Here is a 121,896-nt window from a genome sequence, read left to right as displayed (position 1 = left end):
TAACCAGGATTAGATTTTAGGCCCAATCACTGTCTAGGGTCAAACTCTAGGCCCAGTCTCTGGCCTGAGTCGAACAGAAATGTGAGGACAGTGCAGTGCGCAAAAGCACTATCATAACCAGGAGGGGATGAATGTACACCAAACAGACAGTGCTAAGGAAAATACCAAGTATCAAGGTACACTCACCACTGATAATACCTATATACAGATACAGCAAGACTACACCAATATTAATGTAAGTGAAATATACTGGTTATCCACGGTCATTATGGTAAATCAGACGAATTCTAGACAATTGGATTCGTGTGGAGAACTGCTACACTAGAAACGAGGCCACAACACTTACGCCCTGGAGGAAGGCCGATGAAGCTTTCTCATTTTGGAGGAATACTTCTCTCTTCCACTCCCACTCACATCCTCCCTGCCCTCCCTATTCATAATAGATGGAAGGGAGCCAACGAGCAGGGAGGTGTATCACCGGCACTACCCGCCCGAGTAATGGGAGGGTTAGTAACGGCAAAGTAGTTAGCCAGCACTTCAGCACCAATCATGTTTCACTCATTTGACCAAAGTTGCGTTCTTTCCTGTCTGCCGCACTAGCATATCTGCTGGCATCCAGACCAAAAAAGATTCAAATTATCCCTTTCTCACATAACACTTGACATCACGTAAATCACAAGTCTCGATTTCCTAACCATAGATTGTCCTGAGGTGAGCGTTACGTACTAGCCCTTCCTCCTTCATGAACATCCTCCTCCTACCTTCCTCCACCCCTATCATCATTTCATCCATGAAACAAAAATAGGAGGTTGTGTTAGTTTGGTGATAAGTTAGAAGATTTAACACTGAAGGTACAAGACAGCTGGAGACACTGCAAAAGAGGATGTTGCTGTTGTTGAGGATAGAACAAATAACGTGGCTCATAGTAGATCAGAGGAGATCCTTGGGAAGTGTAGGAAGTTTGAAGAAAATCGCACGAAGGTTGTGGCGGTGGGACTATTTCCTAGGTATGACGTAATCTTAAGTAGAATGCTACGTATTTGTGAAAGAGGAGAAACCATGTGTAGATCCAAAGAAGATGACTGTGTACATTTGCAGGATAGTTTCAGTGGAATTAGGAGTTTGCTTATGGCCTGCAATTGAATGAATTTAGTAATACACAAGTACGTAGGAATTTAGATAAGATGATTAAGCAGGTGATTGCCAGGTGCAAGGAGAAAACCAGTCGTATTAACTCAGGAAGTCAGGTATGTCAAGTGTGACCTCACCTATTATATCAGACAGTGTCCCAAGGGATCTGAGTAGAGAGGTCTGACCTCAGAGATCTGAGATAGGTTTATGCTGCCCATTCAAATGCACGTTGAAGTTATTTTTTTGCACCAGCGTTAGACGCATCAAAAAAAAAAAAAAAAAAACGCGATGAGATATCATTATAAAGGACTAGAAGTGGATTCAAATAGCAACAAAGGACCATTGAGTACTTTTGAATTGTTTGTGACAGTAGAAGACATCAGAAACACAGATTATTGTAGGATAAATTAGAAGGTATACAAATAATGAAAGTGAATAACCTGCAAACCGTCAGTGTCACTAAGGAGGAGCACATGACATATGTCGTGGACTCATCAAGTAGGATCTTAGAAAACGTATCTATAGCACTGCTTTCAACCACTCTAACGCTCTATCAGTAAAGCCTGTTATCACAGCAAAACAGAAATCTGAATAGATTCTATAGAATGACCTATGAGTAGAGTTAGCAGTTTCATGATAGAGAGTTTTCATTAAAATTCATCTACACAGCGCATGTGCAGGTGTCATTCAGTGTGTATCAGAGAAAGTAGACATCACTAGAGTTAGAAACTGATGTCATTTTATACGATTCACAGTATACTAGATTAATGAATGAGGCATCCAGAATCATTTCTAGTCCAGGGTGTAGTCATAGAAGAAAAATGTGTGAAAAAGAATAATGACTTTTAGGAAGAAATTAAATCTTTTATCATAAAATGAAAGTAGTGATTGTATGATTTTTTAACATCCCAACATATGTATCTTCTGACAGGTGACTCTTGGGGTAACAGAAGAATTGATGCACCTGAAACTTGCTTTTTGAATCAAATGATTCGAGACCTAGCGAGAGGTTGTAGCATTTTAGATTTAGTAATATGAAAAAATTATGATACCAAATTTTTGAAAAGTAGACTGATAAAATGCACCAGGACACAAGCTCAAACTGCATATGGCTCTTAATCGAGATGTGAGGAAAATCAAGAGTATAATACTTGAGCGGGTTGCAGTCGCCAGAAAGGTGAAACGGAATATCATAAGGAATGAACCAGGCTAAACTAATTATTACACCAAAACTAAACTAAACTGTTTATTGAGATTATTGTGACTGAACGAAGTAGAATTCGAAAGTCCAGGTCATTACCGAAACAGCTTTTTAACTAATTTATCAATTCCAGTACATCTGTATCCCTGATAAGCAGATAGCTCATTGAGCAAACATCCGAAGGAAGATTGCATAACTCCTCGTGTTTTATCCTGCCACTTACACTAACACATGTAAAAGAAATGAAATTGTAAATCATAACTGAGGATATGAGCTTACTTTGAGGCTGTTATCAGCAAAGATATTCACATAAAAGTGTGTAAATCTATTCCTTAGAAACGGGTTTATGGGTTAGCAGGACGGGATGGCTGGGTACGTGGGTCCCAACGTGAAGAAGGCCATTTGCTTGACCGTAAAGTTTGTCTTTGCTAAATACAACTCATAAGTCCAGGCAAGAAGCTCGTTCAGTAAATCATTAGAAGAGGTGTACCCTAAGTGCAGCCAGCCGTAAGAACGATGCTCTTCTGTTTGGAGGTCGACTAGAAAGGACTGGTCTGCAATGGGGCACTTGGGGATTATGATTCTGTCAAGTGCACTACTTTAGGGGTTCGCCTTCATGTGGGGCAATGATCGATATAAGTCTACTCAAACTAATTAGCTGAAGAGCTGGGCCTCTTTGTCGAGTCGTGGGTGGCATGACTGTAAAGTAACTATTTAATGAGTGAGCCATCCGTACGGCTGGAAAAGACCTGTTTCTTTATGAAATGAACAACCCAAGAGAGTGAGCCTTGCTCTTAGCTCGAGAAAAGCAAATACCGCTGTAAAAGAAATACAATCATTTATGGATTAGTTGCTTATTTGAAGATGTTGATATGAATGTTAGGAGGTTAGAGTAATCCATTAACACGTGAGTAAGCGCGTAGCTACGTAACATTTGTAGTTGGAGCTCAGATTGGTGTTACCGGTCCTACAATTCTCATTCTAATTTCAGTATATTTTCATAAGTTGTACTGATGATGCAGATTCTTACTATACGCAAATTAGCATGGAAAATTAGTTTGTGTTACCAGTAATGCGTAGTGTTCCCTTCTCCTATATTGAAGGAAAAGACAAGGACGCCATAGCATCACTGGGACGCTGTGGCAACACAAGTATACTGTAGTAACAAAGGACCATTGCGGCGACACAGGTATACTGTGGTAACAAAGGACCATTGTGGCAACACAGGTATACCCTGGTAACAAAGGACCATTGTGGCAACACAGGTATACTGCGGTAACAAAGGACCATTGTGGCAACACAGGGATACTGCGGTAACAAAGGACCACTGTGGCAAACAGGAATACTGCTGTAAAAAAAAGGACCATTGTGGCAACACAGGTATACTGCGGTAACAAAGGACCACTTAGGCAACACAGGAATACTGCTGTAAAAAAAAGGACCATTGTGGCAACACAAGCACACTTGGGCAACAAGAGGACGCTCTGGCAAAAAAAGAAATGCAATAGTAACACAGGAACGATATGGGACACAGGGAAGCTGTGGCAACACAGGATGTACAGAGCAACCTTACATGAGAGTGTGGATAAACCAAACATTTGGATGACGTGTCTTCTGCTCTATTGCATCGTGATACGGAAAACTTTGTTGTGTGTCCGTACTTGTAACAGTTAATGGTGGTGAAGGAGGCGTCTTGACCCAAGTTGTTGCGCTGCTTTCGGAATATTGCACATTCTTCTTAGTAATGTGAACAATGTATTTCATCAACACCAGTACGACTGTTACTTTTAGAAGTATCTATACAGCTGATAAAGTAAACAAGATTTGATAATCTTTACTATTGTTGTTCTTGGAGGAAATGTAATGGCACAATGAAGTCCATTGGTTTCGCTCGAAAGATGTGTACCTTGTTCTGCGGAGAATCAGCTTCGCTGAGTCGTCTTTCAAATTGGCAACACACTCTGATCTTTTTCTATTAGAAGGTCATCCTGTCCTTGGGTGTGGTCAGAAAGAGGGGCCCACACGTAACATTCCACTGTAATGGAAGTTTACTAACAATATTTTTTCTTGAGGAAGTTTCAGAAAATTTCCATAAAAAAAATTATTTGTTATATATTTTCTGTTCTGTTTATTTAGTATGTTAGATGACTCCTAATTGACTGCCTACTCACAAGTGAAATGCATATCATGAAAAACAACACATAAATCGAATTCAACTAACAATGAGAACCACGTGGTTCGAGGCCAGACAAACGGTATAAAGGTGCAAGAAATGCCGGGATGCGTCAGTGCCTCCCTAGACACAGAGGAAGCAGCTCGAGTGCTCCTGCAGCCCCTGGCTTCCTCATCACACTAACCAGAACTTGAGCACAAGACATCAGCCAATAACTAGGGATAGAAGCAGCGGTCTAAACTTTATGTCCCTGGTTCATTTGAGTGGCTAATCTTCACGTAAGGTAATCTTTCGTATTATACCTTTTCCGTGATTCTTTTTTCGCATTTCAGCAATGTGTCCGCTAATTCTGATAGCATCGTTTATGTAGTAGTTGATATTCACTGGAAGTGTAGTGGAACGTAAGAGAAAAAGCTGGAGTTAAAGGAAAATAAAGTTTTTGTTAATGCCATGATGCCTGCACAAGCAGAGTCATTGTACAGTCATCCACACCGCAGTGGCCGGGGTAATCTGCACAAATCCAAACAATCCACACCAGACCTTCATTCAGCATTTGCTGATAGTAAATCATTAACGTAACGCTTGGCCGCCCTCACCATGTGATGCACAGACGTAGTAGCAACGTGTGAACACATGGCAAGTGGCTTCCCTCACCACGTGAAGGACGCACGTAGTGACGTGTGACAATGTGATGTGTGGCTGCCCTCAGGGCACGATGCATGCACGTAGTGACGTATGTCCTGCTGTGTTTGAAGATCATTGCGAGCATACTGGCTCATAATACCTTATAAGCACCCCACTAGAAGTAAGCACCAGCTCATAAAGCTCTAAAAGCACCCAAGCTCATATATATATATGTATATATATATATATATATATATATATATATATATATATATATATATATATATATATATATATATATATATATATAGATAGATAGATAGATAGATAGATAGATAGATAGATAGAGAGATAGAGAGATAGGGTTGTACAGAGGAGGGTGGATGTGTTGGAAATGAAATGTCTGAAGACAATAAGTGGTGTGAGGTGGTTTGATCGAGTAAGTGATGAAAGGGTAAGAGAGATGTGTGAAAATAAAAAAGATGTGGTTAAGAGAGCAGAAGAGGGTGTTGAAATGGTTTGGACATATGGAGAGAATGAGTGAGGAAACATTGACAAAGAGGTTATATGTGTCAGAGGTGGAACAAGGAGAAGCGGGAGAGCAAATTGGAGGTGGAAGGATGGAGTAAAAAAGATTTTGAGGGATCGGGTTCTGAAAATACAGAAGGGTGAGGGGCGTGCAAGGAATAGAGTGAATAGGAACGAGCATGTGAAATGTCTGGGGTAAACCAAGGAAAGGTCTGTGGGGCCTGGATGTGGATAGGGAGCTGTGGTTTTGGTACATTACACATGACAGCTAGAGACTGGGTGTGAATGAATGTGGAAATTCATTGTATGCTTCCTGGCGGGACCTCGCTGACGCAGGGGGGGGGGGGGGGGTGGCGATGCTGTGATGCTGTTTCCTGTGGAATGGGATGGCGCAGGGAATGGATAAAGGCGAGCAAGTATATATATATATATATATATATATATATATATATATATATATATATATATATATATATATATATATATATATATATATTGCAGTGGAATTTATTAAAAAAGGGGGTGACTGTATTGTTGACTGGTTGGTAAGGTTATTCAATGTATGTATGACTCATGGTGAGGTGCCTGAGGATTGGCGGAATGCGTGCATAGTGCCATTGTACAAAGGCAAAGGGGATAAGAGTGAGTGCTCAAATTACAGAGGTATAAGTTTGTTGAGTATTCCTGGTAAATTATATGGGAGGGTATTGATTGAGAGGGTGAAGGCATGTACAGAGCATCAGATTGGGGAAGAGCAGTGTGGTTTCAGAAGTGGTAGAGGATGTGTGGATCAGGTGTTTGCTTTGAAGAATGTATGTGAGAAATACTTAGAAAAGCAAATGGATTTGTATGTAGCATTTATGGATCTGGAGAAGGCATATGATAGAGTTGATAGAGATGCTCTGTGGAAGGTATTAAGAATATATGGTGTGGGAGGCAAGTTGTTAGAAGCAGTGAACAGTTTTTATCGAGGATGTAAGGCATGTGTACGTGTAGGAAGAGAGGAAAGTGATTGGTTCTCAGTGAATGTAGGTTTGCGGCAGGGGTGTGTGATGTCCCCATGGTTGTTTAATTTGTTTATGGATGGGGTTGTTAGGGAGGTGAATGCAAGAGTTTTGGAAAGAGGGGCGAGTATGAAGTCAGTTGTGGATGAGAGAGCTTGGGAAGTGAGTCAGTTGTTGTTCGCTGATGATACAGCGCTGGTGGCTGATTCATGTGAGAAACTGCAGAAGCTGGTGACTGAGTTTGGTAAAGTGTGTGAAAGAAGAAAGTTAAGAGTAAATGTGAATAAGAGCAAGGTTATTAGGTACAGTAGGGTTGAGGGTCAAGTCAATTGGGAGGTGAGTTTGAATGGAGAAAAACTGGAGGAAGTGAAGTGTTTTAGATATCTGGGAGTGGATCTGGCAGCGGATGGAACCATGGAAGCAGAAGTGGATCATAGGGTGGGGGAGGGGGCGAAAATTCTGGGAGCCTTGAAGAATGTGTGGAAGTCGAGAGCATTATCTCGGAAAGCAAAAATGGGTATGTTTGAAGGAATAGTGGTTCCAACAATGTTGTATGGTTGCGAGGCGTGGGCTATGGATAGAGTTGTGCGCAGGAGGATGGATGTGCTGGAAATGAGATGTTTGAGGACGATGTGTGGTGTGAGGTGGTTTGATCGAGTAAGTAACGTAAGGGTAAGAGAGATGTGTGGAAATAAAAAGAGCGTGGTTGAGAGAGCAGAAGAGGGTATTTTGAAATGGTTTGGGCACATGGAGAGAATGAGTGAGGAAACATTGACCAAGAGGATATATGTGTCGGAGGTGGAGGGAACGAGGAGAAGAGGGAGACCAAATTGGAGGTGGAAAGATGGAGTGAAAAAGATTTTGTGTGATCGGGGCCTGAACATGCAGGAGGGTGAAAGGAGGGCAAGGAATAGAGTGAATTGGAGCGATGTGGTATACCGGGGTTGACGTGCTGTCAGTGGATTGAATCAAGGCATGTGAAGCGTCTGGGGTAAACCATGGAAAGCTGTGTAGGTATGTATATTTGCGTGTGTGGACGTATGTATATGCCTGTGTATGGGGGTGGGTTGGGCCATTTCTTTCGTCTGTTTCCTTGCGCTACCTCGCAAACGCGGGAGACAGCGACAAAGCACAAAAAAAAAAAATAAATATATATATATATATATATATATATATATATATATATATATATATATATATATAAAATATATATATATATATATATATATATATATATATATATATATATATATATATATATATATATATATATATATATATATATATATATATATATATATATATATATATATATATATATATATATATATGTGTGTGTGTGTGTGTGTGTGTGTGTGTGTGTGTGTGTGAATTATTCCTTTATTCCTTATCATGATAATTATGTAGATTGGGGTTGTGAGTAGACACATGGGAAGAGCTTCTGAGTTTCATTCTTCTAACGTTCCGTCCTGCAGGGAAGCCTCCTTCAATGAAACTTGCGTAAGACACGAAACTATATATTCCTGCAAGAGAGTGCTACCTTGTTTCTTCCACAATGTTTATAAGCACCTGCTGCCATTACAAAACTACAGGCACCTCCTGCATCCACAATACTACATCATCGACTGCTTCCACAACACTACAAGCACCTCCTGGTTACACGACGCTAGAAACACCCGTTGCTCCAACAACTTCAAACACTGCTGATTCGACAACACTTAAGCACCTACTACGTCCATACTGCTACAAGCACCTATTGTTCCCAGAGCACTACAGGCACCTGCCTCTTCCACAACGATGCAAGCACCTGTCGGTTCCACAGCACCACAAACACCTCCTGCTTCAACAACACTAAAAGCGCCCTTCTCGTTAGTGCCAGAAGCAAGTTAGAACCCCTCTTGCCAGTGTCAGCAGCAAGTAAAAACCCACCTCACCAGCGCCAGCAGTAAGTTAACCCCCCCCACCCCCTCCTCCCGGCCAGCAGTACTAGCAGCAACTTAGACTCCCCCCTCCCACCCCACCACCACCACCAAGCACACACACACACACACACACACACACACACACACACCAACAGTGCTAGTAGCAAGTTAGAACCCCCTTATCAGTGCCAGCGTTAAGCTAGAGCCCCTCTCATCAGTGCCGGCAGTAAGTTAGGGCAAATCCTGCTGTAAGAGTGTCATATTATGGGAAGATGACAAATCCTGGTGTATGAATGTCATACATCACAAGTTACTTAGGAAGTTAGTTCACTGGCAAGTTAACAGAATGCTACACAACACGCTGGCCAAAACCGACAAAAACTAAAGCCCCTCACAGTTAGTTGTCCTCTAACTTGGCAGTTGTACGACTCCCGTGGCCTTAGCTATGTTATGTAAGAGTTGGGTGGGCGCTTTGAAGGGTTATGTGGATGACTGGGAGAGCAGTGTGGAATTTTCGGGGGAGGTGGGCAGTGTGGGTGTTGGTGATGGCAGTGTAGGTGTTACGGAGTACAGTTCGGGAGGGCAGCATGGATGATGAGAAGGTAGTGTAATTACCGGAGATGGAGTGCTTGTGCTCACGGTTGATTGAGTTATATTGATGTGGTGAAGGATGCAAAGGCAATTGTTGTCATAGGTACAGTAAGTTCTTGTCCAGGCAGGGGAAAGCTCTTCCATCCTACTGAGCTCCCTTAACGATGATCCTGGCAGCACCTCCCCTGCCCTCCTCACCTTCCCAACCCGAGCACCTCAGCATGGTGCCTCGTCTGTAAACCTCTTTCATGACAATGATTTCACCTCTCCACTTCCTTGATGTCATTATACTACTCATTCCTGTCGGTCCAGAAAAAATGAACAAGAAAATTACGGCATATACAGTGAGAGAAGGTCAGTGGATGTTTTCCTCGTGATGAGTGTGGCAGTGTCGAGGCCAAGTACTTCACGCGAACCACAGCATCCGAGCTACTCGACCTGTTCGACCAGTTTTTATGTGAGGTGAGCCACTCAACTCTCACCGGCCCTGCGGTTGCGTGATATTGCTGAACATTTGGATTGGACAGTCTGATTTTTTCTTCTATTCAATTAATTGTAAACAAAATGACGATTTGTAACGTTATGATTCTTCACTGTCCACCAGTAGTGGTAGGGTTGACACTCCTGAATATAGTACATGATGGAGAGCAAAAGGAACACTTAGGGGAGAGTAGTGACTCCAATACCGGGAGGACGATGATGAGGGACTGTAAGATTCTTGTCTACAGGAAGCACTTTGTGCCTGCCTACTTCCAAGTCCTTGTGACTTCCCGGGAGCTGATACTATTCCTTCTTGAGAACCTTGTAGTTTATGGGACGAGGCAAATAACGTAATTGTGGACCATGACTTTAGCGGAAGTTGCGTACTTCTGCGTTGCCCTCCGATTTCTTAGAAACAAACTTTGTAGAACACGCACTCTACCAGTGCAACGTAAAACGCACTCTACCAGTGCAGCGTATAACGCACTCTACCAGTGCAACGTAGAACGCACTCTTACCAGTGCAGCGTATAACGCACTCTACCAGGGCAATGTAGAACGCACTTTACCAGTGCAATGTGGAACGCACTCTGCCAGTGCAACGTAGAACGCACTCTGCCAGTGCTATGTAAAACGCACTCTACCATTGCAATGCTTTTCCTGCTGGCCATGTTTCTTTCCACTATCTTCACGTTTGTCAAACATGGAAGATATACAATTCTTAATGTACCATTGCAACTGGTTTTTTTTCCAAACGTGTGTAGGATGACTCAAAATGGCAAACAAGGATCATCCACCTGACAATGGATATGTTACACCGCATACTAGGTGCTGTGTGTGAAACTCATACAGCCGCCTTCAGTGCCGAGATGCGAAGAAAACGGAGCATTTGATGATCTTAACATGTACCTACGCTATTAAGTCAGCCCAACAACCACTGTGTCAACCTCGTAGCCACAATAATTTCCGGGACGATATTGAATTCCCTGTTAATGTTACCGAACCTTTCTTTTTTTTTATTTTATGAACACTTCGGTTTTCCGTTGAAGGTGAGATGTTGTATATAGAGTTTGATGAATCACTGAATATTTCACTAAAAGCAATCTCAGAATTTGAATACAGTGCCATATAAGAGAAACAAAATACAGCGAGCTTCGTACCTCACTTGTTCGGTATATGTGATATACAATGTGGTATGACTGTGGTATACAATGTGGTATAGCCGTGGTATACAGTGTGGTATAAGTGGTGTAATTGTGGTGTGCAGGATGGTATACAATGCAGTAAAAGTGTATCATACAGTGTGGAATATAATGCAGTATAAGTGTGGTATAATTGGTATACAGTGTGGTATAAAAGTGGTATACATTGTGATATAAGTGTGGAATGCAGTGTAGTATAACTGTGGTATATAGTGTAGTATATTTTGGTATAATTATGGTATACAGTGTGATATACGTTGTGATGTACAGTGTAGTGTGGTTGTGGTAAAAGTGTGGCATATAGTGTACCATAAATGTGGTACAAACATGGTATAAAGTGTTGTATTTGTATGGTATATAGTGTAGTACACAATGTGGTATAAGCGTGGTATATAGTGTAGTATAAGTGTGGTATACAGTGTGGTATAAATGTGGTATATGGTGTGGTATATATGTGGTATATACATTCATACAGACATGTAAAGTAGATATTCACACACACATTCGTACACAAACACTTATATATACACGTAAATGCACATATACATGCACATGCATATACAAATATCTATTCTCACACACATAAACATATTCATGCACACATAAGCAGACACATATATACATACACACGACACCACCACCTCACTATTTCCCTACTCAGTTCAGGGCCAAACTACACCACACAAGCAACTCACCCCAGTTTCCAGGTCGAAGTTGTGAGGTGAGAAGAAAGTTGTGACAGACAATTGCCAGACTCGCCTCTGGTGCTACTCAAGGTTGGTGCCTTCTTCTGATTGACCAAGGTCGAGCAAAGAAATGCCATCAACAAGAACTTAATAATGTTATGACTAGAAGATCACAACGCCAGGAAAAATCATGTCCTCCCATTTCACCGTGGCCCCAGCCTGCCTACTTCAATGTAGCTCATTATAATTATTGCTGAAGTAGGTCGAAATTACTAACACTGTAGTTTACTATAACCATCATTGTAGCTTATTATAATCATCATGTAGCCTGTAATAGTCAATACTGTCGCTTACTATAAACATCACTAAATTTAGCGTGTTATAATAATCACTATCCTGCTACAATGTCGCTGAAGCAAGTTATAAGCATTACTGTGGCTTGTTATAATTATCACTGCAATTTACCCTAATCGCCACTGTAGCCTGCTATAATCACTGGTCTGCTATGATTATCACTGAATTTTGATATGATCATAATTGCAGCCTGCTATAATTATCACTGCAGCTTGCTATAATTATCACTGTACCTTGTTATAATCATAACTGCGTCTTGCTGTAATCATCACTGTAGCCTGCTATTATCATCAGTGTAGCGTGTTAAGATTATCAACTTATCCCGTTGCATTTAACACTGTAGCTCGCTATAATTGTCACTGTAGCCTGCTACAATTGTCAGTGAAGCCTGCTATAATATAATTAGACTTGAAGACTGATTGAAGCGGGACAACAGCAATAGTGGCAAGAAAGTGTCCATGTGAAGAGGTGATTGTTATGATGAGGTGAGCAGAGAGGGAGTCCAGGCCCTCGCTCAAGAAAGGTTAGGAACGTCATCTTCCAAGGAGGGATAAGGAGGTCAACCTGTAGGGAAGGGTAAAGAGGTCACCTTGCAGGAAAGGGTAGTGAGGTCACCTTGTAGGGAAGGGTAGGAAAGTCTCGCTGCAGGGAAGGGTATATATGTAGGTCACCCTGCACGGAAGGGTTGAGAGGCTAACTCGCAGGGAAGGGTAAGGAGATCGCCTGCATGGATGGGTAAGGGTAGAAAGGTTAATGTTCAGGGAGATTACCCTTCAGGGAGGGACAAGATGGCTACCTTGTAGGAAAGGGTAGAGTGGTCACCCCACAAGGAAGGGTAGGAAGGTCACCCTACAAGGAAGGGTGGGAAAGTATCCCTGCAACGAAGGGTAGGAAGGTCACTCTGCAGGGAAGGTCCGGGAAGTCATCCCGCAGGGAGGGGAGGGAGGGCCTCCCTACAAGGAAAGGTAGGGAGTTCACCTTCCATGGAAGGGTAGGGTGGTCACTTTACGTGGAGTGTGTGTGTGTGTGTGTGTGTGTGTGTGTGTGTGTGTGTGTGTGTGTGTGTGTGTAACTACCTCTTTTGTACAGTAAGAGGAGAGAGAGATCTACATTCCTGGGGCCCTATCTCTTAATCTTTCACTATTATCATACATTTTTTTTAAACTTCCGTATGTTTTCAGTAACTACTTCATCGCTTACCATATTTCATGTTTCCACTATTCTGATGCCATGAAATTATGTTTTACTTATTTTCTAACATGTTCCTTGCTTACTTTCTTTGTTAAAGACAATTTTGTTTTTGTTTTGCACCTTTCGAAGAGCAACTCACTTTCGACATCATTAAATTTATCAAGAAAGGCTGCATAGTGGGCAAATCTATGGCATCTAAACTCTCACTGTAATTCACCTTTCTTAATTGGGGTACCATCTTTGTCATCTTTCTTTGGAACTTTTCTACTATTTCTTTATACGGTGACTATCTCGAGAATCATATTCCAGTTTTGGTCAAATATGCTCTATAAATAATATGCTGAAGATTTCGTCATCTGTGAATTTAATTGCAACCCTTGTATTTGCTACTCTGCCGATTAACTCCTTTAAAATCAGCAAATGAGATGGAGCTTTGGCGACAAATCCGGTACCGTGTCTACTACCAAGTTCCATTCACACGCAAATTCCTGTAGTGTATTTCCTACATCATGATGTTCGCAATTAGGCTTTCTTCACTCTGTCTCCTCATTACTTTGCATTTACTTGGGTTGAATTTCGTCAACTGTGTATCAGACAAACTTTGGAGTTGGTGTAGGTCCCCTTGTACATAAGTGGATGCAATCTTCATCATTCTTTATGACGGTAGCATCATTGGCAAACCTGTTTATGTATTCGTGCAGTCCTGTGGCATGTCATTCACATGGTTCCAGGAGCCAGACCTATGGCACGCTAGCCAGTGGTGACTCATACCCATTTTGAGAAGGTTCCTCTCGCACGTGCATTTTGTTCCCTTCCATTAAAGTTATATTCTTCACATCGAAGGAATCTTCCCTTATTCCAGCTTCCCCACTATCTTCTTATGTAATAAAGTGTCAAAAACTTTCTGGTAGTGTCGGAACAGTGCCCCCAATCTCCTCCTTTCTCTAAAAAAGAGCTCACTCTCTCACACATAACCTATCCCGAAATCCACGTTGTCTCTTACCTAGGTGCTTCCTCCTGTGCAACTAGTCTCGCATTTTCTCTCTTATCTTTTTCAGTGATTTATAGACCACTCTTGTCAGGGAGGTCCGGCTGTATTTCAGTACTATTTTCCGATCTCCTTTGCTACGATATATGCTATCTTCCACTTTCTTAGCACTATACTTGCCTCTTGCTATCTATTGAACAATACTTCAAGCGGTCTATCAAGTGTATATGCATCCTTTTTGAGTGTGTATGGAGAAACTTCAACAGGACCAGGAGCCTTACGCTGGTCTAGACAGTTTTTAGTAGTTATTCATTTCTTTAATTATTTCAGTACATTCTTAGACCTCCTTACCATCCCATCTCGCAGTTAATTGGACTAGTGTCATCATCTGTGGAAAAACATTTGCCCTTGTCATTTAGCTTGTTGTATATCTTCACGTCTTTCTATGCATCTCTTCCCTCTGAACGGTTTAGCCTGCTTAGCTGCTCTTTAACCAGCTCCTCACTCTAATGAATTACCGGAAAGGATTTCGATTGTTTCCTACTTTGTCCACAGCATTCTTTTCAAGGCTTTGTCACTCCTTTTTTACCTTGCTATACTTGTTCTTGGTTTTCTTGTAGTTATTAAGTGCTGTATTGTATTATATTGTGCCTGATGTGTTTATTAACTGCACAGATGCGGGTGTCGCTGCTGCTGCTGGCTGTGATGGTGTTGATGCTGATGGTTGTGGTGGGGACGGCGAACCCTCGCCGCCTCTATCCAAGATCGCGAAGGTTTTTCTCCAGGAGGCGGGTGAGTGGCCGCCGTTCATCTTGCCTCAGCACTGGGCTGGCTGTAGTGTGCTGAGGCGTCCGTATGGGTCTTTTCTGCATCTCGGTGAGTTTCCGTGTCATCAAGGCTCCAAAGTCCCCGATTATGACTTGATGACCACCCACAGGATGCACGAGGGCTGCTGCTGCTAAGTCGTCACTTTAGAGACCCATTTTTCTGAGTTAAGCCCTCTGCCCTCACCCGTCATGTTGCTTCCCCAGAGTGCGCATGTGACCCACAGACTCGGTCCAGTGGTACCAGATTGGCACAATGGTGCTAGGGACATAGAGTGACACTGGAGGAGGACAGCGTTGTACATGCATCTATCATCTCGAGCTCAACCCTGTGTCTACTGCCCTGCACATTACGCAAGCAACTTAATGTGTGGACTTAATTAGCATACTGTAACTCACTCTTGGCATACCAGGAGATGAATTATTGCTAATAAGGTGTTTTGGAGGCCAAGCCAGTGGATGGTGTTATGAGATATAGGCAACTTATGTCTTTGCTCTGACCCTAAAGCTGGTGTAGCCTTTTCACTGGGGATGTTTCTTACTCTTCACTGACGAATCTTTATTTACTGACTAAACGTACTACTGTATAACATTTATAGAATAAATATAATGAATGATTCCTTAAACTTGTTTGTTATCAATCTACACCAAGTACAAAAAGATATTGTTGTAACCTAAGATGTACCCTCAGGGTATAACATCAAGTACAAAAAGATATTGTTGTAACCTAAGATGTACCCTCAGAGTATAACACCAAGTACAAAAAGATATTGTTGTAACCTAAGATGTACCCTCAGAGTATAACACCAAGTACAAAAAGATATTGTTGTAACCTAAGATGTACCCTCAGAGTATAACACCAAGTACAAAAAGATATTGTTGTAACCTAAGGTATACCCGCAGGGTATAACACCGAGTACAAAAAGATATTGTAGTAACTTAAGGTATACATACAGGATTTAACACCTAACGATACACCTAACTCCTTTACTCACTGGAGTGATAAACAAATCTGCAAAGATCATGTTTCTTTTTCTGATAACGTATGCCTTGAAAGTTTATATTACTTCTTCAAACGCTTTTGATGATACAAATCTAGAGTCAGGATTTCTCTTGTTTTTTCTTTCCTTAATGATAGTAGTTAGAATAGATGCCTTATTGATAGCAATCAGAATATATGTCATATTTACCAATTGATATTAACGTTCACTTGAGAAGAATAACGTGACCATGCTTTAGTTAAACCTTTCCTGACAAGCTACATTTGTCAGTCATGTGAAAAGATCATCTATATGTATAGTTTTGGAATGTCAATATAGAACTGCTAAATACTTCGGCAAATATTGGAGTACAGATTCACTGAACTTGTACCGTTTACAAATATAGTTTTAAAAAGTCCTCTGTTCTTAACGCTACCTCGCTAATGAGGGAAATGGCGAATAGTATGAAAGAAAAGAAAGATATGTATATATATATATATATATATATATATATATATATATATATATATATATATATATATTTCTTTTCTTTCATACTATTCGCCATTTCCCGCATTAGCGAGGTAGCGTTAAGAACAGAGGACTGGGCCTTTGAGGGAATATCCTCACGTGGCCCCCTTCTCTGTTCCTTCTTTTGGAATAAAAAAAAAAGATGAGAGGGGAGGATTTCCAGCCCCTCGCTCCCTTCCCTTTTAGTCGCCTTCTACGACACGCAGGGAATACGTGGGAAGTATTCTTTCTCCCCTATCCCCAGAGATAATATATATATATATATATATATATATATATATATATATATATATATATATATATATATATATATATATATATATATATATATATATATATATATATATATATATATATATATATACCGACAGTAACAACAGTAAGTTTTTTTTCAGAATCCAATCACATATTATTATATACAACCCCTTCCACAGCAATATGTTCCTTGGTTTTATTACATTCCAGCCACTAACACATGATGGTGCCTGGTATGAAAGGACGGATTTGCCAGGCAATATTTCACTGCCTTAATAGTAAGTACATCTCGTAGAAAGGACCGTGAATCTGAAAAGAAGGAATATGTTCTCCTTAGGTTTGTCTTCCTTCACTTGATGTTCTGAACGATTTAGAAAATTCACTGTAGAGTTCGGCAAGCGCTAAGCATTAATGGGCTGGGTTTCTTCCGAGGGTGATTCTCGGGTGTGGTCTGACTTAGCCATGTAAACTATTAAGGTTCTCTAAAAATGTTTACACTGGGGAAATTTTTTTACGTGTCTTCGTCGACAATATCAGTTCAGCTTACACCATATGATGTTGGTTCTGTGAGGTAAACGGAGCTTAGCTGGAGGTGGATGAGGATGAAGGTGGAAAATGTGAAGATGTTTTTAAAAAGAGACGTATAGATGAGCTTAAGTGAATGAGGTGACAGGGATGCAGATTAGGTCCGTTAAAATTAGAGAGAATGGCAGAGTGGAGGTGGGAACCAATGAGCAGTCGTGAAGGTGTGTATCCCAGAAGAGAGAAAAAGATCATCTGAGAAAAAATTAGAATTGTGTTGAAAGTGGAAGTCGAAGGGTGGCTGAGGATGAAGGTAGGTAGTCATCAGGTAGCCGATGGTGGAGACAGGGCATTATGGTGTGGCTTATAGTGGAATTAGGGACTATGGGGCGGTTGAAGGTGGAGTTAGTTGTCGTGTGATGGCAGCCACCCACCCATGAAAGGGGTCATGGGTGGGTGGCTATGGGTAGAGACGGGTTTCTTGGGGTGGCTCAAGGCTAAAGAAAGGATCTTGGGGAGACTTAGGGGGTAGATAAGTGTCATGGAGTAGCTGAGGGTGAAGGCAGGTGTCGGGAGGTGGCTTAACGTTGAAGTGGGTGTCATGGGATAGATGAGGGTGAAGCTGTCATGAGAGAGCAGAGGGTGGAGACAGGTGTCGTGAAGTGGCTTATGGTTGAAGTAGGAGTCGTGGAATAGAAAAGGGTGGAGACCATTGTCGTGGGGTAGCTGATTGTGAAGGCAGGACATCGTGGATTGGCGGAGGACTGGGGAAGGTGTTGCGAGAGCGACCTGGTGTCAGAGCAGGATTGACGTAGTAGATGAGGTAGTAGAGGCAGTACATGGTGTGGGCGTCGATATAGTGGAAACTGATGACCTCGTCGCTCAGCTCTGAGTAGCCCTACAGAAAGATAAGAAAGGTTTAGTCCTCAAATTCATCGTAGGTCTTTAAGTTAGTCCTTACTCTGTTAGATTCGTAATCATCTTCCAGTTTTAGTCTTTAAAATTACTGCTCATTTTCTCTTCAATCCTCTAGGTGGTTGCTTAGTCCCATTATTTAATCTTCCTACAACTAAATGACAATAATTCGTATAATGATAATTCATATTTTCCCATCAAAGTATTTCTCAGCAAAGATGTTTTAAATAAAATTAGAATTACTGTTGAACTATGCATCATTTGACATGTCTATTTCACAGAGGAATTATGTTGTCCTATACAACCTAATAAAAGAAAGCTTGCCGGGAGACCATAACACAAAGTACTACGCTACAAGTAACTAGTAAAGTATATCTGGATTCTATCAGAACTATAAGATTTTCAGTTTGTTTTGTTGATTGCCCTACAAAATTCTAATATTTAGCATTGCTCCTCATATATGCACTGAACATATTCCTTTTCTTCTCTATTTCTCTCTTCTCTATTTCTCGTCGTAAGCATCCTCATTATTTCTTCACTCATTACCTGACCTGCTGAAAGATTCTTGTTCCTTCTACAGTGTGGTCTCCGAATTCCAGTCTTTTACTTGTGATTGATCTATGTATTTTTTACTTTCTCTTCGCTGCCAATTTCCTGTCCTCTTGGCCCCTTGTTAGCTTTATCTGTTGTCTTTTTAGCCCTCCCAACCCTCCCATATAACAGTTTCTCAAAATTTTCTTCGCTGATTTCCATGAAGTTCTTTATATGTTCTTCAGTATGAGTTATTCAAATCTTCTTGCATAAATTTTCTTTGTCGTTTCATCATCTTAACCCGTCTTGCATCAACTGTAAAAGTTCCTTATAGGCTTTCAATTTACTGTTGTTTATGTTAAAGAACATCATCATAATCAGTACTGATGCCAGCACATTTTCTTGTGACAAGTACCCATGATAGAACATTTTCTTCTTCAGAGACAGTTCAATTTGCTTCGACTTTGTAAATTCCTTCCTATAGAAACTCCTTGACACATTTTCTTTGCTCACATTTTCTCCTTTAGCTCACAGAAATGTATAATTTACCTTTCGTCAGATGTTTTTGCCGAGGATGCGGTACCCTTTGTCGCCCTTTGCATGTACTTGGTTTACGTATATTCCTCTGGTGCGGCAACAGCTGTGTTTGTATAGTCTTGCCAGCTACAAGTTCATGCTGGCCTTCGCTGATACAGTTATTTATGGTTAGGTTTCAGTATGTTTCTCGGTCATTCTCGGCCACTATTATCATGAGATGTCAGGTTTACAGGTCTGTATTGTTTTGCGAACTATTACAGGTTATTTAGGTTCTGAGGATATAAATGGAGTGGTGAGCGAGATGTTGAAGAGTAAAGGGAAAACTACTGTAGAGTGAAACTGGAAAGCGAGTATGGAAGTGGACGAAAGCATTAACTGTGTAACTATAAAGAAAAGGAGAGTAAAAGTGAGTGTAAGAATTACAATGAAAAATAGCCTCCTTAGCTTAGCTAGCAGAGTTTATGATGGGATGATCGTGTTAAAAGGAGTAGGTGTGGCACGTCTCTATAAGGGGCGCTTTTTACGCTGCTAAAGGAGGAGCGTCGATATTGGCAATTATATTTTCAAATGGCCCGCCTGCATACCTCACAATCGAAGGCAGGATTCTTTTACGTCATGGCCTCAACTAATCAATAAACAAGCACAGAAGACAAAATATGCGACATTTTGCCATAATATCTAGGCGTTTGATTTGAATCACACATGTATAAGTGGCAGTGTGCGTGTGTGTGTGTGTGTGTGTGTGTGTGTGTGTGTGTGGGTGTGGGAGTGTGTGTGTATATGTGTGTATGGTGGGGAGGAGGTATTGAAGTCTTACTTCTCGTGAATTATGAGCCAAGAATAACATTCTTTACTGCTGGGAATCATTGATACCCATAGAAATAAGGCTGATGATGTTAATGATTATGGTTCAAATGTAAGTGAAGATGACTTTGAAATAATGAGTGCTGGGATGAGCAAAAGTCAGTAAACTTCAGGGGGAATACGAAAATGTTTTGGAAGGAGGTTAATCGTATGTGTAAGAGAGAGAGAGAGAGAGAGAGAGAGAGAGAGAGAGAGAGAGAGAGAGAGAGAGAGAGAGAGAGAGAGAGAGAGAGAGAGAGAGAGAGAGAGAGAGAGAGATTTAAATGGGAGTAGATGGGATAGAGATACGAGAAGGCCTGACGATCCTTGAAAATGTTATCTGCAGGAAGACAGTGATAGTGACCTAAATTCCTAATCTATTGGTAAATAGGTGGAGACATGACAGAAAAACAGAGGGCTTAAGACAAGCATCGTATATAAGGACTCATGTGCTTATAGTGAAGGAGGTTATCGACTGGCATAAGGTCTCAGGCACTGACCAATTTACGAAGAAATAAAAGAAACTTCTATCAAGCGAGAGCAATACAAATGGCTACTCATAGTCTATGAGGTAATGGTGGACCTTATAAACCCACACACTATGACCTTTACAACCTCCACTCACAAACTTGTACGGAAAGACGGAGATTTGCTTGAGCCACAGGTGTCTAAGGTTGTCAGCTTGACGAGGGTCGATCAGCTCCATCGGAGGATACACGTGGAACCTCTGTCGACCTAAGGAATCACGAGAATCCAGTAGCACCACACCTGTGTGAACACTTGTTACTTCACACACTTTCCAGAGGAAGACATTACCCCACACATCAGTCACGGAATACTTTACAACACGACATATACCCGTCTGGGGATATTGATTATTACACTACGCACCTGTTACCATACTGGTTCTTATTCTTCAAATTTGTTAGGAGACTGATCATTACTTGGCTCACTGTCATGGGACACACGCCAGCTCAAACATCCGTCAAGGAAAGATTTATCACTTCACACACCTGTTATCACTGGAAGCATTCCTGCCTAACACACTTGCCATCAGTGAAACTATACCTCCCTCACATACCTGTCAAAAAATGAACCTTAGCTGGGGTATCCACACCACCAGACAAGTAAAACAGCTTGGTTAAACTCAGAATGATGCTAAGTTTTGATCATTACTTAGCTTTAGGGCCAGCATTCTTTAGATGATTTTGTCTCATCCCTACCTGCACTGACAGTGAACATCCCAGTCACCCAACTGCAGTGAAAGTAAACACCTTAGTCACCCTGGCGTTCAGCAGTATGCTTACTAGACATACAGAAAAATGGTATTGTGTGCGTGATTAGAAACATTCGTAGACGACACAGAACCATCTAGACTCTCATACACCTAGATATTTAAGGTCTCATCCACAGAAACCGTGGTTACGATAAATACAGTCTTGATATTCTTTCCCATCTACATAATTTAAGCAGGAACATGCTTACATCCATATTCCCCTAAACAGTTTCAGAAGTACCGCGGACACATTCTCTCGCGCCTACACAATTCATTCAGTACCACGTTCACATCTTAGCCCGCCCACACAGTTTAGGAAAGAACATGTGCACTCCGTGACCCACTTACATAGTTACGCACCACTTCAGTCACACTCTTTACTATCTAGATAATTTAGGCTGAAACACAATGACTTCTTGAACCTACGCAGTTTGAGATGGGCCAGTTTTCTACTTAGATCCATTTACGTAGTTTCAGTAGTACCATGTTAACACTATGACCTACTTTGACAGTATAAGAATAAACTCTGACCTAACTCAACACTATAAGAATAACCCCTGACCCATAGTGACCATGTAAGAGTGACCCATAGTAGCCATGTAAGAGTGACCTCTGACCGATCATCATACCAGTATAAGAATAATCTCCGACCCAAACTGATAGTATAAGAATGTCCCCTAGCCCACCTTGACAGCATAAGAATAACCCCTGACCCACTGTGATAGCATAAGAATAACCCCTGACCCACTGTGATAGCATAAGAATAACCCCTGGCCCACCTAGACAGCATAAGAATAACCCCTGGCCCACCTTAACAGTATAAGAATTTCCTTTGACCCACTTGACAGTATAAGGATAACCCTTGACCCACTTTGACTGCATGAGGTCAACCCATGACTCAGCTTGACTGTATAAAGATAACTAATCCATACTGACTTTATAAGCATAACCCCTGACAGCCTGACAGCAAAAGAATAATCCTTGACCCATTTTGACAGCATAAGAGTAACTCTTGACCCACCTTGGCAGCATAAGAATGAATTCTGTCCCACCTTGAAAGTATTTGAAAAACCCTAACCAGTAACCCACCTTGACTGTAGAGGAATAACTTCTGGCCCATCTTGACAGTTTGAGAATGAACCTTGACCCACTTTGACTGTATAAGAAAATTCTCTGATCTACCTTGACAGTATAAGCGATCCTTGACCCACCTCTACAGTATAAGAATAAGCCCTAACCCACATTGATAGTTTAAAAATGACCCCTGGCCCACCGTGACAGTATAAGAATGACCTCTGGCCCAGCCTGAACGTATATGAATAACCCAGTTCCACCTTGACAGTTTCAGAGTGACCCCTTACCCACTTTGACTATGTATGAATAATCCTGGCCCACATTGACAGTTTAGGAGTGAACTCACCCCTCACAGTATAAAAATATATCATGACCCACCCTCACAGTATAAGAATATATCATGACCCACCCTCACAGTATAAAAATATATCATGACCCACCCTCACAGTATAAAAATATATCATGACCCACCCTCACAGTATAAGAATATATCATGACCCACCCTCACAGTATAAAAATATATCATGACCCACCCTCACAGTATAAGAATATATCATGACCCACCCTCACAGTATAAAAATATATCATGACCCACCCTCACAGTATAAGAATATATCATGACCCACCCTCACAGTATAAAAATATATCATGACCCACCCTCACAGTATAAAAATATATCATGACCCACCCTCACAGTATAAAAATATATCATGACCCACCCTCACAGTATAAAAATATATCATGACCCACCCTCACAGTATAAGAATATATCATGACCCACCCTCACAGTATAAAAATATATCATGACCCACCCTCACAGTATAAGAATATATCATGACCCACCCTCACAGTATAAGAATATATCATGACCCACCCTCACAGTATAAGAATATATCATGACCCACCCTCACAGTATAAGAATATATCATGACCCACCCTCACAGTATAAGAATATTTCATGACTTGATAGTATTAGAGTGATCATTGTCGACCACAAGTGACCTCGAATCCCCCGAGAGATAAAAAGAGACCCTTCACACACACAGTTACCATGTTCATAACTTGACTCATAGGATGCTGGTCATGTGACATACCTAAATAGGATAAGCAGAGTGCCATATTGACGTCTTCTTTGGTGCCGAGCTGAAGATGGCCATGGCACTGATTGGCCTTAAGTCCGTCCTCCACTAATTTGGTCACGGCACCTCGACTTAACACGTACCCAGCGCCGCCGTTCAGGTAGGTGCTGCCCTGTATAATGACGAGAAGTAAACATCTCAAGGGATGACAAATATAAAGACATTATTCTACAGTCTTCAAAAGCACCAAGATTTTCACCAATAGGCTAGCAGGCGGTCACGAAGCCATTTGATGGCGGTCACGAAGACATTTGATAGAGATATTTTCTTCAGCCTCCAACACTGTATTTACCATACTTTTGATAACTACAGCTCTGCATGGAAGTTTTTCATGGCCCTTCTCTCATGTATCATATTTTCCAAGATCCCATCGATGGTTGGAAGGCTTCCATGTAATAGAATACTTTAGGTGTAACATTTCGCAGATCTAAATCGTCCATGGTTTAAGTTGTGACTGGTGAAACATTGAATCCTCATGTGTTCAATGATCTTTCATGCCTAAATCTTTCTCACCTTTTACAGCCCCATCTGCATCTAATAAACCTTCCATAAACCCACCTCTGTTCATCTGCATCTTCCATAGCTTCTTTGTTCATCAAATCTTGATGAGTCCCTCCTATATATTCTAAATGTCCCATAGTCCTTCCTTTAATTATTAAACCTTTCACTGTTTTGGAAGATCCTAAGCCTCAATCCTGTCGGGGATTCTTTACTTAGACAATAAGATAAGGAATTTTATGATACGAACAAAAATAAAGAAGCTTAATACATGGGGTACAAGACACAGAGACACTGAAGAAGACAGTGTAGTTGTTGTCAAGCTAAAACAAACATATATGTATATATATATATATATATATATATATATATATATATATATATATATATATATATATATATATATATATATATATATATATATATATATATATATATATGTATATATATATATATATATATATATATATATATATATATATATATATATATATATATATATATATATATATATATATATATATATATATATATATATATATTCTTTCTTTCTTTTAAACTATTTGCCATTTCCCGCGTTAGCGAGGTAGCGTTAAGAACAGAGGACTGTGCCTTTTTTGGAATATCCTCACCTGGCCCCCTCTGTTCCTTCTTTTGGAAAATTAAAAAAAAAAAAAAACGAGAGGGGAGGATTTCCAGCCCCCCGCTCCCTCCCCTTTTAGTCGCCTTCTACGACACGCAGGGAATACGTGGGAAGTATTCTTAATCCCCTGTCCCCAGGGATAATATATATATATATATATATATATATATATATATATATATATATATATATATATATATATATATATATATATATATATATATATATATTCAACGTCGAAAGCCTCTTTACCAACGTTCCTGTAGACAAGACGATTGACTTCATTCTCGATCGTGTATACCGCTGCGAAGACACGAAGTCACTCGATATCCTAGAGAAGGCTCTGAAGACGTTGCTGGAGCTCTGCATGAAAGAAGCCCCTTTCACTTGTCTGAAAGGTCTGTTGGATGTATCAGCAGATCGACTTTGTAGCGATGGGTAGCCCCCTCGGAGTCCTGTTCGCTAATTTCTGCGTGGGGACCATAGAATCAGAACTCCTAGCTACTAGCCGCCCCTCTCAAAACTGCCGCTACGTCAACGACATCTTCGTTCGTATCAAGGACCTTCCGGAACTGCAGGACCCCAAACAGTGCTTCATCGCTGCCCCTAGACTTAACTTCACCTATGAAAAAGCTAGCGACGGACGTCTCCCCTTCTTGGACATACTCGTCACCGCACACAGTGTAGGATTCAAGACCACAGTATTCATCAAGTCCACGAACAAAGTGAGCGCCCCAAACGGTACCTGCGCTCCGCTATCAGCGCCTACGTCAGGAGAGCCCTCTCCCACTGCTCTACTTGGAAAGACGCCCAACAGGAGCTTGAACGCGTAACTCTAGTTCTCGTTAACAACGGCTACACTAACACCGATGTATCTGCAGCAATTAAGTGACACATGGACACATGGTATGCCCATCACCACACCTACAACCGGCGAACACATCAAGATATACTACAGAAACCATGTGTCTACAGTAGAGTCGTCTACAAAGAGTACTGAATCTAAGAGCTCCGAGTAATATTCTAGATGTCAAAAATGCGAAAGTGGACACCTGTGCCTCGGATCTTAGGGAAACTTAGAGAGAAAGCAGGTAAGTGCTCACCGTTTCCCAAGTATGGAGGTGGACTCCAGTTGCTTGCGGCTGGTTTGGGTCGAGGGTGCGGACGGCCGCTTGTAGGTTCTCAACCACCAGGAAGGTGTCATCGTCAGCCTTCACCACCCAATCGAACTCGCTCTGATGCTCGTAAGCCCATTCGAATCCTTCAAACAGAATAAAGATTCGAAAGAGTCTCGTTGTGCTTTAGGGTTTAGCAATATGTTTAGTTTACTGATGTGAGAAGTAGAATATACCTTTCAAATCCTGAATGATCATTATGCAAGAGATAATCTTCAAATATGGTGTGATTGCATTTCTGTGGAAAGACATGGGCTAGGAATAGTCAGTGGTCTTGGAAGAGAAATTACTTATTAAACCGACACACGTCCTAGAAGGACGTAATGACAACAATGAGATATCTGCCAATCCTCTCTAAGTCCAGGGTATCTAAGATGAAAACAGCAATACGTACATTTTAGACCCTTGACGATATGATGTGGCTTCCCTCATACCTGGTCCTACCTGACAACATGATGTAGCCTCCCGGTTACCTTCACGATATGACAGTTGTGGCCTACCTCCAGCCTGACCCTACCTTGACAACATGATGTGGCCTCCCGCTTACCTTGAAGATATGAGGGTTATGGCCTTTCGTCAACCTAGCCTTACCTTGCCAACGTAATGAGGCCTCCCGCCTACCTGGGTTTACCTTGACAAGATGATGTGACTCTCCCCTACTTTCCCCTTCCTTAATGATATATTTTTGTCGCCTCCAGCCTTCCTGACCTTACCTGCCGTCTTTCTGGTTGGAGGCTACCATGGAATGGCTATGGAAGGTTGTTTAGAACACTGGCTTACCCTGGAGAGGTTATGGAAGATCGACTATGACTATGTACTTGACTAATTACGAAGGGCTATAGGAGCTCGTCTATGTAGTTGACTTACCACGAAGAGCTATAGAAGATCGTCTAGCACGCTAGCTTACCCTGGAGAAGCTATAGTTGATCGTCAAGCAGGTTAGCTTATCCTGAAGAGGTTATAGAAGACCGTATATCTAGTTGACTTACTACACAATTGAATAATGATGCTGCCGTCATGAGATATCCTTACCACTGCTGAGTTGATGTTTATGAAGACAGATAAACAGACATTACAGGACGTTGACTGTACTGTTGGGGAAGTGAACTTGCATGACTTTCCCTGGACCTCGGGAATGCTAGCTATCTTGCCTTAAATGGCCTTTATCAATGTGTTGCAGGAACCATCTTGTATAACACTGCCGTTACGTTGTTTGTGTTCTGACTCTCTCACTTTGATACCAACCCGACCGAAACAACCTACATCTGCCACTCTATGATCATACACATTCAATTCCTTCAAAATAATTACTCCATCTCCTCCGCATTTCTTTACTACCTATTACACTTTCCCCTTTGCCCCTTTCACTGATGTTCCTATTTGTTCTCTTGTTTTTCACACAGTATATATCTCCTTCCAAAACATCTTATCCTCCCTAAAGTTTATTGATACTCGCTAACCAAAACTTGCATTTGCCCTCTTTTTAACTCCTCTTTCTCTTGTATATCTCCTAATCATTTGCACTTCTTCCTTATTAGTACTTACCAAAAGCCTCTCTTTTCTCTTTCACTAACAACTTTACTTCTTCATCCCACTACTCACTACTCTTTCTAATCCGCCCTCCTCATATCTTCTGCATGCCACATGCATCTCTTGCATATACCATCACTGCTTCCCTAAATACCTCCCATTCCTCACCCACGCCCCTAGCTTCATTTACTGTCACTCTCACCTTTTACCTTGGCATTTCTTCACACAAGTCTCCTCCAAGCTCACTCACGCTCGCCACTTTCTTCTTTCCGACATTGTTTCCTCTTTTTCGAAAACCTTTACAAATCTTCATTCTCGTATTCCCAAGATAGTGATCAGACATCCCTCCAGCTGCCTTCTCAGCGTATTTACATCCAAAAGTCTCTTATATGCCTATCAATTAACATGTAATCCAATAATGCCAGTTGCCCATCTCTCTTACTTACATACCTATACTTATGTATATCCCTCTTTTTTAAGCATAGTATTCCTAATCACCATTCTTTTTCGGCACAACTCCACAAGCTCTTCACCATTTCCAATCATATCAGTGAATACCCCATGTGCTTCAATCACACCCTCAACTGCCACATTACTTACCTTCGAATTTAATACAACCATCACTAATACCCGGTCTTGTTCACCAAACTGCAGACATACTAAACTGTCCCAAAACAATTGCCTACTATGAAATTCCTTGTCATGGCCAGGTGCACCAGCGCTAATAATCACCCATCTCTCGCCATTCACCTTCGTTTTTACCTACATCAATCTAGAATTTACTTCATTACACTCCATCACAAACTCCCACAACTCCTGCTTAAGTAGTAGTGCTACTCCTTTAGTTCTAGTCTTGTCACCAACCCCTGACTTTACTCCTAAGACATTCACAAACCATTCTACTCCTTTACCCATGAGCTTTATATCACTCGGAGCCAGAACACCAAGTATCTTCCCTGAAACATACTACATATCTCTTCTCTCTTGTCACTTTTGTAACATCCACACAATTAGAGTCAGCCAACTGAAGTGACCCTGCCTATGTGGTGCAACTGACCTCACCTAAGTTGTAAAATCAACTGCATCTGTGGTCGGACTTTGCCTCTGATGTAGTTGGACTGGACTTACAAAACCTGGTTATGCTGCAGGAGGAATGATCGTACCTCTATCGGAATGAACTGGCCTGAATAGCTCTGTCATTGGTGCGGCTACCCTCATAATTGCTAGTGACCTGAATTATAGTGGAAGTAACCTTACAGCCCTCCTGTTGTTACAGGACTGGCATTCTTCTGAAGTGACTTGGCGTATCCTTTTTGGAATGTAAGTGAACTGACCTTGTGTGACCTTCCTTGATGGGTCTTACTTTGTGTTACCTTCCTTGATGAGTCTAACTTTACGAGATTTCCTTTTACATGACCTGTGCTGTGATGGAACTTAAAATTGGTGATTTTCTTGTGTTGGAATGCGACTGACGCATGACTTTGGCGTTTTGCATGACCTACCGTGTTGTAGTGGGATTCACCTTGCATGACCTACAGAGATGTGGTGAGAATGGCTTTCCATGACTTCTATTGATGTGGTTGAACTGCCCTCGCATGACCTCTCAGCACTGTGGTGGGACTGACCTTGAACAACCTTACTCCAAAGTTGATCATAGGTAACGGCACCAGGTGTAAGGAGGACGTGTGGGAGGCGGTGGTCTGGGCTGGTGGTAAGGAAGATGGCTTGCGTGCAGTGCGTTGCCCAAGTGACAGCCACATGTTTAGCCCGCCCCTCGTGGTACTTGGGTGAAGTGACGATGAGACAAAGGACCCTGGGATGATCCTGACTATCCACCCTCAGGTCGGTCTCCGTGGGACGTCTCTGTACCGGCAGAGGTGGCTCCGGCACCAACACCGCTAGTATGTATTGGCTGAGGGGTAAGGAACCTGCTTGGTGACGGGAGTAGGTAGCCATGTCATTTGAATGATCTATGGCAAACGTAAATACAATAACAAACCCAGTATCGTCAAACTCCCATATTACCATACGGTGTTAGATTATGCTAGACTCTAGTAAACAATGTTAGATTATTCTCTAGAATCTCGTAAACGGTGTTAGATCATACTTCAGGCAGTAATAGACGGTGCTGAATTATGACATAGATTCTCGAAGATGGTTTTAGAATATGCTTTAGAGTCTCGTAAACGGTGTTAAATTGTGCTTGAGATTTTCGTAAATGGTGTTAGTACTATATTTTAGATTCTCGTAGACGGTGCTAGATTATACTTTAGACTCTCATGGGCGATGTTAGATTGCAATTTAGACTCTTGTTATACAAACTTGACCAAAGACCCTACGACATTAAACAACTGGACGACGCTTCAATGTTCGTGTGTTTGTACATGGATCAGCTGGCAGCATGAAGTAACCCCATCTTTAATGCTCCAAAAGTATATATATATATATATATATATATATATATATATATATATATATATATATATATATATATATATATATATATATATATATATACACACTTATCATTATTATTAATCATTTTTTATTTCTATTTCATTTTACTTTGTCGCTGTCTCCCGCATTAGCATGGTAGCGCCAGGAAATAGACGAAAGAATGGCCCAACCCACCCACATACACATGTATATACATACACGTCCACACACGCAAATATACATACCTATACATCTCAACGTATATATAAATATATATATATATATATATATATATATATATATATATATATATATTTATATATATTGTGTAAATAAATTATACATTTCCTTTTTCCATAGCCAGAGGTTGAACCATTATGTGACATTCATTTTTTCATTCATTTCAAGCTAGAAGTTTCAGTTTTCTAAATTGTTTCTTACATTTTTCATATGTATATATATGTATGTGTGTGTGTGTGTGTGTGTGTGTGTGTGTGTGTATATGTGCGTATGTATGTGTGTGTGTGTGTGTGTGTGTATATGTGCGTATGTATGTGTATGTGTGTGTATGTGTATATGTATATATATATGTATATTATCCCTGGGGATAGGGGTGAAAGAATACTTCCCACGTATTCCTCGCGTGTCGTAGAAAGCGACTAGAGGGGACGGGAACGGGGGGCCAGAAATCCTCCCCTCCTTGTATTAACTTTCTAAAATGGGAAACAGAAGAAGGAGTCACGCGGGGAGTGCTCATCCTCCTCGAAGGCTCAGAGTGGGGTGCCTAAATGTGTGTGGATGTAACCAAGATGTGAAAAAAGGAGAGATAGGTAGTATGTTTGAGGAAAGGAACCTGGATGTTTTGGCTCTGAGTGAAACGAAGCTCAAGGGTAAAGGGGAAGAGTGGTTTGGGAATGTCTGGGGAGTAAAGTCAGGGGTTAGTGAGAGGACAAGAGCAAGGGAAGGAGTAGCAATACTCCTGAAACAGGAGTTGTGGGAGTATGTGATAGAATGTAAGAAAGTAAATTCTCGATTAATATGGGTAAAACTGAAAGTTGATGGAGAGAGGTGGGTGATTATTGGTGCATATGCACCCGGGCATGAGAAGAAAGATCATGAGAGGCAAGTGTTTTGGGAGCAGCTGAATGAGTGTGTTAGTGGTTTTGATGCACGAGACCGGGTTATAGTGATGGGTGATTTGAATGCAAAGGTGAGTAATGTGGCAGTTGAGGGAATAATTGGTATACATGGGGTGTTCAGTGTTGTAAATGGAAATGGTGAAGAGCTTGTAGATTTATGTGCTGAAAAAGGACTGATGATTGGGAATACCTGGTTTAAAAAGCGAGATATACATAAGTATACTTATGTAAGTAGGAGAGATGGCCAGAGAGCGTTATTGGATTACGTGTTAATTGACAGGCGTGCGAAAGAGAGACTTTTGGATGTTAATGTGCTGAGAGGTGCAACTGGAGGGATGTCTGATCATTATCTTGTGGAGGCTAAGGTGAAGATTTGTATGGGTTTTCAGAAAAGAAGAGTGAATGTTGGGGTGAAGAGGGTGGTGAGAGTAAGTGAGCTTGGGAAGGAGACCTGTGTGAGGAAGTACCAGGAGAGACTGAGTACAGAATGGAAAAAGGTGAGAACAATGGAAGTAAGGGGAGTGGGGGAGGAATGGGATGTATTTAGGGAATCAGTGATGGATTGCGCAAAAGATGCTTGTGGCATGAGAAGAGTGGGAGGTGGGTTGATTAGAAAGGGTAGTGAGTGGTGGGATGAAGAAGTAAGAGTATTAGTGAAAGAGAAGAGAGAGGCATTTGGACGATTTTTGCAGGGAAAAAATGAAATTGAGTGGGAGATGTATAAAAGAAAGAGACAGGAGGTCAAGAGAAAGGTGCAAGAGGTGAAAAAAAGGGCAAATGAGAGTTGGGGTGAGAGAGTATCATTAAATTTTAGGGAGAATAAAAAGATGTTCTGGAAGGAGGTAAATAAAGTGCGTAAAACAAGAGAGCAAATGGGAACTTCAGTGAAGGGCGCTAATGGGGAGGTGATAACAAGTAGTGGTGATGTGAGAAGGAGATAGAGTGAGTATTTTGAAGGTTTGTTGAATGTGTTTGATGGTAGAGTGGCAGATATAAGGTGTTTTGGTCGAGGTGGTGTGCAAAGTGAGAGGGTTAGGGAAAATGATTTGGTAAACAGAGAAGAGGTAGTGAAAGCTTTGCGGAAGATGAAAGCCGGCAAGGCAGCAGGTTTGGATGGTATTGCAGTGGAATTTATTAAAAAAGGGGGTGACTGTATTATTGACTGGTTGGTAAGGTTATTTAATGTATGTATGACTCATGGTGAGGTGCCTGAGGATTGGCGGAATGCGTGCATAGTGCCATTGTACAAAGGCAAAGGGGATAAGAGTGAGTGCTCAAATTACAGAGGTATAAGTTTGTTGAGTATTCCTGGTAAATTATATGGGAGGGTATTGATTGAGAGGGTGAAGGCATGTACAGAGCATCAGACTGGGGAAGAGCAGTGTGGTTTCAGAAGTGGTAGAGGATGTGTGGATCAGGTGTTTGCTTTGAAGAATGTATGTGAGAAATACTTAGAAAAGCAAATGGATTTGTATGTAGCATTTATGGATCTGGAAAAGGCATATGATAGAGTTGATAGAGATGCTCTGTGGAAGGTATTAAGAATATATGGTGTGGGAGGAAAGTTGTTAGAAGCAGTGAAAAGTTTTTATCGAGGATGTAAGGCATGTGTACGTGTAGGAAGAGAGGAAAGTGATTGGTTCTCAGTGAATGTAGGTTTGCGGTAGGGGTGTGTGATGTCTCCATGGTTGTTTAATTTGTTTATGGATGGGGTTGTTAGGGAGGTAAATGCAAGAGTTTTGGAAAGAGGGGCAAGTATGAAGTCTGTTGGGGATGAGAGAGCTTGGGAAGTGAGTCAGTTGTTGTTCGCTGATGATACAGCGCTGGTGGCTGATTCATGTGAGAAACTGCAGAAGCTGGTGACTGAGTTTGGTAAAGTGTGTGGAAGAAGAAAGTTAAGAGTAAATGTGAATAAGAGCAAGGTTATTAGGTACAGTAGGGTTGAGGGTCAAGTCAATTGGGAGGTGAGTTTGAATGGAGAAAAACTGAAGGAAGTGAAGTGTTTTAGATATCTGGGAGTGGATCTGGCAGCGGATGGAACCATGGAAGCAGAAGTGGATCATAGGGTGGGGGAGGGGGCGAAAATTCTGGGAGCCTTGAAGAATGTGTGGAAGTCGAGAACATTATCTCGGAAAGCAAAAATGGGTATGTTTGAAGGAATAGTGGTTCCAACAACGTTGTATGGTTGCGAGGCGTGGGCTATGGATAGAGTTGTGCGCAGGAGGATGGATGTGCTGGAAATGAGATGTTTGAGGACAATGTGTGGTGTGAGGTGGTTTGATCGAGTGAGTAACGTAAGGGTAAGAGAGATGTGCGGAAATAAAAAGAGCGTGGTTGAGAGAGCAGAAGAGGGTGTTTTGAAGTGGTTTGGGCACATGGAGAGAATGAGTGAGGAAAGATTGACCAAGAGGATATATGTGTCGGAGGTGGAGGGAACGAGGAGAAGAGGAAGACCAAATTGGAGGTGGAAAGATGGAGTGAAAAAGATTTTGTGTGATCGGGGCCTGAACATGCAGGAGGGTGAAAGGAGGGCAAGGAATAGAGTGGATTGGAGCGATGTGGTATACCGGGGTTGACGTGCTGTCAGTGGATTGAATCAAGGCATGTGAAGCGTCTGGGGTAAACCATGGAAAGCTGTGTAGGTATGTATATTTGCGTGTGTGGACGTATGTATATACATGTGTATGGGGGGGGGGCCATTTCTTTCGTCTGTTTCCTTGCGCTACCTCGCAAACGCGGGAGACAGCGACAAAGTATAATAATAATAAAAATGATATATATATATATATATATATATATATATATATATACATATATATATATATATATATATATATATATATATATATATATATATATATATATATATATATATATATATATATATATATATATATCTTTTTCTTTTCTTTCTTTCAAACTATTCGCCATTTCCCACGTTAGCGAGGTAGCGTTAAGAACAGAGGACTGGGCCTTTGAGGGAATATCCTCACCTGGCTCCCTTCTTTGTTCCTTCTTTTGGAAAATTAAAAAAAAAAGAGAGAGAGAGAGGGGAGGATTTCCAGCCCCCCGCTCTCACCCCTTTAAGTCGCCTTCTACGACACGCAGGGAATACGTGGGAAGTATTCTTTCTCCACTATCCCCAGGGATTATATATATTTCTTTCTTTCTTTCCTTCATACTATTCCCTCAAAGGCCCAGTCCTCTGTTCTTAACGCTACCTCGATTATATATATATATATATATATATATATATATATATATATATATATATATATATATATATATATAATATATATATATATATATATATATATATATATATATATATATATATATATATTTTTTTTTTTTTTTTTTTGCTTTGTCGCTGTCTCCCGCGTTTGCGAGGTAGCGCAAGGAAACAGACGAAAGAAATGGCCCAACCCACCCCCATACACATGTATATACATACACGTCCACACACGCGAATATACATACCTACACAGCTTTCCATGGTTCACCCCAGACGCTTTACATGCCCTGATTCAATCCACTGACAGCACGTCAACCCCGGTATACCACATCGATCCAGTTCACTCTATTCCTTGCCCTCCTTTCACCCTCCTGCATGTTCAGGTCCCGATCACACAAAATCTTTTTCACTCCATCTTTCCACCTCCAATTTGGTCTCCCACTTCTCCTAGTTCCCTCCACCTCCGACACATATATCCTCTTGGTCAATCTTTCCGCACTCATTCTCTCCATGTGCCCAAACCATTTCAAAACACCCTCTTCTGCTCTCTCAACCACGCTCTTTTTATTTCCACACATCTCTCTTAACCTTACGTTACTTACTCGATCAAACCACCTCACACCACACATTGTCCTCAAACATCTCATTTCCAGCACATCCACCCTCCTGCGCACAACTCTATCCATAGCCCACGCTTCGCAACCATACAACATTGTTGGAACCACTATTCCTTCAAACATACCCATTTTTGCTTTCCGAGATAATGTTCTCGACTTCCACACATTCTTCAAGGCTCCCAGGATTTTCGCCCCCTCCCCCACCCTATGATCCATATTTTTTTTTTTTTTTTTTTGCTTTGTCGCTGTCTCCCGCGATTTGCGAGGTAGCGCAAGGAAACAGACGAAAGAAATGGCCCAACCCACCCCCATACACATGTATATACATACACGTCCACACACGCAAATATACATACCTACACAGCTTTCCATGGTTTACCCCAGACGCCTCACACGCCCCGATCCAATCCACCGACAGCACGCCAACCCCGGTACACCACATCGCTCCAATTCACTCTATTCCCTGCCCTCCTCTCACCCTCCTGCATGTTCAGGCCCCGATCACACAAAATCTTTTTCACTCCATCTTTCCACCTCCAATTTGGTCTCCCTCTTCTCCTCGTTCCCTCCACCTCCGACACATATATCCTCTTGGTCAATCTTTCCTCACTCATTCTCTCCATGTGCCCAAACCATTTCAAAACACCCTCTTCTGCTCTGTCAACCACGCTCTTTTTATTTCCACACATCTCTCTTACCCTTACGTTACTTACTCGATCAAACCACCTCACACCACACATTGTCCTCAAACATCTCATTTCCAGCACATCCACCCTGTATATATATACACACAGATACATATATACACATGTACATAATTCATACTGTCTGCCTTTATTCATTCCCATCGCCACCCCGCCACACATGAAATAACAACTCCCTCCCCCCGCATGTGCGCGACGTAGCGCTAGGAAAAGACAACAAAGGCCACATAAGTTCACGCTCAGTCTCTAGCTATCATGTATAATGGACCGAAATCACAGTTCCCTTTCCACATCCAGGCCCTATAAAACTTTCCATGGTTCACATGCCCCGGTTCAATCCATCGACACCACGTCGACCCCGGTATACCACATCGTTCCAATTCACTCAATTCCTTGCACTCCTTTCACCCTCCTGCATGTTCAGGCCCCGATCACTCAAAATCTTTTTCACTGGTTGGTGGTGTAAGTCATTCTCTAGTGAGCAAAGAGTGTCATTCACTGGTTGGTGGAGATCAAGGCATTGGTTGGTGTCGAGTTAGAGTTTGGTTGGCTGGTGAAGAAGACACTGGTTTGGTTTAGAGGAAATCCGTGACTGGTTGATGTAAGGTAAAATCGATTGGCACTTTTAGGTCATGAGGGTGGTGGTTGTGATACATTGATTACTGCATGTGGGATGAGTTGTAAACACACTAACTGGCTGGTGTGCAGTTAAATCACTGAGAAGAAGGTTTAGAGTAACACAGTGGTAGGTGTGGAATAAAACTTGATTAGTGGTTGTACAACGAAACCGTTCTTGGTAAATGTTGAGTATAACACTAGGAGCTGCAGAGAAAGAACAGCCAGTAGGTGCAGAGTAAGAATAATAGATGGAAAGGAAGTACTGGTTGGGGTAGTATAAGACTAGTGGAAATGGAGGAAGATTACGTTGTAGGCTTCAAGAAAGCCATTGGCTGAAAAGATAAAAACTAGACAATATTTCATAGGCCCAGAAAGAAACTGGAATAACTGTCAGCAGGAAAATGACAAGAACAACAAAAATATTAAGACAAAACGGTATAAAACATGAGAATGACTGGTTGATAAAGTGAGACTAGAAAATGACTGCTGGTTAGGGAAAGACTGGTAAAGACAATCAGGAGGAGTGAGACTCACCGGTAGACTTGGGCGAGGAGTATGAATTGGTGGAGGAGGAAGGTGACGATGAGAACAGCTACTAGGAGGAGTTGGACGAAGCGTGGGCGCCTCTTCAGCTCTCGACCTAACTTCACTATCATCCCACAACACCACCGCATCGCCTTGCCGCCTCCCCTTACTCCCATTTTGGTTTGTCGATCTTTTCCCAAGCCGGTTTCTTGCCAGGGCTGATCCCGTACTCTTAGGAGTTCCCTAATCCTGTGAGAGTTGGGAGAATCCGATGTAGTTGCACTTGATATCTCAAAAGATTTTGACAGGGTGTGACACTGGATCTTGTCTCCAAGTCCCCCTCTTTTGGCTGCACCTCACCATTTTGTTTCCTCGTATCCAGTTAACTTCATATCTGGCCGATTTGTCTCAGTAGTTACTGGTGGATTACCTTTTCCCCCTTTTCCTAGTTCTGTTCCATCTCCTACGTTTTTCTCCTCTTTAGCAGCGATTTCCTTTCTTCAACAGATAACAAAATGCATTCATATGCTGATGACTCAACACTACATTCTTCTACCTCCTTAGAATGCACTCCATCCTCTCTCGCTCGACTTGCATCTCGTCTCAAAGCAATTATCTCTATTAACTACGATTTGATAGGACATCTTAGTAAGGAAAATGGAACCTGGTTAATACCTCCAGCCACCCCCACCCTCTCTCTCTCTCTCTCTCTCTCTCTCTCTCTCTCTCTCTCTCTCTCTCTCTCTCTCTCTCTCTCTCTCTCTCTCTCTCTCTCTCTCAAAACCCAAACTGTCCTATCTCTTTTGATGACTCTGTAATTCCACCGCTTAACACAAAGAGCATCCTTTGTGTCGTTGTAACATCTAAGCTGCATCGGGAACCACACATTACGCAGATAGCTAAGTCTGCCTTAAAGACTTATATATAATTATCATACATGATTACTATCCACACTGAGGGAATAGGGCGTTCCCCTTCTCTTCCCTCTACACAGTCTCCATAGTGGAAGGTGTGAACTAGTATCCTAGACCACGGGGATACGTGCTATGTGATGCGTGACTCCATCGTTGCTAGGTCAGTACAACACAAGTGAGAGGATCAGCACAACACCACTGGCTCAGATGACAGGGTCAGTACAACGCAAGTGAGAGGATCAGAACAACACCAGTGGCTCAGATGACAGGGTCAGTACACCACAAGTAAAGGGATCAGCACAACTCCAGTGGCTTAGATGAGGGTCAGTACACCACGAGTGAAGGGATCAGCACAACCCCAGTGGCTCAGATGAGGGTCAGTACACCACGAGTGAGAGGGGCAGCAAACAACAGTGGCTTAGATGAGAGGATCAGTACACCACGAGTGAAGGGATCAGCACAACACCAGTGGCTTGGATGAGAGGGTCGGTACAGCACGAGTGAGAGGGTCAGCAAACAACAGTGGCTCGGATGAGAGGGTCAGTACACCATGAGTGAGAGGGGGCAGTACAACAGTGACTCGGATGAGAGGGTCAGTACACCACGAATTAGAGGGGCAGCAAACAACAGTGGCTCGAATGAGAGGGTCAGTATACCACAAGTGAGAGGGGCAGCACAAAATACACTACGAGTAAGAGAGGTAGTACATTACCAGTGGATTTGTTGAAAGGTTTGGCAAAACACCAGTGGCACGAATGACAAGATCTGTACGCCACAAGTAGCACCAGTGAGATGTTCAGCATAATACCGTTGGTACATGTGAGAGGGTCATCACAACATTAGTGGTACCAGAGAGATCAGCACACAACTAGCACTAGTAGATTCAGTTCATTACCAATGACACGCGTGAGAGGGTCAGTACACGACGAGTGGCACTAGTGAAATGGTTCGCACAACACTAGTGGCATGAGTGAGAGTATCAGTACACCACGAATGAGAACAACACTAACCTATATCTGGGGTCGATAAACATCACCTTTTTCAACACGACAGACTTCACTGACGTTCAATGATTCATGCAACTGCCTTACAGAATAACACGTTTATTGTCACTATCTTTTTGACTTACAACAGCTCATCAACACACACGTGCACCACGCTAGCAAAACGAACTTCTTCCTGAAAAGGGAAATTCACAGGGGTTACAAAAGAGATTTACACCAGTGGTATGTAGGAAGAGGCTGGAGACGGTCATCCACCTCTCACGCACACTGAGTGGTGACTGAACGTCACCAGCTAGTCTGTAGATCGAACGATTCCAAGTTCTATAAATGTCAGAATTAGTTTCTTTATGTTTTCGTACATTTTTCCTTGGCTGTACTTTCATATTCGCAACAACGTGTCATATCGTTGTTCACATTGATATTTTTCTAATCATGCTTCGATCACGTTGTAATTTGAATGACTTGTGCAATTACCATTCATGGGAAAACGTCATTTTCTAGTGAGGAGTAGGGGCAGTACGGCCTTATCTCGCTTATCTCATCACTACAAACATCGCTCAGCCAGATAATCCTTATCTCTGTGTCCCCCTGTACACGACAGACCATCCCTCACTGGCTCCACAGAACTCTCTCTACACTGGTGTTCAAGATAGCTCTCCACACTGGTGTTCAACAGGGTACAGGAACCAACGTCATACCTTGGCAGCAATCCCGATATCAAAAGCTTCCTACGACTTTTTGTAAACTTGCTAATAAGTTCCCTATATTTCGCTAATATTTCTTCCGATCTCCCGTTGACTAAATTGTTCGTCCTCACCTGAACGAAAAAAAAAATCACATCCTTGCGATTGTTTGAGACTATGGCGCCCAGTTTCCCTAAGACGTGTTCTATCCCAGACCTGGTTTGATCGAATAAGAAATAAAAGAATGAGATAAAGATGTAATATAGTGTGGTTGAGACAGGCTGCGTTGAAATAGTTTGGACGTATGGAATGAATGAGTGAGGAGAGATTAACAAAAATTATATGTGTCTAAAGTGTAGGGAACAAGAAGAACGGGGAGACCAAATTGGAGATGGACGGATGGAGTGAAAAAGATTCTTAGTAATCGTGGCCTGAACATACAAGATGATGAAAGGCATGTACGGGATAGAGCGAGTTAAAACGATTTAATAGACAGGGATCGACGTGCTGTCAATGGAATGACCCAGGGCATGCGAAGAGGCTAAGGTCAACCGTGGAAAGTTCTGTGGGGCTTGTTTTTAGATAGGTAATTGTGGTTAAGTGCATTACATAGGACAACTAGAAAATTTATGTGAGCGAGAGGTCATTGCTCCGTCTGATCCTGGCGCTACCTTGATAAGGCGGGAAACGGATATACATGTGTATGTGGGTGGGTTGGGCCATTCTTGCGTCTGTTTCCTTGCGCTACCTCGCTAACGCGGGAGACGGCGATTAAATATAATACATGAAATAAATAGATAAATAAATGAATATATATATATATATATATATATATATATATATATATATATATATATATATATATATATATATATATATATATATTTCATTGAAGGGAAGGTTCATATTGAAGGGAAGGTGCACTACAGCAAGCAAATACTTCACCATGGCGCACGCGCAGCACCGCCCATATTTGACATCTTACGGGTTAGCCACCATTCCGACACAGGAATACATCATTACAATGAATTTCATAATAATTCATAATCTTTCATTCTCATTATGCAGTATGCTTCTTGAGGTACATATATTTACACTTTCATATGTGATCTCGAAAAGAAATATAGAAATCAAAGGAACCTATATAAAACAAAATCATGGTCGGTGCTTCAGTTATAAGGTTGGCAGACGTGTTACCCAGAGTTCACAGCGACTTTGCGTGGCCTTGAACACCGCCAAGCTAGATTGCCGACATCAGTGAGTGATCATTCGCGATTGATTAATACAAAAGTAGGTGTCAATATTCATTCCCTTTAGTCTCGATAAATTGATATGCCACTGATAAATTATATCTTTTATCATATTTTTACCTATTTTGTTAAATATTTGAAGCATAGTTTTTCATGGGTAATGTTATATTCATATTCTGTCGTTTTCAAACGCATCACATGTTGCTTCAAAACGTAAACAAAAGTTGAGGCGTTGGGAAACGTAAGTTCACAAAGTTAGTTTTCGTTAATTATCTGTGTATATTAATGAATGGTTAGAGATTGTTGAGCTAATTCTTAGTGGTTAGACTTAAAGTTTGAAAGAAGACTGTTTTGGGAGACCTCTTGTCCAAACTGATATAGTCTTGGAGTAACCGTAAGTCTTTAGTTCATGAAATCATGTAAGTACAAATGACGTATTCTATTGTATTCGGAAGGATGTAAATTTAGATTGGGTTTAAGTGGTTGAGATGATACTCTAGTTAATAAAACAAGTTTTATACAGCATCCGTTGCTTGGGTAAATAACATTTTTGAGTTTGTCGACATTAGTGACGACGCGGCGAATTTTTTGTATGGTAATTGATAAAACATACCAAGGAAATCGAAACAGTCGAGATATACTCCAGTGGACATTTTTAAGAATGGTAGGTTTCTTTGGTTGGTATTGTTTTCGTTTGGATTACTAATCTTTACATGAATTATATCAAAAGGACTACATTGGAAATATATGTATATATACTATAAACATTTGCTATCCTAGGTGAAATTAGAATTTCTGTTTTACCAAAGAAAAACTTAGTTCCATAGATTAAAATGAAAGAATGCCAGTCCATTAAAAAGCTAACCTAACATTCCTGAAAGTAATTCAAATATTAGCTTTGAATATTGGTTGATATTGTTAAGATTGTTTTACAATCTAGCATTTAAAGAAGTCGAGGATGATTTGAATGATTAGCTGAATGATATTATACAAGGTGAAACTAAAGTATAAGAATAAGTGGGGTTAACATTTTGGGGATAGCCATTAATTGGCAGGCATAATCTGGAAATCTTATCACCGAGATGTATAGTCTTTTGAGGAATAAATATTCAATGACTTAGGGTAAAAATGAGCCAGCTAGCTTGCACCCTAATATAGAAGTTAATTATTTAGAATTTTTTTAAAGACACAGGACTTCTTTTTCCTTCATCAGAAATTGTAGTTTATATTTGAGAAGTGATTAAAAGTATAAAACTTCTCAAAAATCCTGAAAAACTTGCCAGTTTTCCCCAGTTGCTTGGCATCAACTGACTTTTTTTATATTGATATTATGTATCTGATTTAAAGTGCACAGAGATGGTTTGTGTCAGTAAGAAAAATGTAACATACAGTGTCTTGGAGTCTGATGCTATTTACTTTTTTTTTTACCCCCATCCAGGTAACCCCTGTTTAGGGGTAAAAGACATTTCTTTTATTGTTCCTGTGACGTCTTTTTTATACTTTGTGAAATCATTTGTATAACTATATACATCACAAAATTAGATGTCTTAATGAGTGGTTCAGGAAATTCTTGCAACTGCATTGGCTTAACCTGAAAAGGGCTGCTCTTTTGCAAAAAGCAAGAAAGGATTTAACTTTTGACTTTTGTTTCATATGGCTTTTTTTTTTTAACTATTGGAAGCCTAAGTCATGAGATTAGGTATAGCTGAGGTGGTTTGATCGAGTAAGTAATGTAAGGGTAAGAGAGATGTGTGGAAATAAAAAGAGCGTGGCTGAGAGAGCAGAAAAGGGTGTTTTGAAATGGTTTGGGCACATGGAGAGAATGAGTGAGGAAAGATTGACAAAGAGGATATATGTGTCGGAGGTGGAGGGAATGAGAAGTGGGAGACCAAATTGGAGGTGGAAAGATGGAGTGAAAAAGATTTTGAGTGATCGGGGCCTGAACATGCAGGAGGGTGAAAGGCGGGCAAGGAATAGAGTGAATTGGATCAATGTGGTATACCGGGGTTGACGTGCTGTCAGTGGATTGAATCAGGGCATGTGAAGCGTCTGGGGTAAACCATGGAAAGTTGTGTGGGGCCTGGATGTGGAAAGGGAGCTGTGGTTTTGGGCATTATTGCATGACAGCTGGAGACTGAGTGTGAACGAATGGGGCCTTTGTTATCTTTTCCTAGCACTACCTCGCACACATGAGGGGGAGGGGGATGGTATTCCATGTGTGGCGAGGTGGCGATGGGAATGAATAAAGGCAGGCAGTGTGAATTGTGTGCATGGGTATATATGTATGTGTCTGTGTGTGTATATATATGTGTACATTGAGATGTATGGGTGTGTAGGTTTGCGTGTGTGGACGTGTGTGTATATACATGTGTATGGGGGTGGGTTGGGCCATTTCTTTCTTCTGTTTCCTTGCGCTACCTCTCAAATGTGGGAGACAGTGACAAAGCAAAATAATAATAATATATATATATATATATATATATATATATTTTTTTTTTTTTTTTTGCTTTGTCGCTGTCTCCCACGTTTGCGAGGTAGCGCAAGGAAACAGACGAAAGAAATGGCCCAACCCACCCCCATACACATGTATATACATACGTCCACACACGCAAATATACATACCTACACAGCTTTCCATGGTTTACCCCAGACGCTTCACATGCCCCGATTCAATCCACTGACAGCACGTCAACCCCGGTATACCACATCGCTCCAATTCACTCTATTCCTTGCCCTCCTTTCACCCTCCTGCATGTTCAGGCCCCGATCACACAAAATCTTTTTCACTCCATCTTTCCACCTCCAATTTGGTCTCCCTCTTCTCCTCGTTCCCTCCACCTCCGACACATATATCCTCTTGGTCAATCTTTCCTCACTCATTCTCTCCATGTGCCCAAACCATTTCAAAACACCCTCTTCTGCTCTCTCAACCACGCTCTTTTTATTTCCACACATCTCTCTTACCCTTACGTTACTTACTCGATCAAACCACCTCACACCACACATTGTCCTCAAACATCTCATTTCCAGCACATCTATCCTCCTGCGCACAACTCTATCCATAGCCCACGCCTCGCAACCATACAACATTGTTGGAACCACTATTCCTTCAAACATACCCATTTTTGCTTTCCGAGATAATGTTCTCGACTTCCACACATTCTTCAAGGCTCCCAGAATTTTCGCCCCCTCCCCCACCCTATGATCCACTTCCGCTTCCATGGTTCCATCCGCTGCCAGATCCACTCCCAGATATCTAAAACACTTCACTTCCTCCAGTTTTTCTCCATTCAAACTCACCTCCCAATTGACTTGACCCTCAACCCTACTGTACCTAATAACCTTGCTCTTATTTACATTTACTCTTAACTTTCTTCTTTCACACACTTTACCAAACTCAGTCACCAGCTTCTGCAGTTTCTCACATGAATCAGCCACCAGCGCTGTATCATCAGCGAACAACAACTGACTCACTTCCCAAGCTCTCTCATCCCCAACAGACTTCATACTTGCCCCTCTTTCCAAAACTCTTGCATTCACCTCCCTAACAACCCCATCCATAAACAAATTAAACAACCATGGAGACATCACACACCCCTGCCGCAAACCTACATTCGCTGAGAACCAATCACTTTTCTCTCTTCCTACACGTACACATGCCTTACATCCTCGATAAAAACTTTTCACTACTTCTAACAACTTGCCTCCCACACCATATATTCTTAATACCTTCCACAGAGCATCTCTATCAACTCTATCATATGCCTTCTCCAGATCCATAAATGCTACATACAAATCCATTTGCTTTTCTAAGTATTTCTCACATACATTCTTCAAAGCAAACACCTGATCCACACATCCTCTACCACTTCTGAAACCACACTGCTCTTCCCCAATCTGATGCTCTGTACATGCCTTCACCCTCTCAATCAATACCCTCCCATATAATTTACCAGGAATACTCAACAAACTTATACCTCTGTAATTTGAGCACTCACTCTTATCCCCTTTGCCTTTGTACAATGGCACTATGCACGCATTCCGCCAATCCTCAGGCACCTCACCATGAATCATACATACATTAAATAACCTTATCAACTAGTCAACAATACAGTCACCCCCTTTTGTAATAAATTCCACTGCAATACCATCCAGACCTGCTGCCTTGCCGGCTTTCATCTTCCGTAAAGCTTTTACTACCTCTTCTCTGTTTACCAAATCATTTTCCCTAACCCTCTCACTTTGCACACCACCTCGACCAAAACACCCTATATCTGCCACTCTATCATCAAACACATTCAACAAACCTTCAAAATACTCACTCCATCTCCTTCTCACATCACTACTACTTGTTATCACCTCCCCATTAGCCCCCTTCACTGAAGTTACCATTTGTATAAAAGAAAGAGACAGGAGGTCAAGAGAAAGGTGCAAGAGGTGAAAAAGAGGGCAAATGAGGGTTGGGGTGAGAGCGTATCATTAAATTTTAGAGAGAATAAAAAGATGTTCTGGAAGGAGGTAAATAAAGTGCGTAAGACATGGGAGCAAATGGGAACTTCAGTGAAGGGCGCTAATGGGGAGGTGATAACAAGTAGTGGTGATGTGAGAAGGAGATAGAGTGAGTATTTTGAAGGTTTGTTGAATGTGTTTGATGATAGAGTGGCAGATATAGGGTGTTTTGGTCGAGGTGGTGTGCAAAGTGAGAGGGTTAGGGAAAATGATTTGGTAAACAGAGAAGAGGTAGTAAAAGCTTTACGGAAGATGAAAGCCGGCAAGGCAGCAGGTCTGGATGGTATTGCAGTGGAATTTATTACAAAAGGGGGTGACTGTATTGTTGACTAGTTGATAAGGTTATTTAATGTATGTATGATTCATGGTGAGGTGCCTGAGGATTGGCGGAATGCGTGCATAGTGCCATTGTACAAAGGCAAAGGGGATAAGAGTGAGTGCTCAAATTACAGAGGTATAAGTTTGTTGAGTATTCCTGGTAAATTATATGGGAGGGTATTGATTGAGAAGGTGAAGGAATGTACAGAGCATCAGATTGGGGAAGAGCAGTGTGGTTTCAGAAGTGGTAGAGGATGTGTGGATCAGGTGTTTGCTTTGAAGAATGTATGTGAGAAATACTTAGAAAAGCAAATGGATTTATATGTACCATTTATGGATCTGGAGAAGGCATATGATAGAGTTGATAGAGATGCTCTGTGGAAGGTACTAAGAATATATTGTGTGGGAGGCAAGTTGTTAGAAGCAGTGAAAAGTTTTTATCGAGGATGTAAGGCATGTGCACGTGTAGGAAGAGAGGAAAGTGATTGGTTCTCAGTTAATGTAAGTTTGCGGCAGGGGTGTGTGATGTCTCCACGGTTGTTTAATTTGTTTATGGATGGGGTTGTTAGGGAGGTGAATGCAAGAGTTTTGGAAAGAGGGGCAAGTATGAAGTCTGTTGGGGATGAGAGAGCTTGGGAAGTGAGTCAGTTGTTGTTTGCTGATGATACAGCGCTGGTGGCTGATTCGTTTGAGAAACTGCAGAAGCTGGTGACTGAGTTTGGTAAAGTGTGTGAAAGAAGAAAGTTAAGAGTAAATGTGAATAAGAGCAAGGTAATTAGGTACAGTAGGGTTGAGGGTCAAGTCAACTGGGAGGTAAGTTTGAATGGAGAAAAACTGGAGGAAGTAAAGTGTTTTAGATATTTGGGAGTGGATCTGGCAGCGGATGGAACCATGGAAGCGGAAGTGGATCATAGGGTGGGGGAGGGGGCAAAAATCCTGGGAGCCTTGAAGAATGTGTGGAAGTCGAGAACATTATCTCGGAAAGCAAAAATGGGTATGTTTGAAGGAATAGTGGTTCCAACAATGTTGTATGGTTGCGAGGCGTGGGCTATGGATAGAGTTGTGCGCAGGAGGATGGATGTGCTGGAAATGAGATGTTTGAGGACAATGTGTGGTGTGAGGTGGTTTGATCGAGTAACTAACGTAAGGGTAAGAGAGATGTGTGGAAATAAAAAGAGCGTGGTTGAGAGAGCAGGAGAGGGTGTTTTGAAATGGTTTGGGCACATGGAGAGAATGAGTGAGGAAAGATTGGCCAAGAGGATATATGCGTCGGAGGTGAAGGGAACGAGGAGAAGTGGGAGACCAAATTGGAGGTGGAAAGATGGAGTGAAAAAGACTTTGTGTGATCAGGGCCTGAACATCCAGGAGGGTGAAAGGAGGGCAAGGAATAGAGTGAATTGGATCGATGTGGTATACCGGGGTTGACGTGCTGTCAGTGGATTGAATCAGGGCATGTGAAGCGTCTGGGGTAAACCATGGAAAGCTTTGTAGGTATGTATATTTGCGTGTGTGGACGTATGTATATACATGTGTATGGGGATGGGTTGGGCCATTTCTTTCGTCTGTTTCCTTGCGCTACCTCGCAAACGCGGGAGACAGCGACAAAGCAAAATATATATATATATATATATATATATATATATATATATATATATATATATATATATATATATATATATATATATGGATTACGTGTTAATTGACAGGCGCGCGAAAGAGAGACTTTTGGATGTTAATGTGCTGAGAGGTGCAACTGGAGGGATGTCTGATCATTATCTTGTGGAGGCTAAGGTGAAGATTTGTATGGGTTTTCAGAAAAAAAGAGTGAATGTTGGGGTGAAGAGGGTGGTGAGAGTAAGTGAGCTTGGGAAGGAGACTTGTGTGAGGAAGTACCAGGAGAGACTGAGTTCAGAATGGAAAAAGGTGAGAACAATGGAAGTAAGGGGAGTGGGGGAGGAATGGGATGTATTTAGGGAATCAGTGATGGATTGCGCAAAAGATGTTTGTGGCATGAGAAGAGTGGGAGGTGGGTTGATTAGAAAGGGTAGTGAGTGGTGGGATGAAGAAGTAAGAGTATTAGTGAAAGAGAAGAGAGAGGCATTAGGACGATTTTTGCAGGGAAAAAATGCAGTTGAGTGGGAGACGTATAAAAGAAAGAGACAGGAGGTCAAGAGAAAGGTGCAAGAGGTGAAAAAAAGGGCAAATGAGAGTTGGGGTGAGAGAGTATCATTAAATTTTAGGGAGAATAAAAAGATGTTCTGGAAGGAGGTAAATAAAGTGCGTAAGACAAGGGAGCAAATGGGAACTTCAGTGAAGGGTGCAAATGGGGAGGTGATAACAAGTAGTGGTGATGTGAAAAGGAGATGGAGTGAGTATTTTGAAGGTTTGTTGAATGTGTTTGATGATAGAGTGGCAGATATAGTGTGTTTTGGTCGAGGTGGTGTGCAAAGTGAGAGGGTTAGGGAAAATGATTTGGTAAACAGAGAAGAGGTAGTAAAAGCTTTGCGGAAGATGAAAGCTGGCAAGGCAGCAGGTTTGGATGGTATTGCAGTGGAATTTATTAAAAAAGGGGGTGACTGTATTGTTGACTGGTTGGTAAGGTTATTTAATGTATGTATGACTCACGGTGGGGTGCCTGAGGATTGGCAGAATGCGTGCATAGTGCCATTGTACAAAGGCAAAGGGGATAAGAGTGAGTGCTCAAATTACAGAGGTATAAGTTTGTTGAGTATTCCTGGTAAATTATATGGGAGGGTATTGATTGAGAGGGTGAAGGCATGTACAGAGCATCAGATTGGGGAAGAGCAGTGTGGTTTCAGAAGTGGTAGAGGATGTGTGGATCAGGTGTTTGCTTTGAAGAATGTATGTGAGAAATACTTAGAAAAGCAAATGGATTTATATGTACCATTTATGGATCTGGAGAAGGCATATGATAGAGTTGATAGAGATGCTCTGTGGAAGGTATTAAGAATATATGGTGTGGGAGGCAAGTTGTTAGAAGTAGTGAAAAGTTTTTATCGAGGATGTAAGGCATGTGTACGTGTAGGAAGAGAGGAAAGTGATTGGTTCTCAGTGAATGTAGGTTTGCGGCAGGGGTGTGTGATGTCTCCATGGTTGTTTAATTTGTTTATGGATGGGGTTGTTAGGGAGGTGAATGCAAGAGTTTTGGAAAGAGGGGCAAGTATGAAGTCTGTTGGGGATGAGAGAGCTTGGGAAGTGAGTCAGTTGTTGTTCGCTGATGATACAGCGCTGGTGGCTGATTCATGTGAGAAACTGCAGAAGCTGGTGACTGAGTTTGGTAAAGTGTGTGAAAGAAGAAAGTTAAGAGTAAATGTGAATAAGAGCAAGGTTATTAGGTACAGTAGGGTTGAGGGTCAAGTCAATTGGGAGGTGAGTTTGAATGGAGAAAAACTGGAGGAAGTGAAGTGTTTTAGATATCTGGGAGTGGATCTGGCAATGGATGGAACCATGGAAGCGGAAGTGGATCATAGGGTGGGGGAGGGGGCGAAAATTCTGGGAGCCTTGAAGAATGTGTGGAAGTCGAGAACATTATCTCGGAAAGCAAAAATGAGTATGTTTGAAGGAATAGTGGTTCCAATAATGTTGTATGGTTGCGAGGCGTGGGCTATGGATAGAGTTGTGCGCAGGAGGATGGATGTGCTGGAAATGAGATGTTTGAGGACAATGTGTGGTGTGAGGTGGTTTGATCGAGTAAGTAACGTAAGGGTAAGAGAGATGTGTGGAAATAAAAAGAGCGTGGTTGAGAGAGCAGAAGAGGGTGTTTTGAAGTGGTTTGGGCACATGGAGAGAATGAGTGAGGAAAGATTGACCACGAGGATATATGTGTCGGAGGTGGAGGGAACGAGGAGAAGTGGGAGACCAAATTGGAGGTGGAAAGATGGAGTGAAAAAGATTTTGTGTGATCGGGGCCTGAACATGCAGGAGGGTGAAAGGAGGGCAAAGAATAGAGTGAATTGGAGCGATGTGGTGTACCGGGGTTGACGTGCTGTCAGTGGATTGAATCAAGGCATGTGTATGGGGGTGGGTTGGGCCATTTCTTTCGTCTGTTTCCTTGCGCTACCTCGCAAACGCGGGAGACAGCGACAAAGCAAAAAAAAGAAATATATATATATATATATATATATATATATATATATATATATATGTTTTATTCTTTTTCATTATACTTAATCGCCATTTCCCGCGTCAGCAAGGCAGCGCAAGGAAACAGACAAAGAATGGTCCAACCACTCGTATACACATATATATACATAAATGCCCATAAAGCTATACATACATATACATACACAGACATGTATATATATACACATGTACATAATCATACTTGCTGTCTTCATCCATGCCTGTTGCCACCCTGCCACACAGGAAACAGCACCCCTTCTTCCTCCAGCAAGGTAGTGCCAGGAAAAGACAGAAAGGCCACATCTGTTTACACTCAGTCTCTTGCTGTCATGTGTAATGCACTGCCACAGCTCCCTTTCCACATCCAGGCCCCACCTGTTCAAACCATTGACAGCAAGTCGACCATGGTATACCACAGTGTTCCAGTTCACTCTATTCCTTGCATGCCTTTCACCTTCCTGTATGTTCAGGCCCGAATCGCTCAAAATCTTTTTCACTCCATCTTTCCACCTCCAATTTGGTCTCCCACTTCTCCTTATCCCTCCATCTCTGACACATACATCCTCTTTGTCAATCTTTCCTCACTCATTCTCTCCTTGTGTCCAAACCATTTCAACACACCCTCTTCTGCTCTCTCAACCACACTCTTTTTATTATCACACATCTCTCTCACACTTACATTACTTATTCGATCAAACCGTCTCACATCACATACTGTCCTTAAACATTTCGTTTCCAACACATCCACCCTCCTACACACAACCCTATCTATAACCCATGCCTCGCAACCAAATAACTTTGTTGGAACCACTATTCCTTCAAACATACCCATTTTTTGCTCTCTGAAGTAATGTTCTTGCCTTCCACACATTCTTCAACACTCTCAGAACCTTCACCCCTTCCCCCACCCTGTGACTCACTTCTGCTTCCGTGGTTCCATGTGCTGCAAAGTCCAATCCCAGATACATAAAACACTTCACTTCCTCCAGTCTTCCTCCATTCAAACTTACCTCCCAATTAACTGGTCCCTCAACCCTACTGAACCTAATAACCTTGTTCTTATTCACATTTACTCTCAACTTTCTCCTTTCACACACTTTACCAAACTCAGTCACCAACCTCTACAGTTTCTCTCCCGAATCAGCCACCAGCACTGTATCATCAGCAAACAATAACTGACTCACTTCCCAAGCCCTCTCATACACAACAGACTGCATACTTACCCCTCTCTCCAAAACTCTTGCATTCAACTTCCTAACAACCCCATCCATAAACAAATCAAACAGCCATGGAGACATCACGCACCCCTGCCGCAAACCAACATTCATTGAGAACCAACCACTTTCCTCTTTTCCTCTTTGTACACTTGCCTTACATCCTTGGTAAAAACTTTTCACTGCTTCTTGCCACTTACGTCCCACACCATATACCCTTAAATCTTTCCACAAAGCATCTCTATCAGCTGTATCATATGCCTTCTCCAGATCCATAAATGCTACATATAAATCTATTTGTTTTTCTAAATATTTCTTACATACATTCTTCAAAGCAAACACCTGATCCACACATCCTCTACCACTTCTGAAACCACATTTCTCTTCCCCAGTCTGATGTTCTGTACATGCCTTTACCCTTGCAATCAATACCCTCCCATATAATCTCCCAGGAATACTCAACAAACTTATGCCTCTGTAATTTGAACACTCACCTTTATCCCCTTTCCCTTTGTACATTGGCAGTATGCAAATATGCATGCATTCTGCCAATCCTCAGGCACTTCACCATGATCCGTACATACATTGAATATCCTTACCAACCAATCAATAACACAGTCACCCCCATTTTTAATAAATTCCGCTGCAATACCATCCAAACCCACTGCCTTGCCAGCATTCATCTTCTGCAATTCTTCACTACCTCTTCTCTGTTTACTAAACCATTCTTCCTCACCCTCTCACTTCGCACACCACCCCAACCAAAGCACCCTATATCTGCCAATCTATCATCAAACGCATTTAAGAAACCTTCAAAATACTCACTCCATCTCTTTCTCACTTCATCACTACTTGTTATTACCTCTGCATTTGCCCCCTTAACTAATGTTCCCATTTGTTCTTATGCACGTTTTTTACCTCCTTCCAAAATATCTTTTTATTCTCCCTAAAATCTAATGATACTCTGTCTCACCAACTCTAATTTGCCCTCTTTTTCAACTTTTGCACCTTTCTCTTGACCTCCTGCTACTTTCTTTTATACATCTCCTAGTCATTTGCAGTACTTCCCTGCAAAAGTCATCCAAACGCCTCTCTTCTCTTTCACTAACAACTTTACTTCCTCACCCCAACACTCACTACCCTTTCTAATCTGCCCACCTCTCACCTTTCTCATGCCACATTCATCTTTTTTGCAAGCCATCACTGCTTCCCTAAATACATCCCATTTCTCCCCCACTCCCCTCATGTCATTTGCTCTCACCTTTTGCCTTTCTGCAACCATATAACTTTGTTGGAACTACTATTCCTTCAAACATACCCATTTTTGCTCTCTGAGATAACATTCTCGCCTTCCATATATTCTTCAACACTCCTAGAACCTTCGCTCCCTACCCACCCTGTAACTCATTTCTGCTTGCATGGTTCCATCTGCTGTCAAGTCCACTCCCAGATATCTAAAACACTTCACTTCCTCCAGCTTTTCTCCATTAAAACTTACATCCCAATTAACTTGTCCCTTAACCCTACTGAACCTAATAACCTTGCTCTTATTCACATTTACTCTCAACTTTCTTCTTTCACACACTTTATCAAACTTAGCCACCAGCACTTTATCATCAGCAAACAATAACTGACTCACTTCCCAAGCCCTCTCATGCACAGCAGACAGCATACTTGCCCCTCTCTCCAAAGCTCTTGCATTCACCTCCCTAACAACCCTATCCATAAACAAATTAAACAACCATGGAGACAGCATGCTCCCCTGCCTCAAACAAACAGTCATCGGGAACCAATCACTCTCCTCTCTTCCTACTTATACACATGCCTTACATACTTGGTAAAAACTTTTCACTGTTTCTAGCAACTTACATCCCACACCATATACTCTTAAAACCTTTCACAAAGCATCTCTGTCCACCCAATAATATGCCTTTTCCAAATCCATAAATGCTACATACAAATACATCTGTTTTTCTATGTATTTCTCACAGAGAAAGTATGTAAAATCTCACATCTGATCCACACATCCTCTACCACTTCTGAAACCACACTGCTTTTCCCCTATCTGATACTTTTTACATGCCTTCACCCTCTCAATCAAAACCCTTCCATATAATTTCCCAGGAATACTCAACAAACTTTTACCTCTGTAACTTAAACACTCACCTTTATCCCCTGTGCCTTTGTACAATGGCACCATGCATGCATTCTGCCAATCCTCAGGCACTTCACCATGATCCATACATACATTGAATATCCATACCAACCAATCAACAACACAGTCACCCCCCTTTTTTTAAATTCCACTGCAGTACCATCCAAACATGCTGTCTTGCCAGCTTTCATCTTCTGCACATGTACATGTACATGTACATAATTTATAGTCTGCCCTCATTCATTCCCGTTGCCACCCCGCCACACATGAAATGACAACCCCCTCCCCCCACATGTGCGCGAGGTAGTGCTAGGAAAAGACAACAAAGGTGACATTCATTCACACTCAGTCTCTGGCTGTCATTTATAATGCACCGAAACCACAGCTTCCTTTCCACATCCAGGCCCCACAAAACTTTCCATTGTTTACCCCAGACGTTTCACATGCTCTGGTTCAATCCATTGACAGCACGTCTACCGCGGTAAACCTCATCGTTCCAGTTCACTCTATTCCTTGCACACCTTTCACCCTCCTGCATGTTCAGGCCCTGATCACTCAAAATCTTTTTTACTCCATCTTTCCTCCTCCAATTTGGTCTCCCACTTCTTGTTCCGTCCACCTCTGACACATATATCTTCTTTGTCAATCTATCCTCGCTCATTCTCTCCATGTGATAAAACCATTTCAAAACACCCTTTTCTGCTCTCTCAACCACACTCTTTTTATTACCACACATCTCTATTACCCTTTCATTACTTACTCGATCAAACCACCTCACACCACATATTGTCCTCAAACATCTCATTTCCAGCACATCCATCCTCCTTCGCACAACTCTTATCCATAGCCCACGCCGCACAACCATATAACATTGTTGGAACCACTATTCCTTCAAACATACCCATTTTTGCTTTCCGAGATAACATTTTTGCCTTCCACACATTTTTCAATGCTCCCAGAACTTTCGCCCCCTCCCCCACCCAATGACTCACTTCCGCTTCCATGGTTCCATCTGCTGCCAAATCCACTCCCAGATATCTAAAACACTTCACTTCCTCCAGTTTCTCCATTCAAACTTACCTCCCAATTGACTTGTCCCTCAACCATACTGTACCTAATAACTTTGCTCTTATTCACATTTACTCTCAGCTTTCTTCTTTCTCACACTTAACCAAACTCAGTCACCAGCTTCTGCGGTTTCTCACCCAAATCAGCCACCAGCGCTGTATCATCAGCGAACAACAAGTAACTCACTTCCCAAGTTCTCTCATCCATAACAGACTGCATACTTGCCCCTCTTTCCAAAACTCTTGCATTCACCTCCCTAATAACCCCATCCATAAACAAATTAAACAACCATGGAGACATCTTGCACCCTTACTGCAAACCGACATTCACTGAGAACCAATCATTTTCCTCTCTTCCTACTCGTACACATGCCTTGCATCCTCGATGAAAACTTTTCTCTGCTTCTAACAACTTGCCTCCCACACCATATATTCTTAATATCTTCCACAGAGCATCTCTATCAACTTTATCATATGCCTTCTCCAGATCCATAAATGCTACATACAAATCCATTTGCTTTTCTAAGTATTTCTCACATACATTCTATAAAGCAAACACCTGATCCACACAACCTGTACCACTTCTGAAACCACACTGCTCTTCCCCAATCTGATGCTCTGTACATGCCTTCACCCTCTCTCTCAGTACCCTCCCATATAATTTCCCAGAAATACTCAACAAACTTATACCTTTGTAATTTGAGCACTCACCTTTATCCCCTTTGCCTTTGTACAGTGGCACTATGCATGCATTCTGCCAATCCTCAGGCACCTCACCATGAGTCATACATACATTAAATAACCTTACCAACCAGTCAACAACACAGTCACCCTCTTTTTTTAATAAGTTCCACAGCAATACCATCCAAACCCGCTGCCTTGCCGGCTTTCATCTTCCGCAAAGCTTTAACTACCTCTTCTCTGTTTACCAAATCATTCTCCCTAGCTCTGTATCTGCCACTCTCTCATCAAACACATTCAACAAACCTTCAAAATTCTCACTCCGTCTCCTCACATCACCACTACTTGTTATCATCTCCCCATTAGCCCCCTTCACTGATGTTCCCATTTGTTCCCTTGTCTTATGCACTTTATTTACCTCCTTCCAAAACATCTTTTTATCCCTCCTAAAATTTATTGATACTCTCCCACCCCAACTCTTATTTGCCCTCTTTTTCACCTCTTGCACCTTTCCCTTGATCTCCTGCCTCTTCCTTTCATACATCTCCCAGTCATTTGCATTATTTCCCTGCAAAAATCATCCAAATGCCTCTCTCTTGTCTTTCACTAATAATCTTACTTCTTCATCCCACCACTCACTACTCTTTCTAATCTGCCCACCTCCCACGCTTCTCATGCCACAAGCATCTTTTGCACAAGCCATCACTGTTTCTCTAAATACATCCCATTTCTCCCCCACTCCCAGAACATTCTTTGTTCTCACCTTTTTCCATTCTGTACTCAGTCTCTCCTGGTACTTCTTCACACAAGTCTCCTTCCCAAGCTCACTTCAATATATATATATTGGAGAATGGTATAATTTCTAATGTATATTTATAATGTGTACAGATACATATTGAGCCAGTATCAAGAATTTTTTTTATATGTTGGGGGCTCCAATCATGGAGAAATGTCTACATTTAGGCTGGGCCTCAGTTGCAATATATATTGCAAAGAGGGTGTTTTGAAATGGTTTGGTCACATGGAGAGAAGGAGTGAGGAAAGATTGACAAAGAGGATATATGTGTCAGAGGTGGAGGGAACGAGGAGAGGTGGGAGACCAAATTGGAGGTGGAAAGATGGAGTGAAAAAGATTTTGAGTGATCGGGGCTTGAACATGGAGGAGGGTGAAAGGCGTGCAAGGAATAGAGTGAATTGGAACGATGTGGTATACCTGGGGTCGACGTGCTGTCAATTGATTGAACCAGGGCATGTGAAGTGTCTGGGGTAAACCATGGAAGGTTCTGTGGGGCCTGGATGTGGAAAGGGAGCTGTGGTTTTGGTGCATTATTACATGACAGCTAGAGACTGAGTGTGAACGAATGGGGCTTTTGTTGTCTTTTCCTAGCACTACCTCGCACACATGACCAGGGGAGGGGGTTGTTATTTCATGTGTGGCGAGGTGGCGATGGGAATGAATAAAGGCAGACAGTATGAATTATGTACATATGTATATATGTATATGTCTGTGTGTGTATGTATATATATGTATACATTGAGATGTATAGGTATGTATATTTGCATGTGTGGACATGTATGTATATACATGTGTATGTGGGTGGGTTGGGCCATTCTTTCGTCTGTTTCCTTGCGCTACCTCGCTAACACGGGAGACAGCGACAAAGCAAAATGAATAAATAAATAAATAAATAAATAAATATATACATACAGAGTATTATGAAAGGGAAAAAGAAGAAACAAAGAGTATTTATGAATTTTGGAGGAAGTGAAAAACCCTTTTTTTTCTTGCATATGTTGTAGTTGTTGGGAGAAGCATGAGAGGGTAGAGAGTTTCAGAGTTTCCAGGTGGAGGGAAAGCAACATATATCAAAATAACCCACCCTTGGGATGCCAATGGCCACACAGTGATCATTTGATGCCGCAGGCTGCTGAGTATTACATGTTCTAACAAGTGGTGAGTGCACACAGGCAGCTAGCTCTTGGGTGTAAAACTCAAAGTAATACCTATTGAAGAAGGAAAATGAATCAACATTGCAGCATAGGGCAGGCGGGTCAAGTTTTGACTTAACCTGGGAGAGTTTATAAGTCACACCACTTTCTACTCTCAAACTGCACAGCTAGAACCACCCCAGAGGTGAGAGCAGAAATCCATACAAGGACAGATCAGTCCTTTGTATAAACAAAGCAACTGTTCAGAGGTTAAAAGATTTTGACATATAATAGAACTCCCAGTTTCTTTAAGGCAGACTTAGCTATTTCCCTGATCCTGTCTAAGTTCATGTTTATTGAGGAAATTTTGTTGACTTGCGATGCAGATTGAGTGTGAGAACAAGGAGCAGCATTGGAGGATGTAGAGGAATCCAAGTTCAGTTGTCAGCATATGAATGCATCTGGTTATTTTTGGAAGAGAGGAAATTGTTGATAAAAGAAAAAGTGTAGGGGACAGGACAGGACCTGAGATATTGGTGATGGTGCAAAATGTATGGGAAGGAAGGAGGTGACGAAAAGGCAGAAGTTAGGTCAAGGAAGGCTTGGGAGCCAAGTGTATGTCAGGTACATGATAGTTATGTGTATTTATGGTGTTTGAGGCATATCTGGTGTACAAGTCCCTCATGGTGGTCAAGCATGGAGATAGATTGGCCAGAAAGGAAGCTAGATATGAGCAAGCAAAGTGAGCGAGGGGAGACAAAAGAGGAGAGCTTAGGATATGTAAAGGACAACCCCATAGGATTCCCCAAAATTTTTTAGGGCTAATATCACCAGTGGATCTAGCCTTACAAAAACCATACAGATGATCAAAGAGAAGACTGTGAGAGTCGAAGGTGTCTGAGGGTATGAGAATTTAGGAGGGATTCAAAGGCCTGAGAAATAGTAAATGTCAAACCAATAGGATGATAGTTTGAGGGGTTAGAATGGTCACCTTTCTTAGTGACAAGATGTACCAACACTTGCTTCCAAGGAGAAGGAGATTTCTGCTTTTTAAACTGAAACAGAACAGATGAGCTTGCATAGGGCCAGTTTCAGAGGCACACTCTTTCAGTACATGGTGATGGATGTCATCAGAACCATAAGCCTTGCTTTTGTCTAGAGAAAAAAGTTTTTTTCTGACAGTCTGAAAAGAGATTGTGGGGAGGGGCATAGGATTAGTAAGAGGAGCATCATGGGGTGAGAGAATGTTAGAATCTTCCAAGGTGGAGTTAGGGGAGAATCAGGAACCAAACAGAGTTGCTGTGTCTTTGGGAGAGATAGCTATAGTACTGTTGGAATGGAAAAGTGAAGGAAAGGAAGAGTGACAGAAGTTGTTAGCGATGCCCTTCACTAATGACCAGAATGACTTTTGATGACGAGGTTATCTCACTTCCTTTGAATAAAGAAATGCTTTGTCTCGCAGATAATATACTTGCAATGATTATGGAGCTATAAATGCCTAATGAAAGTTGGAGGAAGTAGAGTTTATCCAAGCCTTATATGCCTGAATGGCCTTAGAACAGGAAAGGTTGAACCAAGGATTGGAAGAATAGGTTGTCATGGAGGGAGAGGGGATAAAAGCTTCCATTCCCGAAATAATCTGTGCTATGCATTTGGCAGACAGAAGCATCACTATAAAAGAGACAGTAATTTTCTCAAGGAAAGTCAGAAAAGAATTTTTGTAAGTTATTCCAGTCAACTTTGTTGAGATGCCAGTAATTACATGTAGAAGGGGCTGCTGGATAGGGGAGGTGCTGTTCAAATAGATACATATATAAGAGTGTGATCAGATGAATCAGTTGGGGTAAGATTGTGTAGTTACAACGGGTGGATTAAAGGTGAAAACAGATCCAGAATATTAGGAAAGTGGTTGTAGTGGTCAGGAATATGGGGAGGGTGGGAGATAATTTGCTTAAGATCATTGAGAATGGAGAATGTAGGGGCTTCAATTTCCTTACCATCTGAATGGGAGGATTTCAACCATTCCTTATCATGAACATTAAGATCCCCAAAGTAATCAGTATCAATTGAATGCATTGACATTCAAGTAGTTTGATAAAATAAAGTGCAAATATTTGTAAAATTTAAGTGATTTGATTCCTAATGTTTGTCCTGTTTGATTTATCACACTCAATTTTTCTTTTCAGATTACAAGATGTGATTCTTGAACATATTTTTTATTTATTTTTCTTTAGTTCATTACACTTATTTGTTGATTTTCTTATGTACTATCATAGAAAAGAAAATATGGAAATATGAAGAAAGTTATTATCCCAGTCAGTGGAGGAAATATGCCTCCTCTAGTGATGATGGGGGCGCAGCCAACAAAACAGATGACTACAAATCCTGTGCAACCAATTCTTCTCAAAACCAGTAATCCTGTGACCAGTTCTTCAAAGGTGAATATCCAGCCTGCAACAACAGATCACATTAGCAGTCCTTCAAAAATCAGTGCCCAGCCTCTATTGCTGCAGATGAGTTCAAACTCCAACAATATGTCCAATATGCGCTTAGTGCAGACCTCAACTGGGAAGAAGCTGCTTCTGACCAATGTTGTAAATGCCTCGAAACCTTCAACAAGCAGGCAAGTTTTGTTAGTTCCCAGAAATTATAGTCAGCCTGCTTGCATATCCACTCAAGTAGCCTTGTTATCAACTGAATCACAACCAGAATTCAGTCCAGTGGTTCCTTCAAATGTTCCTCGCACAGTTATTCTTAAACCCACAGTAACCACAGAGAAATCTTCTCTCACGACTGGCCAACCCATAATGTTGCAAGTTCCTGGGATTAGTCAGCCTATTGTGGTTAGGCAAAGCTCCCAAGCTTCACCAGTGGACATAAAAAAGGAACTGCATACATCATTTCCTCAGATGATAACTGTCCTTAGCAATTCAACTGCCACACCCACTACCACTTCCACTGTAACTAAACCCATTACTTCCACTGCTGCCTCATCTAGCCCATTGATGATTTTGAATGGTGGGACAACAACTTTTAAGGTAGTTGGAAAGCCTGTTCCTGTGAAACTTAATCCCAAACTTCAGAAAATAGCACCAAAGGCTCAGTTTATTGCAGGTACATTTTCACCACAGATTCCCATTCCTCCCCTTAAGAGTGTTGAGGAGACACATAAAATGCTTTCTACCAGTCAGATCAAAAATGGAATCTCAGCTAAACCTCCTGCCTACTTAAACATTCAAATTAAGGAAGAGCCTAAAGAGGCACCAGCTGACGAGACAGTGATTGTTGATGGTGTGAGTGTTAAGGAAGAGCATGGAGACCCACAAAAGGAACTAGAGGAGACGTTTGAGGATGTTTCAAGACCAGATACCATATTTGATGTCCCAATCAAAGAAGAACCTAAGGATGAGCAGAGTAAGTAACTTGATTCTTCATTTTTTGTAGTAAAAATTATTTCGTGGATAGCAAATGTTTGAGTGTAAGAATTATGATGATATTAATTCACTGTAGTTGATGTTAAAGAGAGATTAGTAAATTAGGTCTACCTGTGCAAATATTTTCTTTTTACATTTTCTTTTCTATCTTTTCCTACCGCTACCTCGCGCACATGCGGGGGAAGGTTTTTTTTTTTCATGTGTGGCGGGGTGGCAATGGGAATGAATAAAGGCAGACAGTATGAATTATGTAGATGTGTATATATGTATATGTCTGTGTGTGTATATATGTATACGTTGAGATGTATAGGTATGTATATTTGTGTGTGCGGACGTGTATGTATATACATGTGTATGTGGGTGGGTTGGGCCATTCTTTCATCTGTTTCCTTGCGCTACCTCGCTAACGCAGGAGACAGCGACAAAGACAAATAAATAAATATAAATAAATACTTTCTTTTCAGGGCTTAGCCCTATTAGCAGTAGGGGGAGGAATACGTACTCACAGGGGGGGTTATAACACAGTTTTACTTACAAAATAGGTATATCTCCACTGACTTTCACCCACTTTTAACACCATAATACTTACGAGACTGGTTAATGCTTGTCAATAGAAATCCAATAGCTGTACATGATGCTCAGCAAGCCATTATGTCACATGATTACTTTGTGGCTGATAGCAAGTCAAGGGTAGGCTGTTGTGATGTCTGTGTCTTTCCCTACATTGCTAAGTTTTGAAACTCATATCTGTTCATATCTTGAATAACTGCTATGACTTGCTCCTCTCTACAAGGCCAGTTTTTCACACCTTGGATAAGGGGGGGTCTTGGATGTATGGCCCAAGGGTCCCTTCACAAAGAGGTCCTGGATTTGTATCAAAATGATATAATGTCTCACTGACATACTCCTCCACATTTTTAGCAATTCATATTATCCATTTCAGTATGAAGCTTGGTCTGTTTTTTTAGTGCTGCTGCCTAATGATTTTTAAAGAAATAGAAAATGAAAATGTTTGACCTTTTAACTTAATCAAGTATATTGTTAAAAGCATATGAGACCCTTAAACTTCCATAGCTGTGCAATAGTTTGAGCTGCTCAGTCTTCTCTGCATCCTTCTGTAATGACAGCTCATTTACTCTTAATCCCTTGATTACTCCACATCATTCCAATATTTGAGATATAAGGCATTTTGTTGTTTAATTTTGATGGAATAAAGTATGATTATCTACTGCACATAGGTTTTGTTTGTTCATATGTATTGATATATATTTTGTTTTAGTGTTTAGAAAAAAATGTTGAAATTGTATTGAAATATGCCTAGGTCACACAGAAACAACACATTAAACATTCTTTTACTTATTCTTTCTGCTCTTCTTTTTCATTTCTTATGTAAACCATACTAAACTATACAATATTTACAGAATATCCTTGATTATATATGTCAGTAGTTTCTCTTTGTGTGAAAGTCCTTGAAGCAATCTCAAAACACAAAGCTGTATCCTACTCTTTACCCTAATAATGACTGTTTGTGTTTGCCTGACAGACTTTGTATGAATTATACATTGGGCACAAAATTGTTTTTAGAGCCTTTTCTTTCTGTTGGTGGTAAAAGGTCACAGAATTGTCTGTCTGCGAGTCTCTTAGGAGTGTTTACAACCATTTTTTTTTTTTTCTTTCCCTCTCAGCACAAATATCCACAAGATAGCTTCCATGCTCTTATACTCCAGACACTTTGGTAAGCAGTTGTTGGCCAGTTACATCCAGGAATGTATCTCCAATGTAAAGCATTGATTAGGTGCAATGTTGATAGATGAACAGTAATATACTTGTTTTGCACCAAATCTCATTCATAGTGCCATTTATTTTAGTTTGTTATGGATTTTCCTGAAAAATGATAAGCCTTATTTTTTATTTTTTTTTTTTTTTATTCATCTCGCTTGCCAACACTTTTACATCTCCATTCTTTCTTATTCCATACCTCCACTTCTCTTTGATCCTCATCCCCCACAAGAACTGCAAAATGGTCAATCTCCAGAGAATCCTCTCACAACTCTAGCATTTAGCATGGCCTTTCTTAATATTTTATCCTCTGCCACATAGGCAGTCAAAGCCTTTTGCTCTTCTCTTTCATCATTCCTCATAACCATGTATATATGTGGATCATCTTGTGCTAAATAAGGATGTTTGCAAGGAATAAACCCTCTCAGCACAAATATCCACAAGATAGCTTCCATGCTCTTATACTCCAGACACTTTGGTAAGCAGTTGTTGGCCAGTTACATCCAGGAATGTATCTCCAATGTAAAGCATTGATTAGGTGCAATGTTGATAGATGAACAGTAATATACTTGTTTTGCACCAAATCTCATTCATAGTGCCATTTATTTTAGTTTGTTATGGATTTTCCTGAAAAATGATAAGCCTTATTTTTTATTTTTTTTTTTTTTATTCATCTCGCTTGCCAACACTTTTACATCTCCATTCTTTCTTATTCCATACCTCCACTTCTCTTTGATCCTCATCCCCCACAAGAACTGCAAAATGGTCAATCTCCAGAGAATCCTCTCACAACTCTAGCATTTAGCATGGCCTTTCTTAATATTTTATCCTCTGCCACATAGGCAGTCAAAGCCTTTTGCTCTTCTCTTTCATCATTCCTCATCCATGTATATATGTGGATCATCTTGTGCTAAATAAGGATGTTTGCAAGGAATAAACCCCTCTCAGCACAAATATCCACAAGATAGCTTCCATGCTCTTATACTCCAGACACTTTGGTAAGCAGTTGTTGGCCAGTTACATCCAGGAATGTATCTCCAATGTAAAGCATTGATTAGGTGCAATGTTGATAGATGAACAGTAATATACTTGTTTTGCACCAAATCTCATTCATAGTGCCATTTATTTTAGTTTGTTATGGATTTTCCTGAAAAATGATAAGCCTTATTTTTTATTTTTTTTTTTTTTTATTCATCTCGCTTGCCAACACTTTTACATCTCCATTCTTTCTTATTCCATACCTCCACTTCTCTTTGATCCTCATCCCCCACAAGAACTGCAAAATGGTCAATCTCCAGAGAATCCTCTCACAACTCTAGCATTTAGCATGGCCTTTCTTAATATTTTATCCTCTGCCACATAGGCAGTCAAAGCCTTTTGCTCTTCTCTTTCATCATTCCTCATCCATGTATATATGTGGATCATCTTGTGCTAAATAAGGATGTTTGCAAGGAATAAACCCCTCTCAGCACAAATATCCACAAGATAGCTTCCATGCTCTTATACTCCAGACACTTTGGTAAGCAGTTGTTGGCCAGTTACATCCAGGAATGTATCTCCAATGTAAAGCATTGATTAGGTGCAATGTTGATAGATGAACAGTAATATACTTGTTTTGCACCAAATCTCATTCATAGTGCCATTTATTTTAGTTTGTTATGGATTTTCCTGAAAAATGATAAGCCTTATTTTTTATTTTTTTAAACAGGTGAATTGTTGGCTAGGGATGAGCAGCTGCGACAGGTTCTTGGAGTGACAAACAAAATCAGACTGCCCATACAACCAAGGTTTTACATCCGGACATCAGAGGGTAAATTAGTGTCTATTTCACCTGAAGAAGCTGAAGCTCTGGACTAGATCATGAAGATAAAGTAGAAAATAACCAGAAAAAACTTTTGAAGGCTCTCACTGGTGTTAAGAGCACTACACTTCAGAAGGCTAATGGGCAAGAAGATTTGAATAGCAAAATGAAATCACGAGAGCGAGATGTTAATATCCTGATCCCAGACGATGTCAATGTTAAAGATTTTGTAAGCTGCCATGTTCCACCTGGTGCTGAAAAAACAGCTGCGTTAATGAGAAATCTTGGCAGCAAAAGAGTGTTGCAGAACCTCAAAGGCATACTTACTCCAAAAAGCAACACAACAATAATCGGAGAATTTACAGAGAATGAGCATTTCGATTTCTGAGGATTCGGATTGAAACAGAATCGCAGGAGCAAAATGTTTGAGTGTAAGAATATGATGATATTAATTCACTGTAGTTGATGTTAAAGAGAGATTAGTAAATTAGGTCTACCTGTGCAAATATTTTCTTTTTACATTTTCTTTTCTATCTTTTCCTACCGCTACCTCGCGCACATGCGGGAAGGTTTTTTTTTTTTTTTATTCATCTCGCTTGCCAACACTTTTACATCTCCATTCTTTCTTATTCCATACCTCCACTTCTCTTTGATCCTCATCCCCCACAAGAACTGCAAAATGGTCAATCTCCAGAGAATCCTCTCACAACTCTAGCATTTAGCATGGCCTTTCTTAATATTTTATCCTCTGCCACATAGGCAGTCAAAGCCTTTTGCTCTTCTCTTTCATCATTCCTCATCCATGTATATATGTGGATCATCTTGTGCTAAATAAGGATGTTTGCAAGGAATAAACCCCTCTCAGCACAAATATCCACAAGATAGCTTCCATGCTCTTATACTCCAGACACTTTGGTAAGCAGTTGTTGGCCAGTTACATCCAGGAATGTATCTCCAATGTAAAGCATTGATTAGGTGCAATGTTGATAGATGAACAGTAATATACTTGTTTTGCACCAAATCTCATTCATAGTGCCATTTATTTTAGTTTGTTATGGATTTTCCTGAAAAATGATAAGCCTTATTTTTTATTTTTTAAACAGGTGAATTGTTGGCTAGGGATGAGCAGCTGCGACAGGTTCTTGGAGTGACAAACAAAATCAGACTGCCCATACAACCAAGGTTTTACATCCGGACATCAGAGGGTAAATTAGTGTCTATTTCACCTGAAGAAGCTGAAGCTCTGGGACTAGATCATGAAGATAAAGTAGAAAATAACCAGAAAAAACTTTTGAAGGCTCTCACTGGTGTTAAGAGCACTACACTTCAGAAGGCTATTGGGCAAGAAGATTTGAATAGCAAAATGAAATCACGAGAGCGAGATGTTAATATCCTGATCCCAGACGATGTCAATGTTAAAGATTTTGTAAGCTGCCATGTTCCACCTGGTGCTGAAAAAACAGCTGCGTTAATGAGAAATCTTGGCAGCAAAAGAGTTGGCATGAACCTCAAAGGCATACTTACTCCAAAAAGCAACACAACAATAATCGGAGAATTTACAGAGAATGAGCATCGATTTCTGAGGATTCGGATTGAAACAGAATCGCAGGAGCAAAATGTTTGTGACATTGCCATAACACCTTTCAATTCCTTTCGGTGTCCTTTTTGCACTCGAGACTTTAAAACAAAGGATCATATTATATCTCATATAAGAATACACACAGGGGAAAGACCATATCCTTGTGATGTCTGTGGCAAAAGGTATCGTCAAAGGATTGATATCATTCGTCACATGCGTATTCATACTGGTGAAAAGCCATTTACTTGTGGATTTTGCAATGCCTCCTTTAATCAGAAGTCCAACTTGCGATCCCATATGAGAATTCATACAGGAGAACGTCCTGTTCAGTGTAGGGTATGTGGTAAAGGATTTTCTCGCAACACTCACTTGAAGCAACACATGAAGCTTCACACTGGGGAAAAACCATTCCAATGTAGTGTATGCTTCCGTCCATTTCGCTTCAAATCTGGTCTTCAAGCACATGAACGGATTCACTCTGGACTGAAGCCTTATGCATGTAGCCTTTGTGGTCGAACCTTCACACAGATAGTAGGATTGATACGTCATGAGCGTACTCATGTTGGTGAGAAACCCTTTCGTTGCCAGAGTTGTGGGAAGTCATTTGATAATCGTGAAAATCTTAAAACACATGTTATGAAACATACTAGTCAAAGGCCATTTTCTTGTGACTTATGTGACAAAACCTTTACTGACCAAGCAGCATTACGATGTCACCGCAAGAAGTATCATTCAAACATGCTGATATGTGTTATATGTCTTCGGGAAGATTTCAAGGATCGCATAGAGCTAAGAGAACATCTTCGTGCTCATGAAAGAGAAAACTGGCAAGAAACCCCAGAGGGAGACTTAGTGCCAGTCATACATAAGAGCAGTTCACAACATGTAATTAGCATAGATGACACAATGGAAAACTTAATTGACAATAGTGAGTTTGATGTAACAGAAGGAGCTTTGACTTTACAAAGTGAGGGTGCAGAAGAAATTCAGGTGGAGGTGGAGCTTGATCCAGATGACCCAATGGAAAATGAAGATAATACACTGGATGATGATGATGATGATAGTGAGTATGAAGAGCATGAATTGCAGATTGAAGAAGCAGATCCTCTAGCTTGACTTCTATGCACACTTCCAAAGAGAGTCCTTATTAAATCCATTGAAGTTTGGATATAATGCAAAGGAAACGAAATTAGCCACATAGATTAAAGTTACAGACTTTGCAAAGCATTCATAATTTGATCTTATTTAAGAATTCAAGATTTCATTTACATGGTATTTTTATTTTATTAGTACAACTGCTGTGTTCATAGTCTAGTGGCTACTTCCAACTGTCTCACTGTGTGTAAACTTGTTTTTTAGGACATATATATATATATAATTTTTTTTTATACCTTTTCTTCATTTCCTGATATTGATTGAATTTTAACCAGTTTTAAAGCTAAGTTGTTTCCTTGTAAATCCCATTTATACGTATTTTGTTACTAGGGGGATTTAAATCACATAGTGCCTTTTTTGTGCCTTCAGTGTTTTTGATCTAGCTCATTATTGTTTACCTTTTGTACATTGTTACAACAGAAATGTAGATTGTATAACTTTTCTTTGCAGATAACTGATTTATTGTACTGCAAATCTTGAGATCATGTACTAGATGTAGCTTTTTAACATGGGCAGAACAACATGAAAGAGAATATGCATGCTGGTGAACATTACTGGTTTGATTTCAATAATCAGAGGTCTCTTGATAGGGAATGTTGTTAGGAAAGTGAATTATTCTGGAAGACTTTAGAAATAGATCTTGTTATTGATGATCCTTCAATAGTATTTTCAAGTATTGCTTATGATAATTCTATTCAGCAGGTTATTGAGATGAATTTAAATATAGTGAAAGTTGAAACCAGTAAAATCTTTAGGCATATATATTTCACTGAAACTTAAGATTTGAAAGTAAGAAAAGTATAATTTTACACTTGTCTCTAATGAATCATAATAATCAAATGATAATTCATAGTTATCTCCTCATGTCAGAATCCACTTATAGTTGAATGCATTAATTATTGATACTGCAAGACACATTGCTGTCTGTTGACAATGAGTGTTTCCGTTGATATTTTGTTACTTTTTGGTAGTTCACCCAAGTGCCTTGAAATCAAATGTGTGGTGTAGAAAGGGATATAGAAATTTTAATGATAAGTCTAATAGATAATACTGATGGTAACAATTATTGTGTACAGCTGTTACATTGTTGACAATAAATTAACATGTCAGTGGAAAGGTAAAATTAGTGTACATGGATAACCTGCTTTAGAAGTATTATGCCTAAATGTAATGCTTGCAGGTTATTGTACAACTTTAGGAAAGTGTATGTGACATTTTAATAGTATAATTACTGTAGTTCACTGTCAGATGATATTTCTAGCTGATGCAAAGCTATTACTAATTAAGTATGACTTAGTTTTCAAACATTTATGGATTTGTTATTCTGCGGAAAAAATCTGATAATACATTTTGTAACATATAAATTGTTTTTTGCTCTTGGTTGAGTAACAGCATGGGATTTTTTGAAACATCATGAGACATATCTGATGATGTACCAGTCTGTCTCAAAGTATTGTCTTCCATACTTGCCAATATCTTCATAGCAACTAGCCCCTTTGATGTGTAGTGCTCAAGCAGTGAGCAAGTTGTTCAGATGGTTTTTGTAAGGAGTAGCTTTTTTTTTTTTTTTTTTTCCTTTTTCATGATACTTGATAACTTTTTTCTGTGTTAGCAGGTAGCGGGGTAATGCCAGGAACAGACGAAGAAAGGCTGCATCCACTCATCCATTCTTTAGCTGTCATGTTAAATCACTCAAATCATTGCTTCCTTCTACAACCAGGCCTCACAGACCTTTCCATGGCTTATCCTGGATGGCTCACATGTACACGTTCAGTCCATAGATAGCACCTTGACCCCTGTGTACCATATTGTTCCAATCCACTCTAACTTTGGCATACCTTTTACCATCCTGCATGTTCAGGCTCCTCAATTTCCAGTTTGGTCAGCCTGTTCTCCTTGTCCTTTCCATTTATGACATATATCCTCTTTTTCAACCTTTCCTCATGCATTCTCTCTATATGTGCAACCATTTCAACACACCCTCATCATCTCTCTGACCCACACTGTTATTACCACACCTCTCTTACCCTTTCATTACTTAATCAGACTGCCCTACACTACATATTTTTATCATTATTATTATAATTATTATTATTTTTTATATATATTATACTTAGTCCCTGTTTCCTGCATCAGCGAGGTAGCACAAGGAAACAGACGAAGAATGGCCCCACCACACATGAAATGGCACCCCCCATGTGTGTGTGAGGTAGTGCTAGGAAAAGACAACAAAGACCGCATTTGTTCACACTCATTCTCTAGCGGTCATGTGTAATGCACTGAAACCACAGCTCCCTTTCCACATCCAGGCCCCACAAAACTTTCCATGGTTTACCCCAGACGCTTCAAATGCCCTGGTTCAATCCATTGATAGCATGTCAACCCCAGTATACCACATCATTCCAATTCACTCTATTCCATGCACGCCTTTCACCCTCCTGTATGTTCAGGCCTCGATCACTCAAAATCTTTTTCACTCCATCGTTTCACCTCAGTTTGGTCTCCCACTTCTCGTTCCCTCCACCTCTGACACATATATCCTCTTTGTCGTCTTTCCTCACCAATTCTTTCCATGTGACCAAACCATTTGAATACACCCTCCTCTGCTCTCTCAACCACTCTCTTTTTATTACCACACATCTCACTTACCCATTCATTACTTAGTCAAACCACCTCACACCACATATTGTCCTCAAACATTTCATTTCCAACACATCCACCCTCTTCCGCACAACCCTGTCTATAGCCCATGTTTCGCAACCATATAACATTGTTGGAACCACTATTCCTTCAAATATACTCATTTTTGCTCGGTGCATTACACATAACAGCTAGAGACTGAGTGTGAATGAATGTGGCCTTTGTTGTCTTTTCCTGGCACTAACTCGCGGGGGGGGAAGGGGGTGCTGTTTCATGTGTGGCAGGGTGGCGATGGGAATGGATGAAGGCAGCAAGTATGAATATGTTCATGTGTGTATGTCTGTGTATGTATATGTATATGTGCGTGTATGGGCGTTTAAGTGTATGCACGTGTGTGTGGGTAAGTTAGGCCATTCTTTCGTCTGTTTCCTAGCACTACCTTGCTAACGCGGGAGACAGCAACTAAGTTTAATAAATGAAAATAATATATATATTATATAAGTTTGTTGAGTATTCCTGGTAAATTATATGGGAGGGTATTGATTGAGAGGGTGAAGGCATGTACAGAGCATCAGATTGGGGAAGAGCAGTGTGGTTTCAGAAGTGGTAGAGGATGTGTGGATCAGGTGTTTGCTTTGAAGAATGTATGTGAGAAATACTTAGAAAAGCAAATGGATTTGTATGTAGCATTTATGGATCTGGAGAAGGCATATGATAGAGTTGATAGAGATGCTCTGTGGAAGATATTAAGAATATATGGTGTGGGAGGCAAGTTGTTAGAAGCAGTGAAAAGTTTTTATCGAGGATGTAAGGCATGTGTACGTGTAGGAAGAGAGGAAAGTGATTGGTTCTCAGTGAATGTAGGTTTGCGGCAGGGGTGTGTGATGTCTCCATGGTTGTTTAATTTGTTTATGGATGGGGTTGTTAGGGAGGTAAATGCAAGAGTTTTGGAAAGAGGGGCAAGTATGAAGTCTGTTGGGGATGAGAGAGCTTGGGAAGTGAGTCATTTGTTGTTCACTGATGATACAGCGCTGGTGGCTGATTCATGTGAGAAACTGCAGAAGCTGGTGACTGAGTTTGGTAAAGTGTGTGAAAGAAGAAAGTTAAGAGTAAATGTGAATAAGAGCAAGGTTATTAGGTACAGTAGGGTTGAGGGTCAAGTCAATTGGGAGGTAAGTTTGAATGGAGAAAAACTGGAGGAAGTAAAGTGTTTTAGATATCTGGGAGTGGATCTGGCAGCGGATGGAACCATGGAAGCGGAAGTAGATCATAGGGTGGGGGAGGGGGCGAAAATCCTGGGAGCCTTGAAGAATGTGTGGAAGTCGAGAACATTATCTCGGAAAGCAAAAATGGGTATGTTTGAAGGAATAGTGGTTCCAACAATGTTGTATGGTTGCGAGGTGTGGGCTATGGATAGAGTTGTGCGCAGGAGGATGGATGTGCTGGAAATGAGATGTTTGAGGACAATGTGTGATGTGAGGTGGTTTGATCGAGTAAGTAACGTAAGGGTAAGAGAGATGTGTGGAAATAAAAAGAGCGTGGTTGAGAGAGCAGAAGAGGGTGTTTTGAAATGGTTTGGGCACATGGAGAGAATGAGTGAGGAAAGATTGACCAAGAGGATATATGTGTCGGAGGTGGAGGGGACAAGGAGAAGTAGGAGACCAAATTGGAGGTGGAAAGATGGAGTGAAAAAGATTTTGTGTGATCGGGGCCTGAACATGCAGGAGGGTGAAAGGAGGGCAAGGAATAGAGTGAATTGGATCGATGTGGTATACCGGGGTTGACGTGCTGTCAGTGGATTGAATCAGGGCATGTGAAGCGTCTGGGGTGAACCATGGAAAGCTGTGTAGGTATGTATATTTGCGTGTGTGGACGTATGTATATACATGTGTATGGGGGTGGGTTGGGCCATTTCTTTCGTCTGTTTCCTTGCGCTACCTCGCAAACGCGGGAGACAGTGACAAAGTATAATAAAAAGAAAATAAAAAATAATATATATATATATATATATATATATATATATATATATATATATATATATATATATCTTTTTTTCAAACTATTCACCATTTCCCGCATCAGCGAGGTAGCGCTAAGGACAGAGGAGTGGGCCTTTGAGGGAATATCCTCATCTGGCCCCCTTCTCTGTTCTTTCTTTTGGAAAATTAAAAAAAAAAAACGATAGAGAAGGATTTCCAGCCCCCCGCTCCCTCCCCTTTTAGTCGCCTTCTACGACACGCAGGGAATACGTGGGAAGGGTTCTTTCTCCCCTATCCCTAGGGAATATATATATATATATATATATATATATATATATATATATATATATATATATATATATTATTATTATTATTATTATTATACTTTGTCGCTGTCTCCCGCGTTTGCGAGGTAGCGCAAGGAAACAGACGAAAGAAATGGCCCAACCCCCCCCCCCCCCATACACATGTATATACATACGTCCACACACGCAAATATACATACCTACACAGCTTTCCATGGTTTACCCCAGACGCTTCACATGCCTTGATTCAATCCACTGACAGCACGTCAACCCTGGTATACCACATCGCTCCAATTCACTCTATTCCTTGCCCTCCTTTCACCCTCCTGCATGTTCAGGCCCCGATCACACAAAGTCCTTTTCACTCCATCTTTCCACCTCCAATTTGGTCTCCCTCTTCTCCTCGTTCCCTCCACCTCCGACACATATATCCTCTTGGTCAATCTTTCCTCAGTCATTCTCTCCATGTGCCCAAACCATTTCAAAACACCCTCTTCTGCTCTCTCAACCACGCTCTTTTTATTTCCACACATCTCTCTTACCCTTACGTTACTTACTCGATCAAACCACCTCACACCACACATTGTCCTCAAACATCTCATTTCCAGCACATCCATCCTCCTGCGCACAACTCTATCCATAGCCCACGCCTCGCAACCATACAACATTGTTGGAACCACTATTCCTTCAAACATACCCATTTTTGCTTTCCGGGATAATGTTCTCGACTTCCACACATTTTTCAAGGCTCCCAAAATTTTCGCCCACTCCCCCACCCTATGATCCACTTCCGCTTCCATGGTTCCATCCGCTGACAGATCCACTCCCAGATATCTAAAACACTTCACTTCCTCCAGTTTTTCTCCATTCAAACTCACCTCCCAATTGACATGACCCTCAACCCTACTGTACCTAATAACCTTGCTGTTATTCACATTTACTCTTAACTTTCTTCTTCCACACACTTTACCAAACTCCGTCACCAGCTTCTGCAGTTTCTCACATGAATCCGCCACCAGTGCTGTATCATCAGCGAACAACAACTGACTCACTTCCCAAGCTCTCTCATCCCCAACAGACTTCATACTTGCCCCTCTTTCCAAGACTCTTGCATTTACCTCCCTAACAACCCCATCCATAAACAAATTAAACAACCATGGAGACATCACACACCCCTGCCGCAAACCTACATTCACTGAGAACCAATCACTTTCCTCTCTTCCTATACGTACACATGCCTTACATCCTCGATAAAAACTTTTCATTGCTTCTATCAACTTGCCTCCCACACCATATATTCTTAATACCTTCCACAGAGCATTTCTATCAACTCTATCATATGCCTTCTCCAGATCCATAAATGGTACATATAAATCCATTTGCTTTTCTAAGTATTTCTCACATACATTCTTCAAAGCAAACACCTGATCCACACATATATATATATATATATATATATATATATATTTTTTCATACTATTCGCCATTTCCCGCGATAGCGAGGTAGCGTTAAGAACAGAGGACTGGGCCTTTGAGGGAATATCCTCACCTGGCCCCCTTCTCTGTTCCTTCTTTTGGAGAAAAAAAAAAAAAAAAAACGAGAGGGGAGGATATATATATATATATATATATATATAGTAGTAAAAGGTAGTAAAAGCTTTGTGGAAGATGAAAGCCGGCAAGGCAGCAGGTTTGGATGGTATTGCAGCGGAATTTATTAAAAAAGGGGGTGACTGTATTATTGACTGGTTGGTAAGGTTATTTAATGTATGTATGACTCATGGTGAGGTGCCTGAGGATTGGCGGAATGCGTGCATAGTGCCATTGTACAAAGGCAAAGGGGATAAGAGTGAGTGCTCAAATTACAGAGGTATAAGTTTGTTGAGTATTCCTGGTAAATTATATGGGAAGGTATTGATTGAGAGGGTGAAGGCATGTACAGAACATCAGATTGGGGAAGAGCAGTGTGGTTTCAGAAGTGGTAGAGGATGTGTGGATCAGGTGTTTGCTTTGAAGAATGTATGTGAGAAATACTTAGAAAAGCAAATGGATTTATATGTACCATTTATGGATCTGGAGAAGGCATATGATAGAGTTGATAGAAATGCTCTGTGGAAGGTATTAAGAATATATGGTGTGGGAGGCAAGTTGATAGAAGCAATGAAAAGTTTTTATCGAGGATGTAAGGCATGTGTACGTATAGGAAGAGAGGAAAGTGATTGGTTCTCAGTGAATGTAGGTTTGCGGCAGGGGTGTGTGATGTCTCCATGGTTGTTTAATTTGTTTATGGATGGGGTTGTTGGGGAGGTAAATGCAAGAGTTTTGGAAAGAGGGGCAAGTATGAAGTCTGTTGGGGATGAGAGAGCTTGGGAAGTGAGTCATTTGTTGTTCGCTGATGATACAGCGCTGGTGGCGGATTCATGTGAGAAACTGCAGAAGCTGGTGACTGAGTTTGGTAAAGTGTGTGAAAGAAGAAAGTTAAGAGTAAATGTGAATAAGAGCAAGGTTATTAGGTACAGTAGGGTTGAGGGTCAAGTCAATTGGGAGGTAAGTTTGAATGGAGAAAAACTGGAGGAAGTAAAGTGTTTTAGATATCTGGGAGTGGATCTGGCAGCGGATGGAACCATGGAAGCGGAAGTGGATCATAGAGTGGGGGAGGGGGCGAAAATCCTGGGAGCCTTGAAGAATGTGTGGAAGTCGAGAACATTATCTCGGAAAGCAAAAATGGGTATGTTTGAAGGAATAGTGGTTCCAACAATGTTGTATGGTTGCGAGGTGTGGGCTATGGATAGAGTTGTGCGCAGGAGGGTGGATGTGCTGGAAATGAGATGTTTGAGGACAATGTGTGGTGTGAGGTGGTTTGATCGAGTAAGTAACGTAAGGTTAAGAGAGATGTGTGGAAATAAAAAGAGCGTGGTTGAGAGAGCAGAAGAGGGTGTTTTGAAATGGTTTGGGCACATGGAGAGAATGAGTGAGGAAAGATTGACCAAGAGGATATATGTGTCAGAGGTGGAGGGAACGAGGAGAAGAGGGAGACCAAATTGGAGGTGGAAAGATGGAGTGAAAAAGATTTTGTGTGATCGGGGCCTGAACATGGAGGAGGGTGAAAGGAGGGCAAGGAATAGAGTGAATTGGATCGATGTGGTATACCGGGGTTGACGTGCTGTCAGTGGATTGAATCAGGGCATGTGAAGCGTCTGGCATAAACCATGGAAAGCTGTGTAGGTATGTATATTTGCGTGTGTGGACGTATGTATATACATGTGTATGGGGGTGGGTTGGGCCATTTCTTTCGTCTGTTTCCTTGCGCTACTTTGCAAACGTGGGAGACAGCGACAAAGTAAAAAAAAAATTATATATATATATATATATATTTTTTTTTTTTTTTTTTTTTTGCTTTGTCGCTGTCTCCCGCGTTTGCGAGGTAGCGCAAGGAAACAGACGAAAGAAATGGCCCAACCCACCCACATACACATGCCTTGATTCAATCCACTGACAGCACATCAACCCCGGTATACCACATCGCTCCAATTCACTCTATTCTTTGCCCTCCTTTCACCCTCCCGCATGTTCAGGCCCCGATCACACAAAATCTTTTTCACTCCATCTTTCCACCTCCAATTTGGTCTCCCTCTTCTCCTCGTTCCCTCCACCTCCGAAACATATATCCTCTTGGTCAATCTTTCCTCACTCATTCTCTCCATGTTACCAAACCATTTCAAAACACTCTCTTCTGCTCTCTCAACCACGCTCTTTTTATTTCCACACATCTCTCTTACCCTTACGTTACTTACTCGATCAAACCACCTCACACCACACATTGTCCTCAAACATCTCATTTCCAGCACATCCATCCTCCTGCGCACAACTCTATCCATAGTCCACGCCTCGCAACCATACAACATTGTTGGAACCACTATTCCTTCAAACATACCCATTTTTGCTTTCCGAGATAATGTTCTCGACTTCCACACATTCTTCAAGGCTCCCAGAATTTTTGCCCCCTCCCCCACCCTATGATCCACTTCCACTTCCATGGTTCCATCCGCTGCCAGATCCACTCCCAGATATCTAAAACACTTCACTTCCTCCAGTTTTTCTCCATTCAAACTCACCTCCCAATTGAATTGACCCCCAACCCCACTGTACCTATTAAACTTGCTCTTATTCACATTTACTCTCAACTTTCTTCTTTCACACACTTTACCAAACTCAGTCACCAGCTTCTGCAGTTTCTCACATGAATCAGCCACCAGTGCTGTATCATCAGCGAACAACTGACTCACTTCCCAAGCTCTCTCATCCCCAACAGACTTCATACTTGCCCCTCTTTCCAAAACTCTTGCATTCACCTCCCTAACAACCCCATCCATAAACAAATTAAACAACCATGGAGACATCACACACCCCTGCCGCAAACCTACATTCACTGAGAACCAATCACTTTCCTCTCTTCCTACACGTACACATGCCTTACATCCTCGATAAAAACTTTTCACTGCCTCTAACAACTTGCCTCCCACACCATATATTCTTAATACCTTCCACAGAGCATCTCTATCAACTCTGTCATATGCCTTCTCCAGATCCATAAATGCTACATATATATATATATATATATATATATATATATATATATATATATATATATATATATATATATATATATTATATGTTTTTTTTTTTTTCCCATACTATACCTAACGGGGGACTAGAAACCCTCCCCTCCTTGTATTTTAACTTTCTAAAAGGAGAAACAGAAGAAGGAGTCACGCGGGGAGTGCTCATCCTTCTGGAAGGCTCAGATTGGGGTGTCTAAATGTGTGTGGATGTAACCAAGATGAGAAAAAAGGAGAGATAAGTAGCATGTTTGAGGAAAGAAACCTGGATGTTTTGGCTCTGAGTGAAATGAAGCTCAAGGGTAAAGGGAAAGAGTGGTTTGGGAATGTTTTGGGAGTTAAGTCAGAGGTTCGTGAGAGAACAAGAGCAAGGGAAGGAGTAGCACTACTGAAACAGGAGTGGTGGGAGTATTTGATGGAGTGTAAGAAAGTAAACTCTAGATTGATATGGGTAAAACTGAAAGTGGGTGGAGGGAGATGGGTGATAATTGGTGCCTATGCACCTGGGCATGAGAAGAAAGATCATGAGGCAAGTGTTTTGAGAGCAGCTGAGTGAGTGTGTTGGTAGTTTTGATGCACGAGACCAGGTTATAGTGATGGGTGATTTGAATGCAAAGGTGAGTACTGTGGCAGTTAAGGGAATAATTGGTGTACATGGGGTGTTCAGTGTTGTAAATGAGAATGGTGAAGAGCTTGTAGATTTATGTGCTGAAAAAGGACTGGTTATTGGGAATACCTGGTTTAAAAAGAGAGATATACATAAATATATGTATGTAAGTAGGAGAGATGGCTAGAGATCATTATTGGATTACATTTTAATTGACAGGCACATGAAAGAGAGACTTTTGGATGTTAATGTGGTGAGAGATGCAACTGGAGGGATGTCTGATCATTATCTTGTGGAGGCAAAGGTGAAGATTTGTGGAGGTTTTCAGAAAAGAAGAATGTTGGGGTGAAGAGAGTGGTGAGAGTAAGTGAGCTTGGGAAGGAGACATGTGTGAGAAAGTACCAGGAGAGACTAAGTGCAGAATGGAAAAAGGTTAGAGTAAAGGACATTAGGGGAGTGGGAGAGGAATGGGATGTATTTAGGGAAGCAGTGATGGCTTGCGCAAAAGATGCTTGTGGCATGAGAAGTGTGGGAGGTGGGCAGATTAGAACCAGTAGTGAGTGGTGGGATGAAGTTAGATTATTAGTGAAAGAGAAGAGAGAGGCATTTGGATGATTTTTACAGGGAAATTATGCAAATGAGTGGGAGATGTATAAAAGAAAGAGGCAGGAGGTCAAGAGAAAGGTGCAAGATGTGAAAAAGAGGGCAAATGAGAGTTGGGGTGAAAGAGTATCATTAAATTTTAGGGAGAATAAAAAGATGTTTTGGAAGGAGGTAAATAAAGTGCGTAAGACAAGAGAACAAATGGGAACATCGGTGAAGGGGGTTAATGGGGAGGTAATAACAAGTAGTGGTGATGTGAGAAGGAGATGGAGTGAGTATTTTGAAGGTTTGTTGAATGTGTTTGATGATAGAGTGGCAGATATAGGGTGTTTTAGTCGAGGTGGTGTACAAAGTAAGAGGGTTGGGGAGAATGATTTGGTAAACAGAGAAGAGGTAGTAAAAGCTTTGCGGTAGATGAAAGCCGGCAAAGGAACTGGTTTGGATGGTATTGCAGTGGAATTTACTAAAAAAGGGGTGACTGTGTTGTTGACTGGTTGGTAAGGATATTTAATGTATGTATGAATCATGGTGAGGTGCCTGAGGTTTGGTGGAATGCATGCATAGTGCCATTGTACAAAGGCAAAGGGGATAAAGGTGAGTGTTCAAATTATAGAGGTATAAGTTTGTTGAGTATTCCTGGTAAATTATATGGGAGGGTATTGATTGAGAGGGTGAAGGCATGTACAGAGCATCAGATTGGGGAAGAGCAGTGTGGTTTCAGAAGTGGTAGAGGATGTGTGGATCAGGTGTTTGCTTTGAAGAATGTATGTGAGAAATACTTAGAAAAGCAAATGGATTTGTATGTAGCATTTATGGATCTGGAGAAGGTATATGATAGAGTTGATAGAGATGCTCTTTGGAAGGTACTAAGAATATATGGTGTGGGAGGCAAGTTGTTAGAAGCAGTGAAAAGTTTTTATCGAGGATGTAAGGCATGTGTACGTGTAGGAAGAGAGGAAAGTGATTGGTTCTCAGTGAATGTAGGTTTGTGGCAGGGGTGTGTGTCTCCATGGTTGTTTAATTTGTTTATGGATGGGGTTGTTAGAGAGGTGAATGCAAGAGTTTTGGAAAGAGGGGCAAGTATGCAGTCTGTTGGGGATGAGAGAGCTTGGGAAGTGAGTCAGTTGTTGTTCGCTGATGATACAGCGCTGGTGGCTGATTCATGTGAGAAACTGCAAGGCTGGTGACTGAGTTTGGTAAAGTGCGTGAAAGAAGAAAGTTAAAGAGTAAATGTGAATAAGAGCAAGGTAATTAGGTACAGTAGGGTTGAGGGTCAAGTCAACTGGGAGGTAAGTTTGAATGGAGAAAAACTGGAGGAAGTAAAGTGTTTTAGATATCTGGGAGTGGATCTGGCAGCGGATGGAACCATGGAAGTGGAAGTGAATCATAGGATTGGGGAAGGGGGCGAAAATCCTGGGAGCCTTGAAGAATGTGTGGAAGTCGAGAACATTATCTCGGAAAGCAAAAATGGCTATGTTTGAAGGAATATTGGTTCCAACAATGTTGTATGGTTGCGAGGCGTGGGCTATGGATAGAGTTGTGCGCAGGAGGGTGGATGTGCTGGAAATGAGATGTTTGAGGACAATATGTGGTGTGAGGTGGTTTGATCGAGTAAGTAATGGAAGGGTAAGAGAGATGTGTGGAAATCAAAAGAGTGTGGTTGAGAGAGCAGAAGAGGGTGTTTTGAAATGGTTTGGTCACATGGAGAGAATGAGTGAGGAAAGATTGACCAAGAGGATATATGTGTCAGAGGTGAAGGGAACGAGGAGAAGTGGGAGACCAAATTGGAGGTGGAAAGATGGAGTGAAAAAGATTTTGAGTGATCGGGGCCTGAACATGCAGGAGGGTGAAATGAGTGCAAGGAATAGAGTGAATTGGATCGATGTGGTATACCAGGGTCGACGTGCTGTCAGTGGATTGAATCAGGGCATGTGAAGCGTCTGGCATAAACCATGGAAAGCTGTGTAGGTATGTATATTTGCGTGTGTGGACGTATGTATATACATGTGTATGGGGGTGGGTTGGGCCATTTCTTTCGTCTGTTTCCTTGCGCTACTTTGCAAACGTGGGAGACAGCGACAAAGTAAAAAAAAAATTATATATATATATATATATATTTTTTTTTTTTTTTTTTTTTTGCTTTGTCGCTGTCTCCCGCGTTTGCGAGGTAGCGCAAGGAAACAGACGAAAGAAATGGCCCAACCCACCCACATACACATGCCTTGATTCAATCCACTGACAGCACATCAACCCCGGTATACCACATCGCTCCAATTCACTCTATTCTTTGCCCTCCTTTCACCCTCCCGCATGTTCAGGCCCCGATCACACAAAATCTTTTTCACTCCATCTTTCCACCTCCAATTTGGTCTCCCTCTTCTCCTCGTTCCCTCCACCTCCGAAAACATATATCCTCTTGGTCAATCTTTCCTCACTCATTCTCTCCATGTTACCAAACCATTTCAAAACACTCTCTTCTGCTCTCTCAACCACGCTCTTTTTATTTCCACACATCTCTCTTACCCTTACGTTACTTACTCGATCAAACCACCTCACACCACACATTGTCCTCAAACATCTCATTTCCAGCACATCCATCCTCCTGCGCACAACTCTATCCATAGTCCACGCCTCGCAACCATACAACATTGTTGGAACCACTATTCCTTCAAACATACCCATTTTTGCTTTCCGAGATAATGTTCTCGACTTCCACACATTCTTCAAGGCTCCCAGAATTTTTGCCCCCTCCCCCACCCTATGATCCACTTCCACTTCCATGGTTCCATCCGCTGCCAGATCCACTCCCAGATATCTAAAACACTTCACTTCCTCCAGTTTTTCTCCATTCAAACTCACCTCCCAATTGAATTGACCCCCAACCCCACTGTACCTATTAAACTTGCTCTTATTCACATTTACTCTCAACTTTCTTCTTTCACACACTTTACCAAACTCAGTCACCAGCTTCTGCAGTTTCTCACATGAATCAGCCACCAGTGCTGTATCATCAGCGAACAACTGACTCACTTCCCAAGCTCTCTCATCCCCAACAGACTTCATACTTGCCCCTCTTTCCAAAACTCTTGCATTCACCTCCCTAACAACCCCATCCATAAACAAATTAAACAACCATGGAGACATCACACACCCCTGCCGCAAACCTACATTCACTGAGAACCAATCACTTTCCTCTCTTCCTACACGTACACATGCCTTACATCCTCGATAAAAACTTTTCACTGCCTCTAACAACTTGCCTCCCACACCATATATTCTTAATACCTTCCACAGAGCATCTCTATCAACTCTGTCATATGCCTTCTCCAGATCCATAAATGCTACATATATATATATATATATATATATATATATATATATATATATATATATATATATATATATATATATATATTATATGTTTTTTTTTTTTTCCCATACTATACCTAACGGGGGGCTAGAAACCCTCCCCTCCTTGTATTTTAACTTTCTAAAAGGAGAAACAGAAGAAGGAGTCACGCGGGGAGTGCTCATCCTTCTGGAAGGCTCAGATTGGGGTGTCTAAATGTGTGTGGATGTAACCAAGATGAGAAAAAAGGAGAGATAAGTAGCATGTTTGAGGAAAGAAACCTGGATGTTTTGGCTCTGAGTGAAATGAAGCTCAAGGGTAAAGGGAAAGAGTGGTTTGGGAATGTTTTGGGAGTTAAGTCAGAGGTTCGTGAGAGAACAAGAGCAAGGGAAGGAGTAGCACTACTGAAACAGGAGTGGTGGGAGTATTTGATGGAGTGTAAGAAAGTAAACTCTAGATTGATATGGGTAAAACTGAAAGTGGGTGGAGGGAGATGGGTGATAATTGGTGCCTATGCACCTGGGCATGAGAAGAAAGATCATGAGGCAAGTGTTTTGAGAGCAGCTGAGTGAGTGTGTTGGTAGTTTTGATGCACGAGACCAGGTTATAGTGATGGGTGATTTGAATGCAAAGGTGAGTACTGTGGCAGTTAAGGGAATAATTGGTGTACATGGGGTGTTCAGTGTTGTAAATGAGAATGGTGAAGAGCTTGTAGATTTATGTGCTGAAAAAGGACTGGTTATTGGGAATACCTGGTTTAAAAAGAGAGATATACATAAATATATGTATGTAAGTAGGAGAGATGGCTAGAGATCATTATTGGATTACATTTTAATTGACAGGCACATGAAAGAGAGACTTTTGGATGTTAATGTGGTGAGAGATGCAACTGGAGGGATGTCTGATCATTATCTTGTGGAGGCAAAGGTGAAGATTTGTGGAGGTTTTCAGAAAAGAAGAATGTTGGGGTGAAGAGAGTGGTGAGAGTAAGTGAGCTTGGGAAGGAGACATGTGTGAGAAAGTACCAGGAGAGACTAAGTGCAGAATGGAAAAAGGTTAGAGTAAAGGACATTAGGGGAGTGGGAGAGGAATGGGATGTATTTAGGGAAGCAGTGATGGCTTGCGCAAAAGATGCTTGTGGCATGAGAAGTGTGGGAGGTGGGCAGATTAGAACCAGTAGTGAGTGGTGGGATGAAGTTAGATTATTAGTGAAAGAGAAGAGAGAGGCATTTGGATGATTTTTACAGGGAAATTATGCAAATGAGTGGGAGATGTATAAAAGAAAGAGGCAGGAGGTCAAGAGAAAGGTGCAAGATGTGAAAAAGAGGGCAAATGAGAGTTGGGGTGAAAGAGTATCATTAAATTTTAGGGAGAATAAAAAGATGTTTTGGAAGGAGGTAAATAAAGTGCGTAAGACAAGAGAACAAATGGGAACATCGGTGAAGGGGGTTAATGGGGAGGTAATAACAAGTAGTGGTGATGTGAGAAGGAGATGGAGTGAGTATTTTGAAGGTTTGTTGAATGTGTTTGATGATAGAGTGGCAGATATAGGGTGTTTTAGTCGAGGTGGTGTACAAAGTAAGAGGGTTGGGGAGAATGATTTGGTAAACAGAGAAGAGGTAGTAAAAGCTTTGCGGTAGATGAAAGCCGGCAAAGGAACTGGTTTGGATGGTATTGCAGTGGAATTTACTAAAAAAGGGGTGACTGTGTTGTTGACTGGTTGGTAAGGATATTTAATGTATGTATGAATCATGGTGAGGTGCCTGAGGTTTGGTGGAATGCATGCATAGTGCCATTGTACAAAGGCAAAGGGGATAAAGGTGAGTGTTCAAATTATAGAGGTATAAGTTTGTTGAGTATTCCTGGTAAATTATATGGGAGGGTATTGATTGAGAGGGTGAAGGCATGTACAGAGCATCAGATTGGGGAAGAGCAGTGTGGTTTCAGAAGTGGTAGAGGATGTGTGGATCAGGTGTTTGCTTTGAAGAATGTATGTGAGAAATACTTAGAAAAGCAAATGGATTTGTATGTAGCATTTATGGATCTGGAGAAGGTATATGATAGAGTTGATAGAGATGCTCTTTGGAAGGTACTAAGAATATATGGTGTGGGAGGCAAGTTGTTAGAAGCAGTGAAAAGTTTTTATCGAGGATGTAAGGCATGTGTACGTGTAGGAAGAGAGGAAAGTGATTGGTTCTCAGTGAATGTAGGTTTGTGGCAGGGGTGTGTGTCTCCATGGTTGTTTAATTTGTTTATGGATGGGGTTGTTAGAGAGGTGAATGCAAGAGTTTTGGAAAGAGGGGCAAGTATGCAGTCTGTTGGGGATGAGAGAGCTTGGGAAGTGAGTCAGTTGTTGTTCGCTGATGATACAGCGCTGGTGGCTGATTCATGTGAGAAACTGCAAGGCTGGTGACTGAGTTTGGTAAAGTGCGTGAAAGAAGAAAGTTAAAGAGTAAATGTGAATAAGAGCAAGGTAATTAGGTACAGTAGGGTTGAGGGTCAAGTCAACTGGGAGGTAAGTTTGAATGGAGAAAAACTGGAGGAAGTAAAGTGTTTTAGATATCTGGGAGTGGATCTGGCAGCGGATGGAACCATGGAAGTGGAAGTGAATCATAGGATTGGGGAAGGGGCGAAAATCCTGGGAGCCTTGAAGAATGTGTGGAAGTCGAGAACATTATCTCGGAAAGCAAAAATGGCTATGTTTGAAGGAATATTGGTTCCAACAATGTTGTATGGTTGCGAGGCGTGGGCTATGGATAGAGTTGTGCGCAGGAGGGTGGATGTGCTGGAAATGAGATGTTTGAGGACAATATGTGGTGTGAGGTGGTTTGATCGAGTAAGTAATGGAAGGGTAAGAGAGATGTGTGGAAATCAAAAGAGTGTGGTTGAGAGAGCAGAAGAGGGTGTTTTGAAATGGTTTGGTCACATGGAGAGAATGAGTGAGGAAAGATTGACCAAGAGGATATATGTGTCAGAGGTAAAGGGAACGAGGAGAAGTGGGAGACCAAATTGGAGGTGGAAAGATGGAGTGAAAAAGATTTTGAGTGATCGGGGCCTGAACATGCAGAAGGGTGAAATGAGTGCAAGGAATAGAGTGAATTGGATCGATGTGGTATACCAGGGTCGACGTGCTGTCAATGGATTGAACCAGGGCATGTGAAGCGTCTGGGGTAAACCATGGAAAGTTGTGTGGGGCCTGGATGTGGAAAGGGAGCTGTGGTTTCAGTGCATTATTACATGACAGCTAGAGACTGAGTGTGAACGAATGGGGCCTTTGTTGTCTTTTCCTAGCGCTACCTCACACACATGAGGGGGGAGGGGGTTGTTATTCCATGTGTGGCGAGGTGGCGATGGGAACAAATAAAGACAGACAGTATGAATTATGTACATGTGTATATATGTATATGTCTGTGTGTATATATATGTGTACATTGAGATGTATAGGTATGTGTATTTGCGTGTGTGGACGTGTATGTATATACATGTGTATGTGGGCGGGTTAGGCCATTCTTTCGTCTGTTTCCTTGCGCTACCTCGCTAACGCGGGAGACAGCGACAAAGCAAAATAAATATAAATATATATGTACTTTGTCTTTCTTACTATTCGCCATTTCCCGCATTAGCAAGGTAGCGTTAGGTGCAGAGGACTGGGCCTTTGAGATGATATCCTCACCTGGCCCCCTTCTCTGTTCCTTCTTTTGGAAAATTAGAAAAAAAAACGAGAGGGGAGGATTTCCAGCCACCCGCTCTCTCCCCTTTTAGTCGCCTTCTACGACACGCAGGGAATACATGGGAAGTATTCTTTCTCCCCTATCCCCAAGGATATATATATATATTTTTTTCCCGCTGTCTCCCGCGTTTGCGAGGTAGCGCAAGGAAACAGACGAAAGAAATGGCCCAACCCACCCCCATACACATGTATATACATACGTCCACACACGCAAATATACATACCTACACAGCTTTCCATGGTTTACCCCAGACGCTTCACATGCCCTGATTCAATCCACTGACAGCACATCAACCCCGGTATACCACATCGATCCAATTCACTCTATTCCTTGCCCTCCTTTCACCCTCCTGCGTGTTCAGGCCCCGATCAAACAAAATCTTTTTCACTCCATCTTTCCACCTCCAATTTGGTCTCCCACTTCTCCTCGTTCCCTCCACCTCCGACACATATATCCTCTTGGTCAATCTTTCCTCACTCATTCTCTCCATGTGCCCAAACCATTTCAAAACACCCTCTTCTGCTCTCTCAACCACGCTCTTTTTATTTCCACACATCTCTCTTACCCTTACGTTACTTACTCGATCAAACCACCTCACACCTCACATTGTCCTCAAACATCTCATTTCCAGCACATCCATCCTCCTGCGCACAACTCTATCCATAGCCCACTCCTCGCAACCATACAACATTGTTGGAACCACTATTCCTTCAAACATACCCATTTTTGCTTTCTGAGATAATGTTCTCGACTTCCACACATTCTTCAAGACTCCCAGGATTTTCACCCCCTCCCCCACCCTATGATCCACTTCCGCTTCCATGGTTCCATCTGCTGCCAGATCCACTCCCAGATATCTAAAACACTACTTCCTCCAGTTTTTCTCCATTCAAACTTACCTCCCAATATGACTTGACCCTCAACCCTACTGTACCTAATAACCTTGCTCTTATTCACATTTACTCTTAACTTTCTTCTTTCACACACTTTACCAAACTCAGTCACCAGCTTCTGCAGTTTCTCACGTGAATCAGCCACCAGCGCTGTATCATCAGCGAACAACAACTGACTCACTTCCCAAGCTCTCTCATCCCCAACAGACTGCATACTTGCCCCTCTTTCCAAAACTCTTGCATTTACCTCCCTAACAACCCCATCCATAAACAAATTAAACAACCATGGAGACGTCACACACCCATGCCGCAAACCTACATTCACTGAGAACCAATCACTTTCCTCTCTTCCTACACGTACACATGCCTTACATCCTCGATAAAAACTTTTCACTGCTTCTAACAACTTGCCTCCCACACCATATATTCTTAATACCTTCCACAGAGCATCTCTATCAACTCTGTCATATGCCTTCTCCAGGTCCATAAATGCTACATACAAATCCATTTGCTTTTCTAAGTATTTCTCACATACATTCTTCAAAGCAAACACCTGATCCACACATCCTCTACCACTTCTGAAACCATATATATATATATATATATATATATATATATATATATATATATATATATATATATATATATATATATATATATATATCGAGGATGTAAGGCATGTGTACGTGTAGGAAGAGAGGAAAGTGATTGGTTCTCAGTGAATGTAGGTTTGCGGCAGGGGTGTGTGATGTCTCCATGGTTGTTTAATTTGTTTATGGATGGGGTTGTTAGGGAGGTAAATGCAAGAGTTTTGGAAAGAGGGGCAAGTATGAAGTCTGTTGGGGATGAGAGAGCTTGGGAAGTGAGTCAGTTGTTGTTCGCTGATGACACAGCGCTGGTGGCTGATTCATGTGTGAAACTGCAGAAGCTGGTGACTGAGTTTGGTAAAGTGTGTGAAAGAAGAAAGTTAAGAGTAAATGTGAATAAGAGCAAGGTTATTAGGTACAGTAGGGTTGAGGGTCAAGTCAATTGGGAGGTGAGTTTGAATGGAGAAAAACTGGAGGAAGTGAAGTGTTTTAGATATCTGGGAGTGGATCTGGCAGCGGATGGAACAATGGAAGCGGAAGTGGATCATAGGGTGGGGGAGGGGGCGAAAATTCTGGGGGCCTTGAAGAATGTGTGGAAGTCGAGAACATTATCTCGGAAAGCAAAAATGGGTATGTTTGAAGGAATAGTGGTTCCAACAATGTTGTATGGTTGCGAGGCGTGGGCTATGGATAGAGTTGTGCGCAGGAGGATGGATGTGCTGGAAATGAGATGTTTGAGGACAATGTGTGGTGTGAGGTGGTTTGATCGAGTGAGTAACGTAAGGGTAAGAGAGATGTGTGGAAATAAAAAGAGCGTGGTTGAGAGAGCAGAAGAGGGTGTTTTGAAGTGGTTTGGGCACATGGAGAGGATGAGTGAGGAAAGATTGACCAAGAGGATATATGTGTCGGAGGTGGAGGGAACAAGGAGAAGAGGGAGACCAAATTGGAGGTGGAAAGATGGAGTGAAAAAGATTTTGTGTGATCTGGGCCTGAACATGCAGGAGGGTGAAAGGAGGGCAAGGAATAGAGTGAATTGGAGCGATGTGGTATACCGGGGCTGACGTGCTGTCAGTGGATTGAATCAGGGCATGTGAAGCGTCTGCGGTAAACCATGGAAAGCTGTGTAGGTATGTATATTTGCGTGTGTGGACGTATGTATATATATGTGTATGGGGGGGGGGGCCATTTCTTTCGTCTGTTTCCTTGCGCTACCTCGCAAACGCGGGAGACAGCGACAAAGTATAAAAAAAAAAAAAAAAAATATATATATATATATATATATATATATATATATATACATATATATATATATATATGTATGAACAATGTGCATGGGAACATGCATCTTCATTGAACATACAAACCTCCAACAGCCAGGATCGAACCTGGGACCCATGTGCAACAGGTGGGAATGCTACTGCTAGGCTATGAGCCTGGCTAATAGGAAATAACTATTCGAATACCATGCACTCGAATACCCTTTGTCCCACGTTGGTGAGCAACGGGGCCTACACCGCTCATTTCACAACAGAAGCACATAGCCAGCAGATAGCATTTTTACCAAACCTAACTGTTTGGTAAAATGCTATCTGCTGGCTATGTGCGCCTGTTGGGAAATGACCGGTGTAGACCCTGTTGCTCACCAACATGAGATGAAGGGTATTCGAAGTTATTTCCTGTTAGCCAGGCCCATAGCCTAGCGGTAGCATTCGTGCCTGTTGCACAAGGGTCCTGGGTTCGATCTTGGCTGTTGGAGGTTTGTGTATATAATATATATATATATATATATATATATATATATATATATATATATATATATTTATATTTATTTATTTTGCTTTGTTGCTGTGTCCTGCGTTAGCAAGGTAGTGCAAGGAAACAGACGAAAGAATGGCCCAACCCACCCACATACACCTGTATATACATACACGTCCACACACGCAAATGTACATACCTATACATCTCAACGTATACATATATACACACACACAGACATATACATATATACACATGTACATAATTCATACTGTCTGCCTTTATTCATTCCCATCGCCACCTCAGCACACATGAAATAACAACCTCCTCCCCCCTCATGTGTGCGAGGTAGCGCTAGGAAAAGACAACAAAGGCCACATTCGTTCACACTCAGTCTCTAGCTGTCATGTAATAATGCACCAAAACCACAGCTCCCTTTCCACATCTAGGCCCCACAAAACTTTCTATGGTTTACCCCAAACACTTCACATGCCCTGGTTCAATCCATTGACAGCACGTCGACCCCGGTATACCACATCATTCCAATTCACTCTATTCCTTGCACGCCTTTCACCCTCTGGCATGTTCAGGCCCCGATCACTCAAAATCTTTTTCACTCCATCTTTCCACCTCCAATGTGGTCTCTCACTTCTCGTTCCCTCCACATCTGACATATATATCCTCTTGGTCAATCTTTCCTCACTCATTCTCTCCATGTGACCAAACCATTTCAAAACACCCTCTTCTGCTCTCTCAACCACACTCTTTATTACCACACATCTCTCTTACCCTATTATTACTTACTCGATCAAACCACCTCACACCACATATTGTCCTCAAACATCTCATTTCCAGCACATCCACCCTCCTGCGCACAACTCTATCCATAGCCCACGCCTCGCAACCATATAACATTGTTGGAACCACTGTTCCTTCAAACATAGCCATTTTTACTTTCTGAGATAATGTTCTCGACTTCCACACATTCTTCAACGCTCCCAGAATTTTCACCCCCTCCCCCTTCCTATGAGTCCACAGGGAAAATGAAACACAGTAAGTTTCCAAGTTCACTTTTGTGTAATAATCACATCATCAGGGGAGATACAAGAAAGTAATATAAGTCAGTTGATATACAACGAAGAGATGTAGCTAGGACGCCATTCGGTAAACAAGTGATTGTCCAAGACGGACAACGAGTGTATCATAAACTTGTGTGGACATGAAGGGGAGTTGTTTACAAATTTTATCAACAATAAAGCTATCCAATTTGTATAGACCTTCACTAATATTAAGGTTATATAAATGTTTGTGTGGATATAGATATGGCCATCAGCATGGACCACATTTGTTCGATTCTTAGCAGTGGCATCCCAGGTGTTCAGCCTTTCCCTGGGGCTGGTAAGGAGTTACCTAGCTTATTGTGTATACACTCAAGAGTAAAGATGAAGTACATATGTACAACAGGAAGGGATGGGGTAACGTGTGTAAAGTCCTCCCAATGACATACTCAACCACACACACAGTTTTGGTAGAATTTCAGCTGTAGACTGTACAGCTGTGTATTATACGGCAGGAGAACTGAAAGTTTAATATAAAAAAATCATGATTTAGTGCTAAATTTTCCTTGAAAGCAAATGTGTATTTCATTACACAGTGGATCGGAAACAACCTCTGTATGCACAATATCAATTTTCTTCCAGTTGTGCCTTACATTTTAGGATAAGTATTAAAATAAACCATTCTGACTGAAGTTGTCTTTTTACTTCCCTCCTCCTTTCTTTAATTCTGCTTGTAAGAAAGGTTAGTGGTGTATAGTTTATGAACAGTTGGAATGTGCATGAAAATTTGATTAATAAAGTACACATCAGTATTAAGCATATACTGCTGTAAATAGCAAAAGTACTCCAAAATGTTTTACTGTATTGCTGAACTCAAAATGGTCAGTTCCCAGTCAACTGGTTAAATGATTATGGGAAATTGTGACAGTTGAAATTAAATGGATTTTTTTAAAAGTCCCAAATCCAGTTATATTCATTCCTAAGAGAGGAATACAATCTGCAGTCAGCTCTAAACAATAAAAGTAAATGAAGCAGCAGGCCCAAATAAGTTATAACTGAGGACAATGAAAAAAAAAAAGATTTTCACCAAAGACAGTTGTTTTCAATGTCATATGTTCTGGGACAGCTCCAGAGAAATGTTAGTTTGCTAATGAAACCAATGTCAAAAGTAAAAAAATACAGCCCATAAATAAGTTTAATGGTACCTGGTAGAACTTTTTTCATAAGTCTCATACAAGTAACAAAAGTAAAAATTTTTATTCATAAATACTTGAGAACCAATTTCTGTAAAATCTGCAGCCTATGGCTGCATAATTCCTGATAGTAGGGAAATGTAGACTCGTTTAATATGATAGTTTCTTTGACAAAACAAAGTACTCCTGGTAATACAACCTCACCAAAGGAGACTTTCACTTGCAGTGTAACCTATAGCAGGTGTAGCCTGGCAACATGGAACAATTACTATATATATAGTTATTTAATTTTTCACTCAGGATTAAAAGTACTCCAATAATTGTGAAAATGTATTATTCGTTAAATTTACTGTTTTTTGTATAGCTCAAGGGGTGATGGCTTCCCATGGGGGGCCTGGTTATCTCATGATGTTTATTAATTGATTTTTTGGTGATTTTTATGGCTGTGTAACAACAATGCCTCATAAAATGACAGAATGGTAAAATTTTACACGAATGCACATTTTCTTGCTGACAAAGAAACTAGTATCAATGTTTTCCTTGCAAAGGGTCAAGCTGATAGAGTGAAATTTTGGTAGTACTAACTCCAACTCCATTAATTTTGTTTACCTAAAAGTAGGTAGAGCTTTGACGTAGAGGAAACTATGAGGTAAAATCACTTAATATTAACAGGTAAGAGTGAAAGTAATGCAAATCATTTAATCTACCAAATAGTAAACAAACAACAGGAATGCCTACTGTGTCTACCATGTGCCAGAGATAGGCAGCAGAGTCTGCAAAGAATAGTATACAGTTGAGAGGGTCTCAGAAATGCTGGAGACAGCAGGAGGGTCTACAAAGTGCTGGTGACAATCAGGAAGATCTAAAAAGTGCTGGATACAAGTCAGGAAGGTCTACCAAGTGCTGAAACAGTCAAAAAAGTGTACTAGGTGTTGGAAACAGTCATGAGGATCTATCAAATGCTAGAGATGGCTGAGAATGTCTGCTACATGCTGAAGAAAGGAAGAAGGGTCTACCAAGTGTTGGAGACAGTCATGAGGATTTACCTAGTGCTAAAGACAATCAGGAGTCTACCATGTGCTAGAGAAAGTTAGGAGGGTCTACCAAGTGCTGGAGACAATTGTCTAATTACTGGAGACAGTCAGGAGGGTCTAGAGAATCTTTGAGATAATTGGGAAGGTCTACAGAGAGAAGGAGATAACCAGGAGGGTCTAAAGAGTACTGAAGATAGCCGAGAGGGTCTACAAAGTGCTGGAGACAATCAGAATGGTCTACAGAGTGCTGGAGACAATCAGGAGGTTCAATAAAGTGCTACAGAAAGTTGGGAGGGTCTACAGAATACTTGAGACAGCTGGGAGGGTCTACCAAGTGCTGGGAGATAGTCAAAAGAGTCTGCAGAGAGCTGAAGATAATCATGAGGGTCTACAGAATGCTGGAGTCGGGAGGGTCTATACAACATTGGAGACCGTCAAGAGGATGTATACAGTTCAAGAGACAGCTGGGAGGATCTACCACATGCTGAAGACAGTCAGGAAGATCTAGAGTGCTAGAAACAGTAGGAAGAGTCTACAAGCTTTGGAGACAGTTGGAAGGGTCTACAGTGCTGGAGGCCAATGAAAGTGTCAACTGAGTACTGGAGGCTGACAAAAGTATTTACAAAGTGTTGGAGCAAATCATGAGGGTCGACATAGTGTTGGAGACAACTGAGAGGGTCTACAGAATGTTGAAGATAGTCAGGTGGGGCTTAGGAGTCCTTGAGACAATTAATAGGGTCTACTGACAGCTATAGACAGTTAAGAGGGTCTACATATTGCTGGAGATCCTCATAAGGATCTGTCAAGTGCCAGAGATGGAAACAAGGGACTACTTAAAGCAAGAGACAGTCATGAAGGTCTAACAAGTTTTGGAGACTGTCACAAGGGTCTACCAAGTGAGGCAGACATTCATGAGGTTCCAAGCTAACCAGCCCAAGTCAACCTGACCAAGCTAAACCCAATGCACATTAGTCTAACCTACCCTATCTTAAACTTAAACCTAACCTGACCTGACCTACCCTTACCTAAACTGAACAGAGTACTCTAAAGGACTGCTGAATATGTTTGATAACAGGGTGGCACAAGTTGGAGTCTCTGGGACATGGAGGTGTGTGGAGCAAGAGTAATGGCAACTGGTTTTGTTTAGAGAGAAAATGTAATGAAAGCCTTTGATTTACAATAATGTGTAGCATAAAAGCTGGAGTGGATTGCGGTGGAATTTCTCAAAAGAAAAGCGTTGACAGTCTTGTTGACTGTTTAATCTAAATTTTCAATACATGTATGACTCAAGGCGAGCTACCCGAGGACTGGCAGAATGCCTATATAGTGGCACTATATAAAGGCATGAGGGACAAATGTGAATGCTTAAATTACAAAGGTTTTGTCATACCTGGTGCATTGTATGACAGAGTGGTGATTCAGAGGAAGGTGGCAGGCACAAAGCATCAGACAGAGGAGGAGTTCTTCAGTTTTGGGAGGGGTATAAGTTAGGTAGAGGGTTTTTGCTTTAAGGAATTTATAATGAAAATAATTAAAGAAAGAGGTATTTGTATGTGGTAAGTAACAGGGTTAACAGAGATGCCTTATGGTAGGTGCTATGAATATATGATATGGGAGGAAAGCTACTAACAGCAGTGAAATTCCATCAAAAGAGAATGGCATGTGTGTAAGTACGAAAGGAGGTAGGTGGGCATTTCCAAATGAAAGTTGGCCTGGGATAACATGGCAGTGATGGCAGACTCGATTTAGAAACTGAAGAGGCTGGTGTCCGAGTTTAGGAGATTTTTTGATATTAAAATAAGTAAGGTGATGATGTTTAGCAGGGGGAAAGAGATCAGTTTGGTTTGAGTGCAAGTTTGAATGAAGAGAACCTGGAGAAAATGGAATGTTTTAGATACCTGGACCTGAACAAGGCAGTGGATGGAACTATAGAGCTAACATGAATCATAGAGTGGGTGAGGGGTAGACATCCTAGGTACACTAAGGAGTGTGTGGAGAAGCAACTGTCTGCAAGGGCAGAGATAGGTAGTCCCAATTGTGCTATGTGGACACGAGTCATGAGCCTTAATCATAAAAAATGAAAGAGGGTGGATATGATGAAGGTTGATTGTATAAGAAATAGCATAAGGAACGACATGGGAAGAGTGAGACTAGGAATAAGCAGAGTGTGACCGAGATATTTGAAGAGGGTGTGCTGATATGGCGAGAACATATGGAAAGGATGAGAGGCTGAAAATTATTTATGAGTCATGAGTGAATGAAAATAGAGGAAATGGGAAACTGTGAAGAATATGAAAGAATGACGAGAAAGCCGCTGGGGTTTCAACATGCAGGAGAGCGAGAGGCATTCATGGGCTGGAGAGGAATGGAGCCATAAGGTATAAAATGCGCAATGTGGAGTAAATGGGCGAATCAGGGCACATGAAGTGGTCAGAGAAAATCATGGAAAAGAGTATGCAGCTGGACTATGGATTTAGTACATCAAAATCCAATGAATACTTCAATGATGAAAATATAAACTGGCCTTTACACTAATTCATTTCATATAAATCTAGGACAAAAACAGTACATCTTAATAAATAATTTACATGAAAGAAATGTACAATTACTGAGCATCACTAAAACTTAACATCTGCACTTTCATAAGCAGAAAATATATATCTGTATTCCTAAATCCTCTGCACAAAGATCATGGAAAAACAAAATGACAATCAGCATCTGATATGAATGACAAGATCTGAAAGGTGCACCCAATTTTGATATCAACTACGTAATATTTCTGCAGTCCACCAAGTAATATCAATCCATATGAGCCAAGACATCCATTACATATTCATTTGAAACAAATTTTGATTCTGTTACTCCCATAGCTGATGACAAATGGGCAGCAAGTACATGTTTACATACCACACTCTCTCTCCTTTTCACCACAGCAAATTTAAATGCAGGACACTGACAGAAATTGGAGTGTGGCAGGCATACATAAGGGGTTCCAGAGCTGCCAAGGACCTGATACACACAACGACCACTGGTAGACATGACCTTTGTGACCTGCAACAGTCACAATACATTTAAGTAAAAAATATTAGAATTACTCTTGAAAAATAACTATAATCTATATCAAAGGAAATTCGTTTTTTAAGAACAAAGTTTAATGTGGTAATGATATGTAATGCCCATTCATCATTTTCAAACATGCATGCCTGTTCATCATTTTCAAACATGCATGCCCTGCTTTTTTTTTCTTTTTTTTTTTTTACAATGGAGGCTCCAGTCACGGACAAAAGTCTACATCAAGGCCAGGCATTAACTGAAATATAAAGATTATGAGAGGGAAAAAAGAAGAAACAAGGGAAACAAGGGAAAGTATTTCCAAATTTTGGAGGAGGTGAAAAACCTGTCTTTTAAATGTGCCTGGTCATAGTTATTGGGAGAGACATGAGAAGGTAGAGAGTTCCAAAGCTTTGAGTTGTAGGGTAAGAAACATTTATCAAACCAGCCCACTTTTGAGTTGGACACGTCATCCCTATATGGTATGCAGGGGTTAACATGCTGTGAGTAGTAGCTGGTATGCAACCAACAACCAGGGATGTATATTACCGGTACTACCTACCTGGGTATCAGGAGGATTAGTGACAGCTGCATTGCGAGCCAGCATTTCTGTGGTTGTCAAGTTGCACTCCTCTGATCCAGATAGCTGTCTTTTCTTTCTGCCTAACTTACATGTGGACATCTGGCATTCTGTCCACAAACATGCAATCCCTCCTTGTCACACACAACACTTGACAACACTTAACTCAGAAAGCACATTCTTTGTAAGTCTTGCCTTTTTGGCAAAATGGTAGGACCAATAGATTGAAGTAGATGGTAAGAACACCTAGAAGTAGATGGCAAAAACATCTAGCTAGGAACATTAGGTAGAAGTGGTAGGTAGGAACACTGAGCAGGAGCATTAGGTAGAGGCACACACTGCAATAGACTTTCACTCTGCCAGTGGCCTATTAAGGGAGAAGTGCTAAAGGCAAAGAAGCAGCACGGAGTTCACTAGTTACAGAGACTCTATTGCTATGGCCACCTCTGAAGGAATTCCAGAAGGGAGCAGGCTTCAGAGACACAGATAGACAGACAGAACTTGTCAATGGAATGAGCCAAGACAAAAACAAAAAGAACTGTGGGGCCTGTTTATGGTTAGGGGGGCTCTGTTTTTGGTGCACTGTACATGATGGCTACAGAATGGATGCGAGTGAATGTGGCCTTTCTTTGTCTGTTCCTAGCGCTACCTTGCTAATATGAGAAACGGTGATCAAGTATGGAAATTAAAGACATTCATCTCTTACTCTACTCTGGTCCTCATATCAGGCATCAATGTGGGCTGCTCTGGAACTCATACAGCAGTCCCTTGCCAACCATGGGGATTATGCTTCTGGAACACTGTGGTTACCAATTCTATAGTTGGAAACGCACATGGAAAATGGGGGGCTAAAGGGAGTGTGATCCTTGAGATGAAAACCTCAATTCCTGAAATGAACACTTCCTGGTTAAAATTCAGCATGTAATGCTTCAAAAATAAGCTTACATTCTTCCTTACGGTCTGCACCGATGATTCAATAACACCATAATGCCTTGAACAGATGCTGCACTTTCACCACAGGCAAGGTGATCAAGCAAGTCCTCTTTTAGTTCTAACCTCATCACATTCTTTTCTCTTGGGTAATGCCAGTAACTTTATCAGTTTTACAGGCATTAATTCATATCATATATAATCATTTAAAAAGTTCCTCACATGGCAAGAGTCAATGAGAGAAATTACTTTGTTAAGTAAAGTATGGGTGACAAGGTCAAGATGATGCCATGACCTCACTCCCACATTGCTATGTGCACCTTCTCACTACCATCATAAAGGATCCCATCAGGCTTGGCTAGCAGCAGCTCGTGGCTGTAAGAACTCATTACTATGGTCGGTAAAATGGTCTACAATAAATCTTTTACTCATATATACTCAAAACCATGGATGACAATATCATGAGAAGCATGGGACTTCCATGTGAGGATTCAATGGTTCCTGCCTACATTTGAATTCCCAGCTAATGTTTTATTCCAATATGTATTCAAAGGTGTCACTAACATTCTCATACCACAGCAAGTAAAAATTTCACATCTCTGTTCCCATAAATTGTCAGAAACAGGGTACACATGATGACTTGGTGTGTTAGCACTCGTATGAGTTTACAATAGTGCCATGCATATGAGACACAGGATAACTGATGAATAAAGTGATGCAGATGATAGTTTGTTTCCTTTATTCATCCCATTTATAGCAGAACAAGAAAAAACACAAATCATCAGTGACCCTGAGTGAAGTTTAAGGCTAGGATGAGTTACAGAGGAATTTGATTGGTAGCAAGCAGATAAGGCATCATAAACTGTCATGTGCTCACTCTGATGTTCCAAAATAATTTTACACAACATGTACTTTATCATTCTTGGGGTAGGGTAGAAAGAATTCTACTTCTGAACTCCCTACATATAGTAAAAGGTGACTAAATGGAGCAGGAGGTGTGGGCTGGAAATCCTCCTTCTTTCATTTCCATTTCTAAAAGAGGGAACAGAGGAAGGAGCCAAGCAGGAAGAGCATCATCCTCTATGAAGGCTCATGCTGAAGAACCTATGCCTTCTCTCTGATCACCAGTATGGCTTCCGTTAGGTTAGATTCATTGGTGATATTCTTTTCTATCTTACTAATGTCTTGTCATCATCCCTGAAAGATTTTGGTGAATCAAGTGTAACTGCCCTCGACATACTAAAGCTTTTGACAGGGTGTGGCATTAGAGTCTCATCTCTAGGCTCCCCTCTTTTGGCTTTCCTCCCTCACTTTGCTTCTTCTGGCTAATGTCTATGGTTGCTGATGGAGCAGCCTCTTCCCTTTTCTCCATCAACATAAGTGTCCCTCAAGGTTCTGTCCCCTTCAATTTTTTCTTCTATTATTCAAAAACTTCCTCTTCTCCACAAATAATCCAATGCACTCATATGTTAAAGACTCAACACTGCATTCATCCACATCCTTCAATTCTGCTCCCTCTTCTTTCACTCGACCTGCATCTCGTCTTGACACAGCTTCCTCAATACACTTGGACAGGATATCTCAGTGGGGTACACAAAGTCTTAAGTTTTATGCCTCCAAGAAACAGTTTCAGTCCATTTCTCTATCAAAAACTTGTCACAACTCTCGTCTCTCCTTTGATGGTTTTGTAATTCCATATCTTGACTCAATGAACATACTTGGCATTACTGTAATATCCACTCTTTCTCGGAAACCCCACACTACAGAAACAGCTAAGTCTGCCACTTAAGAAACTGAATGTCCTGTTTAGATGTCAAAACTTCTTTTCTGAACGGTTGCTCCATTCATACAAGGGACTGATTTGTCCTTGTATGAAATACTGCTTTCACATTTGGGATGGTTCTGGTTCTGTATTCTTACCTGAAGGAGTTGAAAGCAATCTGCCTTATAGTATGTCCCAGGCTAACCTCCAAACTTGACCCCCTCGCCCTATGCCACAATGCTTGTTCACTTTCCCTCTTCTATAAGTCTTTCTTTGTTTTTTCTCTTGAGAGCTGGTTGCTATACAACGAAATACTCACCAAGCTGCTGTGTCACATGATTATTGGGTGGCCATCAACAACTCAAGAGTGGGCTGTTTTGATACCTGCTTCTTTCCCTCTATGTTGAATTACTGGAACTCTCTACCTTCTCTTTTCCAATAACTCTGATAGCACATTTCAAGAATCAGGTTTTTCACTTTCTCAAAAATTCATAAATACTTCCCCTTGTCTTTTCTTTTTCCTTTTCATAATTTTCTCTATATCTCAATTATGGCCTAACCTTGATGTGGACTTTTGTCCATGACTGAAGCCTTCAATATAAAAAAAAAAAAAAGTGTGGATGTAAACAAAATGAGAAGAGAGGAGAGATAGGTAATATGTCTGAGGAAAGATACCTGAATGTTCGGGTTCTGAGTGAAACAAAGCTCAAGGGTAAAGGGGAAGAATGTTTTGGAAATATCTTTGGAGTAATATTAGGAGTAAATCAGGGTTTTTTATGATGACAAAAGCTATGGAAAGAGAGCACCACTCCTGAAGCAGGAATTGTGGGAGTGTGTGATTGGGTGTAAGGATGTAAATCTAGACTGATGTGATTCAAACTGAAAGTGGATGGCAATAGATGGGTGATTATTAGTGCTCATGCATCTGGCCATGAGAAGAAGGATAATGAGGAGCAAATGTTTCAGGAGCAGCTGAACAAGTGTGTCAGCAGTTTTGATGAAACAAATCGGGTATTAGTGATGGATGATTTCAATACAAAGGTAAGTAATGTGGCAGTGGAAGGTATAACTGGAGTGCATGGGGTATTTAGTGTTGTGAACGGGAATGGTAAACAGCTTGTGAAGTAGTGTACTGAAAAGGACTGATGATTGGGAATACCTGGTTTAAAATGATTGATAAACAAGAATATGTATGCAAGTAGGAGAGATGGTCAGCTAGTATTATTGGATTACATACCAACTGAAAGGCATGTCAAAGAAAGACTTTTGGATGTAATTGTACTGAGGGGGGCAGTTGATGGGATGTCTGATCACCATCTTGTGGAGGCAAAGGTGAAGATTTGTAGAGGTTTCCAAATAATAAAAGAGAATGTCATAGAGAAGAGAGTGACGAGAGTAAGTGAGCTTGGAAAAGATACTTGTGTGAAGAAATACCAGAAGACACAGTGCAGAATGGCAAAAGGTGAGAGTAAATGAAGCAAGGTGAGTGGGTGAGGAATAGGAGTTATTTAGGGAAGCAGTGCTGGCATGTGAAAGAGAAGCACGTGGCGTACGAAATGTGGGAGTTGGGTAGATTATAAAGGGTAGCGAGTAGTGGGATGAAGAAGTAAAGTTGCCTGTAAGAGAAAAAAGATAGGCATTTGTGCAAAACTTACAAGGAAGGAGTGCAAATGGTTCGGCGATGTATAAGAGAATGTGAAAAGAGGAAGATGTAGGGTATAAAAAGAGGGCAAATTAGAATTGGGGTAAGCAAATATAATAAACTTTGGGGAGAATAAGATGCTTTGGAAAGAGGTAAAAGATGTGTGAAAGACAAGAGAACACATGGGACATTGGTGAAGGGAGCAAAAGAGGAAGTGATGACAAGTAGTGATAAAGTGAAGAGATGTAGTAAGTATTTTGAAGGACTGTTAAATGTGCTTCATGAAAGATTGGCAGATGTAGGGTGTCATGGAAAGTGGTTTGAAGAAGAGACGTCATGAAAGCCTTTCATACCATGAATTGTGGCTAAGCGCCTGGAGCGGACGGTATTACAGTTGAATTTATTAAGAAAGTGGGTGACTGTGCTGTTGATAAAGATTTTCATTGTTGGTATGGATCATGGCAAGGTGCCTGAGGATTGGTGGAATGTATGAATAGTGCCACTGTATAAAGGCAAGGGGGATACAGTTGAGTGTTCAAAGTTTCAGAAGTGGTATAGGATGTGTGGATGAAGCGTTTGCTTTAAGAAGCAGTATAAGATGTATGGATCAAGAGTTTCTTTAAAGAATGTGCATAGCAATACTTAGAAAAACAGAGGGATTGGTTGAGACATTTATGGATCTGGAGATGGCAAAAGATGGGGTTGATAGAGATTCTTTGTGGAAGGTCTTAAGTGTATACAGTGTGAAAGGAAAGTTGTTAGAAACAGTGACATTTTTATGAAGGGCATAAGGCTTGTGTACGAGCTGGGAGAGAGGAAAGTGAATGGTTCCAAATGAAGGCTGGTCTGCATCAGAGGTGTGCGATGTTACCATGGTTGTTTAATCTGTCTATGAATTGGGTGGTGAGGGAGGGAAATGAAAGTCTTGGTGAGAGGGGCAAGTATGCGAGTCAGTTGTTGTTTGCTGACAATATGGCACAAGTGGCAGATTCTAGTGAGAAGCTGCAGAAGTAGGTGACTGAATTTGGAAGACTGTGTGAAAGGAGAAAGTTGAGAGTGAATGTGAATAAAAGCAAGGTTATTAGGTTTAGCAGGGCTGAGGGACAGGTTAGTTGGGGTGTGAGTTTGAGAGAAAAATTGAAGGAAGTGAAGTGTTTTAAGTATCTGGGAGTGGTCATGGCAGCAAACAGAACTATGGAAGCAAAAGAGAGTCATAGGGTGGGGAAGGGGGTGAAGGTTCTGGGAACACTGAAGTGAGTCAATTGTTGTTCGCTGATGATACAGCACTGATGGCTGATTCGAGTGAGAACCTGCAGAAGTTGGTGACTGAGATTGGAAAAGTGTGTGAAAGGAGAAAGTTGAGAGTCCATGTGAATAAGAGCAAGGCTTTTAGGTTCAGTAGGGTTGAGGGACAAGTTAGTGAGGATGTGAGTTTGAATGGAGAAAAATTTCTTTCTTTTAACTCCCATGATGATGTGATTGTTACACGAAAGTGCACTTGGGAACTTATTTTGTTTCATTTCCCCATGAACTCATAGGAATGTGTATATATGAGTATGTCTGAGTATGTATATGTATGTATATGTGTATATGTTGATATGTATATGTGTGTGGGCGTTTATGTGTATATATATATATATATATATATATATATATATATGTGTGTGTGTGTGTGTGTACAAGTGGATGGGCCATTCTTCGTCTGTTTCCTGGCACTACCTCACTGATGCAGGAAACAGTGCTCAAATATAATGAAAAAATATGTAAATACATATATATGTCTGTGTATGTGTATGTATATGTATATACATGTGCTTGTATGGGCATTTATGTATATATATGTGTATATATCCCTGGGGATAGGGGATTAAGAATACTTCCCACGTATTCCCTGCGTGTCGTAGAAGGCGACTAAAAGGGGAGGGAGCGGGGGGCTGGAAATCCTCCCCTCTCGTTTTTTTTTTCATTTTCCAAAAGAAGGAACAGAGGGGGGCCAGGTGAGGATATTCCAAAAAAGGCCCAGTCCTCTGTTCTTAACGCTACCTCGCTAACGCGGGAAATGGCGAATAGTTTAAAAGAAAAAAAGAAAAGAATATGTGTATATGAGTGGATGGGCCATTCTTCGTATTTCCTGGTGCTACCTCGCTGATGCAGGAAACAGTGATTAAGTATAATAATAATAATAATAATAATAATAATAATAATAATAATAACAACAATAATGATAATAATAATAATATGTCTTTTTCATATAAATTCGCCATTTCTTGCACTAGCAAGGAAGCATTAAGAAGAGAAGACTGAGCCTAAGAGGGAAAAGTCTCATGTGGCCCAATTCTCTGTTCCTTCTTTTAGAAGAGTAAAAATGGGAGGGAAGGATTTCTAGCCCTCCACTCCCTCCCCTGGGGATATTCCCTGTGTTTTGTAGAAGACGACTAAAAGGGGAGGGAGTGGGGGGGGCTGTAAATTCTCCCTTTCCATTTTCAATTTTCCAAAAGAAGGAAAAGAGAAGGGGCCAAGTGAGGATATTTCCTCTAAGGCTCAGTCCTCTGTTCCTAACGCTATCTCGCTAACATGGATATGGAAGAAAGAATACTTACCACATATTCTCTGTGTTGTAGAAATCGACTAAAAGGGGAGGGAGTGGGTGGCTAGGAATCCTCCTCTCCCGTTTTTTAATACTCCAAGAGGAAAAGAGAAGGGGGCCAAGTGAGGGTATTCTTGGCACTACCTCGCTAACATGGGAAATGGCGAATATGTATATAATATAATATGATATAATATTATATAATATTATATAATATAATATAATATAATATAATATAATATAATATAAAAGGGGAAACAGAAGGAGTCATGCGGGGAGTGCTCATCCTCCTCGAAGGCTCAGATTGGGGTGTCTAAATGTGTGTGGATGTAACCAAGATGAGAAAAAAGGAGAGATAGGTAGTATGTTTGAGGAAAGGAACCTGGATGTTTTGGCACTGAGTGAAACGAAGCTCAAGGGTAAAAGGGGAAGAGTGGTTTGGGAATATCTTGGGAGTAAAGTCAGGGGTTAGTGAAAGGACAAGAGCAAGGGAAGGAGAAGCACTACTCCTGAAACAGGAGTGGTAGGAGTATGTGATAGAGTGTAAGAAAGTAAACTCTAGATTGATATGGGTAAAACTGAAAGTTGATGGAGAGAGATGGGTGATTATTGGTGTATATGCACCTGGGCATGAGAAGAAAGATCATGAGAGGCAAGTGTTTTGGGAGCAGTTGAATGAGTGTGTTAGTGGTTTTGATGCACGAGACTGGGTTATAGTGATGGGTGATTTGAATGCAAAGGTGAGTAATGTGGCAGTTGAGGGAATAATAGGTATACATGGGGTGTTCAGTGTTGTAAATGAAAATGGTGAAGAGCTTGTAGATTTATGTGCTGAAAAAGGACTGGTGATTGGGAATACCTGGTTTTAAAAAGACAGATATACATAAATATACGTATGTAAGTAGGAGAGATGGCCAGAGAGCGTTATTGGATTACGTGTTAATTGATAGGCACGCGAAAGAGAGACTTTTGGATGTTAATGTGCTGAGAGGTGCAACTGGAGGGATGTCTGATCATTATCTTGTGGAGGTGAAGGTGAAGATTTGTAGGGGTTCTCAGAAAAGAAGAGAGAATGTTGGGGTGAAGAGAGTGGTGAGAGTAAGTGAGCTTGGGAAGAAGACTTGTGTGAGGAAGTACCAGGAGAGACCGAGTACAGAATGGAAAAAGGTGAGAACAAAGGAGGTAAGGGGAGTGGGGGAGGAATGGGATGCATTTAGGGTAGCAGTGATGGCTTGCGCAAAAGATGCTTGTGGCATGAGAAGCGTGGGAGGTGGGCAGATTAGAAAGGGTAGTGAGTGGTGGGATGAAGAAGTAAGATTATCAGTGAAAGAGAAGAGAGAGGCATTTGGATGATTTTTGCAGGGAAATAATGCAAATGAGTGGGAGATTTATAAAAGAAAGAGGCAGGAGGTCAAGAGTAAGGTGCAAGAGGTGAAAAAGAGGGCAAATGAGAGTTGGGGTGAGAGAGTATCATTAAATTTTAGGGAGAATAAAATGATGTTTTGGAAGGAAGTAAATAAAGTGCGTAAGACAAGGGAACAAATGGGAACTTCAGTGAAGGGGGCTAATGGGGAGGTGATAACAAGTAGTGGTGATGTGAGAAGATGGAGTGAGTATTTTGAAGGTTTGTTGAATGTGTTTGATGATAGAGTGGCAGAAATAGGGTGTTTTGGTCGAGGTGGTGTGCAAAGAGAGAGGGTTAGGGAAAATGATTTGGTAAACAGAGAAGAGGTAGTAAAAGCTTTGCAGAAGATGAAAGCCGGCAAGGCAGCAGGTTTGGATGGTATTGCAGTGGAATTCATCAAAAAAGGGGGTGACTGTATTGTTGAGTGGTTGGTAAGGTTATTTAATGTATGGTGAGGTGCCTGAGGATTGGCGGAATGATTGAAAGTGCCATTATACAAAGGCAAAGGGGACAAAGGTGAGTGCTCAAATTACAGAGGTATAAGTTTGTTGAGTATTCCTGGGAAATTATATGGGAGGGTATTGATTGAGAGGGTGAAGGCATGTACAGAGCATTAGATAGGGGAAGAGCAGTGCGGTTTCAGAAGTGGTAGAGGATGTGTGGATCAGGTGTTTGCTTTGAAGAATGTATGTGAGAAATACTTAGAAAAGCAAAGTTGGATTTGTATGTAGCATTTATGGATTTGGAGAAGGCATATGATAGAGTTGATAGAGATGCTCTGTGGAAGGTATTAAGAATATATGGTGTGGGAGGCAAGTTGTTAGAAGCAGTAAAAAGTTTTTATCGAGGATGTAAGGCATGTGTATGTGTAGGAAGAGAGGAAAGTGATTGGTTCTCAGTGAATGTAGGTTTGCGGCAGGGGTGTGTGATATCTCCATGGTATTTTAATTTGTTTATGGATGGGGTTGTTAGGGAAGTGAATGCAAGAGTTTTGGAAAGAGGGGCAAGTATGCAGTCTGTTGGGGATGAGAGAGCTTGGGAAGTGAGTCAGTTGTTCGCTGATGATACAGCACTGGTGGCTGATTCATGTGAGAAACTGCAGAAGCTGGTGACTGAGTTTGGCAAAGTGTGTGAAAGAAGAAAGTTGAGAGTAAATGTGAATAAGAGCAAGGCTATTAGGTACAGTAGGGTTGAGGGTCAAGTCAATTGGGAGGTAAGTTTGAATGGAGAAAAACTAGAGAAAGTGAAGTGTTTTAGATATCTGGGAGTGGATTTGGCAGCGGATGGAACCATGAAAGTGGAAGTGAATCATAGGGTGGGGGAGGGGGCAAAAATCCTGGGAGCCTTGAAGAATGTGTGGAAGTCGAGTACATTATCTCCGAAAGCAAAAATGACTATGTTTGAAGGAATAGTGGTTCCAACAACGTTGTATGGTTGCGAGGCGTGGGCTATGGATAGAGTTGTGCGCAGGAGGGTGGATGTGCTGGAAATGAGATGTTTGAGGGCAATGTGTGGTGTGAGGTGTTTGATCGAGTAAGTAATGTAAGGGTAAGAGAGATGTGTGGAAATAAAAAGAGCATGGTTGAGAGAGCAGAAGAGGGTGTTTTGAAATGGTTTGGGCACATGGAGAGAATAAGTGAGGAAAGATTGACCAAGAGGATATATGTGTCAGAGGTGGGGGGAACGAGGAGAAGTGGGAGACCAAATTGGAGGTGGAAAGATGGAGTGAAAAAGATTTTGAGTGATTGGGGCCTGAACATGCAGGAGGGTGAAAGGCGGATAAGGAATAGAGTGATTGGATTGATGTGGTATACCGGGGTCGACATGCTGTCAATGGATTGAATCAGGGCATGTGAAGCATCTGGGGTAAACCATGGAAAGTTCTGTGGGGCCTGGATGTGGAAAGGGAGCTGTGGTTTCGGGCATTATTACATGACAGCTAGAGACTAGTGTGAATGAATGGAGCCTTTGTTGTCTTTTCCTAGCGCTACCTTGCACACATGAGGGGGGAGGGGGATGTTAGTCCATTGTGTGGCGAGGTGGCGATGGGAATGAATAAAGGCAGACAGTCTGAATTATGTGCATGTGTATATATGTATGTGTCTATGTGTGTATACATGTGTACATTGAGATGCATAGGTATGTATATTTGCGCGTGTGGACGTGTATGTATATACATGTGTATGGGGGTGGGTTGGGCCATTTCTTTTGTCTGTTTCCTTGCGCTACCTCGCAAATGCGCGAGACAGCGACAAAGCAAAATAATAATAATAATAATAATAATAATAATATATATATATATATATATATATATATATATATATAAGATGAGGATATTCCCTCAGAGGCCCAGTCCTCTGCTCTTAACGTTACCTTGCTAACGCGGGAAATGGCGAATAGTTTGAAAGAAAAAGATGGGCTGGAAATCCTCTCCTGTTTTTTTAATTTTCCAAAAGTGGGAACAGAGAATGGGGCCAAGTGAGGACATTCTCTCCAAGGTTCAGTCCTCTGTTCTTGGTGCTACCTGGCTACTTTGGGAAATGGTGAATATGTATGAAAAAAAATATATATACATATATATAGAAGAGAGAGGAGTTTGGATGATTTCTGCAGGGAAGTAGAGCAAAAGACTGGGAGATGTGTAAAAGAAAGCAGCAGGAGGCCAAGAGAAAGTTCCAAGAGGTGAAAAAGGCAAATGAGAGTTGGGGTTAGAGAGTATCATCAAATTTTAGGGAGAATATAAAAAGATGTTTTGGAAGTAAATAAAGTGCGCAAGACAAGAGAACAAATGGGAGCATTAGTGAAGGGGGAATGGGATGATGAAGTGAGAAGGAGATGGAGTATTTTGATGGTTTGTTGAATGTGTTTGATAACAGAGTGGCAGATATAAGGTGTTTTGGTTGGGGTGGTGTGGGAAGTCAGAGGGTCAGGGAGAATGGTTTAGTAAACAGAGAAGAGGCAGTGAAAGCTTTGTGGAAGATGAAAGCTGGCAAGGCAGCGGGTTTGGCTGGTGACTGAGAATACCTTGTTTTAAAAGAGATATATACACAAGTATACATATGTGAGTAGGAGTGATGGTCAGTGGGCATTATTAGATTACATATTAATTGATAGGCATCTAACAGAGACTTTTGGATGTAAATATGCTGAGAGGGGCAGCCGGTGAGATGTCTGATCACTATCTTGTCGAGGTAAAGATTTGTAGAGGTTTTCAAATGATGAGAGAGAATGTCAGGGAGAGGAGAATGGTGAGATTAAGTGAGCTTGGAAAGAAGACTTGTGTGAAGAAATACCAGGAGAGATTGAGTGCTGAATGGCAGAAGGTGAGAGCAAATGAAATGAGGGGAATGGGTGAGGAATGGGATGTATTTAGGGAAGCAGTGATGATATGTGCAAGAGATGCATGTGGCATGGGGAACGTGGGAGGTAGGCAGATTAGAAATGGAACTGAGTGGTAGGATGAAGAAGTAAAGTTACTAGTGAAAGAGAAAGGAGAGGCATTTGGATGGTTCTTAAAAGGAGGGGGGTGCAAATGACTGGGAGATGTATAAGAGAAAGCGGCAAGAGGTCAAGAGGAAGGTGCAAGCGTTGAAAAAGAAGGCAAATGGGAGCTGGGGTCAGTGAGTATCATTAAGGAGAATAAAAGATGTTTTGGAAGGAGGTAAATTTGCAAAAAACAAGAGGACAAATGGGATCATCGGTGAAGGGGGGAAGTGATAACAAGTAGTGATGGAGTGAGGAGGAGATGTAGCGAGTATTTTGAAGGATTGTGGAATGTGTTTAATGATACAGTGGTAGATGTAGGGTGCTTTGGTTGGGGTGGTGAGCAAAGTAAGAGAGTCATGGAGGGTGGTTTAGTGAAGAGGGAAGAGGTGGTGAAAGCCTTGCAGAAGATGGAATGCAGTAAGGTAGCTGTTGAGTATACCTGGAATATTGTATGGGAGGGTATTGATTGAGAAGATGAAGGCATATACAGAGCATCAGACTGGGGTGAAGTAGTGAGGTTTCAGAAGGGGTAGAGGATGTGTGGATCAGGTTTTGCATTGAAGGTGTGTGACAAATACTGAGAAAAACAGATGGGTTTGTATTTGGTACCTATGGCTTTGGAGAGGGCATATGACAGGGTTGATACAGATGCTCTACAGAAGGTCTTAAGAATATATGGCATGGGAGGTACACTACTAGAAGCAGACAAGTTTTTATGGCATGGGAGGTACACTACTAGAAGCAGACAAATTTTTATCAAGGGTTAGGCAGGTGTATGAGTAGGGAGAGAGAGAGAGTAACTGGTTCCAAGTGAAGGTTGGTCTGCAGCAGGGGTGTGTGACATAACCACGGCTGTAAAGATGTCTTTGGATGGGGTGTTTTGGAGGTTAATGCAAGAACTTTGGAGAGAGGGGGCAAGTATACAGTCTGGTGGTAATGAGAAGGCCAGGGAAGTGGTAAGTTGTTGTTCACTGATGATACAGCACTGATGGCCAATTTGAGTAAGAAACTGCAAAAGTTGGTGACCGAGTTTGGAAAAGTGTGTGAAAGAAGGTGGAAGTAAATGTGAATAAAAGAAAGGTTATTAGCTTCAGCAGGGTTCAGGGACAAATTAGTTGGGATGTAAGTTTGAATGGAGAAAGATATGAGGAAAAGGAGCATTTTTCATATCTGGAAGTGAACTAGGCAGCAAATGGAACCACAAAAGCAGAAGTGAGTCATAGGATAAAGGAGGGTGGGAAGGTTCTGGGAGTAATGATGTGTAGAAAGAGAAGACGTTTTTTCGGAGAGCAAAAATGATTATGTTTGAAGGAATAGTAGTTCCAACAATATCATATGATTGCAAGGCATGACCTATGGATAGGGTTGCATGGAGGAGGGTGGATGAGTTGGAAATGAAATGTTTGAGGACAATATGTGGTGTGAAATGCTTTGATCAAGTAAGTAATGACAGGGTAAGTGAGATGCAAGGTAATAAAAAGAGTGTGATTGAGAAAGCAGAAGAGGGTGTGTTGCAATGGTTTGGATACATGGAGAGAATGAGTGAGGAAAGGGACCAGAGTTGAAGGGAACCAGATGAAGCAGGAGACCAGATTGGAGTAGGAAGGATGGAGTGAAAAGATTTCGAGTGATCAGGGTCTGAACATTCAGGAAGGTGAAAGGTGTGCACAGAATAGAGTGAAATGGAATGATGTGGTATAATGGGGTCAACGTGCCATCAATGGACTGTACCACAGCACGGGAAATGTCTGGGGTAATACATGGAAAGGTCTGTGGGACCTGGATACATAGGGAGATGTGGTTTCAGTGTATTACACATTACAATTACTACCTATCTCTCTTTTTTTTCTTCTCATCTTGGTTACATCCCAACACATTCAGACATCTTAATCTGAGCCTTCGAGGATGAAGAGCACTCCCCGCTTGACTTCTGTTTCCTCTACTAGAAATTTGAAATACAAGGAGGGAAGGGTTTCCAGCCACCCTTTAGTCACCTTCTGCAACATGCAGGGAATGCGTGGGAAGTATTTTTTCACCCCTATCTCCTGAGATATATATGTATATTTTTATATTTGTTATAGATGATCACCATTTCCCACAATAGCGAGGTAGTGCCAGGAAACAAACAAAGAATGGCCCATCCACTCATATACACATAAATGCCCATACATGCACATATCAACATATACATAAACATACACATACACAGACATATATACACATGTACATATTCATACTTGCTTGCCTTCATCCATTCCTGGTGCTACCCCGCCCCACAGGAAACAGCAATGCTACCCCTGCATATATGTATATATATATGAGTGGATAGGTCTTTCTTTGTCCGTTTCCTGGCACTACCTTGTTAATGTGAGAAATGGCAATCAAGTACAAGTATACATATACAATTTCCCACATTAGCAAGTTATCATCAGGAACAGACAATGAAATGGCCTCATTCACCCACATCTTCACTCTAGCTGCCATACATAATGCACTGAAACCAGAGCACCCTATCCACAATCATGCCCCACAGACCTTTTTGAGATTTCCCCTGACCATCATAATTTCTTGAAAGTATATGCTATGCTGGTAAAGGTTAGGAACCACGGATCTAATACAATACACTCAATACCTTTTTCTCAATCCCTTCCCCATTCCCCTTTCCAATGCATGTCTTTCAATTTCCTTACAGTTAAAAGTTTTCTAATAGGATATAAATGTTAAATTCACATAGAAGATGGGCAATTGGACTTGACTCTGAAGGATGGTGTGCTAGTTTGCAATTTTTTCATTACTGAAAAGTTATATCTAACTTATTTCCTAAGTAAGAAAATAATAACATGTCAGAGCAAGAATAAATGGTGAAAATTTCAGCCTAACAGTAACTATATCAGCTGGATTCCATGAACATAGACTACTGTTTTTTTTTTTTTATAGTCCCTTTAGTATTTCAGTATCCACTACAAATTAAGTAACACAGAAAACAATAAAGTAACCTTCTTGTTATCAATAAGGTCAAAGGCACTGAAGAGTGACTGGCCATGGAGAAGAAAGAGCGAGTGGAGAACATCAGAAGAAAGTTGTCCTGATGACTGGTATTCCACCTCAACCACTTTAAGCAGCCCTTCTACCACAGCCACATCATTTGGACTTCTATTCATTCCACCACTGAAATAGTTATTAACAGTGCTGTAACCAAAATGCTTCAGAAACTTATCATAGTTTAATCTACATCATTTGCAAGAGGAAAATGTATCTGATCATCTATTCATGATACTGCTAAATGAGTACAAAAGATGGAAGATTAACAAATAAAGTATTCTTCAGCTTGATATCATGAGAATCACAAACTTAAAAATCCATTCAAAATTAATATTCTTGTAGACATATTACTGTCTTCCACTCATTTCCACAAATGACACTTTAAATAAGTCTATGTGCCAAGTCTACAAATATGACAACCACCTTTACGGTAATTTCCCCTACAGTTTCCTTAAACTTCAAGAATACCACCATTATCGTTATATTCAATATTTAAAGCGACAAATTTTACTTTGCAAGTTTAGCTCCGCATCGCTATATGACTTTTTTCAATTTTGGTTTAAAATCATAGTTCATTTTCAAAAGGGTGCAAAAACATTTAAATGGCATGATTTTCAACACTTATTTACTGACAATAAGTAAGACAATAGTAATAACGATTACTAAAACTAGAGAAGATGAAATGTTAAAAATTCAAAGTATTTTACTGACTTGCACGAGTATCAACAAATCTTATGAAAACCTTGATTGGTGGCTGAAGTTATAAAAGACATATAACGAACATTATATTCTCATTTGTTCATTAACATTTGACGTTATTTTCGTGGTGCTTACTCTGGGTATATTTCACCAATCATGCTACTGCAATCCTCTAGTATTTCGTTATGTGGGCCATGTGAGCTCTACTGTGACTCTAGTGAACTTTGCATTAAAACTAATGTCTCTTCAATTCAAAATTAATAACTGTATGGAAATCGATATCTGCAAACTATTTTCTAACAGAGAGAATTGATAAATTCATCGATGCATTATAAATAAAACATGAAAGTAAACAAAATAGTGATAGCCTAGCTTATAAAGCAAAATAATCCGACAAATGACTAATGCATTCTATGTTAAAATGTCGAGCTTATACAGCAAAATAATCGACAAATGACAAATGCATTCTATGTTAAAATGAGTAAATCTACCTACTATAAGTATCCTGTAACTATACAAGTTGTGAATCTGATTTGACTCATCTGTAAGTGATAGTCAAGAAAAGGTAAACAAAAACATTACTGAAAAGTAACACTTAAGTTTGTTTGACTTTTGAACATGTGCACCATTGACGGTTCCACAGACGTCGTTTACTCCGATGGTATACTCTGTAAACGAATCACAATTACAAAAACGTTTCGATTTATTAGACTAAAAATTCATGCACAGCATAGCCATGTCATTCTAAAGTTTCACACGACAATGTGAACATTGTTACCATATCATAGGCGAAGCAGGATGACGTCATAAGCGTTGAAACGATGGAAGTAGATCTGGCCACAAACAGTGGTACCAGATGAGGTTGTTTACCACTGTTTTTACTCTGTTCACAAGGCAAAGACCAGCAGACGTGTTCGAAGGCGATGTCCGCCGGCAACACACAGGTATTCAAGTCAGTGTGTGGACAGGTGGTTGTTGCTGGCGTCTAGTGCGGTACATCACTACCATGGTGCACAAGAAAATAAAAAACAAAACCAAGAAAATTGCACTATGCAGCATGATGATGGCTGTACAATGTGAGGACAAGGAGGTGACAAGAAGGGAATGGTGCAAGGACTGGTTGCAGAAACGAAGTGAAAGGAGAAGCCATGCAACCATTTTACATGAATTGCGAATTGGTTATGAATCAGACTTCACAAACTATATGCGAATGGACCCGAATACCTACTACGACTTACTGGAGAAGGTAAAACCTTTTATAACGAAGCAGGACACCTGTACGAGAGAGCATTTCACCTGAAGCACGTCTAGAGGCAACGTTGATTTACCTTTCCACCGGGTGCTCCTACAGTTTCCCTTCAATACAGGACAAGAATATCAAAACAGAGTGTCTGCAATCATTCCTGATGTGTGCCAAACCATCTATGATGTGCTTAAGGATCCATACTTAAAGGTAAGCAATACTTGTTTGTGACAAGTTAAAGACAGGTAATAAAAAATACATGCATAATGTGAAGGTAATGAAAATGACATGCATAATGTGAAGGACAGGCCTACTATTGAGCACATAGACATGAGATTAATAATATACATTTTACTTCTTATCAACTGTATCTGAAAAGACACTAGTGCTTGGAGTTTGACAACTCGGACATCACTCAACTTGAGGGGCGACCAGTCAGGTAAAACGAGATCATCTTTACTAATCAACTAACAGACTTCTAAAATCCGGTAACCAAGTGACTTTGTTCATCGTGTGCCTGGCAGCATCGTATACTTCCACGCCTCGCAGATAGTGTGAAGTTCCGATGGTACGAACATGAGCAGTGTCCGTAACTCCTCTTGGTGCTCGCTTCTGACGTCAACAGCGAGCCGATATATATATATATATATATATATATATATATATATATATATATATATATATATATATATATATCCACTGACAGCACGTCAACCCCTGTATACCACATCGCTCCAATTCACTCTATTCCTTGCCCTCCTTTCACCCTCCTGCATGTTCAGGCCCCGATCACACAAAATCTTTTTCACTCCATCTTTCCACCTCCAATTTGGTCTCCCTCTTCTCCTCGTTCCCTCCACCTCCGACACATATATCCTCTTGGTCAATCTTTCCTCACTCATTCTCTCCATGTGCCCAAACCATTTCAAAACACCCTCTTCTGCTCTCTCAACCACGCTCTTTTTATTTCCACACATCTCTCTTACCCTTACGTTACTCACTCGATCAAACCACCTCACACCACACATTGTCCTCAAACATCTCATTTCCAGCACATCCATCCTCCTGCGCACATCTCTATCCATAGCCCACGCCTCGCAACCATACAACATTGTTGGAACCACTATTCTTTCAAACATACCCATTTTTGCTTTCCGAGATAATGTTCTCGACTTCCACACATTTTTCAAGGCTTCCAAAATTTTCGCCCCCTCCCCCACCCTATGATCCACTTCCGCTTCCATGGTTCCATCCGCTGACAGATCCACTCCCAGATATCTAAAACACTTCACTTCCTCCAGTTTTTCTCCATTCAAACTCACCTCCCAATTGACTTGACCCTCACCCCTACTGTACCTAATAACCTTGCTCTTATTCACATTTACTCTTAACTTTCTTCTTCCACACACTTTACCAAACTCAGTCACCAGCTTCTGCAGTTTCTCACATGAATCAGCCACCAGCGCTGTATCATCAGCGAACAACAACTGACTCACTTCCCAAGCTCTCTCATCCCCAACAGACTTCATACTTGCCCCTCTTTCCAGGACTCTTGCATTTACCTCCCTAATATATATATATATATATATATATATATATATATATATATATATATATATATATATATATATATATATATATCGACTTTTACATTTACTTACCTTTTATTAACATACCGTCGACATGTACATTTACTTAAAATCTATAAGCCATCGACCTGTACATTTACTTACGATTTATTTATGACAACGAATTGTAATTTTACTTACATTTTATTTATATGCCATCGACAGGTTAGGTTACGTTAGGCTTGAAATGATAATCACAGAAAATGGTAAAAATTAGTCATTGTAGAAAATGGTAAAATTTTTAGGGGTAAGAAACAAATGTTAGGAATTCTTTTGGGTTTAAGAAGTTGGGATACGTTACTCTACATACATTGCCTTGTACATTTACTTACGTTTTATTTATATGCCATCGACTCGTACATTTACTTACATTTTATATATAAGCCATTGACTTGTATAACTAGATGGCATATAAATAAAACGTAAGTATATGTACATTTTCTTACGTTTTGTTTATATGCCAGCGACTCGTACATATACTTACGTTTTATTTATATGCCATCGATTTGTACATTTACTTTCGTTTTATTTGTATGCCATCGACTTGTATATTTACGTACGTTTCATTTATATGCCAGCGACTCTACATTTTCTTACGTTTTATTCATATGACATCGACTTGTACATTTACTTTCGTTTTATTTATATGCCATCGACATGTACATTTACTTACTATTTATTTATAAGCTATCGTCTTCTACATTTACTTACGTTATATTTGTATGCCATCAACTTATACAAGTACTTACGGTTTATTTATATGCCATCGAATTGTATATGAACTTGCTTTCTATTTATAAGCCATCGACTTGTACGAGTCGCTGGCATATAAACAAAACGTAAGAAAATGTACATTTACTTACGTTTAATTTACGTGCCATTGACGGGTTAGGTTACGTTAATCTTGAAATGATAATCACAGAAAATGGTAAAAATTAATCATTGTTACGCCAAAAAAAGTTTACCATTTTCTACAAACACGTTATGAATTTTTGGGTGGTTTAAGAAGTTGGAATACGTTACTCTATATATATCGACTTGTACATTTACTTTCGTTTTATTTATATACCATTCACTTGTACATTGTTTACGTTTGACTTATAAGCGATCGACTTGTACATTTATTTACGTTTTATTTATATGCCAGCGACTCGTATATTTACTTACATTTTATTTATATGCCAACCACATGTTAGGTTACGTTAAGCTTGAAATGATAATAATAGAAAATGGTAAAAATTGGTCTTTGTTACCCCTAAAAATTTTACCATTTTCTACAAACACATATTGGATTTTTTAGGTGTAAGAAGTTGGGATACGTTACTCTGCATATATCGACTTTTACAATTACATATCTTTTATATATATGCCATCGACTTGTATATATACTTACGTTTTATTTACATGCAATCGACTTACACAATTAATTACGTTTTATTTATTTGCCAGCGACTCGAACATTACGTTTTGTTTATATGTCATCGACTTGTACATTTATTTACGTTTTATTTATATGCCATCGACAGGTTAGGTTACGTTAGGCTTGACATGATAATCACAGAAAATGGTAAAAATTAGTCATTGCAGAAAATGGGGAACTTGTTAGGGATAAGAAACACGTTATGAATTTTTTAGGGTTTAAGGTGTTGGGATACGTTACTCTCTATATATATCGACTTGTACAATTACTTATGTTTTATATGTATGCCATCGACTTGTACATATACTTACGTTTTATATATATGCCATTGACTTATACATTTACTTGCGTTTCATTTATATGCCAGCAAATCGTACATTTGCCTTTTATTTTTTACCCATCAACTTGTACAAGTCGATGACATAAAGATAAAACGTAAGTGAATGTACAAGTCGATAACATACATAAAACGTAAGTAAATGTACATGCCATCGACTTGTACATTTACTTGTCGATCGATAATGGTTCACTGATGTTCACCACCATCACCGTGTGTGAGGAAGGGATGGTCGGCCGCGCGTCATCGAAAGCGAGAGTGAGGAGGAGGAGGAGGTGGTGGCTGGCTGGCTGGCTCGGTTTGTGTGTGGGATGCGCCTGGGGCGGTTAGGTTACGTTAGGCACGAAAACCATAAGAGTCTTGTCATACTTGTACGAATGCCTGTGGAGTTCCTTGGTCGTAGGAGCTTGATTCTCCTTTTTGTTGTTGGTTTGTTAGGTCTCCCTGTACCGTCGTCTAAGTTTCTGCCTCGGCAAGTACATGCATCCTGTCGCTCGGCCATGCGCGTGCGAATCGTAGTATTAGTGTTCGACTCCAATGCCGCCGCCGCAGCAACATCAGCGGCAGCTGCATTAGTAGTATCCTTCTTCAATTCCATTAGACCCAGTCTAATGATATCCTTGGTCTGTCTTTTCGAAGACATTCTTATCCGTATGGAACCGTCATGGCCCTCGCTGCGGCACGGGGGAGACGACGCCTTGCCGTTTATGGCTTTTTCCTATTGTGAAAGTTGCCTACCTTCCCCCGACGCTTCAATGCAGCACATTTCCTGAGAATTCCACAAGATGGGATTTTCTCCTTGTTTTAAAAAGGTGCGGGATGTTGTGGTGGCACCCGCTCCAGCCAATTGTTATGATGATGATTAGACGGTGATGATTAGACCAGAGCTTCTGCCTCGGCAAGTACATGCATTATGTCGCTTGACCGTGCGCGTGCGAATCGTAGGTCTTAGTGTTGTACACCAATGCCCCAGCAGCAGCAAAGGGATGAAATTGGGTAGAGTTGAGAGCTACAGTTGCTACTTTATCCCATCCCAAATACGGATCAACCAAAACCTGATGTGCTGTACCGAACCGTTTGCATACGACTTGCGTATCAGCCTGGGTGCCGTGAGTGGCAGAGGAGTCTCCTCACTGCGATCCACTAAGGTTTAACCCGGAAAAAGGTTAGGGGATTTGTCACGCCAATCGATGGCAAAAGCCCCTGCATAGTAGACATATGGATTAAGATGAGTTGTGTATTTCGCCACCGTAACTGGACCTCCCTCTTGCCCTCACTTTCAATGCCGGCGTAGGAGGAGGCTGGCTTGGTGTGTGTGGTACGGAATGTGAGAGCGCGCGGGCGGTGGGGGAAAGGGAGGCGCTTGAGTCCCCACTCAAGGAGGTTTGCCGCCTTCCTCTTCCTCCGCCGCCACCGGCCTGCTCCCTCGCTCACGTACGACAATGTTATTAAAACAACCGCCAATCTAGTGAGTGATTCCACGGATGCAGTGTGGGACGATCGACAATGGTTCACTGATGTTCACCACCACCACCAACGTGTGTAAGGAAGGGAGGGAGGTGGGTCGGCCGAGCGTCATGGAAAGCGAGAGTGAGGAGGTGGCATGCTGGCTGGTTGGCTCGGTGTGTGTGGTATGGGCCCATATATTTACTTACGTTTTATTTATATGCCATCGATATGTGTATTTCGCCACCGTAAGTAATCGTACAAGTCAATAGCATGGTACGTATGTAAATGTACAACTAACCTAACGTAAGTGGACCCCTACGCCGGCATTGAGAGTGAGGAGGGGGTGGCTGGCTGGGTGTGTGTGGTATAGAATGCGAGACCGCGCGGGATGTGGAGGTTTGGGGGGGGGGGGGGTGGCGGTCCTCCTCCTCCTCCGCCCCCGCCACCTCCCGCTCTCTCGCTCGCGTACGAATACGTTACTAAAACAACCGCCAATCTAGTGAGTGATGTCAAACTCCACGGATGCAATGTGGGTCGATCGATAATGGGCCACTGATGTTCACCACCACCACCGTGGGTGAGGAAGGGAGGGAGGTGGGTCGGCCGCGCGTCATCGAAAGCAAGAGTGAGGAGGAGGTGGCTGGCTGGCTCGGTGTGTGTGGTATGCGCGCTGGAGGGAGGGGGATCGGCCGCCGCCTCTCTCTCGCTTAGGTTAGGTTAGGTTAGGTTAGGTTAGCGTACGAATACGTTACTAAAACAACCGCCAATCTAGTGAGTGATGTCAAACTCCGTTATTGTAAGGTCTTGCTATTGGTTCATTCTCCGTATCAAAGCACCAGTCAACACGCGGTGGGCGGGCTTGTTCAGGCGTCATCAGTATTGTACTGATGGAAGATTGTCTTATTTACCTGAGTCCTGGAGAACTCGTTTGTTAATTGTGCTCTTTAGTTTATCTCGTTTATGAATAAAAAGTTTTACCTACTACCGTGTAATCGTACCTTGACGATAAGAGGTAGTTAGAGCAGTCGTTGTCGCCCAGCAAATGTAAACAAAGCATTGTGGCCGATGATTGGTGCAGCTGAAGTCTCTCTCCCATAATGCCACCACCGCTGCCGGTACTCCAGATAGAAGTTTGTGGAACCTCTTTTACCATAGGGTTAACGTCAGCTGGACGAGCGGGTCGCGGTGTGTGTTGATATCTGTGTTTGTCGAGAAGTATATTCAAACTGGGCTGCTGTGGGAAACACCTGATCGTGTAGAAGTGTGCAGAGAATATGTACTGACAACAGCTTAAGTGAGAGTAACGTTTGTGCTGGTATTACATCTGCTAGTACCAGGACTCGTGTTCGTCGCAGGATGTAGCAGGTCAGTGATGTGTGGACACGTTGGGCTCGAACTATCTACGTAAATTTGATGTACACTTGTAAATATTTAGATCTGAGTTTATATGGTGTGAGGAATATTACTATAATTATCGTTCATACGTGGCACACGGAGTTTGACGAATATGTTACGATTTCTAAGTAAGAATTGTTTACGTTCGGTCGTATAATGGAATGTTACCCGTGTCTTTGCCTTGTACCACCACATCCAAAAGGTATTTAAGAGTTATATGTGTATGGGATTATCTAGTTTCATAATTTTGAAGATGCCTATTTCAGCAAGTAGGTTAACATTAACGCCATTATTATAACTTAGTTTCCTTATAAAGTTTCACAGGTTTTTCTTGAAGCTTTACAATACAAATAACCAAGAAATTGTATATTTTTCTTGATTCCGATATATTTTTCTCTCATTTTTTAGGTATGTTTTGTGTACAATATCTTCGTGTGAGGGTCGTCCGTAATACTCGAACATTTCTGTTGATTCATCATGCTAGAATTTCGCCCACGTCCAGGTGAGATCCTTGATGTATTCTGGGAAACGTTTATTTTTTTCCGCTTATCCATGGAGTTTTTATTTGATTATATTTTTACTTGCTTTTAGTCTTTCGGTGTTGATTTCCTCCACTAGTCTTTCTGTAGCTGGTTGTTTGGTCATTTGGGTATTTACGCTAATTTTTTTCTAAAAAATTTCTGATCGATCCAGACTTGCTGCATTCAGATCAGGCTTTCAAAGTCATGTAGGACGTCATTATTTTGCGCAGTGCATAAGTTGACTGGAAACGTTACCATTTTCTAATATATATATATTTATGTAACGACCAAAGAAAAATAATGCAGTTATCCATGAACGCTTTATATTCATGGTTATTCACAGATAATGTAACCTAACAACGTGCGGTGCCCACTATATATCGTGGTCTCCCATCTTCACACCAAAATACAATTAGTAGAAGATTTTCACTAGGTGTGATATTTGTCTTGTTTGTGATTTAGGCGTAAAAACTCCATTCGCACAGCAGAAATTGTCCTGTCCATTGATGTAAGATCTTGCTTGGAAGCCTTTTTCGTTCTGAAAGTGAAAGTAACAGTAAGCGCAATAAGATATAGCAAACCATTGAACACAACACATCGGTTTTCATGTACAGTGACAAAATCCTGCTTTGCTGTTCCATTACCTCCTCGCTGCCACAACACTCGGTGAGTGCATAAGGGAAGCGCCACAGGGCTGCTTCAGTTGTCATAAAGCGCAGGACGTATTATTTGAGTCGCGTTGTTTCTTTATTTTTCATTTTGATGTCTGTTAAAATTGTATGTAGGAACTTCGTTTATGCTATTTTTTAACTATTATTGTCATCGTTATTTCTGGGAGAAACAACGCAGTATTATAATCCGGAGCAGTTAGTCTTGTTTAAATACGGAAATGACGTAAAAAAAAGTGTACAAGACTTTTGAGTTCCACACAGTGGGTGGGGTGGTTGGGCTTTAGAGAGAGGGAAATACTGGATTACAAATATATAAACTGACACCACCGTCCTACCTTAACGTAACTCGAAACGTAATCAATCCCAGCCTAACTTCACCGTAACATTACGAAGTCTAACGACCCATAAGACCAAACACAATTTAGTCAACGTTACGAAGCCTAACGTTCTTTAACTTAGCCAAGCGTTACCTAAAGATTACCGCTAGTAAGAAAATTAACGATTATCAAACCTAACCAAACCTATTGTAACAATTTCGTACCTATAACGAAGGAACCACTAAGAAACTTACCTTATTGTGAATGATGCAACATGGAGGAGGAATTGATTGAATCGGTAACTCGTCCTGAAAATGATCTGATACAAAGACTGCCAGATATCCGACTGCGGGTTTTCCATAGACAGAACATTCGCCCGATTATTTACATTATAGTACTGTTATTTTCCTTTCTGTCATATTTTTTTCTTATAACTGACCTCGGAAAATTCCTTGTGATGGTATATTGTTTATATAGCCGCCATGATATCCAGCTAGATGTAACGGTTTTTACTATTATCTAGTGTTTACATTAATTTTTGTGGTGTCTTGGACGGAGTTAAAGGTTCATTGTTGTGTAGAATGGAAAGTTGAGGATTTCTCGTTCTCTAAATGACAGAGGACCATACTCTCAAAAGGTTTAGCATAAGATCTCGTAAAGATGTAGATATGAAGGGTAGTTGGTTGTTTGGGTATTAGGATACTACTAGTCGTCCTAGAGGTAATCTGCCACTTGACTCTTGGAGAGTGCAAGACGAGGATTGCGTAGGTGTCGTGTAATGTAGCAGGTGGTACCATCTTCCCGTGGTCAGGGCTACGGCAAGTTCACGTTCTGAATTGGGTAAATCGGATCATAATGTTCCTTGTTCATCGTAAATTGAATTAGTGCATTATCTCTGCTCATCCTTAACATATCTGCATTTCAGAAGTTAGATTTACAAAGCAGGACGTAATAGGCATATGTGTTAGTAAGTTCTGTATTGTTGGTTTGCATGACAGACGACTGACTCTCATAAATATTATTTTCTCCTAATGCTCTACCGATAGGCGTTTATGTATTCGGTCCATTAACAAATAGTGAGGATTTTCAGAGTTCGGTCATCGCTGCCGGGCAGTTGTTACAGTAAATGAACGAAATTTTCGTTGCAGGTTTCCTTGGCGATTCTTTTTTCTTGGATAAGTTTAGTTTTATCGTCTGATACACTTGGATCAGTGTTTCTCAAGCTTTCATGACTCTCGCCTGTTGGCTTTCACGAAATACTCGCTCACCCCCGCCCCCATTTCTTTTGAAGAATTTGACATTTTGTGTTGTGTTTTAGTATTGAGGATCAGCTAGTTCGTCATTTATGTAGCCTTGTATCTCGTGAGCATGGATGAAGACAAATTAGATAGAAATAATGTCAAAACATAACATGTATCAAGGGTATAAGTATTCATTTTGGCCAACACTTAGGTGAGCCAAAGCCAAATTACACCCAATATCATAGAAACCAAAAACACGTTAAATCTCGTAAACCCATTAGAACAAACAAATCATATGCAAACGAATTAAAACTGTCGAATCTAATATTCAACTATTACCATACTGGAAGTAAAGGATGATTTGAATCTTGTGCATTCAACGAGGTGGGTGCTGCTGCCATTCTTTCAGAAATTATAGGTTTCGGGGATAAAAGAGCACTACGCAAGTAGTTTTCTAGTATTCGTTAGATTACGCTGTTTTGTGTCCAGGACAATGGCAGAGATAAATAGAAGAGAAAATCCTGAAACGAAGTGCTCCCTCGCCAAGTTTTGGGTAGACTGGGAGTTATTTGACCCAGAGCTCTTCCATACTCATGGTTTCAAACTTATCATTTGCACTCGCGTCGCGCATAAATTCGATGGCTGCTTCTTGCACAGGATTCGTTAACTACCCCACATCAATGTTAAATGGATACCACGCCAATTTCCAACACAAAGATATGGAAAATGGCGCATAGATTCCTCGGCAACGGAATCCAGATGGGATAGATTTTTTCTTTGTGTCCAGACCATACTGATCATGATCTTTCCTGTCAGATTGGAGTTCCTTGAGATGAGACTATGAAAATGTTCTGCCGTTTCCAGAACCGAGTTTTCTCCTCCTTGAGACCTCTGATTACATCATAATGCACAATGATTGCCTTTCTTGTAATTGTAAATCGAGTTTGTTGATGGTCTCGGAAATATGTACAAGGTACGCTAGTGAAAACTAAATCTTTTCGCTTGTAAAGGCGTCATACAGATCTTGTTTCTGGCTTTATTGGGAAGAGTTGCTCTTCATATTTGCCACGTTCATAGAGCCGACTCGACACGATTCCTTTTCAAGGCCAGCGGGCTTCCATGTGGAAGCAGGAGAATTTTATGATCAGCAACTAAATCTGTGCAGAGAGCTGCAAAGAGGCCAGACTATAAAGATCTTCACAAAATAATCAACTTCTATTAACCAATTCAATGAATTGCGTAGGTCATCTTGAAAGATGAATTACATGTTTTCTTAAAGGGTTTTAGCAAGTGCTCATCTGTGGATGAGGCAAGAGTCCCAGTTATGGCTCCATTCTTTTCTTTGACCAATTCTATGAATCCCCAACGAGAGACAAGCATTGTTAGGGCACAGTCATTGGACACTCCGACATACGTTTCCCATGGAAGATAATTTTCTTGGGGAACTTTCAAAGATACTAGAAGCTTTTCACGTGGTCTCCAGTGCTTTCCAGAGAAAGATTCTTTCATAACTCCTTCATCCTCTAATGTAGGATAAACAAGCAGTTGAAAGCTTTGGTCAGCATCAGTGGTTTTGTTGTACTGTTCCAAAGCGCTGGGATTCTCATTTGTATAATTTGTACTTTGTCATCTAGAAGTTCATCAACGCGACGCTTCAGTGTTACCAGAAAGTGACCTCTTGGATAACTTTTTGTGGATCTGCGCCAAACACAATATTTGTAGGTCTCGAGCATGATTTCATTAATCTCTTCAATAGTGAGCCGCCTTTGCTTTGGCAATAAGCAGTGACAACTCGTAAGATGCTTCCACCACTTTGAACGATTCCTGGTGAAAAGCCTCCGTGGTGTCCACAGTCATGTTTCAATTCTGTCTGGCTCCGAAGAACTTCTTTAGCTGGCCTT

The 121,896-nt window shown here is 41.1% G+C and overlaps 3 protein-coding genes and 1 long non-coding RNA gene across 11 annotated transcripts; 2 read left to right on the top strand and 2 right to left on the bottom strand.

Annotated features, from left to right (window-relative positions):
- Positions 1 to 2,612: 2,612 nt before the first annotated feature.
- On the top strand, positions 2,613 to 15,518 carry LOC139767361 (uncharacterized). The gene is made up of 2 exons (XR_011717044.1): positions 2,613 to 4,788; positions 14,750 to 15,518. It is a non-coding gene; the product is annotated as an uncharacterized lncRNA (long non-coding RNA).
- A 146-nt stretch (positions 15,519 to 15,664) lies between these two features.
- Positions 15,665 to 38,819, bottom strand: LOC139767360 (glycoprotein-N-acetylgalactosamine 3-beta-galactosyltransferase 1-like). Of its 6 annotated transcripts, none has more exons than XM_071696690.1 (7): positions 38,755 to 38,819; positions 36,631 to 36,870; positions 28,973 to 29,259; positions 25,746 to 25,903; positions 23,457 to 23,613; positions 20,638 to 20,780; positions 15,665 to 18,084 (listed from the first exon to the last, which is right to left on the bottom strand). In XM_071696690.1, the coding sequence occupies exons 2-7, from the start codon at positions 36,795 to 36,797 to the stop codon at positions 17,854 to 17,856; spliced, it is 1,143 nt and encodes a 380-aa protein (XP_071552791.1). In that variant the 5' UTR covers positions 36,798 to 36,870; positions 38,755 to 38,819; the 3' UTR covers positions 15,665 to 17,853. The 6 variants fall into 6 exon arrangements, with proteins under 6 accessions (XP_071552791.1, XP_071552789.1, XP_071552790.1 ...); XM_071696688.1 differs by having other exon boundaries at positions 16,437 to 18,084; positions 20,628 to 20,780; XM_071696689.1 differs by having other exon boundaries at positions 16,437 to 18,084; positions 20,628 to 20,780; positions 38,665 to 38,796.
- Positions 38,820 to 40,672: 1,853 nt separating this feature from the next.
- Positions 40,673 to 67,359, top strand: LOC139767251 (uncharacterized). Its single transcript, XM_071696409.1, has 3 exons — positions 40,673 to 40,713; positions 58,675 to 59,902; positions 64,606 to 67,359. Exons 2-3 carry the CDS (start codon positions 58,783 to 58,785, stop codon positions 66,195 to 66,197), a joined length of 2,712 nt encoding a protein of 903 aa, XP_071552510.1. The 5' UTR covers positions 40,673 to 40,713; positions 58,675 to 58,782; the 3' UTR covers positions 66,198 to 67,359.
- Positions 67,360 to 89,543: 22,184 nt separating this feature from the next.
- LOC139767250 (zinc finger SWIM domain-containing protein 7-like) lies at positions 89,544 to 110,775 on the bottom strand. 3 transcript variants are annotated; one of them, XM_071696408.1, is made up of 3 exons: positions 110,552 to 110,775; positions 109,029 to 109,200; positions 89,544 to 93,640 (listed from the first exon to the last, which is right to left on the bottom strand). In XM_071696408.1, the coding sequence occupies exons 1-3, from the start codon at positions 110,557 to 110,559 to the stop codon at positions 93,389 to 93,391; spliced, it is 432 nt and encodes a 143-aa protein (XP_071552509.1). In that variant the 5' UTR covers positions 110,560 to 110,775; the 3' UTR covers positions 89,544 to 93,388. The 3 variants fall into 3 exon arrangements, with proteins under 3 accessions (XP_071552509.1, XP_071552507.1, XP_071552508.1); XM_071696406.1 differs by lacking the exon at positions 110,552 to 110,775 and adding an exon at positions 110,269 to 110,425; XM_071696407.1 differs by lacking the exon at positions 110,552 to 110,775 and adding an exon at positions 109,909 to 110,148.
- Between the last annotated feature and the right edge of the window lie 11,121 nt (positions 110,776 to 121,896).

Source organism: Panulirus ornatus, chromosome 59 (genome assembly GCF_036320965.1).
Source record: "Panulirus ornatus isolate Po-2019 chromosome 59, ASM3632096v1, whole genome shotgun sequence".
Classification (NCBI taxonomy): domain Eukaryota; kingdom Metazoa; phylum Arthropoda; class Malacostraca; order Decapoda; family Palinuridae; genus Panulirus; species Panulirus ornatus.
This window is presented reverse-complemented; position numbering and strand designations above follow the sequence as displayed.

Bases quoted from the DNA above. Each gene is read 5' to 3' on its own strand.
- LOC139767360 (XM_071696685.1), bottom strand. From the start codon at position 38,354: ATGTACCAACGGTATTATGCTGAACATCTCACTGGTGCTACTTGTGGC. The intron at 36,871-38,247 runs GTAATGTACTAC...CAACTCTCACAG, and splicing joins ACCTTTCAACAAATCCACTG to GATTAGGGAACTCCTAAGAG. The intron at 18,085-20,627 runs GTTGTAAAGGTC...ATCTTTCTGTAG, and splicing joins GTACAAGTTTGTGAGTGGAG to GGCTACTCAGAGCTGAGCGA.
- LOC139767250 (XM_071696406.1), bottom strand. From the start codon at position 110,315: ATGAGTCAAATCAGATTCACAACTTGTATAGTTACAGGATACTTATA. The intron at 109,201-110,268 runs GTAGGTAGATTT...TAACTATTTCAG, and splicing joins ATAGTTACAGGATACTTATA to TGGTGGAATGAATAGAAGTC. The intron at 93,641-109,028 runs GTTACTTTATTG...TGACTGTTGCAG, and splicing joins ACCTTATTGATAACAAGAAG to GTCACAAAGGTCATGTCTAC.
- LOC139767251 (XM_071696409.1), top strand. From the start codon at position 58,783: ATGAAGAAAGTTATTATCCCAGTCAGTGGAGGAAATATGCCTCCTCTA. The intron at 59,903-64,605 runs GTAAGTAACTTG...TTTTTTAAACAG, and splicing joins AGAACCTAAGGATGAGCAGA to GTGAATTGTTGGCTAGGGAT.